The 129215-nt window shown below is 41.2% G+C and overlaps 6 protein-coding genes across 6 annotated transcripts; 3 read left to right on the forward strand and 3 right to left on the reverse strand.

Moving 5' to 3' along the window:
* Positions 1 to 19541: 19541 nt before the first annotated feature.
* On the reverse strand, positions 19542 to 33673 carry cdk12 (cyclin-dependent kinase 12). The gene is given in 15 exon segments (XM_054607445.1): positions 19542 to 21316; positions 23006 to 23428; positions 23691 to 23914; positions 24159 to 24290; positions 24380 to 24496; positions 24620 to 24697; positions 25720 to 25821; positions 25958 to 26014; positions 26956 to 27145; positions 28385 to 28555; positions 28680 to 28819; positions 28911 to 29090; positions 29792 to 30475; positions 31683 to 32514; positions 32517 to 33673. Coding segments are annotated over 15 exon segments (4080 nt in total). The 5' UTR covers positions 32851 to 33673; the 3' UTR covers positions 19542 to 20900.
* Positions 33674 to 35852: 2179 nt separating this feature from the next.
* fbxl20 (F-box and leucine-rich repeat protein 20) lies at positions 35853 to 47321 on the forward strand. The gene is given in 16 exon segments (XM_054607460.1): positions 35853 to 36099; positions 40015 to 40076; positions 40910 to 40964; positions 41128 to 41202; positions 41340 to 41370; positions 41373 to 41433; positions 41536 to 41604; positions 41685 to 41780; positions 42088 to 42214; positions 42948 to 43022; positions 43655 to 43785; positions 44203 to 44263; positions 44400 to 44444; positions 44545 to 44601; positions 44709 to 44921; positions 47078 to 47321. Coding segments are annotated over 16 exon segments (1308 nt in total). The 5' UTR covers positions 35853 to 36057; the 3' UTR covers positions 47186 to 47321.
* A 6260-nt stretch (positions 47322 to 53581) lies between these two features.
* Positions 53582 to 76602, forward strand: LOC129098456 (SH3 and cysteine-rich domain-containing protein 2-like). The gene is made up of 11 exons (XM_054607467.1): positions 53582 to 53668; positions 61624 to 61972; positions 63414 to 63508; positions 64935 to 65019; positions 69337 to 69452; positions 70227 to 70296; positions 70519 to 70599; positions 70766 to 70862; positions 73936 to 73987; positions 75244 to 75381; positions 76504 to 76602. Exons 1-11 carry the CDS (start codon positions 53582 to 53584, stop codon positions 76600 to 76602), a joined length of 1269 nt encoding a protein of 422 aa, XP_054463442.1.
* Positions 76603 to 92862: 16260 nt separating this feature from the next.
* Positions 92863 to 95859, reverse strand: 42sp43 (P43 5S RNA-binding protein). The gene is made up of 9 exons (XM_054607462.1): positions 95640 to 95859; positions 95428 to 95528; positions 95257 to 95353; positions 95018 to 95106; positions 94657 to 94730; positions 94352 to 94432; positions 94036 to 94265; positions 93713 to 93766; positions 92863 to 93412 (listed from the first exon to the last, which is right to left on the reverse strand). The coding sequence occupies exons 1-9, from the start codon at positions 95772 to 95774 to the stop codon at positions 93149 to 93151; spliced, it is 1125 nt and encodes a 374-aa protein (XP_054463437.1). The 5' UTR covers positions 95775 to 95859; the 3' UTR covers positions 92863 to 93148.
* A 3659-nt stretch (positions 95860 to 99518) lies between these two features.
* On the forward strand, positions 99519 to 115788 carry LOC129098347 (disintegrin and metalloproteinase domain-containing protein 11-like). The gene is made up of 24 exons (XM_054607341.1): positions 99519 to 99582; positions 100233 to 100423; positions 103210 to 103286; positions 103652 to 103718; positions 105509 to 105591; positions 105746 to 105809; positions 105917 to 105977; positions 106473 to 106654; positions 107212 to 107283; positions 107470 to 107636; positions 107738 to 107822; positions 108632 to 108722; positions 109232 to 109283; positions 109704 to 109803; positions 110069 to 110140; positions 110241 to 110333; positions 110621 to 110701; positions 110792 to 110842; positions 110923 to 110986; positions 111092 to 111197; positions 111722 to 111841; positions 111968 to 112136; positions 112805 to 112916; positions 115403 to 115788. The coding sequence occupies exons 1-24, from the start codon at positions 99519 to 99521 to the stop codon at positions 115786 to 115788; spliced, it is 2610 nt and encodes an 869-aa protein (XP_054463316.1).
* Positions 115789 to 118017: 2229 nt separating this feature from the next.
* Positions 118018 to 123211, reverse strand: p3h4 (prolyl 3-hydroxylase family member 4 (inactive)). The gene is made up of 7 exons (XM_054607461.1): positions 122607 to 123211; positions 121092 to 121241; positions 120824 to 120995; positions 120614 to 120742; positions 120375 to 120520; positions 119886 to 119969; positions 118018 to 118569 (listed from the first exon to the last, which is right to left on the reverse strand). Exons 1-7 carry the CDS (start codon positions 123045 to 123047, stop codon positions 118420 to 118422), a joined length of 1272 nt encoding a protein of 423 aa, XP_054463436.1. The 5' UTR covers positions 123048 to 123211; the 3' UTR covers positions 118018 to 118419.
* Positions 123212 to 129215: the final 6004 nt, after the last annotated feature.

Here is a 129215-nt window from a genome sequence, read left to right on the forward strand (position 1 = left end):
CATCAACAAGCTCCCTTCACCACCCCCTCCCCCCAACCGCCCCCAGACCCACCACTCCCTGGCCCCACTCCCATGCTCCCATGGGACGGCCTGCTCTGGAATGCCGCTCATGGGGAAGAATCTCGCTGCAGGCGCTCAATATGTCAACCGTGTTTCGGAGAAGGAGAGAGAGAGACCGAGAGATGTGGCAGGTATGGTGTAGTACTTTTTACAAGGCAATGACAGGTAGTCTGTGTCAATGTTTTTATGCGTGTGTGTGTGTGTGTTTGTGTGTTTGTGTGATTGTGTGTGACAGATTCCCAGATTAAAGGTTTAAAGGGTTCAGATTAACAGGCTCAGGACACAGTGCCCCGCTCTGAGCAAAAGGGAATTAGGATGGCATTAACGTCTCCTCTGCACCAGCACATTAGCCATTCATTACTGTGTGTTTGCACAATCAGTACCAGGCGGCCCCTCGTTCCCCTCTGTGTTATTGCATTCATGACAATGTTAACATGTCGGGATGTTTTGTTATTCATAGACCATTAGCAGGACTATAATTCAACTATCACTTATCATCAGGCGATTGTCACCTGTGCTTTATAAAAATGCATGCACATTCATGATTATCACTATGTTTTTTATTTACACCTTGCAATGCTTGGATAGGCATCAGTACCAAACGCCTGAAACAAATCTAAGGTTTTTGCGACACAACCCTACATCCTGTATTTTTAAAGATTTTCACATTAGTTGGTCATTGTTTTATCAAATGGGATTGCTGAGAACAAACACAGCCAAAGCCCAAATAATTGTGAGCCACAGCTGGTCACTACACTGCATTGAACTTGGTGTTAGGATAGGGTTGAATGTTTTTTTTTCATGATGTAGAACATTAGAGTATAACATAAAAATGTGTATGTACAAATATTTTTTTACAAATATTTTTGATAATATACATAAATACTGGAATTGAACGAGTCACCATTGACAATCAAAAATACAGTGAGCCAAAGAAAAACTGAGTTTAAAATTAAAGAGAGGATCTTTGAGAAATTTGATGGGTTTTGTTTTTTAGGACTAATATTTAAATAGCTCACAGATGTCTGTTTTCACTGAGTTTCAAGTGTATTCTCCCCTCTACAATGAATGACATGTTTGTGTGTTGTCCTTGTTGACTTCTCTCCACTTCTACTAAACCAAACTAAACTAAAAAGCATCTCTTTAAACAAATCCTTTCCTGTGAAGCTGAGGCAAAAAACATAAATTAAAGTGTCTAAATCTATATAGGCTTTAAATAATAATGTATCTAACAACAATGTCAAAAAAGGATGTGCCGATGTAAAAGTGGTTCTGTTTGCTAACAGGTTTGCCATGTAGGTTTTTAGAAGCAGCTTCCTGTTTGCCCGAGGAAATGTGGTCTTGACTGTAACAAATGTTCAGTGCCATGGTGTGAAATACAGGCTACAATTCTTCTCAACCAATGCTACGTTTTACAAATATACTTAGGTATCACAATGAATTTGGCATTATTAAATTCATGTTTAAAAATGCAACATGCAAAATTCATTAAAGCACGGCACAGCACTCAACTGCAAACTTTTCCATGTTTCCTGTGTACCTCACTGTGCCAAGAGGGACGTGAAGACATGGATTGACACGCCATCTCTCTTCCGAAGCCTTCCTCCTCAGCCTAGCCAGATTAAGGGATTACCAGGCAAGGCGAGTGCTAAAGCTGGCTAATTCTCACCCAAGCACAGAGAGCTAAGGCTACCCAGAGCTCTGCGGAGCCCCTCTCTCCTCAGAGCAGCTGTGTGGTGGAGGGAGGGACGGAGCTGCTTTCCTCTGAGGAATCAGAGAAAAAGAGTGAAAAATCAAAGCATCACTCATACAGTTTCATCCAGATAACACTGATGACTTTTTGTCAATTAAACCAAACTTTGATACACCTCCGTGTACATCATAAACTGTCAAATGTCAACCTTTCTCTCCATTCCTCTTTCTGTGAATTATATATTCAATTTTTTTATTAATGCATTTTTGTATTGTTCTATACTTCATAATCTGAGTGTCATTACGTTATTATTTCTGCACCTGTCAATGCAATTGCTTTTGCAATATTTTTCATTGCTGAATTTTGTGTTGGTTTATAGTACATTTATGTTTTCTCAATGCCATTTTTTCTTCCATTTACCCTACTATTACTTCCTGCTACAATGGATCACATTTCAAACATCACAAAAGTTTCATTGAGATTAAACTAATCATATTAAATTCAGGCAATAGAACAGAAAGCATTGCAATCCCTATCCAAAATTGTAATCCTAAATGATAATGTGATAATCTCTTGCAGTAACAGTGATCAGGGTCCATCTAATAACACTAATAACCCTAAACACTAACAAATTAAGATTTTTAGACTTTTCCAACATGATTTGACCAGTGATGTAAATAGGATAAACACAACTCACCTCCAATTGCTTTGGTATAAATGTAACGTACTGACATATAGTTGTTAGAAATTTAGGTTGAGTACATTTGGAAATGAAAGAAAAAATACATTAATGTTTTGTTCACGTTGTTCATGATTGATCTTGCATTTTACATAAATGTTCCTCTACCTCACTGTTGCCAACGCTCCAGCAAAGAAAATCGGCGTATGCCATGTGTTGATGTTGAGCAGTGTTTGTCAAACCTTCCACACTGGGTTTTTTCAGGATCTTAGCTGCTGTGAGAGGCAGATAGTATAATCGACAGGGAAATGAACACGAAAATGAAAGGCCTAACCAACGAATCAATCATTGGGGCACAGAATATATGTCATTTCTGTCTTTTATTTGACAGAGATCCACGCTATCGACCATCTACTGCAGCACCTTACAACAATATTTACTACTTCATTTTACGGGACACAAAGGCAGACAATGAGGCGTGGGAACAAGATTTCCCAACAGTGTTCCATCACAAACACACACCCATTCATCTTAAGTTTTGGTGCACTTTGGAGACCAAAAACAAGCAAACGACATCCATCTCAGTTCATGTACGGTAAAGAAGAGGAAAGGCGATGCAAGGTAGAGATAAAGACGGAGGAAGAGAGGGGCCATGGCGTGTGCTCTCCAGCGGGCAGAGGACAATGCAGAGCTGGCAGAGTCGGTGCCTCGTGCCAGAGGGAATAGAGTGCCACATGGTGCCCCTTATGAGCAGGGCCAGCCTGGAGGGGGATGTCGGCCACAATGCATGTACGCGTGTGTGTTTGTGTCTGCTTTTGTGCATGCACGTGTAGGTACATGTGTATGCATGACCATCCATTCGTACCGTATCTAAAAGTGTGGAGACACGAAAGATGTATCTTCAAGTTTTGGGTGTAATATATGTAGATTCATGAGCCTGTTAAAGTGTAAAGATGTGAGTGCATGTGTATATGTGAATGGGGAGGGAGTTCAGAGAGGTGGGGCACAGTGTGTGTGTGTGTGTGTGTGTGTGTGTGTGTGTGTGTGTGTGTGTGTGTGTGTGTGTGTGTGTGTGTGTGTGTGTGTGTGTGTGTGTGTGTGTTTGTTTGGGGGTTGGGGGGTAGGGGGGAGTCCCAGTTCCCTTTTGCATCTTAAATTCCTCAACATCTGTTCAACCCATCTCTGCAGCAGCGGGTTGTGATGTCTGTGTGTATGTGTGTGTGCGTGGATGTTTGTGTGTGGCCGCGGGTGCATATGTGTGTGTTGAGTGTTTGTGTCTGTCTGCATATGTGCATGCTCTGCTGAAGGTGCTGGTTGTTACCCGCACCTTAATTAGGAGGAGACAGAGACTCATTTTCAACAATACTTGCAGGTAATGTGAAGCGCTCGCACTGAATACAAAAAGAGAGCCATTCACCTCCAAAAGCTACGACGTCCTCTCTCCTCCTAGGACTGTGACCCAAAATACACCTCATGTTCAAAGCCTTTGATGAAAACCAAAATACATGTTGCAGGTTGTTGTGTCAGAGCTATAATAACACTTACTTGTTCCCCTCATTAAACACAGGGGAAAGAATAAAATCTGTGTCTGAAGCAGGGCAACATATATGACCCAAGTAGGTCAATCCAAACGGCTCTAGAGTGAGACCTAGATGGCGTTAGTACGCCTGAGTGCATTCAGCGCAGTCCTGTAGCACAGATTGGAAGAAGTCAGCAAGAGATGTGGCTTAGCATGAATGTGGAATGACAAAGATTTTTGAAATTAAATATTTAAGTCCTGTGTGCCAACTCCTGAGCAAGTGCGACAGGCGCACAAACATATACAGCTCTGGGGCTCATCAGTGGTGAAAACTACTGTGTGTTTTCTAACGTATTCTAGCTATTTGAGATACTAAAACATAGTTTAGTATCTCCGTTTTATGCCACTACTCCACTACATTTAAGGGAGAGAAATTACATTCATTTGACACTCCAGCTATAGTTGATAATTATTTTAGATTAAGATTTTACATATAAAACATAACGTCATTGTTGTAGATTAAATGAGATTAAAAAATATATATTTTAGTTAGATTACATTAGTTCTATAACATTAACAAATCAGCCATAATACCTTTCCTGAAAAGACATGTACTCTCAAATTGTCAAACTTTAAATTCAGGAGTAGTATTGTGACTTTTACTGAATCTGGCAATCAGGAAGATTTTCATTCAAATAAATGGCTGTTAAGTTACTATTGTTGAAGGAGGAAACACACTGGGGATCTAGCCAATGGCCTACTAATGAAAGTATTGTAATATTTATATGTTTTCGGAATAAATTCTGTGTAGACTTTCCCCCCAAAAATGGTGCATTACAGTTTTTCTCCATTGCATAAACACACAAAACGGAACTATGAAAACATTTCTTGAACACTAAAAGCTTGTGCATTATTATTTTTAGAAATGTGTGCATAGTTCCATTTTTGTTTGTTTACAGTAAAGTAAAACTAATACAGCATTTTTGCTGGGAATGTCGCCACAAAACCCTGACTGAAATACAGCAAATATATACATTTTGCCAGACTTTCATCAGTGGTCTGTAACACAATCACCATCGTGTTACCTCCTTCAGCAATAGACAGTGTCTTTACAGATATTGATTTAAATGAAAATATTCAAGATTGACGCGTTAAGTGAAGGATGTAAACACTTTGTCTGTCTGTATCAGTATAGATACATGAAGCACAGAAACTGCACTCTGCAACCTCTTAGACAGACACTATTCATGCGGCACCCAGTCACCCGGTGCCAGTCTTATGCCACCTTGATGCCAAGCCTGCCAAACTTATGTCACATCAGAGCAGACCCTGTGTCAACTCCTCACAGCACATATGCCAACCCGATGCCCCTCACATGCCAACCTCATGCTACATCGGTGGCAATCCTAAAACAACAATATGCCAACGGTGGACCTCTGCTTGGCCCAGAGTGCAAATCCCTTGACGGCGGGCACCGGGAGACACTGTATAGAAGTGGAAAAGGTCAAAAGTCACTCGTGAATTAGGGTTCAAAGACAAATCTGTTGTTCTGGTTCTTCATCATTGGATGCAATTAGCAGTAAAATCCTGCTCCTAAACCCAGCTTAAGCTCTAATCTCAGAGTCTGTGGGTTCCTTCCAGTCTGCCTCTCTACCAGCCTGTCTCCCACCTCACCACTGTCTCTCTCTCCCTCTCTCTCTCTCTCCTGATGCCTGCTGGCACTTTGGGAGCAGTGCCCCTCCAATCCCTGTACCCCCCTCCTCCCATCCTCCCCTCCCTCCCTCCTCCTCCTCTGGATGCCAGCCGACGGCCCTCACAGTGTGGCACGCCATCTGCTGCCTCCCGCCCCGGCAACCCATCCACCCCTCCCCTCCTCGCTAACTCTGCCCCCCACCCCTGCAGACAGCAGCTACCCACAATCCCCCTCTGCCTCAGCCGCGCGGCGCATAGAACAGGAGGCTTTCGCACAGATCACTTCACCCCCCGATGCCCCCGCCAGAAAGGAGGAAGCTGGGTAAAGTGTGTGTTTGTGTGCGTGTGTGCGTGTGTGCGTGGTGGAAGTGTCGGGGGCCTTACAGACAAAGTAGTCAAGCTTTAAGTTCGGCGTGTAAATAAAAACAACACACATACTGTACATGCACACATGCACACATGCACACTATTAAACACAAGGTACTACTACTTAATATTTGGTTTCTTGCTGAACATGCATTAACATTCAGATGTTAGCTGTTTAAACACACACAACCAAGAGTTTTTTGTCAATCATAATTTCTTGGAACAATATATATTACAGAAAGTTTGAAATACATGCAAAAAAAAACATTTTGTGTAAGTAAATAGGTGTTTCTTTACTGAAGGGAATTAAAAAAAAAATATAATATATATATATATATATATGTGATAGGCTGGCGACCTGTCCAGGGTGTACCCTGCCTTCGCCCATTGACAGCTGGGATCGGCTCCAGCACCCCCGCGACCCTTAACTGGATAAGCAGGTTACGGAGATGGATGGATGGATGGATATATATATATATATATATATATATATATATATATATATATATATATATATACATGTTTCAATGCAGTTTCCTGTTAAAAATAAATGTCTATCAATCATTTTTGTTGTAGTTTTGGTGGTTGGTGGTCAACCTTTTACTTTGCATTTGGATCAGTGAATGTGCTGTCAGAGGTATGTTTAAATAGTATTCTCTCTGTCATATATTTACACAAACATACACACACACACAATACTTTGCTATATTTTTGCCGAAAACAACACAAGACGCCTTGGTACAGGGTTAGCTAAAAACCATGAAACCTACACACATACACGTGATGCTGCAGTTTGGGATCTGATGGTGGCTTTGTAGCAGAGCTCTCTGATCACCAGTTTGCTTTGAAAAGAGAGAGAAATAAGATGAGAGACAAACTATAGCAGGAACATAAAAGAGAGAGAGAGAGAAAGAGAGAGAGAGAGAGAGAGAGTGTGTGTGTGTAGTCCTACATCCATCTTGTGTGGGTATGGAGCCTCATGGCTGGCACTCTATCCATCAATGAGCGCAACATTAACTCTCTGGATCAGAACCAACATCCCCAGATCTCTCTCCATCTCTCTTCCCCTCCCCTCACTCTGCTAAATACACACACCAACACACAGACACACATACGCCATTAGTATTCCGATGCCATCCATGAAAGAACCTCAACATGCACCTCTCTCTACCTTCCCTTCGCACAAACCAACATCCTGTTGTTTTCTGTAATCATCCCAAACTCTACTCCTATTGGCAATCAAATAGACATTTTTATATTTGACACAAGTTTCTCTCTCCTCTCTCTCCATCTTTAGACACCTTCATCACCTAAACAGCTAACCTCCTCAGCCCCTCTGATGTCTAGCCTGTCTCGAATCACCTCCTTTTTTCTCCTCTCCAGATCTCCTCTCCGCTGAGCTGCCTGATCCGCTCCTCTCTTTGTCTCTCTCCCAGTTGGTGTTAATAATTTAACTACTGAGCTGCTGCAGAGCTGGCTCCGGTCCAGGCCTCAGATTGGCACTGTCTGTCTATTTATGACACTGTGTGGCGGCGCACATGTGTGGGATGTGTAAGAGTGAGAAGAGGACTGTGTTTGTGTGTGTGAGAGAGACTGTGTGTGTGTGTGTGTGTGTGTGTGTGTGTGTGTGTGTGTGTGTGTGTGTGTGTGTGTGTGTGTGTGTGTGTGTGTGTGTGTGTGTGTGTGTGTGTGTGTGTGTGTGTGTGTGTGTGTGTGAGTATATGCATGTGTTTCTCTATTAGACTTCAGCCAATAGCAAATTAGCCTACAAAGCCACAAGACTGTCACCTAAATTGAAGTTAGAGAGAAATGTGTGTAACAAACCCTGATGCTTCCTCCAGATTCCTCTCTGTAAAACATTGTTTTTGATGGCCAATCACACAAATGTCACGGTGTTATTAGTTGAATGTCTACTGGACTTTCAGGTTATGTTTAGTGTGCGCTTTGAAGATTGGTCTGGGTATGCAAGACTATATTTAGTGTGATGCAATAGTAGCGGATGTGATATTTATTTTCAGACTTCCTGGTATGCATGCTGAAAATGATTCATACTCACCAGCATATTTAACATACAAGGACTAACAAAGAATAAACTACTGTAAGCAACAACCACCATAGCGAAATGTTAACTAATAATGCTTTGAGAAGAAATAAGTTAAGTTAAGAAAGAAAGAAATAATTATTATTTTTAAAAAAAGTTACAGTTGATTTGCAACGAAAATAGCCAGAGCAGATGACGAAATCTTTGTCCGTGTCCAACAGTGCCCCTACCCCCCCTGATAGTGTGTGATTCTTTAAATTAGGAACCATAGCAACATTAGATCTATTGATTCTACTCTGTCTATCAAAACAGCATAGTTTGTAATTGGGTGCTTTTTACTGGAGTCGTTCAGGAATACATTGGTATTTTTAAAAAGCACTTATTAAAAAGGAAACAAAAAAACATTATATAAAAGTGTGTAGGAACATATTGATTGACAAATTCATGAAAAAATTGGAGTGACAGGATAAAGTACCTGTGAGACAAAAACATACCTCTGGGTTATGCAGGGACCCAAATTGGTTGGATTAGGGTGACAAACTGTTGATTATTGTTTTACAACCTATGAGTTCCTTTTAAATACTTTGTTAAAATGTGATGTTAATTCTTTTCATATACAGCGGGTAAAATAAGTATTGAACACGTCACCATTTTTCTCAGTAAATATATTTCTAAAGGTGCTATTGACATGAAATATTCACCAGATGTCGGTAACAACCCAATTAATCCATACATACAAAGAAACTAAACAAATAAATTCAGAAATTAAGTTATGTGTAATAAAATGGAATGACACAGGGAAAAAGTATTGAACACGCTTACTGAAATGTATACTTACCAGCATTTATACTTCGTACAAAAGCCTCTGTTGGTAATGACAGCTTCAAGACGCCTCCTGTATGGAGAAACTAGTCGCATGCATTGCTCAGGTGTGATTTTGGCCCATTTTTCCACACAAACAGTCTTAAAATCTTGACGGTTCCGTGGGCCTCTTCTATGAACTCTGATCTTTAGTTCTTTCCATAGGTTTTCTATTGGATTCAAGTCAGGTGATTGGCTGGGCCATTCTAGCGGCTTTATTTTCTTTCTCTGAAACCAGTTGAGAGTTTCCTTGGCTGTGTGTTTGGGATCATTGTCTTGCTGAAATGTCCACCCTCATTTCATCCTCATCATCCTGGTAGATGGCAGCAGATTTTTGTCAAGAATGTCTCGGTACATTTTTCCATTCATCCTTCCTTCAATTATATGAAGTTTGCCAGTTCTGTATGCTGAAAAACAGCCCCACACCATGATGTTCCCACCTCCAAACTTCACTGTTGGTATGGTGTTTTTGGGGTGATGTGCAATGCCATTTGACCTCCAAACATGGTGTGTATTATGGCATCCAAAGAGTTCAATTTTGGTCTCATCTGACCAGACTATATTCTCCCAGTATTTCACAGGCTTGTCTAAATGTTGTGCAGCAAACTTTAAACGAGCTTCAACATGCTTTTTCTTCAGCAATGGAGTCTTGCGTGGTGAGCGTGCATACAGGCCACGGCGGTTGAGTGCATTACTTTTTGTTTTCTTTGAAACAATTGTACCTGCAAATTCCAGGTCTTTCTGAAGCTCTCCACAAGTGGTCCTCAGCTCTTGGACAACTCTTCTGATAATTCTTTTCACAAATCTTGTGAGGAGCACCTGGTCGTGGCCGGTTTATGGTGAAATTATGTTCTTTCCACTTCCGGATTATGGCCCTAACAGTGCTCACTGGAACATTCAGAAGTTTAGAAATCCTTCTGTAACCAATGTCATCAGTATGTTTAGCAACAATAAGGTTGCGAAGGTCTTGAGAGAGCTCTTTGCTTTTACCCATCATGAGATGTTTCTTGTGTGACACCTTGGTAATGAGACACCTTTTTATAGGCCATCAGTTGGGACTGAACCAGTTGATATTAATTTGCACTGACAAGGGGCAGGATTGCTTTCTAATTACTGATAGATTTCAGCTGGTGTCTTTTGCACCTCCCTTTCTTCATGTGTTCAATACTTTTTCCCTGTCATTCCATTTTATTACACATAACTTAATTTCTGAATTTATTTGTTTAGTTTCTTTGTATGTATGGATTAATTGGGTTGTTACCGACATCTGGTGAATATTTCATGTCAATAGCACCTTTAGAAATATATTTACTGAGAAAAATGGTGACGTGTTCAATACTTATTTTACCCGCTGTATGCACTCTGGCCCAGCACCCGACAGATAAAGTGGAAAGGACGGATTTAAAAATGAGAACATACAAGAGAAATACGAAAAAACGGCAGAAAGACATTAAAATAATGTGCCATTATATTGTAACAAACAAGATTAACAAAGACGAAGTAGCAGCTGAAATCTTTATATTCAAAACTCTGAATCACAGAGAGATTTTCATCATACCTCACAAAAAAAAACTTGATTTAAGGAATAGAAAAGCAGAGAATGAGCTAGATGACCTCCAAGAGCAAATATGTTTTTTTCATGTTCAAATATGCAAAATAAAGTGTGCAATATGCAAAGGACAGTAGTGGCATATGTTTTTTAGAGGAAAAGGATGAATGCAATTAAGATATTTGGTTGTTGACGTGAATTTTTCTGATATTCAGAATAACAGGGGTTATTCAAAGCCAACCTACCTTCACTAAGATATGTTGGAAAATTGTGTAGAGATGAAAATTCTTTCTAATTTTACCACAGATATAATGAGCACCATATTTAAATAAAAAATGCATCACTTCATTCTATCAAGACTTGCCGTGATGATCTCAACAACAGTTCTCCAAATCCGTTCCTGCACATTACCTGAAAAAACTCTCAACACACCAAAGAGGCGACATTTCGGAAGCAAGTGCGTGACACGGTGTGAATCTCGATGCCACCTCCCACACCTCTCACCCTCCTACAATCCTGCCCACAAGAGATCTCTGCTCGGTAAAATCAGTGCAAGCAGCTCACGACACCATTTATTCATCCCTGGTATCATCAATCATCCTTCAAACCAGCAGTCATTCTTTCATAACATCAGTTATGTTACCAAATAAGGACCAAAATTTGTGCAACAGTTTCCTCATGGCTTTTCCTTAACTTAAGCTGTAAGGATGTTATCCCAAAGAATGAGAATTGTTGACTGTTTTGGGATATAATTGTCTTTGACCTTGCCTTATTTATTTCTTACATTTCCTCATACTTTTACACATAGGATTGATTCCATTTGTTTTGTTTACCACCAAATCATCAGTCAAAGCCTCATAAATATCTGTTCACTTGCAAATCTGGTGTTGTGAATCAATAGGTTGATGTGCCGCTAAGGCCTTTGCGTGGATTCATAGTAAACAGACATATGCAAGGCCGCCCACCGCTCCACCTTATCTAAATCTGATATCTCATAAGGGCCTTTCACACTTGCCGGAAAACATAAACACACCACGAATGGCTGCATGCACACAGAACCTGCACTGTCATTAATTTCAGAGATGGAGGGAGGTCAGCCTTCCAGACGGTGTTTGTGTGTCTGTGTGCAAGCATGTGTGCAGGCTCGCAGTGCAGTAGGTGTGTACTCACATGTATGTGAGTGTGCACGTCAATGGGGGAGGGAAACATGCATATTTGCGCACGCACACACACATGCACACACCGGTGTTGACAGGTGGCTGTGGTAAAGAGGTGGTCCCTGAGCTGGGGTCTGACTGTCTCTGGCTGAGAGAGAGAGGAATAAAAAGCTCCCAGCAGCTGTCGCCCTAATTCCTCTAACACGGTGCTTGTGCTCTGATTAGAAAACAGATCTGGCCTCTAATTTACTCCTGACACCAACTAATGCTCTATATCTCAATTGCTCCGTCCCCGCTCGCCACTGGCCGGCCCGGATGGACACACACACATAGTGACTCTAAGGGGCTGAGAACTGTGCAGGTTTAAAAGCACAAAAAACACTACAACTGAGCATGACAGAGAGGTATGTGGTCCTCATCTGGTGTCACCTCGACATATCAGAGTCAGACACACCGCTGTTCAGATATGAGACTATATTGTTCTTCTTCTACTCAGTCTGCAAAATAACTAACCGGGCCTGAAGAGTCAAGTGTGTCTGCCTGAGCTGTCAGATTCCTAAATGTAAAACCGTGGCCACAGAAAATGTCCAAACTGTTAAAGCAGACCTTCCTCACTTCTTTTGGTTGGAAAAACCTTTAATCAAGGTCGTGGATGTCTAGACTAGAGTGACTTTTTCCTTCTACGGAAGCCATCCAGAATTAAATAATCTTAAAGGCCTGATAATTTGTTTTGTATTATGGCATAATCAGCTTTTTTTTTCCAATTATGATAAATAAAAACTATGACACCAAAGCAAAGTGTATGTCGAAGTAGTGAAACTTATGTTACGTCAGAGCATGTGTGGAAAGCAAAAAAAGTTTTAACTATATAAGTCTTGTGTTGGGAAAAGCAGTCTTTTGTGGCTGGAGGTGACACAACATTGAGAGCCTTTTTTTCCTGAGGGTTTTAACAAAACCATTTAAGGAAAAAACATAATAAGTGATAATATAGCGTTATTCCCAGACCTCTTTACCAGCCGCAACAACATGTGGCTGGTATTGTTCTTACCTTGTAAGCATGTGTGTCATCATGGCTAAATTAGGTCTTGGAGACACCCACTGTAGTTGGAACTACCACAGAGGCGGTTTTGAGTATTTTGTCAGGGGTTAATATGTCTGAAGTTATTGACCTATCTTGTGAGTAGGGGTCGCAAGGAGATATTGTTTTGTTTCAAAGGGTTACATTGCCAATCTAGATTTCAGCTGACTATGTGTAGATTGATCTATTTGGTCTTTTTTTCTCAACAGCAGATTATGTCAACCCCAGAGTATGACCCTCTTTTAAAAATCGCATTATAATAAATTGCCAATTAAAAAGACAGAGTAGTATATAATTGGATATAGAAAAGTTGAAGTGAAAGCGTGAGAGAATGGAAAGTGATGTTCAGTGCTGCCAGTTTTAATGACAGCGGAGGAGGAGACGCTGGCTGGGTGTCTGGGTGTCGTGATCGGGTTGGCCCAGCAGGGGGCAGAGGTGTGATGCTGGGAGTGGGAGGTGGCAGCTCAGTGTCACACTGCACACAGGGTGTCACCTCACCAGACTGGGAGGGAGAGAGAGGGAGAGACAGAGCGAGAGAGAGACAGAGAGAGAGACAGAGATAGGGACAGAGAGAGGTGTACAGGGTGTCAGGGAAAAAAGGTGAGCGATCTGTCTTGATCTGTGTGTTCTCGTGTTTCTGCCTTTGTGAGGACTTGAGTATTAGACCTTGGGGACATTTCTGATGGTCCCTCCTTCTGCATAAGGTTGTTTGAGGGTTAAGACTTGATTTCAGGCTTTTAGTCAGAATTAAATTTAAATTAAGCTAGGCTTAGGTGATGAATTATGTAATGTTGTGTTAAAACTTTACCTGATGATGAAGCTGATAAGAAAAACAGACACTAAACAACATAATCCTGCAAATATTCCCGCTGCGGGACTAATAAAGGATTATCTTATTTTATCTTATCTTATTTCATCTTATAAAAGACTAGCTTAATGTCTGTGATTGTGTTTCTCTGTGGGGTTTTAAGAGCCTACTAGTAGGCTAGGTTTCTTTGTGCAAGTGACTGCATGTGTGTGTGCGTGAAATCCTTTTTATTTCCTCTTTCTTCTCTCTCTGTCCCCTGTATTTGTCTCCTGGGACTCACTTGGCATCTCTCCCTACTTTTAATTCTCGCTCCGCAAACTGCTGCTGTCTGAACACAAGCTGGCAGCACATACATGCAGACGCGCACACACGCACACGCACACACACACACACACACACACACACACACACACACACACACACACACACACACACACACACACACACACACACACACACACACACACACACACACACACACACACACACACACATATTCTTAGTTTCACAAATGCACCAGTGGATCCCCCCTTTTCCTCAAACAGGCAATGAAAGACACCCACACAGTTGCCCCACGTCCGGTTGAAATGCAACACACACGTTCTCTTCAACTTCACTGTCATCTGAAATATTGGAGAGGAACTCACAAACACATAGAAGGGACATCAATGACAAAGTACAAGTTGAATTCAAAGAGATAAACACAAAGACACACACAGTGATGAAAGAGAGAGAGAGATTTACAGCCTCCCAGGAAATAGACACTACCAGATGCACACACAAACATTTCATCACTGGCAGTGGCTGGGAGTCACAGAGAGACAGCATCTCTGCTTCTCATAATACAAATCCAGTGTGAAAGAAAACACACACACATGCATTCGATGAGCCCTTAAAACATAAACAGAAATCAAGGAAGTAAAAGGACATGAACATTCCACATTTATTTGTTTATTTAGATCCCTACTAGCTGCATCTTTAGTTTCGGTGTATAACAGAACTGTCAGCGGTGCTCACACAGCCAGTCGCACGCATACAAGTTCTCCAGCAAAACATACACACACTGACAGGCAGACGAGCCCAACTTCAAAAGCTAGAAATAAATAAATTAAAGACTAGTCTGATAGGGATGAATAAATAACAAGAGAGAGAGAGAGAGACGAAAACAGGAAGGAGAGATGGAGGGTGCAGCAGTAAGAGAGGAAGCAGAGAGGGAGATGCAGTGATTTCTGAAAGAAGACTGGAGGTGCAGGCAGAGAGAGAGAGAGAGAGAGAGAGAGATATTGTCACACACACTTCTAATCTTGTTAAAGTTAAACTGGCATGCAGAGGTGGAAACACACTCCAGAGTTTGATATCTGTGTGCAGCTTTTCATGTTTCGCAGGTGGAGAGTGCCTGCAAAACATAGCGTGAGGCCAAGCGACTTTCTTGTCTTTTGAGTTTCCTACACTCTGTGTCTATTTTCTTCATTATTTGGAGAAGGGTGTGAGTGTGAATGCAAATATGCAAATGAAACGGTTATTATTGCATTGCTCATCAAGCAGCGCGGAGCAGACATTAATAGGCTGATGAATATGCATGTGAATTTGTTAATTAAGTTAATTATTCTGCTGGAAATGCATTCATCTTCCAAGGACATCTTCCCCAGGATTCCAACCTGCTCCGCTCATTAGTCATGCGATATTTTACACTGGGCACTGGGACAAGAGGTAGGAATGGGAGGGGCAGGAGGGGCCACCGGGGTTGATATGTATACAATATAAGGGCACCATGGGTTTCAAGTCCACTTAAGACCAGCGGTAAGAGACTCAGAAAGAGATAAAATGGCATCATAATGGCGCCTAATCATTCATCAGCTCTTCAAAACTGAAGGGTCAGTGAAAGACACAAAGCTCTGAACCCTGCTACAGTAGGGCGTACACACTCATAGTGGCCAGACATTCGCTCCATCTCTGCTTTTCTCTTTCCTCTCCAGTAATTCTCCCTCTTCGCTGCTTTTCCTCTAATTGCTTATTAAAACCCTCTTAAATGAACTTTTTGTGCCAACTTTCCAACACATTAATTAATTGTTGTAGCCAATTAAGTGTCGCTGCGCAAATGAGCTTCAGCACAAATGGTCCTGCAGGGCCCGTCCACCCCCCCACCCCCCCCCCCCCTCTACACCATCACCACCCGCCTCCTCCTCCTCCTTTTCCACCACCCTCGCTGACTGCTTTCCCAGCAGCCCCTCTGCCCTTAAAGCGGCAGCATCCACACAGACAGATAGAGAGACACAATGATCTCGCCTTGCACATGAGGCTCTTTGAATTTAATCCGTAATGAGATGCTTGGACCTTGGAAAAGTACTTTGGTTTGCAGAAATGCAGCATCATGCAGAGAGGGTAATGTGTCCTTGGCTTGGGTCAGAGAAGGATTAAAAAAAAAAAAAAAAAGCCAGTGTCTTTTTTCCTTTTGAGCTGTTTCCCCATTATTGATTATTGATGGAGCAAATAAAAGCACACCCTTTAGTATAGGTAGAATTTATATCAAAGGAGTGTATGTGATTCAGGATTATTTTGGGGTTTTATGTCCTGGCACCAGTGACTTAACATAAAATCAACACACATCTGTATCATTTGGCCCATCCAAAAGCCTCCTAAAAACTCTTTGGTTGGTCTCACTGCTGTTGAGTGATAAAGAAATAACGAGTGTGTGTGACAGCAGTTTCTCACAAAACTATAAACTGACTAGAAATGGAGATTGTGTTATGGCATCTATAAAGCATGCTGTTGCAGCACTAAAGCATATATCACTGCTGGGATAAAGTCAATCAATTTTCGAAATATCACATAAATAAAGATGTAGCCATAAACGAAATGACTGGCATTAAATTTTGTTTGATTGAAGACAAAGAAGAGATCTGATGAAGACAGCACAATTTGCTCACTTCCCAAGTTGCATTCGTAATTAAATGTTGTTTTTTTTGGTTGCCCAACTATAAGGGTGAAAGGATGTAAATGTCCATTAAATGGGATTTTTTTATTCGTTTATTTTTACATGTTCAATTTATTAATTATGCTTTACATTGGCTGTTCTTTGCTGACTACTCTACATGCGTGTGGTCTGTATGTGTGTGTTTGTGTGTGTCTTAGATGTGGGACTGTGGGACTCCCTGCCTCCCCTCACTTAGTTTACACATAGTCACTGATCAAACAGCCTCAGTCATCAAACTCAACATCAAACCGTAGCATGGCTCAGAGAGACAACAGCGGCCCAGATTTACACTGCACAAAGGAGCTGCACACACACACACACACACACACACACACACACACACACACACACACACACACACACACACACACACACACACACACACACACACACACACACACACACACACACACACACACACACACACAACACGGCATTTGGCACAACATAACTACTAAAACTGGTTTTAAAGAGTCAGTGAGGACATTTGTACTACTGCAGATCCTATTATTTTACCTTCAAATTAAATCAAGATTTTTTTATTACAATAATGAGTAAAAGTGATAAAAATGAGTGATTGAATTTATGGAGTGCTTCAGCTGCAGAATTCATAGTTATGTTTTGTCTGGAGAAAACTGCATCAGTCACATCTCAAACTGAAACTGTGCACTTTTGAATGTTAACATGGACTTGAATCAATAAATCTCAATCTAAGTCTGAAAAGTTGATTATGAATCCAGCAAGAAGGCTTATCTAAAACCATTCAATGTTTGATAAACTCAAATGTTTCCTTACACTGAATATTGAAATGCAGAATGACCTACCTTTTCCCTCCAAAGTCAGTCAGTGTTTGCCCTCGTTCGTTGTCCATCAGTCTCGCCTTCTTCATCCCCATTTCCCTTCCTTTTTCTTGCATCCTGAGTGAGTATTCTGCCAAATTTAAATGTAGCACCAGTTCAGACAGACACAGACTTTTTAGATTGATTGTTACATTGTTTGTTGTGGTATTTTGAAAAATTATCAAAACCTCTGTATCTAAGTAAGTTTCAGCTTGAAAGAAGCATCTTAAAAGTCACAATCCACTTCTACAATGTTAAACGAGACTTTCTAAAACAACCAAAAAAATAATGATCAACTGCTGGCCAGTGTGGCTGGTAGAGTTTACAGATTTACTGCGCCCAAAATGTATTAGCAGTGGCTGGTGTACATTTAAGCAGACGGATACACTTTGATAAGTGCTCTTTGTACTCAGTCAGGGTCCAGGCAGATGTGTGATGCGAGAGCTCAGTCCTTCATTTTAAATACATTTAAAAGGAGCTGCTATTTGTTCAAGGTTTTCAGATTTCACATAGTGGACAAAGGATACGCAACTGCTGTGATTATAGTAAAATATCTTGTAGATTTCTACTCCAACAATCAGTTTGCAAAGGAACAGAGAAAATTTGACTAAGAAATAATAACAAATAAAAAAAGTGCATGAATCAAATTTGGAATGACATGGATTGTCAGTCAATTCACTATTTGTCTGGAAGTCCTCCAAAATCACTGTGGCTGACAGTGAAGCGACGGCATCCAAAATGGAGGCTCCGTTTTGAATGCCGCCGTCGCCCGTCTCTGCCATGGCGATTACGTGCTCCAGACTGGCAGCGTGGCACATTTATGGGCATTCCCCATAAGGTGCCTTTCTGATTGATGGTGCAGCCTCGTGCACCCCCCTCTCTTCACTCCTCAGTCCTGATTTATTCGTCTAGTCTCTGTGACTTGGCACTGGCATTGCCCACTACTTCTCCTGTGGAAAATCCCTGCGGGCACATTCACTATTATTTGGAGTCCCGATGGGCGAAAGCATCAGACAGAAACATACACACACACACACACCCTCATACAGGCGCACACACGGCACCGTCTCATCTCACTCACACTGGGTCTGTGCTAGAGGGCAGGTGAGCCTCCCACTGCCTCCACTCTGAAAGGATCTCTCACCCAGAGGGCTCAGCTGCTTGGTGGGCCAGAGGGGTAAGCGGCTCTGTAATCCTGCCAAGTGAGGAACTGGTCTGGGTATGCATATAGCCAATCCTGACACACACACACACACACACACACACACACAAACACATAAACACACACACAGCCAGTCTTGCATGAACCTTGCAGGCCTCTCTCTTTGCCAATCTGCGTTTATGATCCTTGTCTGCCTGTCAGGATCTTCATAAAGAGATCAACCCAAGTGGTAACAGAATCAACACATAAATAAGATTGATGCAAAGAGAGCACTTCACATCCCTGTCTGTCTGAGTCAATCTCACAATTCACATATTAGGCAGTGTATAGGAAACAATTCATAATAAAACCAACTGTGTTTTACAGTGAAAATTAAACTACACTTCTACTGCCAGAAATATCTATATTGTTTTTCAATAAGCTTCCGACTACGTGTTCCAAAAGCAAAGTTGTTTAGTAACAAAACTGTTTACCGACAACTATGCCAGCAGACAGATTATGTGTCTGTTAAAAGAAAAAAAGGACTAACAACCGATTGCATATTACGACCATGACAAAATGTAATGACCATATTAGTGGTCTTAGTTGAGTCTTAAATAATGAAAAAGCACTTGGATATTACAAAAGATTTAAACGGGATTGAAAACACCTGAAAAAAAACCTACGATATTAAATATTTTGTTCAAGATTTTGTTCTTTTAGTTTTATATATTTTATATTTTGTTTTTTAATTCAGATTATTAACTGTGTATTTTTACGTGTTTGATTATTTTTACTTGTGTTACTTGGATGATCAATATCTTCCATTCCTTCATGTGTTACTAAAAATGAAAAAAATGAAAGTCAAACCACATTAGCGTCCAGATCTTAAGAGTAATAAGAAACATTAGAAATCTGGTGGATAACTTAGTCCATGCTGCAGCTATCAACTCTGATCAGGCTTTGCCAAGGCCCGACCATGAGGGCTTCCTGTAGTTGGAGCTGTATGAGTGAGTGCCTACCATCTAGTGGCCACTTTAGAGAAACATTCAGAGATGCCAGGAGAGTCTATTCAACTGGTCGCATTACTTCTTTTAATAAACGGAACCAAGAAAACACATATTACAAAATATTGTTTTTTCTTTTTACAGACACACCAAACCATTTTCTCCTCTCTTTCCTTTTCCAAAGCAAAAACAAAAAACAAAAAACAAGGAAACAGAACCATGGACCATTTTTTTTTCTTTTTTTTTTTTAAGCGTGAAACATTTTCTTTATGTAGAAAATAATTGCAACTAAAAAGAAAAAGCTTTTGTTGCACAAGTTGGCAGAGAGGCAATAACATATTAGAAGAGGCTTTCACAGCCCACCAGGAAAAGCCGAAAAGTCAGTTTCTGTCTGTGTTTACATGTTTCAATAGTGTTATATTTTAACTAGTAGAATAGCTTGAGTATTATGGAGCAGTTCGTTTTTATGTAGTGGTTAAATCCATATTGGAGAACGGAAAGTTGTACTGCAGGCTTAGACTTGTTAGGACACAGAGGTTTGCTGTATGTAAAGAAAGAAAGATCTTCATGTGGACCAAAACACATTGCAATTTAGCTGAGTTGATAACAGACAGAATACAATATGGAATAGCATTTGGGTAAACAAAAGTACAGTCCTGCTGATGTTCATTGTTGAAGGTACCATCTAAAGCAGAAACTTAACCCACACTCCCCCGATAGGCCAAGATCCTTGAGAGGTCGCTGGGGTCACAACGGAGGCACAAGGCTGAAAACAAGGGAGCTAGCCAGCATGTAAGGGTTCAATGGTAAACTCATGTTGCTCCAGTGTTCTGCCTCAAATATAGCCATACACGGTTATTCAGCTTCAGCGGATATTCCATCGCACAGTCACCAACACCCCCCATCAGAGTGGATGACCGGGCCTTCATCCTCCAAAACACTGATAGTTTTTTTTTTAGAAGTGGGCACTGCAGTGGACAAGACAATCATATGTTTTTGCAAAATAAAAATAAAATAAAAAATGATCACAGCTGCATTCTAAGTTGAGCGTCAGCTGCATGGCACTCAATTTGGAAGCTAAACTTCATTCAAGTCAGGTTCTTCAGTGTACAGGAAAGAGCAAGGGATTACAGGCGGTGACAGTCACTTAATGGATTGTTAGAGGTCAGATCGACACCAGGTCCAAACACGCCCTCCAGCACAACACAACAGCTTGTTCAGGGGGCGGGATGATCTTGACCTGAGGAGGCCCTTCATCTCTTTCTTTAAGACATTCATTTTCATAATCTTTGATTCAACTTTAGCTACCTGCTCATGGTCCAGTGAGTCATAATCTGCCCGTGTCCTTCTGCATTCTTCCTATGCCTTCCCTTCATGCCAGGATTACTGCAGCCGTCTCAAGATACCTAGGTCTGTCTCACCAGGGGCAATGAGGGTCAGCGGGCAGCTCCATGAGAAAAGCGGAGGTCCTGGTCCTTAGGGAACTGCGCTGCAGTGGTAGGAGCAGCAGTCCCCAGTCCCGCTGGGGTATCAGCTGCAGCCGTAGGTTTCGGCGGGGAGTCTGCAACCCAGGGTGGAGGGGGCTTTCCCCGGGCCAAGACGTCTACAGCAGGAGACGGGGCCTTGCTGCGCTGAGGGTCCCCAGCTTCCGAGTTCTGCTGAGAGATGAGCTGGAGCAAGGCAGCAGCCATGGCAGGGCTGATGTCCTGGCTGGGTTGGGTCTCAGACCCAGCGTGCTGGGCATTTCCAAGGAGAGCTGAGGGAGGTGGCCCGGGTGGAGAGGGTGGACGCTGCTCACCAGATGGAGGCGCCTGGTTGACCCCAAGCCGTTTCCTTTTTGATGTTGCACCATCTAATGGGACCAAACAGGACAGAGGACAAAACGTTAGGCATCAAGATATCCAATGTTTAATCAATGTGCACGATCTATACAATAACCCTAAATCTTATTTGTCATCGTCTGTTTAATCTGCACTTATGGAAAGTAAAAATGTATTTGTTTTAAGGGCCTGAAATAGTTACACAATGTTGACATTCCTACCTTCACCACAAGAGGGAGAGCAGAGCACTCTAAATGTATTTTCACATAAAGTACATTAAAGGTAAAACATATCTGCTGGTATTGTTGAAATAAAGTTAACTTTGTTAACCTACGTACATCGTGTAGATACAGCGCAATAGATACTAAAACCTATCGGACCTAAATACAAAGTTGGCCTACGAAAAATCTACAGGCATGTGCTTACTCAGATATTAAATCTCAACATTGAATATTGAAATGAAATGTTTAATTTTAATGTGATTCATCATCGCCGTTAAATATTTTTTATTAAACACAATATAACATTGAATTTAAATCACTATATGGGTTCAATAAAATAGCTGCATTGATGTATGCAACACAGATGCAGCTGTTTTTGTTTTTCCTCCAACCAACAACCTTCAAAAACAAAACAAAAAAGGGGAAAAGGGAAAAATGTGGTAACTAGATGAGAAACATTAGGAAGGGCATGTACAGCTGGATGAATAGAAAGGGTGACTTATGTAGAGGAATTCTAAGTATTATAGAGGTCAGGACAAGATTACTAAACCAGGTTAGTCTCATTCTACAGCAGTGCAAGGCAAACCAAGGTGGCAAGGGCTTCAGAGGCCCCGACAGGAGAAATAACCAGAAGAAAACAGAACTGTTACCATTCCAGTGTCAGCAGCATAGTCAATAGTTTTATTCAACTTGCTAATCACATTTTGAATTAATATCTGAGTCAGAGTGAACAGTTTGAAACAAAACAAAAAGTGTGACAAACCAAAGTTAAAAGAAACACATGCAGGTGAGGTCTAAAGACTCAAAACATTTATTTTCACTTGATAATTTATTAGACTTTCTTCATAAAAAGGCTGACATTACAGACTGTTTAAAGCAACATCGCCTCATGTGAAGAATCCATGACACCTGCTTTATAATGAAAATGAAGTGAGAACATGAGTGGAGTAGGGAAAGATACAGAAACAAAGACTGTGAGAAAGAAACAAGGAAGTGGGAGAAACGTGGAAGAAACAATACAGAGTGAACTTTTATTTTCACTCAAATGAATAAATCTAAACTTTCTCCCAGTTTATTGAGTACACCAGTGAGAGATGAGCATGTGCACCAAACCTTTTCCTGGTTACCAGGGTCATATGGCGACAACCGCGTGAGTGACTTGCGCTCTTCCGAGGTACTGCATTTTTCAATATGTGAGGTGGTAAAAGGGGACAATGGTGTTGGTGTGAGGTATGTCAGGGATAATAGGAGGGGTGGGGGATGCATGATAGGACTAATGACCCAATTCATTTGGTTAATTGATCACTTTGTTGATTTCATCAGGTAGTCTAAAGTGTAATTAATTTGATAAGAGTATACAGGTATTTTGAGTAACAACACCCAGTCAGCTTATGTTTGTTCTCTGCCCTGTTCTCCTCATTCTTGCTGTCCCCGGTGACTTTTAACGGACCTCGGTTACCCCCTTTTTAACCACCCTCTAGAGACTAAACCCAGACTTGCCCTTGCGATCAGTAGTAGAGGCGGACGAACCGCGCATTAGGCCCTCCTCTGATTGGACGCCATTGCTCTCTTCGCCTTGCTCCTCGGTTTGTGGCTTAATGATGTGGCCCAAAATGAGGGCCAGCAGGTTGGCCTGGTCTTCCTGGCTGAGTGGTGGGTCTCCGGATGCCGGTGAGAGTTCCTGGGGTTCAGGAGGCGGCTCTGGGGGCTGGGACCTGGCAGCCGACTGGGCCTGGTCCTCTGGTGCCCCCTGGTGGTCAGAGGCTTCACTGAGGGCGGACAACGACTGGCTCAGTGTCTCTGGTTTGGAGAGGTTGAGAAGCTGAGCCACCTGGGGCAGGCTGAGGTCCGTCTGCCCCTGGAGGAGGTTAAGCAGCACCGCCAGCTCTGTCTGGTTCAACTGCTCTGCAGCAACTCCAAGGCCTGAACATATTCACGCAACAATTAAAAGTTATAGTAATGCAATAACTACAAACAAAAAGATACATAAACTTTTCTGCTGAATAACTCCAAATTACTTTTTATTTTCCAACCAGTGCATATGTATGTCAGAATACTACAATCTGCAAATCTTCCCAGTTTGCATTTTTTGAGTGGAAAAACTGTGTATTGAAACACTTAATATAAAGCATATCTTATGTCCATGTGTGTTTCTGCTAAAATAGTTTTGAGAGGCAGCTGTTACCTGACAACTCACTCTCTAAGTTGGCTGTGGAGGGAGGTTTTCCTGGTGGAGGCGGTGGGGCTCCAGCCGGGCTGGCTTGGGGCCGGCTGTTCTCTCCACTGGAGGTCCCAGTCGCATCCTTGCGGGGCACTTTGGGCACAGGCACATCCTCGGGCACCCCGCTCTGACGTGCACGTCGTCGCTTCTTACTCCACAGCTCGTGGCAGTCCTGATGGTGAGGAAGACTGGAGTCGCAAAAAAAATAAAAGGAAGTTATTATAGCACAACCATGATTTACAAATCTGTAATCAATCAAATAAAACAAAAGACATGCCCCGAATGAGAAATACAAACAACAACAAATAGTATTAAGTATGCCTTCTAAATATTTTTCTACTAGCACTCACAATTAGAAAAATAATATTAAAAACATATATATATGATACTATATAGATGAAAATTGGAACTGGAGGCCATGGGGCTACTGACTCTGGCGGTGGCATCTTGTTGGGCTCAACGTTACTCAGAAAGTCACTGCTGAGAGCGTGCTCCGCTGTGCAGCGCCGTGCAGGGTCGAGGGTCAGCATTCGGTCCAGCAAGTCCAGGGCAGGGGTAGGTAAACTGTAGAGAAGGGGAAAGATTTTTCAACTGCAGAAACAGACGAAGGGTCGATCTCAGCTACTTTGGGGAAGCTCAGCATGGCTACGTACAAGGCAAACTCCTCCCGCAGCCGCCGTCTGTACTGCTTCTTGGGTTTCATGGTGTTGAAGAGGGGAAGTTTAATGACGTCAGGCCAGGCTGCAGGACAGGGGCTCCCGCACAGACGGCTGAGGGAAATGACAAGAGAAAGGCAAAGATGGGCTCAGATGAAGAAACAGAGAAATTGGAGTGAAGAGGTTGCAGCAGAAATTATTACTTAAAAGTGTTCTGCTCAGGAGAGTTTAGCCTACCTGATGAGCTCCAGCTGGAGAAGCTCCTGGTTAGCCTGGAAGATGGGCTTCTTGGTAAAGAGCTCTCCCAGAATACACCTGAGCCATGACAAAGAATGGGAAATAGGAAAATGTTCACTACCACTCACTAAGCTTAAACTAAGTTTAAAAAAACAGTGTCAATGTGTGAGTGTCAAACAGACTGTCAGACAGGATGATTGTGTAAATAAATCCTACTACATTTTATTTGTCAAGATACATTTCCAAATCCTACACATCTTATAGAAGAAAGTTTTACCTCAAACTTTAGAATGATGTAACGAGTAATCATACTTAAGAAAACAGATCGGTACATATGAATACAAATAGCGTGTAGAAGTTGTAGCGAAATGTATTGCTGGTGCAAAGGTTCAGAGTTAATATTTCTTTTGCATAAAATTGTGTTTGTTCTTTAAATCAAGTTCAAAATTTGTCAGTAGAGCACACAAGTGAAAATAAATGTAAGAATCTCACTCCTAAGTGAACTTAATTTGCTTCTCAGTGCCCACACTGCTTCAAGATTAAAAAGTAACTGCTGCAAATATGTAGTAAAGTTTACATGGCACAAAAAAAAAAAAAAAAAAAAAAGCTATTCAACAAATCCCTAAAAATGATCACCAAACAAACTAAGGTATCAGTGTATCACAGTGGGTGGGAAGCTTTCACCTACCAAGAGGATACGGAGTAGGAAGATGTGAACAATGGCAAAAGATAATTTTAGACCAACTTTTTTTAAACACACAATGCAGCTTTCCTCATTTATTTTTTATTATCAATTGATAGAGATGAAAATGTCAAGATTTAATTCTTATTTTCTGAAAATTCAGACCAATTTTAATGCGAGGTTGCATAACCCAATAAAACATTAGTTTAAATCTACATATGTTCATGAAGCCTACACTACATTATACAATGGAGCAGTGTGTGTGTGTGTGTGTGTGTGTGTGTGTGTGTGTGTGTGTGTGTGTGTATATATATATATATATATATATATATATATGTATGTATATTTATATGACAGAGGAAATAAAGCGAGTGTTAATGAACATAGTGATGTGCCATCATACCAGCGTCACACTCACCCACAGCTCCATACATCAATGGCTGGAGAGTATCTCTCCTCTCCCAGCAGGAGTTCAGGGGGGCGATACCATAGTGTGATTACTTTATTAGTGTACGGCCGACTGGGGGGGAAGGAAAGAGAGGCAACGATAAGACTGAGCACACCATCAAGGAGCATCTATGCCAGCAGAAGAGGTCCCTGTATATTGCATACATTTATTGGGAAACATATGTAGATGACAAATAGTCATGTCTTACCTTTCCTCTGAACTGTAAAGCCGAGCCAAACCAAAGTCTGCCAGTTTGATCTGACCTCTGTACGAGGAAACATAAAGCGATCAGCAGAAACACTACCAAGCATGAGTACAGAAGCCCTGACAACTATAAACTACTGAGACAGTGACTGACCCTGAGACACCAAATACAAATCAGACAGGTTATTTTGAATAACTAGTTTGTTCTCTTCTTTTTTTTGTCAGATTCAGGTAAAATACTGGTAGAAGAAGTTGTTCACTAACATTGTAACTGATGGAAAAATGCATGCTGCACTTTGAGAAGGTACAAGCCAAATCAGAGCGAGTGTTCAAACTCAACCAATGTCAGCTAACAAATGCCAAATACAAATGTATCTATTTTCAGTTAGTTGAACAGTAGCAGGGCAGTGAGTGAGAGCAAACTGTAGTGCGTCTCTAAGTGCTCCATTTCCCAGCAAAACGCACAATTCAGCTCCTTTTTATTAGCATCTTAGCCATTGCAGCTTGTTTAACTTCCCTTGCATCCCAAAATGTTTGTAGATTGGATGCAGTTTTGTACTGAGCAAGCATCTGTGAGAAGTATCTGTACTCCTTCATTGCTTTAACGTGAAGTGCCAGTTAGTTGCAAAGTGATTAGCTCTGCTGCTGACACACTTTGAAATTTCTTCCATTCCGATCATTAAAGTTAGCGTTTGACTGCTTTTGGTCTTTGAGTTTCCAGTATTTACAGAGTACAGCTGCATTTAAACCATCTGCAGGAAATGCTTTCAAGTTGATGATGCTGCATTATAGCTGACAAAGTGAAAGTCAGTTTACAAAAGGGGATCAGTGGTTAGCTAAACAAACACATGAATAAAAAGTCAACTGAACAACCTGCAAGCGATACAGATGAATGAAAACTGACTATACACATCTGTTACTGCTAATCAACTGAATCCTAGCTGCTACTGTCTACATAAAAGGACCCTTTAATATTTCACTCCTTCCTCTACTGTTCCTGACCTGTTGTTGAGCAATATGTTGGAGCATTTGATGTCTCTGTGCAGGAAATTGTTCTTGTGGCAGTAGTCCAGACCCTCCATCAGCTGGCGCATGAAGCTGCGGACGTGCTCATGGGAGAACTGGACCAGGCCTGACTCCAGCAGGCCCATCAGGTCGTGGTCCATGTACTCAAACACCAGGTAAAACGCACCTAAATACAGAGGGGAGATGTATTTAGAAACCAGAAACACAATATACACTCATGAACCCCAAGTCTGAAGGTTAAAGGATTGGGCCTGTGAAAGAGAGGTTTGCTACACACTTTGATTAGCTCATATGATTAAACCTAGCTCTAAATTTGCTTCTCAGTAAGTTAGAATACTCTACAGTGAGTATTCTACTGAAACTGTGCAACTATTGTGCTTTGTCATAACGGCACAGCCAACTACAGTACAATGACGTGTATATTTCTCAAGGTGTAAACCAGCACTGCTCTATGAGGAATGAAACCTAAAAGAATGGTGAATGTAAATCATCACCACATGAACTGCATCTGCTGCCAAATAACCAAACAAACCGTAGTAATTATATCAGTCCTAGTTTTTGTGGGTTTTCTTGAAGATAAGATGTGTATTGTATGCGAGTTGAATGCTGTATGCATATTTCCTGAATCTTCAGAATGTAGTAGAATGGTTTAACTTCTGCTTTCAATCTGGGAAATTATATTTTCTGATGCCAAACATTTGTTTACATTAGTAATGTTTCTAAACAGAGTATACCTAATATTTTCCATGCATATCTCAAACTTCGTCAGACTCTCAGATAAAGAAATAAATATTTTCACACAGCTTGAAACACTGATTAAGTTGATCTGATTCCCAATCTTTTAAGCTTAGATTGTCTATGATTTGTTTTTACAGAAAATTCATTTAAATGTTTGAGTTTTGACTTACAGGACCTAAATTACTCCCCCCCAAAAAATCTACAGCCACACCAACAACATTAAATAATGGAAAGTTACATACAGGATTGTGATGTATAGGGAGCAGCATTACGTTTCGTAATTTGTGTTTTGGATGTAGTCAGGGTTTTGCATCAAACAAGTCTGTGGTTTGTAAACAACAAAGTATTCTCAACGTTCTGTCTTTTATATGATAAATTAGTGAGTTTCTGTATTAATCTTCATGGTATAATTTATACTGTCGTCGTCATCATCACTGCAGCCCTTAACAATGTGCACAACAGTGTTGGGAGAAATTCCACACCATGACCGCCCTTTCAGACATGCTGCAGTTTGCAGCTGTCAGTTTCAATTCTCATAGCTGATGGAAAACATTTCCTATGTTCCACTGATTATAGCGACACGTCTGAAAGTTCCTGTTATTCACAGCAGTAGAGTATCACTGTCATTATTTACCCAGTCCTGGCAGATAAAATGTAACCCTCTTACCTTTGTCCTTTTTAAAGTCCAGTGCATCCTGCTTGTCAGTGACTATCTCCTTCATGTTGACAACACTGCGGTGCTTGAGCTGCCGCAAGATCTTGATCTCTCTAATGGCTGTGATGGGGAAACCTTCCTTTTCATTGTCCAAACGCACCTTCTTCAAAGCCACCAGTTCACCTTTCATGTTAAAAATAAGCAAAGAGTATTTAGAAATGTGTCAATGTGAATTTTATCTCTGCTTGTTTTAAGATAAAACACATGAGTACTACAGTAAACTTAAATCCAGATTATATTCCCTTACCAGTGTCTTTGTCCTTGGCCTTGTACACTTGGCCGTAGGTGCCTTCTCCTATGATGCCAATTATATCAAATTTATCTACACAGCGTTTGCCCCAGTCACTCTGGGTATGTTTGCGCTCCCCATATCGCGGGCAGCAAATCCTGTAAAGCAACAAAAAGGAAATTAGATTTGACTTAATGTCGGATCTAGTAGAGGAAGATTGCAAGTGGGTGAGAAGTAAAACACACTGACTTTGGTCTCTTCTTAAGGACTGCCTGGGGTAGCGGTGGTGCCTGGTGGATGGGGGACTGTGGGGGTGAGGAGTCACCTCCAGGAAGGGTGGGCGGTAAAGGAAGGTCGATGAGTGATGGCCGGCTGCGGACCTCCCGCTCCTTCCTGGATGGCCTTTGAGGAGGGGTGGACTTCTTTGGACTGACGGTGCAAAAATATAAAAAGACATTTAGAGAAATGTATAAATGATTAAAGAGACAGGAGAAGCAAATATTCAATATGTACTTAATATGCACTCCTTGTGAATGTAGATCCACATTTTGTTCACCCAGCTCACCGTTTTTTGTAAAACTACTGATGGGTAGGGCAGAGAAGAGCGTGCGTCTTCCAGCTTACAGTAACAAGTGCAAAACAAAAAGTGAATATGACCTCACCAGGGCAATAAAGAGTGTCGAAATCGAGGGAGTCATTTTGATGATGTATGACATTACATTTTTGGAAGTATGACACTTGCTAGAAATATTACCACTTTCACAAGTTATCATATCTAAGGCGATGAGAAAATAGTTGCAAGATAAGAAATGTTTTACTCTGACTTCAGATGAGTGATGATAATCATGGAATAAAAAACAAAAGAGTAAAGTGGCGATTTCAGTGGTGTTGATGCAAGTTGTGGCCTATATTTTATGAGCACAGATGAAAGTTGTACAAAATGTGACCTCCATATAAGACATGAGGATGCATTGAGACCAGTGTTGGAAATTAACTTTTATGTCCTCCTGCCACCAAGGTTGGTGGTTTCAAAACTTCAAAAACCCATTTGGCTGGTGCTCATTTCCAACCCTGCTAGGGTCCAGTGTGACATATTCTGTTGGTCTGTATCCCTGTTGGGGGGGACTCACCTGTCCTGAGCGTTTCCCAGCAGTGCAGGTGGTAAAGGCAGGAGAGGAAGAGTTGACGTCTTGTGGAGCGACATCTGACGGACAGGGCTGCGTGGAGGAAGCGGAGCTGGCGATAAGGCCTGGGATGTGGATGAGGGTGCAGGAGGCTGGATACTTGTTTCTGCCTGAGGTGGCAGTGGTGGAACCTGTGTGGCTGGAGCCGGTGGCACAGGAGGAGAGGGCTGAGGAGGCGCAGGAGAACAGGTGGAAGAAGAAGGTAGAGGTGCAGTAACCGAATCTTCACCACTGGGAGCATCCTGGGGTAACGGCACAGGTGGTGGGGGCAGAGGTTCTGCCGCTGCCGAGTCTCTTTCTGGTTGTGGCGCTGCGGCTTTAGTGGGCCGTAAGGAGGAGGAGCCCGCAGATTTACGTGCCGGCGCCGGCGGAGGAGTGGAAGCACCACCACTCGCACGGGCAGCCGCCTCAGCAGCCTGCCGTTCCTTCTTCCTGCGGGTCAGCTCTGCTCCCAGGCTGGAGTTAAGTGGCAGGCGGGAGGAGGGAGGGGAGCGGCTAGTTGGTCGGCTGCTGTGGGAACTGGCCCCCATTGCAGCAGAGGAAGTATGCCTCTTGCTACGGGAACGAGAAGCGGAGCGACGAGAAGACGAGTAGTGCAGAGGGGAACGACTCCTGGAGCGGCCAGAGCGGCTAAATTAAAGAAATACATTTTTTTTTTTTATGTTATCTTCCTGTAGTCAGAGAATATCATACAGCATGTTGCATTATTTTGAAAACATTTAAACAGGGAACAGAGTGGGTTGTGAACTTGGAAGACACAACCCAGTCCATTACTGCACTAAAATGGCCGTTGATCAAACATAATGAAAATGAAACCATGAGACCTTTTGACATGGGATGTAACAAAAAAGCCAAAACAACTGTTTCTGACAGAAACGAAGTAAAGGTTGGATCTCAAACTTTGATATAGTCAAAAGTGATACAGCTTGTGTCTTGTGTAATGTTCCATTTAATGTTTGCTTTGACTCCATTCCAGTCACAGATAGACGATCTGAATAAATACAAGGAAATTTGTGAATAACCAGACAAAGTAAATAAGAAACTGTATGCAATTTAGAAACCATTCCCAGACTTCTCAGGGCTCCATTATTCTGCTAGTACAAATTATAATCTTTCCACTGTGCGTTCAAATTTTAACTGACTATACTTCAACCAAATTCAGAAATGATGACTTACTTTTTATGCTTTGGAAAAAGTATGACTATGGTATATGGTATGGCATTTATAAAAAAAAAAAAGTGGTCTTTCCATCAGGTGCCATTTTTTTAGGTTGCCTTTACTTTGCCTTTGAAAGAGACCAGTGGCTTAAATCCGATGTACAACTCAAATGTAATCATAAATGCGAGTCTCTGGTGATGACGGTAAAGGAACAGACCAGGGTTGCTGTGCCCCAACCTTTTCATAGTAGCCAAAGCTCTTGTAAATAAAATGGCTGAATTTAAAATGTTTTAGCACCTGCCTGTTTTGACATTACCTCCATCCTTTAATTTTCTCAACAGATCTTGGTCAATGTTATTAAGGTTCTACAAGCAGCAAATATGTGTCTACGGTGAGAAGGCCTCTGCAAGTTCAACAGGTCTGCCTGACTTTACCAATGCAGGTTGCTTCAGTTTCTTTAAAAACAGCCCAATAAGTAGTATCTTGGATAATAAAACGTCAAGATGTGTGTCACTATATAAAAAAAATACTACTAAATATGGGTAAATTGGTCTTTTGTACCATGACACACACTTAAAGGCCTCTGGTACTCTACACTTACCCCATCTCCATGCGTGTCTCACTGCAAGCTATAGAAATATTGCCCTAGTTTGAAAGCAGCACTACAGCATTTACTCACCGTGACATGGGGCTGGTGCTGGAGGACCTGCGGGCGCCATAGGGGCTGTTGGAGCGTCTCCTTGAGTAGGGGCTGCTGTCCCTCTCATAGCTGGAGGACCTGTGTCTGCTGCCGTAGGGGCTGTCGGATCTCTGCCTGCTGCGGCGGGACACATCCCCGTAAGGACTGGGGCTCTGCTGGGCCACCCTCCTTCTGGAGTAGCTGTCATCCTGCTGCTGCCCATACCCACTGGCCTGTGGACTCTCGCTGCCAGCCCCTCTCCTGGGACTGGGCGAGAGAGCAGAGCTGGTGCCCTTCCTGCGAGGGCTTCCCCTAATCGCGGCCTTGCCCTTAGGGCTCGACTTGTGGCTCTTGGAGGACTTGCGATGGCCTCTGTCTGCTCGGTTCCTCTGGGAGGAGCTGCGGCTGCCCTCCCCTCGGCCCTCTCTGCGTTGTTGTTTGTCTTTGCGGGTTTTCCCTGAGCGGCTGCTCTCCTTGCTGCGAGATGAGGATGTGGAGGACGTGGTGCTGCCTACACTGGCTGCAGGCTGTACCTGTGTGGAGAGCATCAGCTCCCCGCGTTTAGAGTCACTCTCCGGCTGAACCTGGCGTTTGGATGAGGGGCCTGAGGTCGCAGCCTTCTCCTTGCTCTTCACAGAAATCCCCTTCTCGCGGTCTTTGCTATTCTTTTTCTTGTACCCACGTTCTCCGTTCCCAGAGTCTCTAACTTTATTGGGGTCCTTGGACTTTTTCCGGTAGTGTCTGTGGCCGCTGTTCTCGCCACCGCCGGCTTCTACCCCGACGTCGCCCCTCTCGTAGTCCGGTGAGGGCTCCAGCCGGTCCCCGCCCCCCTCTCAGAAGGCCTGGAGGACGGCGGGTCTGAAAAAGTGTCCGAGTCGGAGCTGATATCGTCGTACTCCACCAGAGGCTTCACCGTGTGCACGCCAGGTGGCGCCGTGTCGCCGAGGGTGTAATCGTCGGTTCCCGGTGCCGCCGAGAATTCCCGATTATGTTTGGTTGATTTATGCCGTTTGCGTTTGCAAGAGGACATTGAAGATTTTAACTGCACCTTGCCGTCCTTGCCGGCCTTGTCTCCCGCAGAGGTATGGGTCGAGGCCTGGGTCTGGTGCAGCACACTGCTAGAGTCCGACTTCCTCTTGGTCCCATGGTGTCGGTCCGACCCAGGCATCCCTCACGCTGGCGTCGGTACCTCGGCTTCGACTGGGCCTCGGTGGTCCGGGCAATTCATTCACAGGGGCACAGTAGAGGTCCTCCAAACCCCGGACCAAAATATTAAGTTACTAAGCAGAACACAGCGAGAAAATAAACAAAACCAACACACCAGGCCGCTCCCGTCCAGTCCTCCTCACAGCCGATTCATTCCGCTGAGGTCGCCAGCACCGCTCGCCGACGCAGAGAAACGCCAGGGTGGTTCTCCAGTACTGGAGGGTGTGTGTTTGGAAATAGTCAGTGAATGAAAAAGATCCCAACCAATGATCGGAGCATTGTGTTGTCGTCTCCGGCTCAATTTAGCTAGCACCGCTAGCTAATGCTCGGCGGCTAGCGAGCTGACTCGTAAAAAAGAAAAAGTCCCCTTTGTGAAAGGTGTCCTTGTCCGGTGCCAAGTTAAGTAAAGGTGCTTTTATTCCACAGAATTACGACCTTAGCATTCAGAAACAAGCAAATGCCTTCATTAAAAGACGCTCGTTTCTCGAACAAAATGAAAACTTGACCCGGTTGGTTCTGTTTACATGTTCCCTTTAATGTAAGTTTTATCCCCTATAAAGTCAATATTGATTAGAAATCATAGTATTGTCGTGTGCAATAGATGTTCCAGTTTATTATCAATGGCTCTGGGAATCAACCAGGCCTATATTTAGGGCGATGCTAGTGGATTTAATATCATCCACAGCCCTATCTGAAGGAGACTACAAACGCCATTGTGGCTCCTGTGACTAGCAACTTCGCACAGCAGAATGAACCGGAAACCGGAACGCTGTCAATCTTGGTTGTATCTTAGCAACGACCTATCACAACCCACAGCCCGCCTTCTGTACTCGTGGTCGCGCGCCAGCAACGCAAATGTAAAAATAAAAAATAAAAAAATAATACAAAAAAAACATTCAAGATTTTCATTTGAAATGAAATAACACAAAGCATTGGATTCATATGAAATGGAGGTATCAGGATCATGGTGTGTTTTGAATTTTAAACATGACAAAGCTGGATTACCAACAGGCAAAATGGGCATCTATCCTTGGGCCCTGACAGCTCCACGCTTTTCAGTCATCTGGCCTGTGCTAATTTAATTGATCATTTTTGGAGGAAAGTGTTGTGCAGTACAAAGTGGTATTGTGCAATATAGTTTAAATAAACTAAATATAATCAAAGATTATCAATAAGATGTAAAATGTAAATGGGTTTACAGTAGCCCCTAGAGTCATAAATATAAACAGGTTAAAAGTTGCAAAGTCAAAATATACAAATGCCAAAAGTAAACAGGTTGATAGGTGCAAATCTAAGCAGATGAAAAGGGTCTTATTAGGCGGTTGATACCACCTCAGCACCCTATGTCTATGCCGTCCGGCTCTCTGCTTGAGGTAGATGTATTGTAGAGATTTATAGAGTGGAAAAAGTGGGGTTTCTTTAAAGCTACTTTTTGATATTGCATCTGTTGCACAACGTATTGTGTATTCTATGACAAAAGCATATATTATGTTGGTCTCAAGTCACAAGTAGCTCAATTTGTTTTTTTGTAAAAAAAAAAAGAAGAAAAGTTAAGATCAGTTGAACACGGAATATACAATATAAAGCAAGCTAATTAGTGTTTTCTGAGTACTTCATAAAGTGAGCTTTATAAAGTATGTCAAGTTGATAAGGATGATAACTGGAGTCAAACTTCCCACACCTGTTCTTCTGGTTCTGGATTTGTGCTGTTTTAGCTGGGCATTATATTAAAGGGGCAAAAACCAGGCATGGCATCACACTGTATGCTTTGGATTTACCATAGCCGCAGGCTAGTGGGAAACTCCTCTTTATGACTCTGAATGCGGTGTAGGATGGATAACAGTCATAAAAGTGTCTGCCATCAGCTTAACACCATACATATGGTAATGGTAATAAAATCGGTTAATAATTGCATACTATTTATTGGAGCTAAACTTTTATTTATACAGAGAGCATACTAGGTTTACCTTTAGCAGCAATTATAGCCTACAATCACTGCTGTTGTGGTTTCATCAAAAAACATTAAAATGAAATAGATTTAAATTAAGGAAGACACTAATAATGCATTTAAATGACATTTTAAAAATACTTTAGTGACATTTTATTGTGGCACTCCAGACGACAATGAACTGTTATCAAGCGTGTGTTCCACAGTGTGACGCAGTATGACGAGCGGCCGTCCTGCACGTTGATTGGATCGTCTGTCAAACGGGGGCGTGGCTGACGTGAACCAGGAAGTCGCGTTTCCCACAGCAATAAAAAAAAGTTACAATTTATGTTTGTGAACAAACAATGCAATGGAATTGATTTAATAAGCATTTCTATTGTTGACGTGTCATAAGGGGGGACACCCTCCGCTTCTGTGTACCGTATAATACACGAATCTTGTTGTGACAAAGATTATGAACGCTTTAGGCCCACACTTCAAGTGGATATTACTCATATTAGACATAAATAGCCTTAGATAGGCTATTTGTTATTTCAAGTAGGTTATATGAGGGAAAATATAAACGATGTAGGCTATATCACATATACTAACTGGCATATTTGAGTTGGGTGTGTAAAAAGCTACCAAAACCTGGGTTAAGACTTTTTTAAATGAATTGTAAACACTATAGCCCTTGAACCCCGTCCCCTCCAGCAATATATTCGTGCTACGCTGTCAAAATCGTGAGGCCCCCACTTTGATATTTATCTTTGCTCCCGAGTTAAAGGACCAGCCAATGAAGCAGCCTATGACGGTAGTAGCATTTTTCTGTGTTTGGGCAATACATGCATCACCACAATCACATTATATTTTTTTTATTTCCAAGTGATGTAGGCGTAGTACCAGCTCCATTTTAGGCTGCCAGGTCCTATTCCTGTCGGGCTATTGTGTGGATGGATGGAAAAGCTGTAGCCTATAGGGGGAGGAGGAGGAGGTGAGGCGACGCGAGCAGATAAGAGAACTGGCTTATTGGATGTCTGCTGCATGTAGCTCCTATTTTATCTGAAAGAAGAGATCTCGACGTTTGTTTTCCAGACCGAAAAAACAACGACATCCCGACCGAGGAGCTACCGAAAGGACGGTAGCATGATAGTCGTGGAGGGGACTCGGAAGGAAGAGGGCCCGTATCTGCATTTCACTTCGCCTAAACCGAGTTCATTGAGTCGGTAACCAGCGTCCGACATGGGGAAGGAGGTAAATGGAGTCTCGCGGAGCCGGTTTGAGGTGAGTCCACCATCGGTGTTACCTGACAGTCATTGATACAGATCCAGCGTAGCAGTAAAACACGTCAGGATCCGGGCCTGCATGGTGACTGTCGCTGTATTTATTGTTAAACTGCGCTTATGCTGAGGCTGTTGATGCAGCTTCCGCAGTCAATGTTTGGGATTAGGTCCGACGCTGTTTTGTTCAAATATACGTAGTTGTGGCATGACATGAGTCGGTGTTTCCCACTAAACCTACCGTGGCCGTTCATGATGAAACGGAGCGTTTTTTAAAGGTCCCGAAACGTTTTCCTCGGTTCACACTGCGCCGTCAAAACAAAGACGCCGAGGCTACACAGAGCACGCCGAGGACAGCTCCTGCTCACATTAACATATCTTTGTTGAGCTCACTTTCCTTATAAGATATTTTGTAATTGCCCTATTTGTTTATTTATTTATTTTACCGTGGTTTGATTTTTTTATATGACTTTTGTTTATTGGGGGGGGGGGGTTGTCTGACGAGCCGGGTTGTTGTGCATATCCATGGCCGCTGTGGGTGTGGGGGGCCTCGGGTTGGGACCAATGTGTACCCGTGTTAGCACAGAAACAATCAACAAATGGGCCCAAGCCTCCACAATGTAACATACAACCTAACCTGCACTGAGGCTACATTTTACACACACACACACACACACACACACACACACACACACACACACACACACACACACACGCCACGGTGTTGTTGTATTGTAGCATTTACAATTGTGTAAACTTTGTGTCGCAGCCGCAAGCAAAGCTGAATATGTTGGTGAACACCAGCACCCAGACGTACCCGCTCGGTGACATTGGGCTGTGTAGCCTAAGCACTTGGTGTTGTTTAATCCCCAGCTAGTGTGGGATTTGTGTGTGGTTTTATTTATTTTTAACGGTGCAACAGCTGACGACTCAGAAGATTCAGGCCGTTACCTTCTGGCCCCGACAGCTGCGGTAGAGCTGCTGTGTCAAGCTAAACGGATTTGGGCCAGAAGAAAAAAACCGGAAGTGGGGACCCTTACTTCAAAATAAAAACTGCGTTTTGGATTTTGGGGCTCCTGTTAAGAGGGTATACCTTTTGACATTTTTAAGTTGCATGTACTATACATATTTTTGTCATCGCTGAGAATAAGGTGTAGGCCTTATATACGATATTTAAAATGTAAACATGTTATTTTAATTTCTCTTTGGTTGTAAGGGACAGTGCAAATTATTAATTGATTATTTTTTTATTGATGGAAAAGAAGAAAATGACTACAATCTACTCCTACACTTAAGTTTATGAAATATAGGATACACACACAATACAACATAGTGGCTTAGTTCATAGGTCCAGAGGTAGCACAGAAGGTCAATTGTAAGTGGCCTGAGATTAAAGATATAAATTGTCACTGTAGATCTTCAAAAGTATGCTAGGGAGAGTTTTACTTTGATAAAATCTTGTCTTATTTCGTCAAGCTTTACTGCTCTGCTTTAGATACTTATCTGTCATATATCAGCCTTAAACAAAAGACAACAGTCCTCTGAAAAGTAAACAGGCACATATGAGCCCTTATTCTATTTCTTAGTTAAAATTGATATGTAAATAATAACCACATTGTGACTGACATTACAACTTTGTGGTGTATAATTGGGCATTTGATGCAAGACTTGTTGAAGCAGTTTAACCTGTAGGCAGAAAAAAAATCTTTTAATTGCCGATGACCTGTCTCCCAACAATTAGTTGTCCATAACTACATCCGTGGATGTAGGGAATGATAAATGAAATGTATGAACCAAATTAGCCACTGATTTAATGTTAACTCATCATGGAAATCACAGTTACACGTGTCAAACTTCTATATAGATTTAATCTGAGGAATTGGTTTTTCCAGGAAACAACAAAATTTCAGTTTTCTAAAAATATGATAACTTTTTGTTTTGCTTTACAATGACATCTAGCTGGAGGTTATAGCTCAGCCAGCTTTTTACCTCCTGCCAGGCCTGCTTCACTGACTATAGCTGACCAGTGGAGAAAACATAATGCACACATTCATGCAGCATCAGGTTCATTTTATGTTGGATTACAAAAGGGGACAGTGTATGCCTGTTGACCATGCTCATCTGGTTCTTTGGAAATGGCCCTGGATTATTTGGCCAGAAAGTAGCGCTGTGGAGGACGAGCTGTCAGAGTCGGTTTGCCCCAAATCCAAACGTGAAATGTCTGTCCCTTCTTACTCCCTCAAATTTTTACACGTCTGCGCTGGCAGGCAGCCCCTGCATAGACAGCTGTGTGTGTGTATGTGGAGTTTGTGTGTTTATCAGAGAGACATAGAGATGCTTTGACCCAGAACTGACTGAGTTTATAAACAGGCAGACCTGTCAGTTTGTTTTTATGTGCTGAAAAGGTTGAAGTGTATAAGTCAAAATCTGAAGTTATTGTGAATATGGATTTAGGATGGAAGCCCACAATTATAATGGCCTCACTGTAAACTGTGTTCGCAGCCATAACTTATTTCCTCTTAAAAACACAAAAAAATAAGATTTGATTTATTTTGAGATCATGAATGCTTCGTAGACAGTGTTATATTGATATTCGTACCTGTAATGAAGTGCAAATAAGGACATGCAAATGCCTTTTTCATCTTGTCGCAGATGTTTGGCTCTTGCAAATAGCATGTGCACTTTTTATTTACACACTAAAGCCCCCGCCCCTCAATTACCCCGTCCCTGGTTCAGATTTATCTTTCTAAATCTATGGAGGAAAATGGATTTGGCCAGAAGTTGCTTCATTTGCCTTGCTGTGACTGAGTGCATGCACCCGAATGTCATCGTCTTAACGTCTTACATTTTACAATCTAGCAGAGTATTATTTCCCACAAATTATGGGAACCCTGGAGTTCTCTCTCTCTCTCTCTCTCTCTCTCTCTCTCTCTCTCTCTCTCTCTCTCTCTCTCCCCCTCTCTCTCTCTCTCCCCCTCTCTCTCTCTGTGTGTGTCTTGGTCTTAATAAATGCTAATTTATAGTCTCTGTGTGTACTGTGGATTAAAGCCTAGGTTCTGCACTAACGCGATGTGCAATTATTCATGTTGAAATCAATTAGCCGTTTGCAGAATCTGGAGCTATTTGCTTCAAAGTCACAAGAATATATTGTAACTAATTTAATTCTAGTGTACGTTCTCAGTACATGCTGATGTGGACGCTGGTGTCAATTCAACAATGTAAACAACAGAGGAGGTATGGGGAGAATATGCAGGCAGGAAAGATAACATGAAAGCAGAGGCCATCACAGCTCTGCAGTCGACAGTACAAAGTCCTTTCCTGCTGATTTGGCTCAGAAGACACAAATTCCGGCTGCACGGTGGTGTAGTGGTTAGCACTGTCGCCTCACAGCAAGAGGGGCCCGGGTTCATTTCCCAGGCTGGACAACCTGCTGTGTGGAGTTTGCATGTTCTCTCCGGGTTCTCCGGCTTCCTCCCACAGTCCAAAGACATGCAGCTAAGGTTCATTGAAGACTCTAAATTGCCCGTAGGTGTGGATGTGAGTGTGAATGGTTGTTTGTCTATATATGTCAGCCCTGCGACAGACTGGCGACCTGTCCAGGGTGAACCCTGCCTTCGCCCATTGACAGCTGAGATCGGCTCCAGCACCCCTGCAACCCTTAACTGGATAAGCAGGTTACGGAAAATGAATAGAATGGAATGGACACAAATTCCATTTTCCTGTGCTGCTTTATCTTCTGTCGCCCCATGTTTTCCAAGACTTGACATTGAATCTATCTCCGCTCATGAGATAAAGATCTTTTATTCTTGTTTATATGCCGGGGCCGTCCTTGAGCGAGGTGAGTTGATGGATGGGGGGAGGCCCAGCTATGTTTAAGACAGACTGCCAGGACTGATATTATCTTCTTCACCCTTTTCAGATGTTCACAAATAGTGATGAGGCGGTCATCAATAAGAAGCTACCTAAGGAGCTGTTGCTACGGTGAGTGACATTGCAAAACACTTCAATCAGAATCCCTGTAGGTTGTTTTTTGTTTTTTTTTGCAAGCAAATATGGCATGTTGCATTCTCCACACTCACCTCCCTGCCTAAGCTCCAAATCAGCACATCCAATCATACACAAAGGCACAATTGGCCTTGCACCACCCTCCTCCAACTACAACCCCCGAACACAGACACATACTTCATGCATCTCTCGATCATATACTGTGTGACACTTGCCCTTTAGCAAATATTTCAACTTAACTAACCACCAGGATGCAAGTTTACTCTCATTCCCTACCTTACTCTCCCCCTAGTACTAAAACTGGAATTACAAACAGATGCTTGTGGTTATAAAGCATTTAGATTGAATTCAGGCAAAAAGAATAGAGAGCCCCTGAGCAAAGAGAAAATGAAGGCCATAACTCAATCCTCGGCCTTGCCAGCCAGGCGGCATGTGCTGCGGCTGTTGCATCTGTGCTGCCTTGCCAGGTTCAGCGCCGTGATTTGTTAGGCTGGCAGGCTGTGCTGGAAACCCGTATGCAGTTTTTTGCTGCATTGACGGATCTTGTAGTAAGTTTCCACCACTGTTCCTAAGAAGCAGTTTGCGTGTCTTCCTCGCCTGGACCCCCACACTGAGTAAACACATCCATCTTGCAAACCGGGTAAACGCAGCTATCCTGCCTACAGTCGAAGACAATATTAGCTGATTCACTCACACCCCTGTGCTGTGAGTGGAAGCCGAAGCAGGGTTGAATTGGGCGGTTTCGTGTAAAGAGGAAGCTTCTGGCAGCGGGGATCAGGGTCTCTAAACCGTCCCTGTCTGTCTTCCAGAATCTTCTCCTTTCTGGATGTGGTGACACTCTGTCGCTGTGCCCAGGTCTCACGGGTGAGTCTGTGTTCACAAGGGTGTGTGTGTGTGTGTGTGTGTGTGTGTGTGTGTGTGTGTGTGACTGTATGTGTTTTTGTCTGTGTGTTTTTAAGTGTGTGTATGTGCTGAGTTTGAAAAACAAACTTGACCCTAAACGTTGCTTCTCCCTCCCTTCTCACAGTCCTGGAATGTTCTGGCCTTGGATGGCAGCAACTGGCAACGAATCGACCTCTTCGACTTCCAGAGGGACATTGAGGTGAGTAAATCTGATCTCCGTCTACTTTACTCTCACCTGTAACTTTACTCTTACCTTAACTCATGGTCTGTCATAACTTTAAATCGAGGTTTGGAAGCATATACAGCAGGCTGAGTCGATTCTTTTTTTTGTTCCAGGGCCGGGTGGTGGAGAACATCTCAAAGCGATGTGGGGGTTCCTTAGGAAGCTGAGCCTGCGGGGTTGCTTGGGTGTGGGTGACAGCGCCCTGAGGTGAGTATGGCGAGGACTTAACCTGACAGAAATTCTAGTTTTACTCAGACCCTAGGGAGAAAGTGAGAGACCAGGAGGTTCTGTTTGTTTTTCTCCCTGTAGGACTTTCTCTCAGAACTGCAGGAACATCGAGCTGCTCAGTCTGAACGGCTGCACCAAGATCACTGACAGGTATGTGCATTATTCTGGGATGCCGGTGTATCATCATGCCTCTTCTCCTTGAAAAGGCTCATTGTCTTTCTCTTCTGCAGCACGTGTAGTAGCCTCAGTAAGTTCTGTCCAAAGCTGAAGCACCTGGACCTCGCCTCCTGTACCTCAATCACCAACCTGTCACTCAAAGCTCTCAGGTGTGTAGTGTCAACATGGTGATATGTACTTCCCCTGAATTAACAACATACACCCTCAGATACCAGCTGTTTCCCTCATTGATTTCCTCTGTTAAACCAACACCAGTCAAGTACATACATTATACATTTGATAACAGATTTGCACAAAAGATACTTTAACTCAATATCAGGGAAATAGAATAAATAATGTTCTCTATATTCGGCCTCTCATTGCTGTGTTCTTTCCCCCCCCCCCCCCCCCATCTTTTTCTTGCTTTTTTTTTTTTTTCCAACTCCCACACGTCCTTTCTGAATTTCCTCCTGCCAGTGAGGGTTGTCCCCTGCTGGAGCAGCTCAACATCTCCTGGTGTGATCAGGTCACCAAGGACGGCATCCAGGCCCTGGTGCGTTGCTGTCCAGGACTCAAAGGCCTTTTCCTTAAGGGATGCACACAGGTATGCTTAAGGTCTTAATATGAGCTGGAGATGCTGACCAAAGCTAACGATGAATGTGCTTTGTGCATTATGAGTTGCAGTTTATGTAATTCAGTATAAAATTCTATTGGATACATTTGAAAGCAGCTTCATTTGTTGAACTTTTTTGTTTTAGTCCAACGGTGACTCTTTGGGGCACACAGTTCTTATTGCTCAACACTGCATTAGGTAGCACTGTTTGTTTTGTAAGTTCCGTCATAGTGGCGGCCATCACTTACCAATACTGACTACCAAGTTCCTCTTATTTTCATTCCATTGAACACAGCTGCTGCTATTGCAAACATAAAAAGCAGTTCCTGTGCCATAGAGGGGGTTTCGGAGGAACGGCATTCTAGACGATGATTACAGCAAATGCGAACGCCTTCATATAGCACTACAGTGTGAAAACACAGTCACACATTTCTATGATCGTTACACAGGTCAGGAATTCAAAGGACAAAACAAATCACAACAAAACACACTCGCCAAAAGCCTTGATTCAACTTTATGGTCATTTTAGAGGCTGTAGTATGCGGTGCTGTTGAATTGTTTTGTTATATCAAGAGTTTTTTTTTTATTTTATATATACAACAGCCCGTTATATCAGTGACAGTATAGGGGCTTGATGGGATAACCTTAGTATTATTTATTATACATTTTATAAATGTATTTTGATTTCAGTTGACTGTCTTTCCTCTGTTGATCTCTCCCACAGCTAGAGGACGAGGCTCTGAAACATATCGGGGCTAACTGTCCAGAGCTGGTCACACTAAACTTGCAGACATGCTCAGTAAGTACAGGTAACGGGGCTAGAAGATGTATCTAATCAATCTGGAAAAAAAACTATCTTTAAACATTGTTATAAAACCTTTGCATCGGCCCCTTTGGCATAAAAGTAAAAAGTATTCGAACTCTGTTGGTTACTTTTCGGGTTGTACGCTGTGCACTCAGAACACGTTGTTCTCATTGTAAATGCCTGCTCATTTTCTCTGGTTGTACCTCTCTCCCAAATCCCCCTCCTTCCTCGTCACCTAAATTCTCCTCTAAGCCTCTTCCTTCATCCGTCCATTTCCTCCTCATCTCACACCTCAGGAACTCATCGTCTCATTCATCCAAGTTCCTCTTCTTCCTTTTCTCTTGCCTAGCTATTTCTCACCTGTTCCTTGTCTGCCTGACCTCCACAAAGTTTTTTCTTGAGCAATACTTGAAACAGAAACATGCATGAGAAAAGAAAGTTATTTCATAAGTTGTGTTTTAAAGTACATGATTAGACTGTGTGTCAAAGCTGTACATTGATTGCTTTTAAATATAGCTACTAATGAGCACAGGAAAAGTTTGTATGTTTTCATATCTCATATCGGATGCTGATTTTAAGTGACCTCACACACACAAAAACACAAACCAAACTTTCTCTGTGAGCAGCAGATCACAGATGAGGGCCTCATCACAATTTGCCGGGGGTGTCACCGCCTGCAGTCCCTTTGTGTGTCAGGCTGTGCCAATATCACAGACGCCATCCTTCACGCCCTGGGACAGAACTGCCCTCGCCTCAGGTGAATTTACTCGACTACACAAATCCTCACTCTGAACTTAAAGCTAGGGCTAGAAACATTTTTGTTATATTTGTTGAAATTCTTTTTACACCTCAGCGACAATCAATAAATCAAATGCTCTGAAAAAAAATAGTTGGCTATGGCAGGACTGTAAACCCTTCTCAAATGATTTAATTTTGGCCGCCTGCTAAAGTGCTAGCTGGACAGCTGTGAGTACTTACAATAGCCTTGTCCGTGATGAAAATTTTGGGGAAGGACTTTGGAGGGAGGCCTGACTGGACGGGCTGTGATTGTTGCCGACTTGACGACTATCTTGCTAGATTTAGCAATTTTTGGAGCTACAGCTTCAGTTAAAGTCCCAAAGACAGACAAACTTTAAGTGATTGTATAACTCTCTCCTCCTCTCTCTTCTTTCAGAATATTAGAAGTGGCTCGCTGCTCTCAGCTTACAGATCTGGGCTTCACTACATTAGCAAGGGTGAGTGTGGCATCTACTTATTGGTTGTATACAAACACAAAGACTTCATCGTTACAGTATTTCATGTCACATTTATTTTTATTCCCAAAACATCTCGAAAGTGTCTCACAGTTGATTGTTTCTTTCTCTGCTGTAGAATTGTCATGAGCTTGAAAAGATGGATTTAGAAGAATGTGTGCAGGTAAAAAAAACAATCCAAGCAACAAAATCTGGTTTCCACTATTGTTGTATGCAGTTATGACATTTGTTTCTCTTTTTCTTATTTTCTTTTGTTGCATCAGATCACAGATGGAACACTGATTCAGCTGTCTATCCACTGCCCTCGTTTGCAAGTCCTGGTGAGTGTGTGTGCGGCTGCCACTCCTGTGGTATTTACAAGCACCACATCACAGCTTGTTCTAGCAGACAGTTGAGTAATGGAGCTCCTGTGTTGGTATTCCTGTAGAGTCTGTCTCACTGTGAGCTGATCACTGATGACGGCATCAGACACCTCGGCAGCGGCCCCTGTGCTCACGACCGTCTGGAGGTGATCGAGCTGGACAACTGCCCCCTGATCACAGATGCCTCACTGGAGCACCTGAAGAGCTGCCATAGTCTGGATCGCATTGAGCTCTATGACTGCCAGCAGATCACCCGCGCTGGCATCAAGAGACTAAGGGTGAGTTGTGTGGGCTGATGACGGCGTGTAAACACCGACTGGTATGTACTCTTAACAAAAATACACTTGTTTTTGCTCTGAAATTTTCACAGGCTGAAATACAATATCTAATTTTTCCTCTGCACACAATTTCTAACCCAAATGTGTGCTTTTTTTCCCAAGATAATATGCCACAGCTGACAGTTGTGGCATGTCAAGATGCTGACTAAACAGCACAGTTATTACACAGGTGTGCCTTGGACTGTTCACAATAACTAGGCCTCTCTTAAAAGTACCGTTTCAAGACACAACTCGAAAATTTTGAGGGAGTGTTCTATTGGCAAATTGACTGCTGCAATGTCCACCAGAGCTGTTGCCCTTGAATTCAAAGTTCATTTTATTGCCATAAGCTGTCTCCAATGTCGTTTTTTTTTTTGAGAATTGGGCAGTACATCCAACTGGCCTCGTAATTGTAGACCACGTGTCACCACACCAGCCCTGATTCTCTACATCCAGCTTCTTCACATGCATGATCGTCTGTGACCAGCCACACGGACTGCTGATTTAACAGATGCTTTGCACAACCAAAAAAACTGCTGCATAAACTGTCAGAAGTAACCTGCATGCTCATCTTCCTCATCAGGGTCCGTAGTCGTACCCGACTGTGTGTTCTCTTCACGGATGAATCCTGTGCGACCAAAAAAAGCATATCTGTAGCCCTAGTTATGTGAAATCCATAGTTTAGATTGCCTCATAGATTATAATTTTTTTTTTTCATGATAAAACTGCATAATTTCAGTGTGGCCTTTTATTGTGACTAGACCACAGTTCTCCTGTGTGATAATCTTGATAAGCCACACCTGTCCGGTGGATTGATTATCTTGGTAAGGGTGGGGTGCTCACTAGTCTTACACAACATTTTAGAGGAAAAAGCCTTTTGTGTGCATAGACATAGTTAAAAAATGTTTTAAATGAGAGCAAAAACAAAAGTGTTTATATTATTTCTCCGTGTGGAATGTACTGTGCACTGATGTTTTGTGCACGCAACATGGATTTGGAACCCCTAAATGTATATGCTCTCCATCCTGTCACTGTTCTTTGGTTGGCGGTTTGGGCTCAGCCATTCAAGACATCTCCTAACCTCCGAATCCACATCTTTTGTGCAGCAACCACATCTTGATATAGGCATCTCACTCAGCTGCAAAAATACTATTCCTGATCAAGTCCTCCGACTGCATATCAAAAACCTGAGGTGCTATCTAAATTATCCCACCCATTCAGGCATCTGATCCTTATTAAAGTACCCTGTGAAGTTTATTTTACCTCTAGTAGAGCTATGTGACAGTTTTATTTTATGAGTGAACCCCGTCGTTTGCACGTACACACAGGTCACATGATGTACTTTCTTGCCAATGATTTCACACTGTTACACGCCAAAGAAACATTATGTGACAGCAAAGGTAGGTATGACGACTGCAAGCAAGTGAACATGGATGTAAAAACAACGCAGTTTTCAGATAACGTCAATGTCAAGGACACACAATGTTTGGGTAAAGATAGAATGAAACTCCACAAGCTACTTTTAGTTAAGAGGTTAATGGAGGTTTGTTGAAAATACAAATTTCTTAAAGACATATGAAGAGGAGTACATTTGATGTGTAGAGTAACAACCTGTCTGTCTAAGAAGTCCGGTAGATATCAATTGAAACCAACATAGAATGTAAGATGACGCAGCAGCATGGCTTTCAGGGCTGCCACTGATGGCTAAATGATTTCTTACAACAATGATAACGTACAAGCATTGAGCATAGCTGTAGAACAGCACTACAGTCTCCAAATGAGGAAGGAAGAGTTTAAGTGGAGTTCAATTAGCAGTATGACGGATCAGGACAAACATACATGAATCTCATCAGCCTGATTAGCGAAACAACAGAGGAGAACATTCTAGAAGCCTTTCATAGCTTCATACATTGTGTACAAAGAAAACTGGTGTTTGAGTCACCGCTCCACCCACAAGAAGTGATGAATCAAAACTGAGGTGTGAAATACCAAAATGAAGCGATCACTCTGTCCTGAGAGAGCTGTTCTCACGCCTGTCTTTAATTTTACTTGATTGGAAGTATTTGTACAATCCATTAACATATTTCCATCTGTTTTTCCTTCTTTGCTCTCCACAGACCCATCTGCCTAACATCAAAGTGCATGCATACTTCGCTCCCGTCACTCCACCCCCCTCCGTCGGGGGCAGTCGTCAGAGGTTTTGCCGCTGCTGTGTCCTGCTATGATGTAAAGACAACAACCCCCCCTTTCCACTCCCCATGTCCCTCGTACACGCTCCCAGCAGCCCGTCACCTGACCCCGGACCTGCTGTCCCCCTCCTGGCGCCCTGTCATAGAGTATATGCTGGTGTGCCCCCCCCCCCCCCCCTGTTTGGAGCTGCAGAGAGAGGGAGAGAGCCAAAACACGCGACACGGTCTTGGGTAACTTTCCCAAAAACATTCCCGAACCTCTCCACCACACACAGTACACACACACACACACACACACACACACACACACACACACACACACACACACACACACACACACACACACACACACACACACACACACACACACACACACACACACACACACACCAGGCTTTCTGATATGCACACACAGATTAACTCTTAGAAGAATGACAGAACTTTCCTGGTCTGTGTTCAGTGGACAAATTAGCATTACAAAGAGGGTTATGTAAAAATCAAATGTGGTCACCTTTTTTTCAAGGGATTTAACTCTTCATCAAATGACGTACAAAAAATATTTCTCATCAAAAACCATCGTCTGTATTCAAGGGGAGAGACACTCTTCTATTTAGCACTTTGTGACCGGTAACCGTTCTAGTTTCTTAACAAAATATTGAAAAATCCCTCTTAACCTATCACACATACTTCCCTCGGTGTTTAAGGGCGCTTACCAGCTACCACTAGATGGGAACGGCACTTGAGTAAGACCCCAGTTAGCTTTTTCCCTGCAGGCTGTTTATTTCAAAAAGGGGCAGCAATGCAGCCAGTAAACTGCCGACACCTCCAACAAACACATAGACAGCAGCAGAAAGCCTGTTTTGTGATTTAAATAAAAGAGAAACATATTTGCAGCTATTTGCACCTATTGCAGTAAAGCAATGATAAGACACTTTACCAAACGGCCATCTCCGAATTTAAGACTAGCATTTTACTAACGACACACAAAACAATAGAAATCGTCATGCACACACTGAGCTTGCTACACCTGTACCCTCACCTCTCTCTGTTACAATCAGAAGCTTCAATATGCTGAAGAAAAAAAGCTCAATATTTTTCTAAAAATGGACACCAATTAAGACTCACAAGTGGGGACTCGAGAAGATGCCAAATGTTGCATGTAACACCTCTAGTTTTTTAAAATCTAATTGTAAATAGAGTCGAAGTCCGTGAGTCGAAGCCAGCTAAACGACAGAAGATGATATGAGATGGGGCAGAGATTTCTGTCAATGGATTTTCCCGAGGGAACTATGGCGAAGCTCACACATGCTTGTTTAACTGTTAGAGTATGTGCTGGAACTTTGGACCGTCAAAATGAGCCAGAACTTAACCTGGAGTTTGACAGAAGAACTGATGCTGGCCTGTGAAAGCTCATGTCGACAACAGGAAAGTTAAAAAGACGCTCTTTTGACAGAAAGAAAGAACTTGAAAGTCTGACATGAATTCATGCTTTCAGACCAGAACAATGGAAAGAAAAAGCCAACTGAAAACAATCAAAGTACGTCTATTTTCATTTAGTTTGATTTCATTTAGCTGCTCTTGTTTTTGCATCGGTGACGGTTCTGATGACGAGGAACTGGTGAACCACGCCTAGCGGGGAGAGGATGCGCCTGACGTAAGCATCGGCGGCTCTTCAACTCCTATGAGGCCTTGCAGGGGATGGAGTTACAGCACGTGACGCCCTGCCTCCCTGTGAGCTCCTCCGTCAGTCTGAAAGCAGTGACGCTGTGGAAGGTAGAGACCAGATCAGACCGGTGGAGGCTCTGAAAGTCACCTGAATCTGAATTATGGCCTGCTGACAGATATGATGGAAAGATTTTTATTTTTTTTTGTCACAATGGAGGGCTATTATGGATTGCCCTCCCCCCCACCCTTTGAAGTATTGAAGCCTTTTCTTATTGATTATCCTCTCCTGCAATTGCACCTGCTTTATTCTGCGTCTTTTTTTTTCTCTTCCTGTTTCCTTTTTATAAATGTGTCTTTTACTGCTTTTCTTTCTGATTTCATCCGGATCTCTACCTTTTTTTTTTTTCCCCTTTTCTTTTGCATTTCTGTTTTGGTGTGGTTTGGATTGCGCCTGCTTTGTTTTCAAAATCATGAGTTCAGTGTCTCCAAGTTGAGTTTGAGTCCTCATCCAGTCCTCAGTTTTGATCTGATGGTGTTAGTGTTTCCATTAAGAGTTTATTGTTACTTAATGTCCAGAGTGTAGCCTTTGTTCAGGGGAAGTGTTGGCGCCAGTGCAATTGAAATTAGAGTTGGATTTTTTTTTTACTGTGAGTTGAGGATGAGTTTATGATGATATGTATGTATGATGTAAGTTCCACTTATTGAATGTTTCCATCAAGGAGAAGTCTTGCGATGGCTGTTCAGGCATTGTGTGCCGCTTTAGCAGAATCAGATTTTTCTCCCATATGCGTGCTTTGTTTGCCCTGCTTTTCCCTCCCATAATGCACCCCTGTCCAAATACATCCAACAAGACATAAATTGGTAATGACAGCTACGGCAGGCAGGATAAACTGAGATGAATCCAGTGTAATCCAGTAGGATCCGTTTGTTTGAATGGGGGTTTACCAGGGATTAGGGAAGAACTAAGAGTCAAAATGGCGGAGATATCTAATGTACTCTGTCTCTGTGCTCCGGTGTTAAGACAGTTAACTGGAAGAAAAAGGAAATGTGTTAGGATTTAGACTGTGAGCCTGGTTGTAACGCCTGTTGCCCTCGTTGGGCACTGTATGTGGCACAGGCTGAGTCATCAGAGTAGCTAATGTGCTTTCAAGCCAAACACTTTGAAAGGATCACAGGTAGTAACACCTGCTCCTGATGGTTTTATATGTACAAAAGAAACATCCTGCTATTTATATCTTTTCATGGTGCAAAATACACTACAGGCTCTACAAAAGCAAAACTCCAGACTTATTTTTCCTCCCAGTATCGAACACCTCTGTCCTTCTGTCAGACCTTCCACCAGTTTACACGTAAGTCGAGCTATAGGCGCTTGTTTCATGTCCCAGACACTGGAGTAAGGTTGAGGATTAGGACAGGGAGCAAGAGGTGAATCTACAGTATGTGTTCATGGTAAATTGACACATGTGAAATTTAAAAAACAAAAAACGTTTTGACAATGACTGTGGTTCATATAATAACTGTAAAAGTTCCTATTTTTTTCTCTTTTTTTTTTTTTTTTTTTTTTTTTTTTTTTTTTTTTTTTTTTTTTTACAATTAACCGATATAAATGAATATGTACGTATGAATAAATATATACCTATATTATTAAGACTTGTCTGGTTTTCTCTCTGGTGTTGAGCTTGTTTTCATTTTATGGACAGTGGTTGTTTGGCTTTATCAGAGCAGCAGATGGCAGCCATGAGCCAGTCGTAATGATTCCTCCATCACTGCTGGTCTGATTTCAGCTCTCAGCTGGTGACAGGATTCAGGACCTGACAGCTTTTCAATGAGACAAATTGATTTGCTTTACTCAGAGGTAAAGTGGGGTAAACCACTGGACTGGAATATATTGTTTATTTAAAAGGACATCATAAAAATAATTGTCAGTTTTAAAATTATTTTATGGTCAGTCCTAGCATTTCTATGTTTTATCATTTCTGTTTGTGTTTGTAGCTATTTCCTCAAAGTACCACTTTGTGGACAGACCATAGTCTGTCTTAAAACAATAGTCAAGTGCCCATTTGAACATTGGAGCAGGTTTTGCTTTCTGTGATTATTCCTCCTTTACTGGGCATTTAAACATCCCTAACCAATACACTTCCAATGTAAGGGATAGTGAACAGAATACATAGTTCTAAAGTTTATCTGAAGATGGTACGAGGCTGAAGCAGAAGAGAATGACAAATCAAGATCACTACAAAGACTGACAGACTTGCAATATTGTGAAGTTTATATTTTGGGGTGAATACCAAATTAAAAATAATTTACTTCCAACTGTTTATTCCTGAGCTACCTTGCACAAGTGTCTCTTTGGTCTTGGTAGGAACAGCCTACGTTCCAAGAGCACAGTCTTTATCAGATCGGGTGTTAAAATTTGACTGTTTGGGTGTACGTGACACTGCATGCAGAATCAAGTCTCTATGTTTTTGTGTTCTAACGTCCACGTCTGAGGTGAAAACACAGATGAACAATCTGTATCAATTTATTCCAGTGGAATGAGCAGCAGCTCTGGTCCTGTGACTGCACCATGACGACCGCTGTCACGGCTGGGATTTGTCTTCCGCCGCATGGGGCTCATTTTGTTTCTCTCCCTCCTCCTATTGTTTCCCCAGTCTCTCAATCACTGAGAGATCAGTGTGTTTCCAAAGCCTTTTTTAATGCTCATTTTTAGCAGCCCTGTTGTGGCACCTGGGGGTATCAAATGGAGGATGAAAGGGTGTCTCAGAGGGAGACATTTAAATGTATGTGTGTGTATGTGTTTTTTCTCTCAACTGTTCTGTGTTTTTTTGCGTTTGAACACAGACGGATCAGATCACAGCTCACTTCACACTGCCCCACCAAGGCATTGTGTTCTGGTTTATTTTCAGCAGCAAAGCCACAGCTACACACCAGACATCTTTTGACTTAACTTTTGTTTTTTCAGCAGTCACTCTGCTATCTGCTGTGCCCTGGCTCTGAGTGAAGAAATAATTAATGTGATGACTGAGGCTCTCTCCCTTCATCTGTACTCTGTCTTTTTTTCTGCAACCAACCCACGCACAAGGACTTTCTGACAGCTTAGAGCAAACTTTGATGTCAGGTTTAGGTGAAATAATGCAGTGTAGTTAAACCAAAATACTTCAATCACATTTAGAAGTGCTTCCTACCCGTCTCACACTGTGAATTATGCAGCATTAGCTTAGAATTCACTTTGAAATACCACTTATTATCTTCACTCTACCTGTCTTTTACCTAGATCAGGTTAATGCAAAAATCAGTAGCTGTGACCTCAACCTTATTGCTTCATTCTCAGTTGATGGGTTCTCTAAAGAGGGCAATCAATAGAAACGTACCCCAGGTAGTTGGTGAAACCAGGCAAAGAAATGGGATTGCATTTGAAATCAGATGTGCCGATCCTCTGGCCTTTAAACAAATAAACAAATCATGCCAACCTCTGTAGCTTAACTCTGCAGGAAAGCACCTACATGGCATCTTCAGCCTCTGTGTTTGGAGGGCAGGTGGGAAATGACAAGAAATGAATGATGACGGAGTTAAGAGTGGCCAAAAACTATCCCCCCCCCCCCAAAACAAACTGAAAGTAGTGCAGCTCATCCCATGTAGGTCATTCCTGCTATAGGAGAATATGAATGTGATGAACTGACTTACAGTTTCTGCTGAAATGCAACAAATCCTGACCACTTCTGTCACTATAACAATCCTCTGACATTGATTCATAATAATGGCATACTTTATGTTGTAGTGTCTGTGGTGGCTGTAAAGTGATCTGAAACCCCTTAACCATATGTAGTAGCCTACATGGGCAGGTAAATAGGAGTTTTTTTTAATACAAGCTGGGTGATGTTATTAATTGACATGTTGGAATTATTTGCAATAAGTAGTCAGAGTTCATTTTAATTAGTATTTTTTTGTTTACACCAAAGACTGCACAAAGTAAAAGTAAAGAGGTGCATTTTTACCTTTTTAGGAATTGGTCGAGAAAATGAAGAGGGATCATCCTGCTTTTGTTGCAAACATTCATCCTCTCAAAGATAAAAATCAGCTCTCTGTTGGCAGAATTATGAGCTAGTCTATATTTGGGCTTGAAATAAGCCCCCGCCCACGACCGTGGTCCCTAATTACGTCTAAATGAATCCTGGCAGAGTTGTAAAAATGTACCCAATCACTGGGCCCGGACTCACGGGAGGGCGTTCCTCAGGTTGCGCTTAAATTTAAGTGTGTGCACTGGTGAAGGGCACAGCTCGCTTTGGATTTACACCTACCCGGAGCCTTCCATAGCACACCTTCTTCTTTTGGATCTGATCATACTAAGATACACATGGGTGTTTTTGCTGTTTTGAACCCTTTCTTGTGATTGTAGGAGGGGTTTGGACTGTGGACATTGGAGTTTTCAGATGCGCATCAAGGGGACGATACAATGACTCTGCCCATACGAGCCTCAATCCTGAATGCTTGTCCTTGCATTGAATGAGCAAAATATAAACAGCTGGTGTTTGTATATTTAAAAAAACAACAACAACTCTTTAATCAACCTGCAGTTGTGTGTGTGTGTGTGTGTGTGTGCATCATATTCCTGTGATGTGGATCTGTCACACTTTGCCGAGCTTTTGTATGGCTGAAGCCGGACATTTCCTATCGACTGGACACAGTTTGAGGAGTTAGAAAAGAAAAAAAAAAGGTTTTTCTTTAATTGTTTGTGTCTTTGAACGACTCTCTCCACCGCGGTGCCAAATGATGACTGAGAACAATGAGATGGAGAGCGACTCTCAGCTCCAGCGCTCTCCAAGCACCATGTCCATCCAGCCGATGTCATCCAAGGCAAGTACACCCAGAGCTTTGAGCTCCGTTCAACCAATACACTCTCACGTCCCACAGCTCATACTATAATCTCTGTGACGAGGATAAATAGACACTTAACTTTGAAAAACAGTTTTCCTCGACAAAATAAAAGTGAAAAATGATGTGATTTTGGCCGAATAATAAGAGGGGTTATTCTACAGCTTTGTATTCCTCCTCCTCCTCCTCCTTATTATTATTCCGCCGGTTTGTATATAAATATATAAATAAACATAAATTCTTCACAATTGCAACTGTATTCATCACGTCTGCGTCACTAGGTGTAACCACACACGTAAGGTGTGATGTCACTATGTCTCTGTCTGCCTCTTTCTCTCCGCCGCTCCAAATTCGCTTCCTGCGCGCACACACACGCACACACACGCACACACACACACACACACACACACACACACACACACACACACACACACACACACACACACACACACACACACACGACGGCGATTTATGCTTAGTATTATTTCACATTTTGTATTTTACTGAGTATAACGTGGCACGATGGTTACATTTAATGCTTGTCATATTTATTATTGGTTGATCTGCTTTTTGGTGATTACTGACATATTCATATCTTACATTTCTGCCACATTGCTACACTCACACTTCTTATTGCAAAATGTATATTGCAATAAGCATAAATAGCCACATTTATATGTGCATTTTGTGCCATAACATGCAGGACGAGATCCCTTTCACCGTACAGTTTGGGCCTGTGTGAGCCTCAAGTGTCCTCGCAGACTGTCCTTATAATTCCATTCAATTTGTTGACTTGACTGTATAAACAAAGATTTCAAGGGCCGGCTTCCAAGTGCAGGAGCTGTGAAAGCCTTCTCAATACCTACTTATTAATGGAAGGCTTTAGGGACACTTGATTCATTAGGCCCAAACACTTAATACAACTTTCCCTCAGCTGAGTCTCGTCTCCACCTCTTCTCCCCCCCGTGTCGCCTCCGCTGTACAAACACACACACGCTGTGGAAATGTTTAAATCAAGGTGACACTCAGATGCCTCATCTTCTTAATATTGTGAGAAGCATGAAAGTTGGCATTGTAGTGAGCTCTCCCCAGTGTGCACCGCTCCACTTTCCCACTCCTCACCAGCTGCTATAAAGAAAATTGGGCGATATTCTGTGCCAAGTATGCCTGATTTATTATTCAAATGATTCATCGGCTAAATTCACCTCATCACAACAATTTATACCACAAACTAATCTGGCTGGCCGGTCAATCAGCAGCTCTGTTCCTCATCTCCCTCTGTTGTTCCAATCAATTGACGCTGCACTTGTTGAACTCTAGGGCTCTGTGAAGATTAAAGTGAATTGATCTCACTTGAACGTTCAGCTCCTGGCACAGCTCATATATGTTTGATGTGCAGGTGAAAGGTGAATTGTAACATCATTTGAACTTACTTAAAATGCTCAGGATTCAATAGCTCCCCCGCCACTGGAGGGTCAATGAGAATCTGCAGCCATAGAGGACTCTATTAAGGAATCTTGTAGGAGAATATTGAAGTAAATGTCAGCTTGGCTCTGATATGCAAAGGTCTGGTCCCAGGAGATTGGAAATCTCTCACATCAATATTCCATCCTATTCCATATTCCATCTATTTTAAACACTTAATCAAGACCATTGCTTGAATTAAAAACAAAAATATATCGCCACAGGGTTTAATTTTTGGAATCTAATCAGACACATAGTGCACACACATTAATTAGATATGAATGACAGGGTGCTTGCGCCCTGAAATCAACAAGCAGCACTTTTCCATAAGATGGATATTAGAAATCAGGGACAGAGGAATATAGTGCCAGAGGATTAAGAGGAATGGAAGCATGGACTTTCTCCCTGGTTCCTACAATGTACTGGTATTTTGCCAAGGCTGGCAGACATGTAATTGGTGGAGCAAATGAGATGCCTGAGCAGCAATCAATAGCCTATAGTGACGCTCTTTGTTGAGGTTGGTTTTCTCAGGGCTGGTGACGCTCTGGGAGCATTTTTCTCTGATGGAAGTACCCAGGTAAACCTCTTCTTTTAAGATGAGTGCACAGAACAATCTCTAAGCGAAGATATACTTAAAATAATAACCTCCACCATTTCTTTTGGAGATTGGTCCATTCGTCAGCTTACCAACTGTGTGACAAGAACATCACAATTCATAAATGTGCCCCCTTTGGAATCTTCTTCTTCGCTCAATGAAAAGCACTTAAACACTCACACAGCCGGCTGAGTGTTAAAAGGTGACTGGAATTGCCTACAGTGTGAAAATGAGAACGTGTCACTGCTCCAAAGCTAAATAACAAGTAACTTAATTGTTAACCATACAGTTTGTGGCCAAGTCTAGCTGGTTTGTTAAGTAGATATTTCACGCTGGTGCTTCATGCTAACACTTGAACACACACTATGATGAGGGATGGCAGTTTAATCCAAAGTGAAACAATTAAAAAAAAAAAATGTGTTGATGTGATTTTATTTAATATCCAAGAGTAGACGGTGTAAGCAGAAATGAGGGAGAAAGGGAGGCGTTTGTCAGAGTCAGTAGGATTCTTCATCTGGGGACCATGAATATATGTGAGATATTTCCTAGCAATTTTTTCAGATATTTTAGATAGCTTTTCCTATCCAATTTCTCTAGACGGGAATGTCCGTCTGTCAGTCCACTACTTTAGTCCAGACGGACATTCCCGTCTAGAGAAATTGGATAGGAAAAGCTGATAAGGGCATCAAAAAATGGTGACAGGGTGTTTGTCATTTTGGAAAAGAAGGTGAATAAGGCAAATGTATCATTAAAAGTGGTCTGGTTTATCATGTACTCCTGTTTACACAAGACGGTGTTAATTGTAGTTACGTACGGTCACTTGGCATAGTGAATGCTGAAGTGTTGCCAATGATCTGCAAGGATGATTTCTAGTGTCTACGCTGTCATTTCACAAGTTAATCTCCCAACATCTCTTTGAAACCACATACACGCTTTGAGTTCACTTTACTTTCATTTCCTAACAGCGACACTGATCCGGAGTGACGCGAGCAGGGGAGTAAGTTACAAAGGGAGGCTGAAGTGGGCCAAGGTCTTCATTGATTAATGTAACACCTTTACTGCTGTGATGTTTATTGCTATGACACTGCAAAGAAAGGTGTGAGCTGTTGAATTGATGGACACCAGAAGGCTACATGTAGCTACAAAGATAACTGGCTGTATATTTATTTGTTTTATCGCTGACAAGCGAAAGAAAAGTATCTGTGAGGGAGATTTATTTGTCGCCGGCGATGCTCACTCAGAAATAACAATCTCCTCCCCTTGTCAGACACTGACAGCCATTGTGTTGTGTGTGAACTGTAAAATGGGTGGATAATGAGTTACCAGGGCAAAGCACCATTTGGATTGGCTGTATGTGGGGGCGAGGGAAGTGGTTATAATCCACGCTACTATTTCACAGACAGTTTCTCCTCCATTAAACCATCATACAGAGACGGGAAGAGAAGTCTTTGTGTATGAGCAAGCATGTGATTGGCTGTCTGTACAGTGTTTGTGTGTGCGTGTGTGTGTGTGTGTGTGTGTATATGCATGAGTGATAGGGACAGAACGATGGAAGCAGCATGTGATTATGCATCTCTTATCTCGTATTCAGAGCGGGAATCTGCCAGGCTGCCGTGCATAATGACAAACTTCAGTCAAGAAGGGAAACATTGGGACATGAAACTGGTTCACATTGTGATGTTAAAGTGTGGCGATACAGACCGAAGCTGTTTACACGTTGTGCTCAAAGATTTTATGATATATGTAATTTTGTAGTCTCTCTGTGATTTTTACTATTGTGCTAAATCTTTCAAATTGTCTTTTTTTTTCTCTGTTCAGTCACAGTTCTTTCCTGGCTCCTTATTTAAGTTGTACATTACCTTCCCAAAACAAATGAAGCCACACAGTGAGGGTGTAAACACATCCTGTACTTCAGGGTGGTTATTTCCTCTGAAATCACATATCCTGCTGATGATTTAGAACTGAACCGACCCAGGAAAATGTGTCTTTCATAGCACAGGTCAGAATTCTCTGTAATTGCAAGTTTCTCCCCAATATGTAATATGTTTTCTGTTTTCTATATTTATTTATCTTTATTTCAGTTATTTACTGATTTTGTTTTTCTTTCGGTCTTTGTCAAAGATATGTGTTTATGCTGGATCAACATTCCCCAAAAAATCTTTGTTGTTTAATTTGACCAAATGTGTATGATGATTACCTTATTTGTTATGTTTTGTTGTTAAAATGAATACAAAGGACACAGTGTCTTCCACCACAGGAAAAAAAAACTAATTTTTTGTGTGAAAGGCCTTAAAGGGGGCACAAAGCTGGGGAGAATTTTAAAGTGGATATTACTGGCTACAGAAAGTAAAATATTGCATTTACTTACGCTTTGTTGAATCGCTTTGATCGTTTGATTTAGAGCGGGGTCAAGGCGGTTCTCTGTTGCAGTGGCCGTTCCCCCCCCCACTTACTGCTGCACTTTTTCTCTTCTGCTGCTGACTACGCAGAGGTCTTTGGCACAGTTCCGGGGTGAACACAGATAGTGGTAGAATAAGAAAAAATTGGCACAAATCTGTCCCATGCACACCTGGCCACTTTCTACATAAAGTGATGTGACTGTTTTGCTGTTGGTTTGAGAGAGTACCAAAAAAAATGGGGGATGCAGACCCTACAACCATGTCCTTTTCACCAGATTCCAGACTGAGAGAGTGTATGCTTTGACTTTTACAACCTCTAAACAAAGACACAGCTGGAATGACTGGATCAGCCTTTCCTGTTGAAATGTTATTTTAGGATGAATCATTTAGAACAGTCCACACTAAAGCATATCATAGCCACAAGCTTATGGTCACATTCCCATTGGGACTGAGCCTTTGTTGCTCAGTTTTTACCTCTGGACAAGCTGGAGCATCCCATATATAGCTCAGCCTGGGCCCTGGCCGCAATAAATTATGATGGAGGGAGGCCACATATTTGGATGAAATAAAAGCTTTATTATTGAATAATGTCTGCTCAAACCCTGCTGTCCCTCTATAGAGCATTGATTTTGGATGTTTATGTTGGCTCAATGCGATAACAACTGGGGGTTGGTATATGGATCGAAGATGTGAGGATTATGAGCTTTTACACGTTCCCTGAGGCATCTTGTTAAAATCTAGTCTACTGGAGGATTGACTGTGTAGGTGCATGTAAATCTGGGCATTGTGAGCAAAAAATATATTTAGCGAGAAACATCAGGAAACTTAACTAAACCCAAATGTTTTGCTTTGGAGATATGAGGATTGAGGCTGTTTCCATGACATGAAATTGCAGGGTATCAATACTACTGTGACTAGATCATACATTACAACCAGGGTATCATCTGTGGCGTAGTTCGGTTCACTCTCACCGACCTCTCACCTGTCCCAGAAATTCATGTGACCCGAGTCGAACATGGTATCTCACTGGCTTTACAATGACCCTCTCAGCTAATGTTCAAATGGGAGCTAACGGGAATGCTTTTTAGGCTCGCACGCACACTGACAGATGATTAGATTAGCTGTAATAGAGACATGTGCTCTAGCCGGAGCTGTTATGCCAGCACTCATCTGCTCTGATTGAGAGAGCTCGGCTCAAGACTGTGATGCTGCACAGAAAACGTGGAGATGTGTGTCAAAGCACTGCACCGTTGTTTTTTAAAGAATACATACCACCTTCTTATAAGGCATTCTTCTTAGAGTTTTTGGTTGTAAGGGTTGATAGATGGTTTATAAATATTTCAAAAAAATCTGTTAAAAACAACATTTGGTTTTTCAGGCTGTGCAAAATGCTTTTAACTGATGTGTATCCTTCTCTAGCCCAACTTGCCCTCGCTCCTTACTAGAGAGTGAGAAGTGGCCGTTCATTAATGACTTACTAAAACGGCAGAATTTTTTTTTTAGAAAGCGAGTAATTCATAAAGGGTCATGAGATCATTGGAGGATTATACTCTATAAAATATAAATTAATGTTTACAATACCATTTTATCTTACATTTAGATTTTAGATCAGCAGATGGCGTTTGCGCAGTTGTCATAAAGTTGTACATGTTCAGATTTCCATTTTTCTGAGCACCTTAAAGGGAGAGCAGGTTGATTTTACACATCAAAGTCTAATTACAGGTCTCTTTGAGGGAGTGAAAACGAGTGTATAAAGTGTTTTGCTCCAGGGGGAGCTGTGTGAAGTTGATAAATCCCCCCCAAGTGATGTCACTTGAGTCAGCATCAGTTGGGTCTTGGCAGGTAATAACACTATTTATGTTAACTACAATAGGTATAAACAAATGCTGTTTTTTTTTTTTTCAAATTTGGAATAGTGAATTTCCTACCGCAGGGTAAAAAATGGAGGAATTTTTTTTGGAAAAGATGGAAATCAGGAGTCAAGGAGATGAGTAAGACGGACTCTGTTTGTATCAATAATAAAGTTAATTGCAACTTATAAACCTTTTATGAGGCACAATTTACAGAGAATATCACCGTTCTGTGCACCCTCCAGGGCTACAGTAGCAATATAATGTATTATGTATTATCATCATTGTAATGTGATGAAATGAAATTTCTAATAGAGATTTACGGGAAGCATATGCACTCAGTTCCAAATACTTTTGTTTCTCCTGCTCTACCTCCATGTGTGCCTCACAAACTCAAATAGACAAACTGTTTTCATATCTTATTCCCAGATGCGTGGAGCTGTAAACAGCATGTTGTTGTAAAGTGTTTACGTTTGGCGCTGAGCAGAGAGCAAGCGCAGACAGACAGAGTGTGTGCACCCGGAGCGTCTGTGGCCTACTGATTATCTGTCTGCTTGTCTGTCTGTGTTGATCCATTCATCCCCTGCGACACGGCCACGCCCTCACACTGCTCTCCCGCTGCTCTCCCGCTGCCACTGCATGTCAGGGTAACAAATGCCTGCCTTTCCCTTTGGGGAAACTAGCATCATCATCTGTACACAGAGCCAGAGGGAAACGTCAGGAAACATGCATTTATCTCTAGCCATTCAATGCTGGACGGCTGCAGAGAGCCAAGAGTACAGACCGTTGCTGATGTGACGTTTTGTCATCTGATTGTACGAGCTTTGGAAATGCAGCAACCATCAACTATTATGAACTGTTTGGTCAATGCCGCTTACAAGAAACAAGCAGGGTTGGTTATGTCAATACACATGAGAGAGGATACATGCAATTTGACATTGTTGGATGTCGTCGGCGTGTGAGTTTGGCCCTGGGAGGATGGATCCATCGGCCCTGTATGCTCAGCGTGAGCCTGTGGCACGATCAATCGGTCCAATGAGCAAACTCCATCAGATTAAGAGCCCTGAAGATAGGCTGTTGATGGATGATAAGGCTGTGTAAACTGTCTTGTTTCCTTTCACCACAATAGACCTCCTGCCACCGCCTCGATGTATGGCCGTGGGTGTTCTCAATGAGAAAAGGCTTATCTTGTTTAACCATGGGCCAAACGCACAAGCTGCCATATTAAATGTGACCGTGCAAAGGATATGCTTGGTCTTATACTAAAGGGGAACATACAGGTATCTTAGCTATTAATGTGTTGTTTCCATATGAGGTGATATTGCAGATCAGAGCAGAGAGTTGTGTTTATGGATGCCGGGATATTGCTTGTGCTGCCCTGAGGCTGTATTGGACATTTGTTATTGCTCCCAAATGTGCAGCTGCATTCTTGCTTATCTTGTGTTTATTATAGTTTACCCTCTCTCTCTCTCTTCTCTGTCAATGTTGTGTGTGTGTGTGTGTGTGTGTGTGTGTGTGTGTGTGTGTGTGTGTGTGTGTGTGTGTGTGTGTGTGTGTGTGTGTGTGTGTGTGTGTGTGTGTGTGTGTGTGTGTGTGTGTGTGTGTGTGTGTGTGTGTGTGTGTGTGCAGCTCCAGAGACTAAAACGCTCGCTGTCCTTCAAGACCATCATGCGCAGCCAAAGCGTGGAGAACTTCTTCCAAAGGTCCTACAGCGACGCTCGCCTGCCTCCAGATTTCATCACTGACCCACCGCCTCCTTCTCCCCCACTGCTGCCTGGCTCTCCTCTCGTTGGCGACCGCTCACCGTCCATTTCACCATCTCTCAGCCCCAACCCCTCCATCTCCTCCCACTCCCCCTCTCTCAGCCTTTCCCCATCACTGCCCACCAAACCTCCCCGGCCTCAGATTACCCACTGTTTCCGTGACCATGTCTTTCGCAAGCCCACCAACTGCCAGCACTGCAAGCAGATGATAGTAGGTAAGGTCCTAAATCTACTCCCTGGACTCTCTTTGCTTTTTTTTTCAAGCCAACGCTTAGCATTTCTTGCCACCCAGTCTTTGATAATGTGGCATCCCGTTTAAAATGCATAATGGAGAACACTTTATGGAGAGAACATCTCCTATGTGCTAAAGACATTTCACATTTTTATATAGGACAATGTTTTATCACCACAGCAAGATTTAGGAGTCTACAACTCCCTTAAGCAAATGTTCCACCTTTTGGGGAAAAAAATGCACTTATTAGATTGGATGAGAAGATTGTCTCATCTAATTCTCTACCAGGAAGCAAATTTCCCAATAATTTGTAATAATGGCATATCTTGTTCATCACACAACCTAAATATACTCCACATACTGCTATTTCTATGACTACTACTACTACTACTACTACTATTACTACTATCAACACTTTCCACAAGAAAAGGCATTGGGCAGAAAGACTTTCTTCTAGTTAACTATTGCTAAGTTAAGTATCATATTCAACTTGGCCTTGATGTAAATAACTGAATAGCTGCCATGGGACTATTCAAACTCGGGTGCAAATAGACAAAAACATTTTCTACTTAGTTTGAGAAAAATGAGGTTCAGGATTGTGCTGTGTGTCTTCATTGCAGCTCTCTCTGTGTTTACATCTGTGAAGAAACCATTGGATTATTAACAGGGATATAGTGCTGCAGATGTGCGAGTGCTCTCATCCCTAATTAGCCGCTCACACTATTTCTGCTAAATCTACTTCCTGTCACTATGATTGATTACAGACCGCAACCTGCTCCTCTGCTTTTGCGCCTGTGGTGGGTTGTTTTTTTTGCATGTATCGCAGGTTTATTTATGTGATGCATCACCTCACTCTATCTGTACTTCTCTGCAGTCCCCAAACACAGTCCAGCCTCTGTCTCCTTGTTATACTGATTAGGCAGAATCCATGTTTCCTCTTCAAAGTAAAAGCAAATGTTTCTATCGAGCCATCAAATTTGTTAGATTGTTGTTTCTGCTCCATAATAGACCTGTCGATGATCTTAATCATTAAACACATTCAACAATTAACATTGCCTAACAAATGAAGGGAAAACATCTCGATTCTTTTTTTAGCTGAAGTACCTGAAAGATGAAAAAGCAAGACGACTCAATGCCAAATCGATTATAATTGAAATATCTCCAGCTGGTGTCCAATCTCTTCAAGTTGTTTTGGAAGCGGAGCTGTTGATTATGAAGCTGTTAGTATCAGTGCCAGCTTGATAAAATGACAATGTTTTATTACGCTCTCTACCTGATCAGAGGGAAACCTACTCACATGATCTGAAGGCCACTCAGATCTGCAGATCTGCAGCCTGCTGAGTAGCCTTGTTTCATTTTTTGTGGCTGCCTCCATGTCTGAGTTTCATCTTCTCTCATTCTCTCATCCTTGTCCCTCTCTGCAGGAAACTCCAAACAGGCACTGCGGTGTAAAACATGCAAGATGGCTGCTCACCTGTGGTGCACCTCAGAACTATCGCAGCAGCTGTGCCACGGGAAGGTGAGAAAAAAACTCCCAGAATTTTTGATTTCTGCATTCAGTCCATTGTTTCCCTATTATTTACATTCAATCGCCTTCGAAGCAGCTGCAACTGTTGTGATGCGTCTCGGTCTGATTGGGGCCTTAAAATGTCTTATTCAGAGTTGGAACATGTGCTTAGCTCCTCCCTCTTGTGTCCTTTCCGGTAGCAAAAAAATAAAACGGCGACGGACAAAAACCAAGATGGCTACGGACAAAATGCCGTTCTCAAGGCATCATAATCTTAGTCCGCAAACAAATGGGTGACGTCACAGTGACTGAATCCACTTGTTAAATACAGTCAGTTTTTCAGGATATGCTCTCTGTTTGCATTTTTATCTAACAACCCAAGTTTCGCCACCTCAGTCCAGTCTTACCCCCAATTTATATACGTTTACCCAGACATCTTTATCATTCAGATTATAAATACACTAACAGCAACAACAATTTGGATTGCAATCAGTTGTTTTTTTCAAAGATTAGAACATACACATATCAGACTTGGACCACTGTTGCCATGGTAACATTACCATGGTGGACCTGGACTGCTGGATCACGCAAAATTGTACCTGCATTTTAATATTAACTTGTGTTTTGTGGAACAGTCTTAAGTACAGTGTTCAAATAAAAAAAACATTCTGAGAAAAGTATGCATTTCAATCTGTAGACACAAACACTGGAGCTCTTGACCTGAGGAGTGTAGTGCACTTGGTAGCAAATTGGGAATGATTTCAGACATAGCTTTTGTGTTTATCTTCTAGTACAGGGCACAGGACATTAGCATGCAGCAAGAGGCGAGAGCTGCTGAGAGCCACATGGACAATTTTAAGAGCACTGTGCTCAAAACAGCTCAGTGCAGTTTGACTGAAGTGCCCAAAGACAGAGAGACAGAGAGATAGAGGGAATCATGAGGGCAGCAAAAGGCAAAAATATTATCAGACCAGAACCTGGGTATCTTTAGGGGAACAAAAGTCACACTTTGTTTCTCATCAACATGATATGACAAACGGAGTGGCTCATTTGCAAGTCAAGGGAAAGGCAAACTGATATCTCAGCTGAAACACTTACTCTGTTTAATTCAGTGTGAAATCGCACCCGTGCAAACACACGCGCATAATCACACGTGTAAGCCATGTGCATACTAGTTAGTGGCTAAGTGAATTTATTGTTCATAATTTGCAGCAAAGAGAGCTATATGTTGCCCCGGTTTGTGAATTGATGGCAGAAATTAGCTTTTTCTCTGCAGCATGTGCACCACTCAGTGCGTCTTGATGCGTCTCTGATTCAGTAATTTCGAAATGAGTCCATTAAAGTCCTAAAGGTACTACATGAGCAAGTTTCCCTTTAGCTCATCCTATAAAAAAGAAGTAAACTGGAAAAATCCTTCTTTCTGTTTCTCCACCATTAGTCTGGAGCATTCAAGCGTAACTTCAGCTCACCGATGCTCGTCAATGACCAATTGTCTGTCGTCAAGGAAGTTCAACCGAGCCAAGGTGAGCATACCTGAGTGTCTGTGTGTGTGTGTGTGTGTGTGTGTGTGTGTGTGTGTGTGTGTGTGTGTGTGTGTGTGCTTTATGAGTGAGTGCAGACGTGCATCTTTATGTATGTGTCCCATGTGCTTTTGTGTTGTGATGTTGCTCTTTTAGCTTTTTCGTTTATTTTTAGATTTTTGTGTGCTTGTGCATGCACTGTAATAAAACCAGAACTGTTTCCATCTCACCTGATGACCGAGGAGCATGAAGTGGGGAAAATGTAAAGAGGAAGAACAAATTCAGCTTCTCTTGGAGGCTGACGGACGGTCTGCACCCTGAAAGTATGTGAATAGATATTTATAAGTTATAATGTTTATGTTTTTACATTTCTGTTTATTCTTTGTACTGTATAGCCTTTGACCGATAAAGGATTTTACTTTATTGCCTGGCACCTCAGTTTGCATGTTTAAGCTACATCAACATTGAAATGCTGCCTATTTTCTCCTCTAATATTTAGAGGAGAAAATAGGCAGCATCCACCTCTGTTTCAACAAAAAATAAATTTTGAATACAAATCGCAATTTTTTCTTTTTATTGAAGTAAACAAATCTGAAATTTCCTCAATGTCTCTTTGTGAAGTAAACCTGCTGAGGGATAAAACGTTGTTTCCAATAAACGTGCCTGAATTTGTTCTTCCAATCATCATCATATCTGATTGGGAGCTTGTTATTCTATGAAATACCTTTTAGATGAACATCTGTGTAGGTGATATAGTCCTTCATCTCACACACTATGTGCCTTGCTGAATCAGGGTTAGCACCTCATGTTGTCACTTCCTTGCACTATCCATGAATCAGGGCACAATTGACCTACAGCTCTGTCATCACCCCGAGCTGAGCACCATGACGCCTGGGCCAGCTGAGACCGCAACCTGCCAAACTCACAATCACACATTGCAAAGTGTCCTCATAATTAACTAAAGGCTTGGTTAAATACTGAGCTCGTGTATACACACATTGATATTAGATGCCATTTTTATTAAAAGGATCTTCCTATAGAACCTATAATTTTCCATCAACTTTTGGCAAAGCAGTTTGTTTCATATTAAACCACATTTATAAGGGTAAGAGTCTCAAAACTGCAGGAGTAAAGTACTTAATAGTTAACGCTATAGATTACAATCTTTCAATGACAATTAAAATCTAATTAGCTACCATCCATCCATCCATCCATTTTTCGTAACCTGCTTATCCAGTTAAGGGTCGCAGGGGTGCTGGAGCCTATCTCAGCTGTCAATGGGCGAAGGCAGGGTACACCCTGGACAGGTCGCCAGTCTGTCGCAGACAAACAACCATTCACACTCACATCCACACCTACGGGCAATTTAGAGTCTTCAATGCACCTAAGCTGCATGTCTTTGGACTGTGGGAGGAAGCCGGAGAACCCGGAGAGAACCCACGCTGACATGGGGAGAACATGCAAACTCCACACAGAAGGTTGTCCAGCCTGGGAATTGAACCCGTGCCCCTCTTGCTGTGAGGCGACAGTGCTAACCACTACACCACCATGCAGCCTTAATTAGCTACCAATGGACATTTATACAAGGATTTGTTTTTCTTTTTAGACAAGAATAACAGCTGTGTTAGATTAAAGGGAAGGTGAAAGATGGAACAAACTGTCAAACTGGGTTATTGAATTCAATGTTTGAGACTATTGTTTGTCTAAGTAAACTCAAAGTTGGTTTAGGTACATATGAAGACAGATATAAAGCCATATAGAATTATCATGTCTGCACTGAAAAGAAAGCTGAAGGTCAGAGACTTGTAAAAAAAATGTATTTGTATAGAGGAGTCTCTGTGCACGTATTTCTACTGACTCTCTTCCCCTGCAATTAATTGCTCTTTGTAGAAATGCCTGCTTCAGTGAAAATGCTACAGTGAATTTAAAGTATGCTTGAGCTTTATAACCTCAGGATACTTACACGTACAGTGGGTACGGAAAGTATTCAGACCCCTTTAAATTTTTCACTCTGTTTCATTGCAGCCATTTGCTAAAATCGAAAAAGTTCATTTTTTTTCGCATTAATGTACACTCAGCAACCCATCTTGACAGAAAAAAACAGAAATGTAGAAATTTTTGCAAATTTATTAAAAAAGAAAAACTGAAATATCACATGGTCATAAGTATTCAGACCCTTTGCTGTGACACTCATATTTAACTCACATGCTGTCCATTTCTTCTGATCCTCCTTGAGATGGTTCTACTCCTTCATTGGAGTCCAGCTGTGTTTAATTAAACTGATTGGACTTGATTAGGAAAGGCACACACCTGTCTATATAAGACCTTACAGCTCACAGTGCATGTCAGAACAAATGAGAATCATGAGGTCGAAGGAACTGCCCAAGGAGCTCAGAGACAGAATTGTGGCAAGGCACAGATCTGGCCAAGGTTACAAAAGAATTTCTGCAGCACTCAAGGTTCCTAAGAGCACAGTGGCCTCCATAATCCTTAAATGGAAGAAGTATGGGATGACCAGAACTCTTCCTAGACCTGGCCGTCCAGCCAAACTGAGCAATCGTGGGAGAAGAGCCTTGGTGAGAGAGGTAAAGAAGAACCCAAAGATCACTGTGGCTGAGCTCCAGAGATGCAGTAGGGAGATGGGAGAAAGTTCCACAAAGTCAACTATCACTGCAGCCCTCCACCAGTCGGGGCTTTATGGCAGAGTGGCCCGACGGAAGCCTCTCCTCAGTGCAAGACATATGAAAGCCCGCATAGAGTTTGCCAAAAAACACATGGAGGACTCCCAAACTATGAGAAATAAGATTCTCTGGTCTGATGAGACCAAGATTGAACTTTTGGCGTTAATTCTAAGCGGTATGTGTGGAGAAAACCAGGCACTGCTCATCACCTGCCCAATACAATCCCAACAGTGAAACATGGTGGTGGCAGCATCATGCTATGGGGGTGTTTTTCAGCTGCAGGGACAGGACGACTGGTTGCAATTGAAGGAAAGATGAATGCGGCCAAGTACAGAGATATCCTGGAAGAAAACCTCCTCCAGAGTGCTCAGGACCTCAGACTGGGCCGAAGGTTCACCTTCCAACAAGACAATGACCCGAAGCACACTGCTAAAATAACAAAGGAGTGGCTTCGGAACAAGTCTGTGACCATTCTTGACTGGCCCAGCCAGAGCCCTGACCTAAACCCAATTGAGCATCTCTGGAGAGACCTGGAAATGGCTGTCCACCAACGTTCACCATCCAACCTGACAGAACTGGAGAGGATCTGCAAGGAAGAATGGCAGAGGATCCCCAAATCCAGGTGTGAGACACTTGTTGCATCATTCCCAAGAAGACTCATGGCTGTACTAGCTCAAAAGGGTGCTTCTACTCAATACTGAGCAAAGGGTCTGAATACTTATGACCATGTGATATTTCAGTTTTTCTTTTTTAATAAATTTGCAAAAATTTCTACATTTCTGTTTTTTCTGTCAAGATGGGTTGCTGAGTGTACATTAATGCGAAAAAAAAATGAACTTTTTCGATTTTAGCAAATGGCTGCAATGAAACAAAGGGTGAAAAATTTAAAGGGGTCTGAATACTTTCCGTACCCACTGTATATACACTAGTCGCACCAGACATTCTTACTGCAGAATTTCTATTTAATTTATCACCTGAAGAGAGCATGGAAGCACTGACTTCAATATAAAAACTGAATATTATTCAGAATTCATCCTACACACACACACACACACACACACACACACACAGCACTTCTGGCCCCTACAGAAAAAATAATAATTTTGGCTTCATTCGACTCGTGTTGAGCTGCATGGAAAAAGGAGCAGAAAATGTTATTCCTATCTTCAGAAGTACTCTGATAGCACTCCCATCTAAATGAAATGTAGCCTTGCTGAGGATTTCCATATTTTAATCTCATCTCTTATTCCCTTTCTACTCAACTACAGCTATAGATATATTAGGGCTATTAAAACTAAGACATATCTCCTGCTAATAAGTGAATGTATTAATAAATCCAATTGTGTAGTATTATTGGAATGTCTTGATGACTCCTTAACTTTTGGCTGATGTCCTCTGTCAGATCTAAATTGGGTCACTTTGGTCCACGACTGACTGTGTTACTGCAGTTATATTTAGAACATCTAGTTCTTCCAGATTGGCACAGTAATAATGATGTAGAGAGTTATCTTTGTGGGTAGTCAAAATTGTGTGCAGAGCTGTGTCTTTGCGTGAATAATTTATGTGTGTGTTTGTAAATGAAACGAGCATAAGCGTGTGCGTGCAGTAGTTTTATGAATGTGTGTGTATGTGGTTTCAGAGGCTGTGCGGGGACGTGTAGATCCTGTGTATGCAGCCTTGCGCTACGGGACGTCCTTGGCACAGATGAGCCGCTCCAGTTTTGGCAGTTTGTCAGAGTCGCCAACACGCAGCCTGGTATGACATCATCAACCTGCGGTTGAGGGTAGAGGACAGTTGGATCAGTGTGATTAAGACATAAAGTTTTTACTACATTGGTCCATTGGTCAACACACTGGTGAAATATTGAGACCATAGAAACAGTGTGCAGTGATTTGTGGTGCTGCACTCCTTAGTTTATAGTTCTGCCATATTTTGTAAAAACGTTATAAATCAGCTACAAATAATTGCGAGGATTGAGCTTCAAATGTTAAGTTTAAAATTTTGGAGCAGAATTAAATGAGCAGATTGATTCCATATCTGTATAGTAGAGTGGCATCAATCTTCCCATCTATTGAATGAGAAAGATAATAAAGTAAATGAGGCAACAAATTCCAAAAATGTCAAATTTTTGCTTTAAAATTAATTAAGGCTTTTCAAAAGTTTGCTCTCTTTCGAAGTCCCCTTCTTTCTGTAAATCCAACTCTGCATATTGTGAAGTGTTATAATTGAGCACCAGGGTATCATTTATTTATGAGGAGCATAATGGATGACCCTGTGGTCTCTGTGTTCTTCTCATTAAACACGTACTTGAACGAGCAAATTGTCCTTAACCCACTTAAAATCTTGTTTCATACATCACCTAACAGCACATATGTCATGTATGCAGATCCTTTTAACTCTGTGACCTACTGATCTGTGTGGTGTGCATTCAGAGCAGAAAAAAGTGTTACTGCCACTATCAAATGCATCCTCTCTGACATTCTGCTGCTAACATTTAATTATTTCCTTTCTATTTCCTTCTTTGATAAGGGGGAGGGAGGTGAGGAGATGCAACAGAGACAGTACAGCATGGAGGAAGAGATAACTCAGGAGACAGGGGGTAAACATTGTTATGTGTCTGTATCTCTGTGTATGTGGATAGGCGTATGTGCTGTATGTCCAATGCCTATGTGTGCCTACGCATATGTTGTACTTACCTGTGCATGTCTGTCTTTGTGTGTGTGAGAAAGAGGTTTACCTGTGAAAAATGACAGGCCTGTTTGCACATGTGTGGTTGTGTGCATGTGTGGCACCTTCTAAGAAAATTTCTCGCCACCCTCAGATATCCCCGTCCCCGACATCGAAATCGAGAAGGAGGAGGATGAGAGCTGCAGCCAAGCTAATACTACTGCAGAAGATCAGACTCCTGCAGAAGATCAGACTCCTGCAGAAGATCAGACTCCTGCAGAGGAGAGCAGTGCGATGGTACCGCTCCCTTTAATCCCCCTGCACAGACTCTCTCCCCTTGATGTTTTCCTCTCCAAGCGTGTATTTCTGTCTCACTACCTTTCCTGTCCCTGTGTCTCCCTGTGTCCAGGTGCCCAAGCGCATTGAAGTTCACTCCATCCACACCTATGTAGCGCTCTACAAGTTTCTGCCTCAGGAACAGAACGACCTGGAACTTCAGTGAGTAAAAGCCAAACAGACCGCCTATGGCAAGCATTTTCATGTGTGTGGACATGCAGGAGTACTTGTGTGGTATTTTTTTTTTTTTTTTTGCTATTGTTTGTGGGAGTACATTTGCCCTGTCTGTATTTTTTGCCCCGGCTGTTGTTCCTGCAGGAGGAAAATGTCCCCCCACTTCTGCAGAGGACGGTGTCAGGGCGCCCTTAAGGACGACTAATTATAAACTCGAAGCCCATCACTGTCCCCTTTCAGAGCTAGCAACTGAGATGTGTTCCCAGCAGGGGAGAGGATAAAGGCACTGAACAACTGAGAGATGAAAAGGCGGACAGACATAAGGGGAGATGGCATGAAGCTGAAGATTATTATAGGCATAGAGAGAGGGAGGATGGGAGAGGGCGGAGAAAGTTAAGTGCAAATATAGAAGAAAAAGCTATATGAGATGAAGAAGAATGAGGAAAGAGAAGAAAGGAAGGACAGAGCAGTAAAATGAGGGCTGTGTGTGTGTGTGTGTGTGTGTGTGTGTGTGTGTGTGTGTGTGTGTGTGTGTGTGTGTGTGTGTGTGTGTGTGTGTGTGTGTGTGTGTGTGTGTGTGTGTGTGTGTGTGTGTGTGTGTGTGTGTGTGTGTGTGTGGTGGATGGTTAGGGGACAACAGAGGTAGATTCATGGGACTGTTAACAGCCATCTGTGCTGAGGCTCTGTGTGTGTGTGTGACTGCAAAATATACATGAACTAATGAAAGCAAAATGTGTCTCTGTGCTTCTGTTGGGGTTTGACCAGTATGGACTGCAGGAGAAAAAATCTAAATATTATTTTGGACAGAATTAAAAACAGACAGTAGCTTGTGCTGATTCGGAGAATCTCTAGTTTTTGATTTTCATTTGAAAAAAACAATAATTATAATTTTTTTGTGATATTGCCGATACTCTTCAACAGTAGGGAACACACTTGATACATTAATTTTACAACTGCAGAAATAAAAGTGGCACTTGCACTCCCACGCAAGTGCCATGATGGAGCTATACTGGCAATTAAGGTAATTAAGGTCACCAAATCCCTATTGATTGTCCAAAATCACTAGTTATTTGTGCTTCATTGCACTTCATTTACCTTCTGCCATTATATTTCTAGATTAGTCTAATGTCTAATCTATCACTCTTTCACTGTGGAAAGAGTGATAGAACAAGGGAGTGATTTCAGACACAGCCGATTAACTGATAAGAGTGATGAAAGTGTAAGTTGCCCAACCATAACAGGTGCAACACAACTTAGGAGAGATGTCTATCAAGCACATACTATACACCACCACAGTCCAGAGGAGAGGCCAAGTAAGTGAAAACACCTGGTTGCATAAGTGGTGTGGCCAAACGATAGACCTTTTTAACAGCAGACAATTTGGCTTGCCCAAACAAGAAAATAACAGATGTATTTTAAAACATCAAAAAGGACTGCACTGGGTTGTTCCAGGGTCCTAGTATTGTGCATGCTGGATCATTCACAGCTAACTGGGACACTGGATGGAACTGAGCCATCGTTAGCAAAATTTGTTTCAGCTGCGCTTTTGCTGCTATGATAACTATGAAAATATGTTCAGTGAATTGTTAGGGTTTGATTTTGGGGGGAATTAAAGGGGAACATGTGACCTTTTGTTAAAGCTTTCAGTTTGAATGTTTATTTAGTGTAGCTTTCTTCATATTTTTTGATGGAATCAAGGAACAGGTCCTCACAAAAGTGGGGAGGCTGAAGGTTTAATACGTCTTAATCGTTTTACCAGTTTTTATTTTGTTTTCATTTCTTTTTCCCACAAAATCCTGTCATCTGTCAGGCTAAGCTGCTGTTTCTGCCTCCCTAGCTGCACAGAGACAGGCAATACTGATGCAACATTTGATACATTATGTCCAAATGTTAAGATTGTGACATTAAATGTATGTCATTTTAAACATGTTAAAATAGACTCTGCGTCCATTATTGGAGGACTGTTAAAAGTGCCATTTTCTGACATTAAGCAAAACTGCTGTTCCCAAAGACATTACTAACACTAGGTTAATCCCACTGTTCAACATATACCTTCTTCATATACCTTCTTTGATATATCACAAAAAAAACCTTTTTTTTTATCTTGTTTTTACTATGTCTCTGGTTTGCAGTATCCTCTCTGCTGCTGTAATCCTGCAAATGTCCCTGCCGCGGGACTAATAAAGGATTATCTTATTTTATCTTATCTTATCTTATCTTATCTTATCTTATCTTAAAGTATTCATTTAAGGTAAAGCTATGCTCCCGCGACAAACCTCAGTGAAAAGAGTAATTGTTTCATACTTTCATTAAATGGCCAGTATCAGTTGAGATTTATCGGGTTCACTCTAGTTGGTATGTTTATGTAACTGTGTGCAAACTAGTGTGTGTGTGTGTGTGTGTGTGTGTGTGTGTGTGTGTGTGTGTGTGTGTGTGTGTGTGTGTGTGTGTGTGTGTGTGTGTGTGTGTGTGTGTGTGTGTGTGTGTGTGTGTGTGTGTGTGTGTGTGTGTGAACGATGATCATATAGGGCAGTAATGAGAGCAGACACCCAGGAGATGCAACGTACAGACGAGCACAAATAAATTTGTATCTAGGACAATGTGTGTGTGTGTTTGCGTGTGTGTGTTTGCGTGTGTGTGTGTTTGTGGAAAAGTCATCAAAAACTGGTAACATCATTAGCATGCAGGCCAGGTTGGCTGCAGATTAGGTCCAGCCTTCATCACTGCAGTAGACGCTAGAGTCGTATTTCATGTAGACCTCATGACTTTGGTGTCGGCTGCTCTGTAACCTCTGCAGATGAACACAAAGACTCATTTTTACCTCCACAGCTTTGTAACTGTGGGTATTACCGCTTTCTGTGGCAGTTTTATAATGTAATCTTTTGTCCTCTCACTCAACTCTTTTTTTTTTCTTTTCTTGCTTGCCGCTCTCACTCTCTCTCCCCCTTCATCTCCCCATCATGTATCCAACTCTCGTCTCTCCCTTTCCTCTCCAACTAAATCACCTCCCTTCTCGCCTCCTTTTTATCCTCCATCTCCTCTCGTGTCTTATCTCCTCTAGGCCCGGTGACCGTGTGCAGGTCACTGACGACTCTAACGAAGAGTGGTGGAAGGTGGGTAATAAATAATTTGCAAACACCTGTGTGTGTTGCGTGTGCCTGTTGGTGTGTACCTGTGTTCTTGTGTGCATAATGTGTATTTGACGACACGCAAATGTGTGTGTGTGTGTGTGTGTGTGTGTGTGTGTGTGTGTGTGTGTGTGTGTGTGTGTGTGTGTGTGTGTGTGTGTGTGTGTGTGTGTGTGTGTGTGTGTGTGTGTGTGTGTGTGTGTGCATTTATTGTGCTCATGTGTTAATTCAGATCTTAAAAACAAGAATTTAATGAATAACACCTGCTCCAATTTTCCCATTTATAAACATGCAGGCAGCCACAGACAGAAATTAAACATCATTTTCTCTGAAAATTACCAAGAGTTTAACATAATGAACTTGACTAGTGTTGCAACCTTAAAGAGCTCTTTATTGAGTCTGTAATGAGCTTCACTCGCTCCTAATGGAAACAAATGTGCATCTGTGTGCGTCCAAGTATTCCATCAAACAAAAAGGGAGATACAAGCAGACTTAACTCAAGTGCAGAGTCTGTGTATCTTCTACCAGTGGACCAGTGTTTACAAGCATTAATGTAGCCTAAAATGACTCAGTAGTCATTTAACACCTTTATTCAACACTTTCACTCCGATGAACCTTTAAATTATGTATGATTTGTGAATTATCTGGTCATCACTAATGCATGGTTTGTGAATCACTCCAGTAAAAACATCAGCAGCTGAGCCAGAGGGTGATAACTGTCAAATATTGCTGCATAAAGAGGTTCACTCAAACATCATCTGTCTTCAGCAGCAAGCAAAGCGTAGCACCGTAATCTGCTGTTGCTTTTAATACATAGAGAATTAATCATTAAGGTGAAGCAATTTCTTGTCTGCACTTGAAAACAATTAATACCTCTAATTAATGTAATCTGAGTGTTTTGTCTTCTTAAATTGTTTCTATACTTATCTCTGCAGCCACAATAATTTGTCACTGCACAATCAGAAATGTGTTGTTTTTTGCCATTACTATAAATAATCTTTGTTTTCTACTGTCTTAAAAGATGACGATTAGTCTGAAACATGTCAATGAAAGCAGAAATGTTCAGCCGGTCTGGACTTCTGTGTCAGACAGGACAGTTATTCATCTGGCTCACCATCAGCCACACAATGAAGACTAATATATAGCAAGAGATGCAATGAAAGTATATAAGAGTCATCACGACACCCATCATGGTACATTTCAAATGCTGACTGATTGTACTGTTCCCTTGTGTTTTCCAGGGCAAGAGCGGCGACAAAGTCGGCTTCTTCCCGGCCAACTTTGTGCAGAGAGTCCGGCCTGGAGAGAGAGTGTGGCGGGTCGTCCAAGGCCTCCCCGGCAACCGAGAGAGAGGACACATGGCCGTGAAGGAATCCCAGGTAGACAGATATGATCAAACCGACTTATTCCGCTGTTTTCTTCCTCTCCTTAATTTCTATACAATTTAAAGAAATACGATGACAATTTGGGATTATGTCATCTTATTAAATCTGTGATCTATTTGTGGTACTGAGATTATCATGTGCAGAGTTGCAGGGGGCTGGCGCATATCCCAGCACACACTGGGAGAGAGGCAGAGAACATCCTGATCCCTCTGTGTCTGTGTGACGACTATAGGGCTCGTTATTTCCATTAATGTTTTTACAAAATTTCAGCAAGAAAAGGCACTGATACATTTTATTAAAAGATCACTTTCAACCAACTCTCACTCAGGATTTATTTACCCATACACCCAAAACCTGTTTCCTGCTGCAAGAAGACTGCATTGTCATCATAGTTTCGATAAAAGGGACAGTTCTCCCCAAAATCAAAAATACATGTTTAAAAGAAGCGGACATCTCTAGGGCCGTTATCTCAAAAACTAGGTAACTTACACCAGAACAATCTAAAATATAGATGCACAACAGGTAAGAAGAAAATATGTATTTTGGGTTTTGGGGAGAACTGTCCCTTTAAGAGTCTCTCTGAAGCAAAGCTCAGAAAATCTTTTTCTAATCATGAAATGAAAAAAAAGATCTGCTGATTATGCTCCAGTTTCTAAATGTATAGTACATATAGGTTATAGTTTAGGTTATGTGTTGTGTTTTTTCTTGTAATTTTCACAATTTTATTTTCAAAATTACTCCTGACAAATAAAGATGTACTAAGCATAAATTATGGTGAATAATTGCAGGCAACTGGCACTAATTGGCAGCTTGTTCATTCATTCTTTTGGCACTGTTGATTCACATACTAAGATAACTATACTAAGATAACTATTTTATATATACAGTACCAGTCAAAAGTTTGGACACACCTTCTCATTCAATGGTTTTTCTTTATTTTTATTTTTTTCTACATTGTAGATTAATATTGAATACATCCAAACTATGAAGGAACACATATGGAATCATGTGGTAAACAAACAAATGCTCAACAAACCAGAATATGTTTTATATTTTAGATTCTTCAAAGTAGTTGAATGAGAAGGTGTGTCCAAACTTTCTGTCAATTCCTTTTAGATCTGCGTTGGAAAGCGAGAAGAGGGCGAGGTGTTTCTGAAGCTGAGCAGCGGAAAGAAAAGAGGGTTGGTCCCAGCTGACTCCATAGAGGAGATCTGAGCCTCTGTGCTCGCATCCCCATCCTTCCTCTTCTACTTTCCCCTGGGAGGCACTCGTCTGAGACGATCACCATCACCCCTCCACTACCCTGCCCTCAGCAAAACGGCTGCCGTAGCCTCTTCAACCAGTCCTGAGTGACTTAAACCAAACACAGATACACTGGACGAAAAACACACACTTCTGCAAAGCGCTGGAACCTGATGAACACATTGTTTCCGGTTGAATGGACGGTTTAGTGTACAGTTACGCAGATGTCCCACTTTTAGAAAGGCACTGTTTCTCAGAAGTCTAGTTTTATCTTTCCAATACAAAAATCGATGTAAAAATGCTTTAAATATGCTTGCCAGATGGCTGTTCACATTTAGTTTCTCTCAATCAAAAAGATGTGGGAGGAGGCTGAGTCCTGTCATAGGAACATGATGCCTCTGTCAGTGTCCTTTTCTTGTTTCTGCCCACTCCGTATGTTTCATCCCTTTCTGCTCATGTCAGGGTCTTTGGCCTGGGGACACATATCACCTTCAGGATACCAACATGAGGCACCCGGCCAAGGACTACCACTGCCAGTCAGAGAAAGCTGCTCCCATCCAGGCAGAGAGGAGAAGAAGATGAAAGGAGGTGACACAATCTGAAAATCCTCAGCAGTGTCAGGCTGAGTTATAACTGCACTTGCCAACTTGAGAGTTAAGAAATGAGAAGATTTTCAAAGGGAAATTGAAGGCTCTGGGGATCTTTTCACAGGAAACTCAAAAACTTTTCCCATCTGACTTTTTCAGTATAGTAGAAAAAAAAATAACAATGAAAATATGGTACAAAAAATATGTGACAGCATATTTTAAATTTCTGGTTAGAGAGCATGAATCAGCAGACAAAAGGGCAGATTTTCTACAGGAACTTAACTACCAGGAATTTACTGAAAGTGTTTCCTTGCCTTTTCTTTTTGACTAACGGCATATCCATACAGGAATAGATTTTGGTGTAAAGTATCTTATTGATATCTCAGAAACCGCGGTCATTATAAATCTGTTGTCTTATTGTTTGAAGCTAAGATGATGCAGGAGAAATCAAAAGTGTAGAAGTGGCAGTTGCTGTTCCCCTGTTCTCACATAAAGGAGCTTGACGGACATAAAAAGCTGCCGAAGAGCTGCTGCGGGTGTTGCAAATGTTGCACAGCATTATTACATGACTTTAATAGAGCTGGAACAGTGGGAAATAAACCGAGGCCAGTCTGCCAGAAAAACAACACAATGGGGATCTTCTGACCATGACAAGGAGTCTGCGTTACACTGACAGCTTGGAGGAAGACACAGGAGAAGGGGGGGAGGAGGAGGTGAAGTGAGAGGAATGACATCAGTGTCGAAACATTGTGATTCAGTGTGTGCATGCAGGTAGTGTTATGCCCATGAGTGCACCAGTCATCATTGATAAAATGTCAGCCTGTCATCTTCATCTTCTGCTCTCCGTTTGACCTCTCTCGTCCTCTCTTTATTGATGCCGCTGTTTAGTTATGACCTAAAATAGCAGAGGCATTTTTTTTTGTAGTGTCCAGAGGTGCACTTTTGATAGTTTAGACCATCAATTCATTCATTCATTACTTCTTTAACAAATTCGATGCATTCTTTAAAAGAACATAATGTGCCAGAGAGAGAATACACCCACTATGTCACAAAAATGTTGGTTTGAAGCACAGAATGCATCCGTATAATTATGGCAGGACAAATGATGAAACAATTTAACCCGTATGTTTCCTCTCTGAGCACAGAGATCTAGCTAATATGACCTTCTATCGTCTATATTTATTTTATGTGAAAGCCATTAGAGACTGTGAGCAATAGGTTTCTCTTCTTGTAATAACAAGAAAAGCACTTTATTTTGTGTCGTTAATCCTTTTTGTTGAGGTATCTCCTTCATAGTGATAGCTGCCATATTCAATAATACCTGCAAATTCACGTCACCCTGAAGCTCTTTGGGGAAAAGTGTGATGGCTTGTTGTACTTCAGATGGTTCTAAAGTCATAAAATATATAAAATAACTGAGAATTACACAGCAGCATGAACACTAAAACCATCCTGGAGGAAAATGGCATCAGATAAGAACTGGATTTTTGCCCATGTAAACTTGCTATTTTGCATTGTGCCTAGTTTTATGTAGCATCACATGTTCACACCTTTGGGAATTCAAAATGTTTAATATGTGTTTGGATGTATCCTAAGGCAGAGTCATGGGTTGGCCACAAACCTCATTAAAAGATATTTACGAAACAGTCTCTGCCGTTTCCGTGTACACAGACGACATGGTTTGCACACTGACACTTTGAAGATCCTCAGGCAGGCGTGAATGCTGTTGATCACGTACGTAGGTCTGCATGACAGTTTGTGTTTTTCTGCATCTGTAATCATATTCAATGCCTGAAAGATAGCAGGGAGCTCCTTAATAAGTCCACTTTAATGGGTAGTTTTAGTGCCATTCATGCATAATGCACCATCCCCCATCCACAAACAAACATTGCTGTGCACAGAGGAACGCCTAAAATGATGCTGAAAAAAACGTGGCAACATAAATATCATGAAATGGCACTGCTGGAAGTAGAGTGATTCAGACCTTTTTATTTAATCACCCCAAGCTACATACACCAGAGGAAAAGTGATGACATTTTTAGCAAACAAAAACCTGTCGAATAAATGAAACCAACACTGATTGGTTTTAATAATTTTGTTTTATTTGGAACAAAAATGAAAACGTAGTCAATTCATTCAGTCACTCAACGGTGAAAATTGACCGCTGAATACTGCAATTCATTCTCAAGAGTGCAGGTTATGTTTCATTAGCCAATCACCCTGAAGCAAAACTGCTTGCCTAAAAAGAGAAAATCCTATTTACACCAGAATTGACAATAATCTGTTGTTGAAAGTCTACATGCACCTGTTCATTCTCTTGTTGATGTGGATGATGACTCAATCTGTTTTCATGTCCAAGCTTATGTGAAGAGATGAACTTCACACAAACCTAAAGAACTCAAATAAGGGTCTGAAGATTAATTTAACCTTTTTGTCTTTTATTTCTTATTATTAGGCCTATAACCTGTACAGGATGATACACCAGACGGAAGATTGCTTGGCTGCATTTTTTATTGGTTTCCATTTTTAAACATTTTAAAGGTGTGTTCCTCCAATTGGTTTTCATTATAAGTCACAGTTGAAGCAGAGCTGTTGCTGTTTTGCGTCACGTGAACTCGTGGTGCAAAGGTTGAACAAGCCCATGGTTTGGTTTGTATTGAGTTTTTTGCGAATAGTTTCGGTTTTGGTTTGTTTTATTTTGCATATTAGGAAGAAGAAGTACAGAACCATTCCCAATGTGCTCAAACTGCAAAAATACATACATAGGTAGAGTAAGTGATTGATTGATAGTCTCTGGTACCTCATCAAATAATTAGCAGATCTGTGTTAGTAGAGCAACGGTTCAACAAGCCCACGGTTTACCCTGTACGTCACTGATCAGTTCGTTTATTAACAGTTCGGTTTTGCATTCCTAATATTAACTTGTACTTTTAAATGTAAACACATAGGACATCGTTGCCATGTACAGTGCTGTGTTAGCCTCAGAATATTTAGATTTGGCTGCTGACGGATGTTGAAATAATTTTTTCTGCATTTTTTGGAGTTCTGAAGAATTAGTGAACATTATGACATGAAACTAATATTTTGACATTACAGAGAAGAAACTATGGCAACATTTAGCATTTTTGGCTAAACATTTTACTTGTAACTTGTAAGCCAACTCTGCTCGTGCATAATGTTTGATATTTGGCTATAAAATTGGCTTTGTTTTGACACCAGCTTAACAATAGCCGGCATCTTGACAGAAGGGCTGGAAGGGATCTTCGGTTGGTTGATGTAGCAGCTGAGTTTCGGCCACCAACAGTGGCTGCTATACCTCTATTAACACTCGACCGTGCTTCCCATCTGCTGTGACTCAAAGCACGGTGACTCTTCTGAAGTTGATGAAACTTTGCCAATCTGGAGGAGTGTGTTGAACAGCTCCATCTTTCTCTCCCTCTTCTAATCCTCTCATTTCATTTTTCTGGCTCCATCTGCCTCACTCAATCACCCACTGTCTCTTTTCTTACTCTCACCTTGATGCAGACTCTTCCTGTCTTTCAGTGCCTTACTTACTGTAATCTCCTGGCTCTGTCTCTCTTTCTGTCCCTCTCCCATCAGTTTATGTCAGTGCATGCATTCATGCCAATGTCTCTCTTTCTTGAATCAGTCTGGCTCTGAGTTTCTATCTCTCTCTCTCTCTCTCTCTCTCTCTCTCTAGAGAGAGGCAAACTAGGGAATGACTGTCCTTTTTCTCTTCTTTCCAGCTCTTGTTTTGACATTACTTATGATTAAAGGTATTGTAAGGAGGCTCTATCTGGACTCGCCTCGCCTGATTTGATTATGGAGAAATATCAGAGGAGGTGGGGAAGCTACTGAAAGTAAAATTGCCTATTAATAATTCCTCATTTCTGCTGGCTGCTCCAGCTCAGCTCGGCCATGACGTAGACTTTCTGAGATAGTAAAGCGACAGGAGGGGGACAATTAAGGCTTGGTGTAAATGTGGTTATTTCTGAAATCTGGTCCAGTGTCATACCTGGCTTACCCTGCAAAAAACCCTGCAGGGATTTCGTTTGTGCTCCTGTATAATAAATGTCTACTGTCATTATTCAGAATGTCCCCTGCTGCTATTGTTACGTCTCATGACCTTTTGCTGTGCCTCCAAGCAAGTGTCGGGACTAACAGCCTCTGCGCCCTTCTGCCCCGGTCCAGGTGAACAGAGAGCCATAACATCAATAGAGACGGGTGAAAAGAGAGAGAGAGAGACGGAGAGAGAGACGGAGAGAACATCAGCTGCTGCTCTGAACATTGTATTCCTCGGCTTTATATCTCTCATCTGCGTGTTTCATTTAAGTTCACATTAAAATGTTTGTGCTGTAGGTTCCAGTTTGGTTTGGGTGTGGAACAGAAATATGAGGAGCAAGAGAAAACTAAAACTAGTTTTGCTCGACAGCTGTGAGTGAGTAGCTCACTAAAGCAGAACATCTTCTCCTCCAGAATTAGCAAAGGTTTATAGACTGCCTATCTTTACCTCTTTATAAAAATAAAAAAATGGATTTAATTAGAAGAAATGCTAATCTGTATCAGATACAGAATAGACAAAACCTAAATAAAAAACGAAACCTAATCCCTCCTATTCACAAATCACAGCCGTGTAAACTGCAATAAATAAATAAATGAAAATTACAATGAGCGGTGTCTCATGTGGGAAAAGTCACACATTTGTTTACCATTTCCCCTTCCAAATCTTGAGCAAAACAGATTTAAATCCACCCCCTCCTCCAACACAAACACACATACGCACACTCTTTCCCCTTCTTGGTGTTTCTTTTCATAATGCAATTTTCACACTTTCTGTTTCTACAGAAGCGAGCGATTATCAAAGCAAAGCAAATCATGACAAAGGCCACTGACGGGGGAATCCAATTGCAAAAATAGGGGTGATTAAATGAATAGTGTCTCTAAGAATAGAGGTAATCACAGGTTGCTTAAATACACACATATACACACTCACACAAACGTACAGACCTGTCACTGATTGGCTGACAGAAACATGAATAATTATTTCTTCAGCTGTGAGAACAACATACTATTACCCTTTCTACTTTGCCCACACAGGAACAGATGCAGTGCAATAATTTGTCTATTTACATCATGCTACCACACACTCATAAATAAATATAGAGAATAGTGTGAAATGAAGACAAAAACAACTTATGATTAAGTTAATGATGCTTTCACATACTGCATTTGTGGTTTACAGATGGCAGAGGGGCAGGGTTAAAGTGTATTCTTCTTTTACATTCCCGCTATTTCAGTTACACTCCTGTTTCCTCTCCCTGTATTAGACATAACAGAAGAGAAGATAAAAAAGGGAGACTAAAAGGAGTCTTGTTTAATAAAACAAATAAAACACACAGCAGAAAAAGCTCAAGGTGAATATAGTGTTTACACTCCCGAAAGAACACATTTGGTATGATAGAACATAAATCCATGCAGCGTTAACAAGTTTTTTTTTTTAAAGTGGTGAGTGAGCTATAGAGACAATCTGTGGTCCTCATTTTATCTCGCTTACCACTTCAAAACAAAACTTGAGACATGATTCCTCTGTCTTTCCTGCAGCGTGGGCATGTAAATCAGGGATTAAGGAGTGCTGTGTGACGAAGCAGCAGAGAGCCATCAGAAGGATAAACTGGGTTTTGGTGGAGGTCGGACCTCTGGTCAACTTTGCTTTTAAGAGAGAAGAAGAATATAAACATCATCATTCATGTGTTGCTTAGGTGCTCAGAGCGCTTACAGTTGAGCATACATCACGTTTAGCAACTACTGGTAACTATCTTAAAAATAACTAATTGAGCAGCTCTAAAGCTAAATAATTACACTACATTCCATGTGTGTTATTGTATTCTCTAAAGACATTTCAGACAAGATGCTTGCACACTGAATTGGAGTGCAGTATTGGACATTTCATTATTTGTTTCTTGATTCAGGAACATGCGCACAGTGAGATCGAAGATTTATAGGAGTTTAGTTCAATGTTAGTTTCAGTTACATCATTATGATAAGTATCTGTTGGTTCCCATTTATCTGCTGTTGAAACGTTTTCACATTGTAGCAGGAATATAAGGTATTTTAAATATAATTCCAGTTTGATAGAAGAGTAATGAGAGAATTCCACAAATATGACAATTACCAGCTGATTACCAGCCAAAGTCAGTATAGGATTCTTCCTCTAGGGACCATGAGTTTCTGGGCATAATTTCATGGCAATCAATCTCTGAGATATTTCATTCTGGACCAAAGTGGTGGTGGGCCAACTGCCAGACCAACATTGCCATCCCTAGAGCCATGACAACAGCATGCCTAAAAATTATGCTAAAATATATATATATAAAATATATGTATGGAGCACTAATCAATAACCATAATGATGTTTCTAAAAAATATATTTATTCTTTTAATAAGATTCAAGGTGTTTCCTGGCATCTCTGAGAAGGCTGGCTGTGAATGTTTCTTAGCAGCAGAGCAAAGGCTTGAATGTCAACAATAAATCATGCTGGTTGACAAGTTGGACAGGCACTCAGGCAGACAGAAAGACAGACAGAAAGACAGACAGGTCGCCGGGTCGATCACTCCCTCCATGGCCAGACTGGAGTCAGAGGTTGTTACACATGTGATGATTAGAAGTGACTGACAGGCGAGGAGGCAGATAGCCAGGGCAGCTTCACCATCCCTTCGTGGAAAATTATACCAGGAGATGTTGGGCTGACTGTGATTCAGCACTCAGTCAGTAATGGTGACTGATGCCTCAAACAGGCTGCTGACTCATCAGTCTTCTTCACTGTCTCATCTCACCCTGTGTGCTCTGCCCCTGATCAGCGCTGATTAGAGGTAAACTTACATGGACGCCACGCTCCTGTGACTCAGTGATTGCCCTACATTTGTTAAACACGTCCCACCCAACCCCCCTCCTCCCCCTATACACATACAAACGGGACGATATGCCCTATTAATGAACCATAAGCTTCAACTGCTCCACTGATCCCCTCTCTATCACTTTCTTGTTGCTCTTCTTTCTCTCTCTCTCCCCCAAGAGATTGCAGTCAAAGGCATCGTTAGTTGTATACACACACACACACACACACACACACACACACACACACACACACACACACACACACACACACACACACACACACACACACACACACACACACACTGATGAGTTGTTATAGTGAACAACTCACGTCATTCTTCTCTCTACCCAGCTGACCTTTATTGGATAGATGAAATGAAACTGTGTGAGCGCCTGTTGAAGAAGACGAAGAAAAAGGACTCTGAATCTCAGTCTTCACACTATTTTCTTTCTCATGTGTAGACGTATCATTTACATTACAGCCATCAAGACATCTATTTACTCCATTACATTTCCACACTGATTATCAAAAGGACATTTTCTTAACCATGGATAAGGATGATATACCTGAATTACAACAATATTAATTGAATAGTTTCACATTCAACTCTGGCAGCAAGCAAGAGTTGCACAAAATGTCAACCCATATCTTTAAATTGTTGAGCTTGACAGTTTATTCTCCACATTGGTGTTGTTTTGTTAGATATTTATTTGGTTTGAAATCTATCACCATCTTGATTTAATATTCCCATTTGAGCGCCTATATTTCTCAAAGAAAAGAATTAAAGCATGCCATACTCATATTAACATAACAACATGGAGATTCCATTTGCTGCATAAGGGCTTTGGGAAAATACATTTGTAAGCCCAAAAAGTATACAATCTAAGATTTTTTCAAGTAGTTACTATCTTCTTTTTTATGTTTTCCTAGTTCTCCTACTTTCCTACTTAACTTCATTTGATCCCTGTGGAATTACTTTTGCTATTAAGTTTCTTCCATCCAGACTTGCATAAAATATATAAAGCAGACTTCTCTTGGACTACTGTTCCATGTTATTGTAGCCTTTTTCTCCTCTCATGCTGTTGAGCTCATGTAAACTAATCATTACGGGATTACATGGCTGGTAATTGAACACTGGCCCACCCGCTGCTCTGTGTGCATTTTCCTTTACAATGATTAAACAGCAGTTTAAAATCAATTAGCAAATCTTTGCACGTCACACATAGTCAGACACATAGACACTCAAACTTCAGCTAATGATAACTGAATATAACCAGGAGAAAGAGAAAGATATGTTGTGCATCAAGGTCGATTTAATCTGGTTCTCACTATTTGGCAGCTTTGATAAATTATTGTAATGGCCAGAATTTTTGGCAGGTAATTTCAAGATGTTGTAAAACAAAGTAGATATCACATTCCCTGATTGCTTCCTTGCAGGACTTTTAATTACTGGTGAGGCATGACTGGAGCACAAGGTACTTATCAGTAGCCAGTCTTTGATTGATTGAAGCCGTAAAGGTGAATATGAGGAAATGAGGGATGTTGGATGTTGTGATTTCAACAAAAGGAAGTGCAATCAACCCTAAATTATCATCTCTGGTAATCATGTCTCATCTCAGGCAACACAGATCACATCTAATCTGATCAAAATGACTCTAATATAGTCTGCCACGATAAATCTCGTCAGTGTCTAATTTTCAGAAAATCTTTTTGCAGGCATGACTGTATTATGCAAATGATTGTCACAGTGAAGGGAAGATGCAGGTTTTCTTTACCCGCACCATTAATCCGTTGTCAACCTGTGGGCATGTGACTCACTGCAATTCAGTTTCATTTAAATTTGGTGCTGCAGAGCTACCGCCTATCCCACTATATAAACTGCTCCATTGCGAGACACAAGGCCATTTATTATTCAAAGAAATATATAAATAACCATTGTCCCTGTCTCTGCCTGAGACGGAGAAACACGCTCACCTTATTATGCTCTCCACTGCAAGGATTACAATTTGCAGATGCAAACAAAGGTACCCCTGGACAAATTGTAAGTGAATATTTTGCCATGAAAAGTACCCCAACAGGAGACAGAGAGAGAAACAAACAGCAGCGAAGGAAAGGAGAGCTTTGATGAGCCAGGTTTTAATGAACAAGAAAAGATGATAAACAGCCTACTGCTAATGGTAGGTCACTGAGGGGCGTTTACAATAAGAGATGAGAGGAAAAACAAGTGGTCCAGCCGAGGGAAATGCTTTTTCCCTGAATTCACAGCTCCTGACACAAATCCAAAGGCGCGGTTAAACAGACACTACCAATCGACGCTTCTTTGGATGACTTTCAGCGTTCTGGCCACTGCTGTGTCTGCTCCAGTTTCCAAGGAACTGGGACCTCCTGGTTGGATAGTCAGTCCTGTGAACCAAATTAATTTTGCCAGCATGGATAAAGATACACCAGACCACTATCTGTGTCTGTCTGAAGTCACTCTCTGCTGCTTTTTGCTCAATAGCTAAATTGTATGTGTGTCATGAATTTACAGCATCATTAACTTTGACTGATGGCAGGCAAGCAAACAAAACGGGGGAGACAAAACTGGCCCTTTCAGACTGTTCAAACATTCAGGACGGAATACACAATCATCTAGAGAAAAGCTTGGTGAGGTAAGAGGCAATGGCGTGATTGCTTGAGCACACTCCTGCAATAAGTATGCTAGAAGGTCAGAGATGAGGACTGAGGGAAGTATGGGGTTAATTTGAAGGACTGTAAGGTCATGTTGGTGTGTTGGCAGGCAGGAGAAGACGTCCTTATAGAATAATGCAACAGGTCGTTGGTATCTGATGTTGAGATTCATTTTACTGTTCCAATACAAGGTGTCTCATCTGTGCTTAATTTAAAATTCAGAGGTTAAAAGCTTAATTTTCATCCCTAAAATCCTAATTTACTTTTCAGCTGTGCGAACAGTATGCAGCTCTGGAGTCAGTTGTTCGGTCCACTACTTTGGTCCAGACTAAATTATCTCAACAACTATTGGATGAATTTAGCTGATCCTCTGACATTTATCTGGTCAAAATTCCAATTTGTCTTTGCTTTATGACTAAACTTTGAAACTAATGACATTTCCATCAGCCTCATTAGCAAATGTTTACCATGTTAACAGGATGGTGAACATGGTAAATATATACCTGCTTATTGGCATGTTAGCACTGTCATCGAGAGCATTCAGACATAAGCATGTAGTTAAAAGCACTGCTGTGCCTATAAAACCTCACAGAGCTGCTAGCTGTAGGCCAATATTTCAAACACAAGTTGCTCATGATTTTTTGATCTTCATTTATCTATATTTTAAACCCATCTTCCACCATCAGTCCTGGCACAAAACTTCTGTCAGCTTAGGTCAAGAAAAGCTCCATGATTTGTTTTCCTGTGACAGTGTCCTTGCTATTGTCCAGACTCATTAAAGTTTTCAAGGAAAACGCCTGAAGAATGTAACACTTTTGAAAATATGTACAATACTTATTTCTATTATAATTTTAAAGTGACACAGTCATATTTCACTTCTGACGTTGTCCTTTGATTTATTTTTGGCCCAGCAGTTTTTTAAGCTTATTCTGTTAATCCTGTCAGTTAAGCAGGCATGTAGTTGTGTTACAGCTGCAGAAAGCTCTCCTCAAACAGGGCCATGGGAAAAGGGAGAAATGGGAGGGTAGAAGAGGTTTTGGGTCATCTATTCTGGAGGAAGCAGGCTAAATCAGGGCATGACGGATGTATGGTTAACCTACTTGGATTTATCTCCTTGTTTCCAGATTTTCTCAAGCAACATTTTTACTCCTTCTTTGACTGCCTGATTTTGTTTCTCCTGTATGTTCTGTGAATGAGACTTGAGAAGACAAATGTAGGTTACTACTGAAATTAGACAATTTCCCTCTGTGTGGATTAATGGATAAGACTTTATTGATAAAAGGGTGAAAAAATAGGAAGACCACAAACTACATCAGAAATGTTCTCAGAAATAACTAAGGTTGCAGTAGCACATAAAAGCTTCAGATATGTAATATTTAGTAGCACATCTATAATAAAAACATGTCTTCTTAGTTTTTTTGTTTGGGAGAAATGCTCTAATGGTTTTAATGAATTACAGTAATTGTTTTTATGGAGGCTGGATTTTAAGCATCTGCCAAACCAATGCAATGCAAGTTTTTTTTATAGTTGGGTCACAACAAAGAACCAGCCATCTACATCGCCCTGAAAGATCTGTAAAAGTATTACAGAGACAGAGCTCCAGTGTTGCATTATTGGTAAAAGCAAAAAGTGCTGTTATTTACTTTGGTGAAGACATCAGCTGAATCATTCTGTTGCTCGATGAGCCACTTGGCTATTACTTGTTCCTGTATGTCGAGGCAATTTTTATCGAGAAGCTGTCGTCATTGGGATAAAAATGATTCACAACAGAATCAAGGTGGTTCAAGTGTTTTATTGGTGCATGTTTGCCCTTGAGTGGGAAAAACAAACTGGGAATATATCTCTACAATTAAAGCTGCAAAGATAAATAGACATGACTCTTTTATCAGCCGTATTCCAAAGGGACCCAATTTAACAGATACACTTTAATTTTCAATATTAAATCCCCTGTCTTTTACAGATTTTGGAGCCACCAGCAGATTAAGACAAAGTTTGACCATTTGCAAAAATTGTGTGCACGGTGAATATTGAGGCTTTTCCTTTATTTTACAAACTAGTTATCCATTCCTGTAAATAAACATCCAACATTAGCAATCCAAAGCCATTGCAGCTTTGGCATTAAAGATGGTGACGTGTCCACGGTGGATTTGCCAGGTAGCTTGAGATTTGCAATGAAAGTTTCCGTTTTGTCAAACTTTAGCTACAATAGTCATTATGAGACACGTGGGTAGAGACCCACATGTGGGTCGCAGGAGATTTTAATAGGGTTGGAAAATACATTTGAAGAATTTATTTTAGTCTGTTATGTAACAGTAACAGTTTGTTTTACTGATGAGAGGAAATTATAAAAATGAGACTTGTTATCTCCACCTAAATTAAGTAATTTGGTCTTATTTATAAAGAATTTAACATGTATATATGTTTTCAATAACACATGCATGAAATGAAGTTTTGAATGATCAAACTGTCATCTCTTTGAAATGGCCGGTTTACCTGTTCAAGATGATATAAGGTGATGCAGAAAAGACAGTAAAAATGGCCAGGAACATTCATTTACTCAAAAATGTATTCTTTTTTCACAATCTATAGAAAAGGCCTGTGGGATTTGGATCGCAATGGTTTGTCATTTTTTAAAAGTGGGTCGCCAGAAAAAACTTCAAGGTATAGTACAGCATTATGAAAATAAAAAAATATATGATTACCAAAAATATTTGTTTTGATATCTCCAGGAAATAAAAACGTAATTTGTCCCTGTCATTATCAACTGATTGATTCAAACAAATCTCTTTCTCTCTCTTTGCCATTTATGGTTCACCTTATTAATAAAACTATTCAAAATCATTTACCAAAAGTTTTCTTAGAGCTACTCAGGCAACCATGAATGTAGAAAGAATGTCCCAGTCTCCCATGCTGTGAGGGTATTGTTTTGACTTTTCCTTTGTGCTGCTCTGTGATGCACATGTTGCAAAAACCGAGCTTGGCATGTTACACCAAAGGTCATGCTCACTATGTGGATAATTGGCATGGCCTTTTGGAGAGTCAGAGGCTGATAGTGAGGCTTGTTGTTAACTGTATGTGATTCAGTTCACTGTTGTTGCTGGTACGAGTCCAGTGCTTGGCTCCTTTGATGCAAATCAGTGCTATCCCTCTTATGGGACTTCATGGCACCAGTGGAAAACAACTCTGCAGTCAACAAGGAACATCTAATCACTCGAGTGCTTTCCACACCTGCTGAACACCTGCAAACACGATCTGGTCCCATTTATTCTAAAAACCCCATTAACGAGATAATCAACAGAACAGATTCAAGAAGATTTAAGAAAACCTTGTTCACTTTGTTGCTTTGCCATAGAAACAACACCACCCTTTTTAAATACCTGCTCAGCTGAATGTTGACTTTGAAAGCCAAGCTACAATGCAATGCAAACAGAGAGCACTCTGTATGTGATTAATGCTTTTAATCAGCACTTTTGATTTTTACAAAGGAGCGAGATGTACGATAATTACATCTAAGATAATTATGCATGCAACCGACCCTGGCAGCTGTTGAAGCATGTGTTTCTGTCGTGTGTAGCTTTTCTCAGACCCTCCAGTTGGACAGATATCAGCTGTTGTAGGGTGTAGGATATGTTAATGTACGGTACCTAAAGAGGCAGAGCAGCAGCTAGTGAAGGAAGGAAGGAAGCCAGGAGAATGACTTTTGTAAAAGCAAAGAAAAAACACAGCAGTGAAGACACTGTCTGAATACAAACGTATTTGTTTATCCTACTATAATAATTGCTGCTGTTATTATAAGTAGTCTTAATTTTTTCTTTCGTTACTCTGCTTACTACTTCTATTATATGAATCATTTATGTCATAAACATTGAATGTGTTGTATCTCTGTTATGCTGTTCATTCTGTACACATGACATCTATTGCATTCTGTCCATCCTGGGAGAAGGATCCCTCCTCTGTCGTTCTCCCATAGGTTTCTTCCTTTTTTCTCCCTGTTCAAGGGGTTTTTTAGGGGAGTCTTTCCTGTGCCGATGTGAGGGTTCCGGGACAGAGGATGTCGCATGTGTACAGATTGTAAAGCCCTCTGAGGCAAATTTGTAATTTGTGATTCTGGGCTATACAAAATAAACTGAATTGAATTGAATTGAAACTGACAAGCTGTTACAGAACTTAGCAGAAACTTTTAAATGGACTCTGCCTTCCTCTAATGTACTAGACAATAAAAAAAACTAATTGTTTAACACAAAAGGGAGCCGTTTTACAAAACAACTGGAACTAAAAAGGAACCCTTTACGTTCCTCTTTACATTCGGAAAACAAGGCTTCCATTAATAAGGCCTAATTTTTCATTATTCATCTAAACGACTGCAAAATGTGATACACGTTACTCTAACAAGCATGTTTAATGTTCTTTCCTGGCATCAAAGTAAACCTGCAAGGATAAGTCGATTAATCAATTAGTCCCTCAACAGAAAATGAATTAGAAACTATTTGTATAATTTATTTATTATCAAAACATTTTTTAAACCAAATACAAACCAAAAAAAGATCTGTTTCCAGTTTCTCCAATGGGATAATTTACTGCTTCTTTCTGTTTTAGATAATTGTAAACTGATTATTTGCATTTTGGTCTGATAAAACAAAACATTTTTCACAATTGTCTGGCATTTTTTAATGTAACTGGGTCATATGTACTGCAATCTTGTTCACATAATTACAGAACATCTGTCAGAATGTAGTTGCTAGCTCCACCGCCTCAATGTCTTCTTCTTCTACGGTGCCTCTCGGTGCGTGTTAGTAAAACGAAAGACGAAGAAGAGAGGTGCGTGGCGCTTTAACTACTATCAAGATACATGCTATTTCACTATATTGTTACTGTTAGTCATTATAATTAGTTATAATTTAATTAGTTAAAAATGTGTTTTCCCGCAAATGTCTGTCTCCACCTGCAACTTTATATATCCAAACGTCAGCGTAACGTTGTTGCTCCTTATGCGTTTAAACGTTACGTCGAGTAGCGTTACTGTACTTGCAATTCTGATACTTGAGTAACGTTATTTTAACTATGCTTATGTTACTTCTACGCCACTAATGTGTGTATGCAGAGGGAGATATTTTACGTTTTTACTCCACTTCACAGCTTTACACTTTTAGATTTAAAATACCCCAAATTAGCATATACAATACTATGCAGTATAATAGTGTAACAAAATCACCCAATAGTGCATGAAAGCTAAAATCAGCTCCACATCTGTCAACAATAAAATGCTGTATACATAGTAAAGAATGGATCAAATGTTAAGAGCCCCTGTCGTTTTTTCTTTGCAGTGGATCCTCTTACTTTTCTTATGTACATGTATCTGATAACAGCTACTTCTGTGCTTTTATGAAAGTAGTTTTGAATGCAGGTATTTTACTTGTTGGGGGAGCAATTTTATAGTTTGCCACTTAAATTGTCTGATCACCTGTGAATTAGTAGTTTCCTCCACTGCCAAACAAAACACAGAAATCCATCACTATTGATCAAACAATTCAGAGTATGGATAACTAATTAAAATTGTCTAAGTCTAATGGGCTTTCTAAGTGGTTACAGTTATTCAATTACACACACACACCACCATTCCCTTTATCTTGAATGTTCATGAGGCTAGAATCTTAACTGCAACAGCTTCACCTCAGTTGAACAGATTTGACAGCTGATAGTGTATGTTGTGCTCAAAAGTCTCATCCACCCCCAAAACTGACAAGCTTTCTGTGACTCAGCTCTTACTCATGTGCAAGGCCTTTTGTCCATACTTAATGAGCTCCAACATGTTCAGCAAATGTCAACCAATATGTGAGGCCAAAGCTAGATCAAAAGATAGACGCTGAAGTAGAACAGCTGTTCGAGTGGGGCAAACAATTAGATGATCTTTCCATTGCAAGACTGAGCAAACAAATCTTTCGTCCTGAAGACGACTCCTCTCCAGCAGCTGCTACTGATGGGCAGACCTCCAGCATTGTTTAAAGGAACACTTGAATTAAGGTGAAAAAGAAAAAAGGCCACTTTGATCAAAATGTAACTCACTTTATTGGGTCAAAATTCAGGTTACAAAATAAGTATTTCACTTCAGACCTTTTGTCTTCAAGAACTAGAATTCATTCTTTGAAATTCTCAAAAGCTTGACAGCTTATACAATGTGTCAAGTGACATTCAAATAATGACTTTGAAATTCAAATTGTTAAATGTAAGTCAGCTACATTAGAAAAACTCAACCAAAGAGACCCAATTCTCAAACATTTAAGAAAAATAGTACAACTTAAAGCCTGCACAAATTTCAGGAAGGTCACTTAACAGTCAAAATACCCTGCTGGTCTGGATACATTTTATTTAACCGTTTACTGGTAGGACCGCAGGCTTCTCCTCCAAAGGGTGGGGCCGTTTGATACCAAACAGATTGCGCAGGTTGACTTCTGGGTCGACATAATGAGGAATCTTGCGCTCATTGAAGAGGCCTGTGAGGTTTGCTTCCACCTTGGCACGTCGTGAGATCCGCATGCGCAGGGCGAAGAGGCCACGCAAGTTTTCCTCCACCAGGGGCAGATGGTGTCCATCCAAGCGCTTCTGCCAGGACTTCTTTGGCCGCTGACGTTTCTGTTGCGATAAATGATAATTTAGGAGAGAAGTTTTTGGAACAATGTCCGTTTTTGCAGTTTGATACAACATATCAATTGAAAACGCCTAAATAGTAGAGATGTTCTATGCTTTGACACATAACCATGTAAACCTCCAACTCCCTCAAGCTTCAGTTGGCCAGAATCACAGGAGTTAGATTTCAACAGGTTTAGAGAAAAGTCCAAAATCAGTAGTCCCCTTGCCAGATAGCTTAAGAGCTCACTGCTGTGTGGTGCTTTCGTCCACATCTGCACTGTTGGATAATGGCATCAGACGTACCTTCAGGTTGGTGGCACTTGGGTCATGGCGAAGCAGGTGTCTGGTCATACTCTCCTGTGGAATAGAACAAAGCCATAATGTAATACACATATTGAAACTAAATTAAACACAAAATGAAAACGTTAACATGCAATTACAATTAAGATTGATTTGACATGTTCATTACAACAATTGTCACAAGTTGTATATTTTCTTTGCCCAGCCATGTCAGAATTGGAATATAAATTATATTAAAATGGCATTTCTGCATGATGAAAATTACTCAAGGGAATTTAAGTTCCAAGTCTTTGAATGCAAATAAAAATAGAAGACATGTTACTTACCCGCATAGCAAACGTGCGTGGGCAGTCGGGGAAGAAGCATTTGTATTTGAGGAGCTTGAGGTGCACCTTGCGGATGTGGTGCTGCAGGTTAAAGGTCGTGGAGAAGTAAGCCTGGCAGTCGTCCCTGGGACAAACCAGCACGGGCTTATGGGAAGCGTGGATCCGTTTGTGCTTCCGCAGAGCATCCGCTTTCTTAAACACCTTCTTACATGCTTGGCATGTGAACGCGACTACAACACATTTAAAAAATGTTTTTTTAAAAAAAAGCAAAACAACACTCAGGACTGTTGTACTATGTCCACACATCCATACTTACCTGGATGTTTGGCCATGTGCTTCTGAAGTTTCCCCCAGGTGTGTTCAAACACCTGGCAGTTAGCATGAGAGCAGCGGTAACCTGCAGGGAAACAAACAAGGCCAGTGAGTATCAGGAAATCAAAGGTTCAACACTAGTTTGCTCCCTTCTGGGGCCCTTTGAGGAACCATATACCATACATGCAATTTGTCATTGAAGATGCACAAAAAGGTTACATGCAAATGAAAACACAACCATCATTTAATTAAAGAATTCCACAGGGGTGAGAGATGAAAGGACCCTTATTAAGATTGAAATAGACCAACCTGCATGCTTCTTCTCGTGGGCTTTGCGGGCGATATGAGAGTCGAACGTGGCAGCGCATCCGTCCTTTGAACACCTGAGTGCCCCACCGGGGACAGGCAGAGGTAAAAATAAATTTAACTAAGTCAACTGGGACCACACCCACTCAGCCTGTAACCACTAATTTATCTCTGCTAGAGCCTGTTCTCCAGGCGTCAAAGATCTGATTAATTAACATGGCAAGTGCATAATCTTTAACAGCTCATGATCTCGGGCATTTCATTAACTCACAGCTACATGGTCTGGTTTTACACCACGGTATTTTACACTATAGCAAAATCTATGCCCTATTTTCTGAGATGTAATGATGTACTACAGACATACTTTGACTTAGCAGGCACTTTATGCTCCTGCAAGTGCAATTTAAACGCTCTGCGTTTTTTGAAGGTCAATGAGCAGTTTGGCTGGTGACACTGGAAAAAAAAAAAAAATTCAAGTGGTTAAAATGACAAAAGCCTTAAAAACTGGCTATTCAACATCAGTAGCAGTGACTTTCAACGGTTGCTGTTATAAGTTGGCCTTTTGGCGCCATCTCGTGGACACATTCGTGTACTAAAACAAACCTGGAAATACTTGTTTTTGTCTCCGTGGACGTAGCGCACGTGTCTTTTCAGCTTGCACGCGTGGAAATAACTCTGCGTGCAGTCCGCAAATTTGCATCTGCAGAAGGCAAAGTTAAAAATGAGGTAGAATGTTTTAGGCGTCAGGCGCAAAACAGCGCGAATTTGACTTACTGGAATTGCTTCACGCCTCTGTGCTGAAGCATGTGGCGCTTCAGGTGAGACTTCCGCGAGAAACGACGTTCGCAGCCAGCGATGGTGCAGAGACACGGGCGCTGTGGACATCCAGCAACCAGTCAGCCCACACCTCCAATACGCCTTACATCTAGACTATAGTTAACATAATGGTGTCTTTATATAACACATTTTAAACATGTTTCCCTCACCGCGCCGGTGTGCACCGTCTCGTGCTCTTTCAGTCTCCACTGTCGGGTGAAAGTCGCGCCACAGTCCTCGTGTGCGCAGTTGAACAGCTGCAGCGGCTGACCGTCGACAGCTCTCCCACCGGGCACACCGTTCATTCTCCTCGGTATATCTGAACACGTCTCCAGAGAAACCAAAGTAACGGAAAGGGCGCCGCCTTTGACAGCCTGTCTTATAGGCCTCGTCAAAGTACGTCATTGCTTTATTGGACACTTCGGGTCACCAGCTGTGTTCACTGATTGAACGCTTGTGCAAAGAAGTAGAATACAGCTGAAACACATTAACCTGATTGCTCTGCTAAGCTCCTGATTGGTGTAAAACACGGACAGGTGAACACGTGTACCAAACTACTCAAAGCCAGACAGCTGTTGCCTGTCTGTCTTTAAAAATGGAAAATTATATTTTTCTACAAGAATAAGTGTAAACTTAATACAAAGTATACATGAATACACACTCTGTGATACAAATGTCACAGGATCGTGGCCTAATAACTGTTCTAAACACATGATTTGCTATTGATTGACAGGTCTTTGAGTGCAAGGACTAACACCAGTAACTATTGTCTGACTATGATTTGTTTGATGGATTTGTTTTGGATTGATTTAAGGTTCAGTTAAATCAGTAATGTTTATTAACTCAGCAATGTGAGAAGCAAAAAAAAAAAAAAAAGACCCAGCTCAAATGTAATATACTATTTTAAAGAAGGACTATTCATCCATGTTCTTTTCTAACACATCACACTGGAAATACTTAAAATAACTTCATGGAAGCCATATTCTCAGTCTTGATAAAGTTGTACCCGACCCTGCAGAGTATACAATTTAAATATGTATTTCACAAAGTTTTCAGACTTTTGATTAGTCTGACTGACTTTATGCAGTTGTGAATAATAAATCATCATGGTGTGTTTCATATAATGACACAGCTATTCACACAGTAGAGGGCAGTGTGCCATTTGTTTCATAACTCTGCAGCAAAGACAGCCCGTAACATAGTGTCTCTGTTTATTTTTTTTTTATATAGGATTTAGTGAATTTAGTAGAAATAGTCGAGGCTTCCCTCGTATGTCATGTGAAGTCAAAGATGGTAAAGATGTCAATCTGATCTTTTATCAAAGGTTTTGTCTGAGGAACAGACATCTGAGGAAACTGAAAATAGCCGCCGCCAATTGAGAAAGTTAGTCGTTAAAAGTAAACATTTTTACACATTCCTCATTTTTTTGGATTCCTTAGACCCTACGGGAAAAATCATACTAATAAATATGATGTACAAGTGAAGCAGAGTCAGCATACGGTGCTGCTGTAAGTCCTCGCAGTTCTCTCTGCTCAGTGGTACGTTTGCTGAATACTTAATTGAGTGCATCAGCATTGTTTGATATGGAAACCACTAAAATGCAGAGTTGTGATGTTTGATTTCATATTAACAGTAGAAAGGCCAGTCTGAACTGGAATAAGGTTTTGAGTTTGAGGACTACCTTTTCTCAGCAGAGAAGGGACAGGACCAGCACATATTTGGCCCTTGATGCTGCTCTCCCCTCCATATTTTCCCTACTACCTCCTGATCCCTGTTACTCTCAAAGGGGGTTGTGATGAAATATTCAGAGGGGACTGTCAGTGCACAATATGCCTCCATTAGTGGGATGTGTTGCAGGATGGCTGCTGGAAGACTTAAACTGCATCAGGAAACAAACCCTGCAGACTCACAGGGCTGAGACAGCAACACAGCTAACTGATAGACTGCAGGTCTCCAGTTCTAATGTTTGATTGATCGGTATTTATGGTTCCTAATAAGAAGCCAATGGATTGTATGCTGGTTAAATTCATACATCAAACCGTACCAGTCCTGTTTACCTTAATCACTGTTGTATTACTATATGTATTGCCAGCACAATAATGTTTGGACTATTTACCATTTTTCTAACACTTTTATTGGTTATTTACAGAATTTTTATGATGAATGCCTTATTTTGGTAGATATTGTGCCAATATTTTCCATTTCATTGAAGTACGGTGACATGTCAGGTCTTTTGCAGCTAAATCTTTGAAGGTTCCAGATAGTCTACAAGTCATTGCCACACTGTTGCCATAAGTGGAAAAAACAGTTAATATCTAATTCTAATAATCTTCAATCATTGCATTTTTAAAAATATGATTTAATATGAATGTATTTTCTTAGCAATTGTCACTCTTAAACAGATATCAAAGGACCATTTTTATAATTCATTTTGATATTATTGTTAAGACTAAATCACAGGACCTAAAAGCACAAATTCAGAGGCTGTAGCTGGCTGTCCAGAATCCTTTAAAGAAGTTGAGGGGAAACTAACTGTGGTCACAAAACTGAGGGGGAAAGGTAAATCCTTCAAACCATGTAACCAGGCCATCGGGCAGGCATACTTTAAAAGGCAGAAACTGCTGGATAGCTAACTCTTATCCGACAGAGGGTGAAGCTGGACTGGTATACGAAGAAGTGGCTGAATAGGATAATGAGATCCAGGTGTGGACATGGGCGGAGACGCTCAGCTGAGGGGATGGAGGTGATGGGGCGGCTGTGGCGTAGTGGAGAGCAAGGTAGTTCTCCAATCAGAGGGTCGGTGGTTCGATACCCGGCTTCGGCAGTCGATGTGTCCTTGGGCAAGACACTTAACCCCAAGTTGCTCCCGAAGGCTTGCCATCGGTGTGGACTGGATGTTGCATGAATGTTAGTTAGAGTCTGATGGTGGCACCTTGCATGGTAGCCTGTCATCAGTGTGTGAATGGGTGAATGATATGTTATATACTACTGATTGTAAGTCGCTTTGGATAAAAGCGTCTGCTAAATGACTGTAATGTAATGTGATGGCAGGGCAGATGGAGGTGGCAGGATCTGTTTATGGGGGGAAAATATGAACTATTAAGGAGAACATGTGACACCTAGTCCTGCAGCAGCCCTAGTTTTTTATTACATCCCAGTAAATGTAGTTAAAGAACTTGTTCAGGAACTTGTCTACAAGTGTAGTGGAAGAATAACAGTCTACATGTAACACATGACGTTAGGGCCTCTGGTGTAATGTAAGTTTTTGCGTTACTTCTGTGAACCTCACCTCGGTCGGGAAACACATTCATCCTGCATGTAAACCTTCATGTATTCCGAAATATCGTGCCATTTAAACACGCAGCCTACATGTAGACAATGAATGAATTATTGTCGTTCCCTCCCTTCATGGCATCAGCCGTGCTGTCGCATCCTCTCCCTGGCAACGAGAGGAGGAGGCTGCTCGGGATGAGGGAGGGTACCACTGTCCCACGTGCCCTTCTCACCGCAGACCCAACTCATTTCTCATCGCTTCCTCATCCTTTCGTTTCGGCAGATTCACATATAGGCTATAACCTACACACACACACACACACACACACACATATATATATATATAACCTCAACCATTCACACGAACGCGCCCGCGCAGCCTTGCGGAGCTATGCATCCGAGAAGCGCGCCCTCCTCACTATTTTCTCACTGATCGATATATTGGCCTGTATTGATCATCTCCGCCGTGGGCCTGGGTTGTGATTCATTTATTTTTTTCATCATTTTCATATGCTAATCCACATTTTCAACAGCGGTGTTTGCCGGAGCTAAGAGGGACAGAGAGAGAGAGAGAGAGAGAGAGGGGGAGAGAGAGAGAGAGAGAGAGAGAGGGAGAGAGAGAGAGAGAGCATCATCAGATGTGTAGCAGATTCACTTCACTCTTCGCCATCATTTCTGCTGTGCGCTCTCGTGATCTTTCCCCTTCCCCTCCGTCGGCCGGATTTGTGACATTCTGCGGCTCTCGATGTTGTAATCCGGGAGAACATGTGAGCATCATGCTGGCGGTGTGGTGCTTCATGGTCTTTGCTGCTGCAGTCGGGGAGAGGCTAGCGGTCTCAGGTAAGAGAGCGAGAACAGAGAGAGAGGGGGTTCGTTTTTTTCCCCTTTGCCCCCCCCCCCCCCCCCCTTGCACCAGCACCTTCCTACCCCCGGTATAGGCTGTGATTTGGTTGTAGCGGCTGACAGTCCTCTCCGACGGCGCTAGATTTGCTGCATCAACACATTTGCGTCGCAGCCCTATCTATCGCCTTCTAACTTATAACTTAGGCGACGCGTTTTACATGATGATTGCTGAGATTTTGAAGCTACATGGCCTTGTGAAGCTACCTATATATAGATATGGGCGTCAGGCGACTGAGCTTATAAACAAATGAATATGAAAAATTGCTTACATCCATTCTTTTTCATTAAAACCTCATTAAGTCCACCACATTTAGTATAATAGAGCCGTGACTGATAAAACGTTATTAACTGCTCATAAATTAGGTCACCAACCATTAGTTTACAAAAAAAAAAAACACTAATCTGAATGGTCACACAGTGTGATTAATTAAACATATAACACTTTTAAATCAACTCCTACTATTTGCTTTGTTTGCTACACCACTACCGGGTTCAATCTAGACAGGTTCAGGTGTTTCCCTACCTGGCCAAGCCTTCTGCACACTCATGAGCCTGTGTTGACAGTAACTCTGTTGTTCTACCTGCAGGTGTGGACAGGAGCCCGGCGCCGGATGGAGACGTCTGGGACTGGTTTACCCCGGCAGGGCAGCCGGACAGCGGGGACACTGCCACCAAGGTCACCTATCCAAAGCGGCTGGTGCAGCAGATTGAGTCGGAGGAGGAGATGGCTCATGACCACTTGGATACCAGGGTGAAGAACAGTACCGGGGACGCCTTGGTAAGTTGTAACTAATATTAAAACCCCCCTCTTTTTCTCTATTGCTCTCTCATATCCCCAATGCTGATTATTTTACACTATGAATCACTTGGTTCTCTGTGATTCTCAGCCCGGTTGTCTTAATTTGAGGGCCAAGTACACCCAAGGGTCCGTGACTGTCTTTTAGGAATCTCTCAGAAAAATTAGAAAGAAAAGATTTATTTATCTGTTTTGATCAAAAATAAAGTATCCCAGTTTGGCAATGTATGAGAATGTTCATTGTTACCTCACATACACAGGTAAAACATTTTTCTGGACCAAAATCATATGAAAAGGGTCCTTTCAGCTTAATGTACAGATCAATATTGGTGGCATTGTAGCAAGTCTGTGTGGACATATATGGGTGTGACAGTACCAACACAGGCTGTTGTACTGCTGATGGAAACCTCATTTTTCCAGGTCTTTTAACAGTGCAGCATTCATCTCTCTGTTGCTCAGGCAGCTTCTTCTACACAGAGATACAGTAAAGAGTGGTGTCCTGCAGCAGTCTTCGCTCCTTGTAATTTTGACCCAGTTAGTTACTAAAAAATCTTTTCCGATGTCCACTGTGTATAAATGTCAGCTGATATGAAACCAAGAAGGCTAAGTTATTGTTTTGCAGCCATTTTCCACCAGCCTAAAATCAGGCCGAAACATCTGTGGCAAGTTCTGAAACTAAAACCTTCTGACCTGCTTTGTGTACCGTGCAAGCATTGTAGTAAATGCACAGTTTATCGAAGAGCTGTTTAAATGTTTGCCTGCGTATTTGTTTTGTAATGGCCCTCATCTCCTCATGACAAAAAAATAGCCTGTCCTGAAATATTCTGTCATAATGTCCAATCATCCGGCTGCTGTGCTGAGCCCCCGACTTCTTCATTATTCAGCGATGCGTTGAAGTATGTCCCCATTAATTATGAAGCAGGCCTGTGTGACAAGTGCTGCATGGTCCAAGGGGCTTGAGCACTCCTCATCCCTGTGCCCCCCCCCCCCCCCCGTATCTCTCTCTCTGTGATGCTGATATGATGTAGTTCATTTAACTGTTATGAGAGAGTCACATGCTTGAAGACTATAGTTAAGATGAATGGCGTTGCCCCTGGAGGAGATGAATAAAAAAGCAACAACAGCTGCCATAATATACATTCAGAAGATACGAATGATGGCACTGTTCAAGCAGACTAGGTTTCAGATGGCCCTGTTTCACCTTCTGTACTCAATCTGCTGTTTTGTTTTTTGAAGTATTCAGGATACTTGTGATTAAAGGACATGATCATTTTAGAAGCAACAGGGGATGAGCTTAACTTTTTCTTTTTTTTCTGTCACATCATGTTGTGTTAAAAAGAGATGAGGCAGCATTCTTGCCGCGCTAGTTCGCTCTATATCTTTGATGATTTTTTTGTGTTCAGTTGACACCGAAAGACAAATTAATGTTCATGTTTTTTTTTATGTTTTAGCATAAAGACTACATTTTCTGTTAGTCGAGATTGGATTACAATTATTTTAAGATTTCAGAGGTTCATATACTGAACCAGGATATTTATATTATTGTTTGGTGTGTGGATATCCTGTATCTGAAATTAATTTTACTGGTTAACAGCCTCTATTTTTCATGTCATGTAAGAAACAGTGACGTTAAGGAAAAATTCCTGAAGAAGAGCATTCTCTGTGAGACCAATTCCCACGTAGATGTAGCAGTTTGTTGTTCAACACATAGAAGTCACTTTGGCATAACTATGATTATGTTAAAGTGAATATTGTTTTTATATTAAAATAATGAGTCATCTACATTTTAATATCCATAATGGATCAAAAAAGACTGTAGGAAGATGGATGGATAATGTGGTATGATCAAAAGCTCCCGAGCAGCTACTCATTTTGAATTCAATTTCAATGTCACCTTTTTGACCAATGTGAACAAGAAGTCCTTAAAGTGCTTGAAAAATTTACAAACTCCTTCCATTGAGGAAGGAATTGTTAAATAATCAAATGCTCCAGAGCAGCTACCAAATGTACCTTGTGGTGAAAACAGTTTGTCAACCACGAAGAGCAGTCATACATAATGATCTCAAAACAACCAATGTAAAGCTGTGGAATAACATTTCTGCACAGAGACAGCAGCCCTGATAACACCATGCTTCAGCCTCTCCAAGACAGTAGTAAGAAAGCTGCTGTCCATACACACTAAGGGAACAATTCCTGGATAGTGATGCATTTTATTGTAAAAGCCCTGTGATTCACTGCAGCCTGGTTCCTCCAGACTGAAATCAAAGCCATGCTGGCACAGTCATGGCTGCCGAAGAGACACACTGTTTAGTCTGAAATAAATCTCTCTCTAACTCGTGGCCCTGCTGTCTCCTCACCTCCTGAGCTGGCAGTTGTCCATTAGGGGCATTAGCACACAATGGCTGAATATAGACCATACCGGAAAAGTTTTCTCCTCCTCCTCTTCCCCTCCTTCTGCCTCCTCCCTCTCCACCCATCTTTATCACAAAATTCCAGCTTGGCCCGTATACACCCATAGCTCTCTGCAGCCATGCCTGCCTGAATGCTGGCATTGAGTGTTGATCAATGGAGACCTTATCAATCACAATATTTCAGCTGCCAAGTTGCTTTTAGAGCCTACACACCATTGATTCTGTTGAATTATTCATTGAACTTTTTCACAATCACTCTTTGGCTTTCACAGTGTGACACACTTCCGCAAATGTTTTGTTACACTTTGATTCATCAACTATGAAATCTGTCCCGGTCACTGTGTTTTTCTTCCTCAGCCCGTCCACTTGGCCCAGAGCTGTTTCCAAGTGGAAGCCTTTGGACACACCTTCACTCTGGACCTGGAGCTAAATCAGTGAGTATTACTGTCCAAAAATCATCAGATCGGCCTTTTTATTCACGCTTCAGTACATTATCAATAGGTGCTCCTAATTCACTGCAGCTGTTCTCATTAGCATTTCCCAGCACTTAAGCAAATGCATGTTATGTTTCATGACGAGATGGGGATCGCCAATGTGGAAAACACACAGAGACACTGCTGTATGTTTGAGAGGTTCCACCGATTTTATTAACACCACATGTTACTATGGTCACTTATTCTTTGTGAAATACATTTTGGGTGAGAGCAACAGGTGGAAAATATCCCTCATGACACCATTTTTTTAATACATGGAAATAACGCTGTTAGATATGTTCACGGCATCTCTCTTCTCTTTGCAGTCACCTCCTGTCTTCAGAATACGTGGAACGGCACTTTAACCAGAATGGCAGACCCTCACAGTCTGCGGTAAGACAGTTTTCGTGGGGTGAGGATGTGAAGGGACAGGATTTTAAGCGAGTGAATTTGTCTTTTGGCACAAAGAAGGCAGCATATTAATGAGATGACCAGAGCAGCAGAGCAGCATTCAGTTCTTTGGCTGCACTAACTGAGACTTTTACACTGGTGCTGTTGCCAGTAAATCTTAGAATACATTTCAAGTTTTGTTTGTCAGATGCAATGCCTCTCTAGAGCTCTTTACATAACACAATCCCTATGTCTCATTTATATGTTAAGGTCATCTAACGCAGAGCTGTTACATTTAAGTCTCATTTTAGAAACAAAAGACATTCCGTTTGTTTTTTACCTTTTAAGGCTGATCTTTTTTTGTCGTTGAAGTTTTTACAGTTTGATCTCATCCTCCCGTTTTATATCTATTTATAGAAAGTGCATTGTGTGCTCTCTGCTTCAGAAGTAGGCTGCCATTTAACTATTTGTTACTGTGCTCTACATACATGGGCTCTTCCTGTCAGCGGTGTGCATGCATGCCTCTCAGATGTGGCTTCTCAGACAGTCAAGAAGAAAGTCAGTGGACGCCTGTGATGTAAAACCACACGCTCAAAGAAGAGAGATAGAGAACAGGGAAATGGATGAAAGCCTTTACATCTAATATGACGTGTTCTTGTCAGGACAGACCAGAGGAATGTCATTGCATTTTGTTAGCCAGGAGTGATGGCTAATGTTCCTTTTTTTCCCCACTGCTTTTTTCCACTGCTTATCCCCCCCCAGCAGTCACCCACCTACCAAACCGAGCATGTCCCCATCCACAATCATTCCAAACTCTCTCTCAGTCCTCCTGACCAATCACGAGCCTGTTTCTATAGCAACGGGTTTGCTCAGCAGTGTCATTAACTTCTTGGCAGCGCAGAGAATGAAAGAAGAGCGAGAGGGAGGGAAGAGCGAGCAAAAGAGGAGGAGGAGGAGGGAAAATGAAGAGTAAAATGTCAGCTACTACAAAGGCAGGACGAGCTATGGAATAGGGAGGAGTTATTTTGGCATGTATGTGTGATTATCAACAATCTGGGCTTGTTCCCAGTGCGGCGGGAGGGAGAGGTGGCTTGCAGGGTCGGGGATGGAGACCTGTGGTCAGACCAGATTGTCGCTCAGCTGGACGGAGGCCACACGTAATGTCTCTGATGCTGCTGCTGGACATGGCAGGTGTGATGCATTCAGGGCAGCACGTCACCAGACGCATCTCTGTCGTCAGAATGCCAAGGTGTTGTTTGCCTGACCTGTTGTGGCAAGGCAGAGACACCCTGCTGAACTCAATTTGATCCAGGTGAAACAGTGTCACTATCTTTTCTCACCTTTCCTGGTGGGTCATCTTCGCCACTGTGACCTTCTCGTGAAGCAGAGCGCCCTCCTTTTAGGCTGTGTTTGCTGGAGACAAAAGCTAGGGCTCTATCGTGATGCAGCCTTCATGCTGTACCCTCATTTCATGTTACAATCTCAGATCTAACTGTGTGGGCAACATGAGTTTTAATTTATTGAAGGGATGCTTGTCATGGGTTTACCTTCACCTCCATTGTCAGTGAAGCAGAATAGAGTGGAGTAGAGTGCAGGACACAAGTAGGTCACAAACTGTGCTATAAATGCGATACCGGGGAAAGAGGGAGAGGGGAGTCGCATATATAGAAATGGTGAGAGGTTTCCCCTCAGAGCTGACCTATTCTGATACCCAAATAAAGGATACAACCTGTAAAGCCTGAAATGTGTCAGTAGAGATTGTTTCATGAAACAGTGGTGCATTGTGTCCACAGGGAGGGGAGCACTGCTACTACCAGGGACGGTTAAGAGGTTTACCAGAGTCCTGGGCAGCTCTCTCCACCTGCCACGGCCTGTGGTGAGCCTGACAGTAAACCTTTATTTATAAAATCACATGTGTTGCCCTGCGATGTTTTTCTGCACACATAATTACTTTATTTTGCTTGATTTTTAAATTTTCTGTCTCTTTCTGCTCTGCATCTCAGTGTCTTTCTCTTGTTGTTGGTCCTTAGTGGAATGTTCTCTGACGGCTTCTTCTCTTATGGGATTGAGCCTGTTCACAATGAGAGTAAACAGGTAAATAGTCAGAGGATGGTAGTTGAAGTGATGATTACCAAATTATTGTGAGTCTGACTGCTGATTTCCTGTTTTGTCTAATGTCATCTGGGTGTTTTCTGTTATAGGATGATGGCGCTCACTTAATCCGCAGAATGCCTGATATCAGACTTTCCCCCGACTGCCCAGGTACATAATTGCATTTAAAGAATAAACTACAGACACTCATATCACATCAGAATACTTTCACCTTTAAGTCTTTTATTATCTTTATTATATTTCAATATATTAATACAATTGCCTTTTCTTCTATTAGATAATTTGGACAAAACCCCCTGTCCACTGTTGTAATAATTTCAAAATAGATTTAGCTTTTTATTCCATATTTAATGCTTATGTTACTGTTCAATAAACCTCCAACACGATTATTGTGTAGTCACCCTTATGTTAAAAAAACATATTTTTTCCGTCACAGTAAGTTCTGACAAAACTTATGTTATAATTGACAGGAAGTCAATTTAATTAATTCCAACGGGGTAATTATTACAGTCACGGCTTTTTGTATTGGGAACGATAATGTTTTGACTGAAATTGAAATAGGAATGTTTGCACTGCACCCTTATAGCACAAGAAAATAGTAATACTGCTCTAAGTGCCTGCAGCTCTGCTTCTCTATGTGTCCAGATTGTACAGAGGACGGTGAGTGGGATAGCAGAGGAGGTGATGGTGATGACGACCAACTGGACCAAATCGGTGAGCAGCAGGTGTCTGGGGGGCTGAAGCGATCCAAGAGATATGTTCGCAAACCCTCTGTCCAGACTGAGACCAAATATATTGAGTTGATGGTGGTCAACGACAATGAAATGGTGAGTTAAAAGTACTTTTTACTGCTAATTATAGGGACGCCCAATCTTTGCTGGTGGTCTATTGTACAGATTGAGTCTACAAATTGAGTTGTCTGGGCCATAGAAGCTGTCCAACAGTGCCTTGATCTAACAGCATGGTTTGGCTAATCGTCTACCAGCCTAGCTTGGGGTTTTGTGTATTAAATCTGTTTTTTGTCATGTTTGCTTGTCTGAAAAATGTCAACGCAAGAAAAAAAGGCTACATTTGGGCTGCTGGTAATTTTTCTGTGGCATCCACTGACTAGAATCAGTGCATGTTTTGGTGAACGTTAACTATACTGTTACAACTGTCATCAGAAGTATAAATGTGCAGATGTTGATGTGTCAGTGGAAACTAAAATACTAAAATATAGCTGAAGATATATAAAGATAAAATAAAATCAGTGACACGTTCCGTTAAATGTATGCCGTATGTCAGCATCCTTATAGGTATCTAAATACAAACGTGTGTGTATTTGTGTGAGAGAGTGCATGTGATCCATCTCTTACACCATCTGTGTATCTTTGTGAATCCACAGTTTGTACAGCTGCGTCGCTCCAGCAGCCAAACCAAGAACTTTGCCAAAGCAGTGGTCAACATGGCAGACGCGGTAAGAGCTTTGTTTGAAGGATTATATTCCTCCTACTCCTGAACTCTGTATACACACACTGCCAACTGTCAAGAAGTGTGTGCTTATTTCTACAATTGAAAATGATTTATCCCAGACGGCACACAGTGTTCACAGCACGTGTCATGCAAGCAAAGGGGTAGACTGATGGTCGTTTTTGGTCCCCAGATCTACAAGGAACAGTTGAACACAAGGATTGTGCTGGTTGCTATGGAGACCTGGACTTCTAAAAATATGATGCCAGTAGTAGAAGACCCATTGATAATGCTGCAGAACTTCATGAAATACAGGAAGGACAACATCAAAGATCAGAGCGACGTCGTCCATCTTTTCTCGTAAGAGGAATCTAATATCTTGATAATTGAGGCTTATTTCGATGTTTGGGTGCTTGTTGAGTTTATTTTTTAAATAATTGTATCTTTCTTTTGCACCTCAGAGGGCGTACATTTCACAGCAGCCGCAGTGGGACGGCCTACACAGGAGGCGTGTGCTCTCTAACGAGGGGAGGAGGCATCAACGAGGTGAGGGAAATCTAAAAAGGTTATATTTTCAGTTGCAACGTCTCTATATTGAACCACCTCAACTTAAAAATTAAATTTGAGATCAGAAATAAAATTGTTGTTTAGAAATCTTGAGCAACACGGACAATTCTTATTTGAGTTGTTGAAAGACCGAACCAAGATAAGGCGAAAGGTTTGCATATCAAACCTGCACATTTATTTAAATTCATGTTTTGTTACAACATAATTATTAGATAAACAACTAATCAAAGGAATAGTTTGACATTTTGGGAAAAATGCTGATTCACTTTCTTTTTTTTCTTTTGTACCTCTCTCATGACTGTATGATAAATATGTAGCTTGAGCCGGCAGACACTTAGTTCAGCAAAAAGACTGGAAACATTAACAGCTAGCCTGGCTCTGTCCAAAGGTAAACGAAATCTGCCTACCAACAACTAACTTGTCCGAGCCAAGAAATAGTCCAACGCATAACTCTCCTGTTAAAATGTTGATTTGTTGTTCTTACAATTCTGAAAAAAAACTTACACATGCTGGTATGCAAATATTTTTATCTTTTTGACTGAGCCAGGCTAACTGTTTCCTGCATCTTTATGCTAAGCTAAGCTAACTGGTTGCTGGCTGTGGCCTTATAGTTATATTACAAGAGTGGAATTGATCTTCTCATCTTGGCAGCAAAGATGACAAGAATTTTCCCCAGAATTTCTATTAAATCATGGTTGTAACCAAGTTACCTTTAGGATGTTGTGTCAATGTTGTCCCAATCTCACAATAAAGCTCTCCTCTGTGGATTCTATGTGGATTTGTTGCAGTATGGGAATGTAGGAGCAATGGCCATCACTTTGTGCCAGAGTCTGGGCCAGAACATCGGCATGAGGTGGAACAACGTACGCAACTCTGCAGGTAAAAGATTATAGGAAAGCCCCATAATGCAGGAGGAAAGATATAGAGATCTACAGACCCGGGGTTGAACTGAATTAGCAAGAGAGCAAGATCAGTGCGGAAAGGATTGAGGCAAAGACGGGCGGTATTGAGAGGGGAAGTTAGAGAGAGCTTTGGGTGTTGGTGTCCCTGTCCAGTTCTCTTCTGTAATTAGACTTCTCCATTGGGTGATTAGTCACCTGAGTCCAAGAAGGAGGGGTTGGTGGTTAGAGCATTGCTGCCACTGAACAATGGGCTCAGTGATTAATGTTGAAGAACCATCAGGTCCATTATTCAATGCCAGGACAAGAGCTCAGTGCACACACTAAAGGCTCTCCTTACCTCTGTCTCTAGGTATCAGTTCTATGGAAAGCTTATTCTTCTTTGTTGATCATAAATCTTTTTCTCAAGACTTGCTGCAGCATGTGAAGTGTCACAGCTTTGTTGGTTGTAGGTTGTAAATTATGATAATCACATTGTCTTCTTCACAGGAGACTGCAGGTGCCCAGATGCCTGGCTAGGCTGCATCATGGAAGACACGGGGTAAAGATCCACATGAGTGCACACTAAAGTGAACGGCAACCAAAAAAACAACACACCTGCAAAATGAATCTTTTCTCTGTTTGTTGACACATTTTGTTGCAATCCCTTTGCAATTTTATCTGTTCATTTCATTCGGTTAGACAATTTAACGCTTGTAAAAGAGGGAGTGTTTCAACCTCCTTGTAAGAATTACCAATTTAATTGAAACTATTTACTATATAGTATTCAGGACTTTGATTTGGATCTCATTACCAAATGAAACAATACCAATTAAAACAAATCATTTGAGTAATATCCTACTACAGATGGTAACATTTCTGTTGGATTGCAAAGTGATGGCACAGACACCCACAGTGGATCTGGCATTCCTTACTGGCAGAAAAGCATTTTTGTGCTGTGTGTTTGTGTTTGTAAATACAGATACTATCTGCCCAGAAAGTTTTCTCGCTGCAGTGTTGATGAGTACATCCAGTTCTTGCTCCAGGGGGGCGGGAGCTGCCTCTTCAACAAGCCAAACAAGGTGAGGGCCATGTGGGGATGTAGGATGTGGTGATAGGAACAGCCTCATCAAATTTATAGACTAATTCATTATTATTATTATAGTCTGATTACCATTGGAAAACACATACATACTTAACTTAAGTAATGCATATTAGTATCTCTGTGTTCCAGGCCAACAATCTCCTATATTATTGACACATTTCATCTCTTGTCCATCTGTCTCCCACACATATATATATATATATATATATACATATATATGTGTCGATATCTGTCACTCTCAGCTGTTGGACCCTCCAGAGTGTGGGAATGGCTTTGTGGAGCCAGGGGAAGAGTGTGATTGCGGGTCCCAGGTGGTGAGTACCCGGTTGGAGTTGGACATCATGCATGAAAGCCAGTTGTTAAGCGGTTTTCTGGAGCAGAGCTGAATGTTTGTTTTCATGTCTGTGGCTGCAGGAGTGCGCCCGTAGTGGAGGAGCCTGCTGTAAAAAGTGCACACTTACCCACGATGCCATGTGCAGTAACGGACTCTGCTGCAGTAACTGCAAAGTGAGTCCAGATAAGAAATAACTTGATAAAGTAATTTTTCTGCCTGTGTTTTGCTCATCAGGATAGCAGGAATGAGAAATTTGTTATATATATAAGGATGGTTTAAGATTCAACCCCTACAACCTTCATCTTAAGTTTCCAGGGATTCCTGGTTTCTGCCCCATAAAATAAGTTAACAATACTTTGTGTGTCTACTAAGTGTTACTTATCTCTATATCTTATATGATAACTTACTGTGTATGACTTATCCAGCATTCCCCTGATCCTTTTTTTATGCTGTAACCTAGTATGAGCGGAGAGGCGTAGTATGTCGAGAGGCTGTGAACGACTGTGATATCCCAGAGACCTGCACCGGAGACTCCAGCCAGGTAGAGTTGACTATACTGTGACACGGGGGGGAAAAAACAGCAAGATCAAGCTGGGTATCCAGAACATTAAGTGCTCTTCTTCTTTTGCAGTGTCCTCATAATGTGCACAAGCTGGATGGCTACATGTGTGATACTAATCAGGTAGAGGCTCGTTTGTGGCATGTTTTCTGGTCTGCTGTTCACGCCTACAGATAGTTAAGTATTTTGCCTCATTTCTTCAGGGGCGCTGTTACGGGGGACGCTGCAGGACTCGTGATGGACAGTGTAGGGGACTCTGGGGTTATAGTAAGTACAGAACATGCACCTGGAAAGGGTGTGTTTTATATATGGCTTTGTAGTGTCACTTTACCTGCAACAATCTGATCAAAGTATCTTTGTTTGCCCTCCCAGATTCAGCAGACAGGTTTTGTTATGAGAAGCTGAATGCTGAGGGGACAGAGAAAGGCAACTGTGGTCCGGGTCCTGAAGGTCGGGGATGGCTGCAGTGCAACAAGCCGTGAGTCACACCATCCTGTTTCCTCTTGCTGATATTCTCATAGAAGGATAAAAGTGTATTCCCTGTAATCTGCTTTTATTTTTTGGGGCAAAAAAGTTGTGTCTCAACTTCATTTTGTGCAGATATTGCACTGCTCGAGTTTGATTCTTTAATCTCTAATTGAAAAAATATGTCTGGCTTTATTTTTTCATTTAAACAAATGTCATAAAAAGACAGAAAAACAACAATATTTAATTATTGAGTGCTGTATGTCTTTTTAAGCCAACGCATAGCTTCTTGGCCATACAATTTCAATTCTTTAAATAAAATATTAATCACACCTAAGATAACCCTACTGTTGCATTCTGAAGACAGAAGCCATGTCCTTGAAAACAGCTTTTGTTGGATAAAATCATTAAATACTTTGTTATTACTAAATTGCAAAAAATTGGTCCAAATTATATGTTCTTGACTTCTTGAGAAGAAGTGGAATATTGTGAACACAGCCAACGTTTGTTCGCTGTCATTCACTTTCTTCCTGACAGGGATGTCTTATGTGGCTTCCTGTTCTGTGCCAATGTGACAATGAAACCAAAGTTTGGAGACCTGCAGGGTGAGGTGACCAGCTTCACCCTCTACCACCAGAACAAGTACCTGGACTGCAGGTAAGTGGGTCACATCCATCTGATCTGCCATAACTAGCAGAGCTTACAATCAGAATATCATGTCATAAATGTCTAATTCTACATCTCCTCTCCCTCCTGTGTGACATGTTTGGATGCTTCACTCAGAGGCGGCCATGCTCTGCTGGAGGACGGTTCAGACCTGGGCTATGTGGAGGAGGGCACTCCTTGCGGTCCTAACATGATGTGTTTGGAGCGACGCTGCCTCCCTGTGGCGGCGTTCAATCTCAGCAGTTGTTCAGGATCTAACTATGGGCGCATCTGTTCTGACCATGGGGTAAAGAATTCCTGAGCTCACATCTTCAAGTTTACAGACTTATAAATAACATGCACTCAATAGCCACTATTCTAATCTAATGCAAGCCTTGTTCTAAAATCTCTTTTTATGAGGCTCATAAGGTTTTTGGTGAAATTGTCAGAGAAATTCAATTGTGCTTTTATTACTGAGGTCATAGTTAATGTTGGTGTTTCTAAAAATGTTCCTATAATGCATTTCTTTTACATGTCTATGACAGTGCCAACCAAAAATGCAATATATTATGTGTGCAACCCTCGATTCAATTGCAATTTATTAACTATTGTAACATGTATTTAGGCCTTGTTTCACATTTAGATATAGATGATAAACAACCATTGTTTTTGCTTGAAATATTTCCTCTTCTTTGTTCCAAAATCTTCAAAGTTGTACACTGGAAGTGTTGCTTCAGCAGCATCTAAATTACTATATATTTAATGTGAAACTGGTTCAAATTTCATGTTAAAATACTGTCACTGAAAGGTTGATGAAACAATGGCTATATGTCACTAAAATGATAATATAATTGGATTAATTCATTGATGTTTTTTGACCTGTATATCACCAAATCCATGCTTACTGGTTGCTTGTGTCTTTCTATTACCAGCTATTTCACGTGATTTTTATCTCTCTCCCTCTCTCTCTTGTAGACCTGCAGTAACGAGGTGAAGTGTATCTGTGACAGGGACTACACGGGGAAGGACTGCAGTGTCTTTGATCCCATCCCTGAGCCAACAGTCCCGACGGGCCCAGAGAAGAAAGGTCCATAGCGCCTCTCAATCTGCCCATGTCTCTCTTTCTGTCAGCCTCTCATATTCCCCTCATACTCTCTACCCATCATCACTGTAGCTTCTCTATGTACTGAAATGGGGCACAGTATCATGTCGTCAAACACAAAGAGTAGTTCACCTGACTTTCGTGAGATATTAAGTAGACACAGTGTTTTACATCCTGCTGAGTCTTTGTTTCAATGTTGGAAGAGTGTGGGTGTGTGTTGAGACACGTTTAGCCATTTGATCATATGTGCATGTGCAACATGTGTGTTGCACACGTGTGTGTGTGTGTGTGTAAGGTTGTACTGTTTGTCTTGCAGTCACTGCCATCTTCAAGTGTCTTCCTTACTTTCTTGCAGTCTGCCAATGACACAGAGCAATTGAGCTGCAGCTCTCATAGGGCCAAAAAAGCCACTCTGAGCAAGAGGGTGTCCAGCTGAAAGAGCAGGAGAGGGGGAATGAGAACAAAGTAATAAAACTCTCTCTCCTTTGTTTTTTGTTTTTGTTACTGTTGTCTCCCTGACCTCCCTCACTCACCTGCCCGTTGTCCCACCTCCACCCAACGTGCTGGTTTCCTCCTCCTTCGCTTCATCTTTCTTTCTCTGTCTGCAGGTATCTTACTATCTGCCTCTCTCTCTTTCTCTAGTTGTTGTTGTTGTTGTTGATGTACGGTGTTGATGCTGTCCTCTGACGTGTGTTTTTTAGTGGTGTTGTTTTGTTTTCTGCCCCTCCTCCTCTTCCTCCTCCGCACCCTTCCTCCCTCCTCCTTCCTCTGCGCAGGTCCCAGTGGCACCAATATCATAATAGGGTCCATCGCAGGTGCTATTCTCCTGGCAGCTATAGTCCTAGGGGGAACAGGATGGGGATTTAAGTAAGAGTTCTGGCATGCCTCTTGTGTACCTGTCTGCTTCTACCTAAAGGAACCCCTGCTCATCCCACTCTCTCGCCTCTAAAATACTAGTTTGCGACTCGTTGACCAACCAGGGCAGGGGAATTGGGAAGTCAAGTCTGAGCTGGGTCGTGCAAATGCTTGAACTGCCTTTGGCAGCAAAATCTGTATGAAACATCACTACGGTTGTTTCCTTTGATCGAATCATTAGTCCAACCTGAGCTTTATCCTGCACATTTCCGTCCCTTTTACTGTAATGATTGGACTGAGATTTTGATCTGCCATGACCTGCTGCAGCACTTTTCTCAAGTCCACTTTAGTTGTTAGCCATTTATTGGAAAGTGTAATGCCTACAGTAGATATCCAGAAATATCCCTTTTTAAAGTTTTACCTCTGGTGCTCTTTTTAGCCTGCGTTATCGTGTTTTTTTTCCCCAGATGCCCTCGCTGATGTGCTATTTCTGCACATGTGCATGCTGGCTGTTGTTCACTCCTTATGCTCTGACCTAAAAGGAATGCGTCTACTTCACTCTCAGTTAGATTTATAAGATCATTTTGGCTAATCAAAAAAAGCTAAATTTGAGTAACTTATAGCTTGTAGCATATAAGCATGTTGTCAGTACTTTTAGGGTCAGAGGTAAGTGTCTTTGCATGTGTGCATGAGTTGTAAGAAGTTTTCTTTCCCAGTCAGACACCTGGCTTAGAGGGTGGGTGTAGAAGTTTCTCGTCTAAAGCCTTGTCAGACTCTATGGGGCTGAGAGGGTCAGTGCTATGACGACTGTAAACCTGCTGCATGTCAAGATAAATATTATGGAGAGAACTGACTGATGTATAATGGCTTGACTGACTGCCTGAGTCAATTGGGGATTTATGTTTTTGTCCTAAAAATCTGTTCTGTGGTTAAATCTCCACTGAGTAAAAATATAAGATCTTATGTCCGCCTTTCACAGTGTCCGCCTGTTTATTCTAGGTTTTCACAGTTCTGTTAACGAATGACCTTGTTCTTTATAATTTGTTATTGCTAATTTGTTCTTTAAATTTCATGCAATTGTAATGTAAGCTGATGAGTGTCATGACATGCTTCTTAAAATAGTTTAGCTTGTCAGTGATTATTTGTCATATTTCCTAATGTCATTAATATGATCTTTTTTATGGTCTTTTCTCTTAATGTTTGCTCATGGGATGCAGGAACATTCGGAGAGGAAGGTATAACCTTGCAGAACCGCGACCATGTGACATTCTGTCAGTGGAGCAGCATCCAAAAACATCACATCCCATCCCAAATTCCCTCAGCATGGTTTCTTACTCCCTCTTCTTCCATCTGAAGTTCATCCCTTGACTCATCATCCCCACTTAGCAACATGCTCATCGTGCATCTCACTGCTCCTTTAGCTTGAATGCTTCATCTCATTTCAGTTTCTGCTTAGAAGAAGAAAAAAAAACTCTCCATCCCTCCACTGTCCACTATCTTTTTACAATTCCCCTTAAGCAGAATAGCTTCTTCCAATTCCCAAGCATCTTCATCTTCTGTTGCCTATACAACAGTCTGTAATTGTTTTTGTTTCCCCTTTTTCACTTCCCTTTCAGATCTGGTGGAGGATAAGATGTCTGTCTGTCTGTCTTTCTGTCTCTCTGTCTTGTCTACTCCTGTATTCCTCCTCCGTTTCCACATCAGAGAAGAGGGGAACAAAAAAAAAGTCTTCCACTCCTGTCCGAAATTTCTCCAAACCTCTTCCGATTGTCGTTTCCTCCACGTCCTCGTCTACCCCGTCTTATCGTCTGTCCTCCTGCCTGGCTCCATACTCCTCTGGGCTCGTGGAGCTCCTCTCACCATACCAGCCGAATCACTCTTGTGTGGCTGCTCCCGGCAGGCCACTGAGGACTGTGTCCGGGACACGCCTAGAGCGAGCAGCTGGCTCTCCCTGTGGGAGGCACCAGGGTCTTCCTCCAGGCCGGTGGCTCTGAGAATGTGATTTGGCGTCTCTGTACCTCCTTTACTCCAATCTTGAACAGTCTGATGAAGAACATATCAACGGTGGACCAATCTAATATAAGACATGTCTTTCCAAGGCCTGCCTGCCTGCCTGCCTGCAAACAAACTAAACTGGCCACCAACTGAGTCCACAGGTTAATGTTGGAGCAGCACACAGACTGGCCATCCAAAAGACTTAAATAAAGTAACAGGAGTGGAATAGTTTCCTTAGGACCTGAGGCTCTGCTCCTCAAAGGCCAGGCCTTGACAAAGTGGTCAAGTATCTGTTTTAATCTGCAAAGTTTGGCAACATGGACAACTGAAAATAATCCATACATTGGACTGTTGTTAGCATGTTTTCCAAAGAGAGTCTGATGAAGGACTTTTGATCATATAAAGGATGGCTCAAAAACCAGTCAGCCATTAGCCAGAGCCCTGCCTGATAACTGAGTTTATGTTCATTGTTATTTGTCCTTTTTAACATGAGGCATCCTACCTGCCCCCAACAAGTTTCAGGTACCAAAAGGGAAGCTAGGTGTTATGGTTTTGGGATCATTTTGAACCACTGAACATTGAAGCAGCAGAGACCGTAACTTAGTGTTTTCAGCCACAGACTGACCAACATACATTCCACAATATCTGTCTGTTTGCGTGCTCACCACTTTCAGGCCAAATGTTTGTACGTTTTAATCTGTATGTCTGTTCACGGATGAATGTATGTGTGTAAAAGATTTTTAAAGAGAAGAAGAATGTATGTGTGTAAGGGGCAGTTGTGTCCATGTACACTAATAACACAACTCCTATCACAGGTAGATTGGCAGGTTTTTACCTCTAGAATATCATCTCTTTCTACAAACTGTTGTGCGCTGCAGCCATGGCACCACTAAGGCAGCACATTGATAAAATAATTCAGTTTTTATGTTATGTATGTACAAAAAACGAGCACTAGCCAACTGTATGCACAGCTATTTGTAAATATGTGCAAGATTAACTGAATGTGAAATGCACTGTATGGAGATTTATTCAAAAGCTATGTTAAAATAATGAGTAGTATCAGTTCCATCATATAGCTGTCAGTCTCTCGACAGGATCCGCATCTGCAAATCTCTCCTGTAGTCAACACTGTCCATGCATCTTTAAATGTGGCGTTACAGCTAAGCTAGCTGTTTCACATCTCTCTTATCATTCCAGCTATCACCTAAATGTCATGAATCTTTTGTACATTTGTTGATATCCCTGAGCCCTGGGTGAACGCCTCAGCCCAGAGACTTTGTAATGATCCCCACTGTAAATGAGATTAAAGAGATCTAGTCTGGGGTCCAGGAGGCAGCTTGTCTGAAACTGTTTGCGTGTAAGAGGTCAGTTTGGATCAGTTGAGCTTTGCACTATGGCAGATGCACTATTGTTATTTCAATATGCACAGAGTTGGTATCAAATACAATCTGTTTGATGAAGTTTGTGGGAGAAAAACCAAAAAATAAGATTCATCGAATCCCATATTTTTAGACACTATTTGAATTGAGACAAAAAAAGAGAAATTAACTAAGGCTTGTAGTTGATTTGAAATGGTAAGAAAATAAAATTCTAAAAAAAAATAAACCACACCTACTACTCTCGCTACATTGCTTTGATGGTATTCATAATTTATAGGTTTCATATATGGTTAGACTTCTGCTTCTGAAAGACATTTTTAAAATGTATTTTAAATCACATATGAAACCCAGTAATTAAGGGCAAAACTGTGTTAAACTATACATCAATATTGTTTCCTTGCTGCGACTGCCAATTTTTTTAAATGATCAATTAATGTATTTATGTATGTATTAATGTATCCATTGTCATGGTTAACCATCATCGTCAGTTTCCAGATTGGCATCTTTAAATAACTTTTTTCGTCTTACCTTCAATGGTGCTTTTAAACAGACTAAAAACTGGAATTCAAATTACGCTATAAAACGGGGGGGAAGCAACAAATCCTGACATTTATGAGGCTGGAACCAACAACTTTTTTTTTTCTTTACAGAAACTGACTTATTGATAAATGAATAATTGTTTATCCAAATGAATTACCAAATCAAATTAACATTGCTGGAATAAAATAGGTTGTTGTGCCTCATGCATTTTTTGATGATCATATTGATATTAAGTGACAACAGAAAACATTTATATTAAAATATTACTTTAATTATAAGCAAATTATTATGTCAACTACCCAATTGGTAGTTGACAAATCATTCAGCATAAGAAAAGCTACATGTCACCTTCCTTATAACACAGCACAGAGGCATTCAGCTTTCATTAAATAAAAACTAAATAAAAACTGTAGAAAAATCAGTGACAGGTATTGGCATACAGGCATGACAGACAATAAAGACAAAAAAAGTTTTAAAAGGCTGATGACAGCCAAAACAGAATATGTCAATCTCTGATCTTGATCAACATGACAAATAAGTTAGTCATTTTATCATTTTGCTGTGGAAAAGTACACAGATGATTTGTGATTTTTCGGCTTAATACTGTTGGGAAAGTCGATGTCTGTCTGTAGGGAGGTCAACGCTCTTTGGTATGTTGTCAGGAGAAGTGGAACAGAGCCGGATGAGGAAGCTGTCTGCACAGGAGACGAGGACTGATGTCAGTCTGCGATCTCTCCAGCATCCCACTTAGTTTTGGGTTCTTGCCACCATTCAGCCATGAAGGACTCCTCGTAGTCTCCCATACCTTCAAACTCAGTGTCAGGATGCTCTGTGTGAGAGGAGGCCGTTTCTTCTGGACTTACCTCGCCCTTAAGGTAACACAAAACACTCAGTCAACAGCGAGCAAGCACTTTACTATCTTACTTCTATCTGGCAAAATGCATTTTTTTTTCCATTTTTATGTCTATAAATCTGTCACTTGTGCACCCTGTAATTCAGCCATAACTCTCTCTCAGTCCTCCTCCTCAACATTTAGGAGTGTTGAGGTGGGAGGGGCTGGCCTGAGTTAAATGGATGTGGCACAGCCTCAGTGGCCGACACCTCCCAGCCACATACCACACGCTGCTGGCGGAAAACACAGCCCCCCTCCTGCTTTCTCTTCCGCAGCCTTCATCCCCTCTCTCTCTCTCTCCCTTTCATCTTCTCAGACTTTGTTCTTTTGCTCGCCTTTCCCCAACCTCAACAGCAGCTTGCTCTTCGTCTGCTAGTTTACTCCTTTAAAAGAATGGTTTATATCCCCTAAACATATATTATAACGTTTGATGCTTGAATGAAAAGATGGAATTTGAACTTAGAAAAACCAGGGCTGTGACTCCAACTAGACCAGACAATTTAATTGTTGTTGTTGTTGTTGTTGAGCCAAAGTAAAGTGTCAGTCAAAAACACATTTTCAGAGCTATGTCCCCCTATGGTTGTCTAGTCATGCAGACAGTTTAGGCATAACTGCTGAGGTTTTGAGATGTCTGTCTCTGCAGCCACACCAGCACAATGGAGGTTGATGGAATTTAGATGATGCAATTAAAAAAAAATCTAAGGGAGATATCTGAAAACCTCATCACATAAAATCAGCATAGCGAGATAACACTACTTGGAGTAAGTAAAAAAAACATCATGTATGATTTGGGTGGCAAGGGCCTGTATTCGGTCTATAATGTGACAAATTTTCTAACCAGCAGATTATAGCAATACTGATGCTTTAAATGTCTATCTGCATAAACAGTTTGGCACCTAAAACCTGATATGGTCTGGTATGACCAGTAGTGTATGGTTGCTAATGTAAGCTGAGGTTTGGGTAGATCTATTGCATGTACACAAATTATTGGGTCGGTTCACCGACTTAAAGATATTTCTCTATGTGTGCTACTGCGACATTATGTTTAAGCATTTAACATTATTTCATAATAGTCACAGGTGGCTAAGGTAGCATTGTTTTAAAAAGTATCATAGGCTTGATTTTAAAATATTAAAAAAAAAACTATATTACAACTAACTAACAACTAAATGTTACTTCATCTTGACTTTGAGCATAGCTTCTGTGCTCACAATATCACTCTGCTGCCCAAAACAAATGCTTCAGGTAAATTTGCCACCATCTATGCCTTGTAACAACAGCACAACAACATACCTCATCTTCAGTTTGTAGGTAGTTCAGTGCAAACTCCAGCATCTCTTTCTGCTTGGTTGTCTCATTAAAGTACCTCAGAGCCTCCTGAAAAACAAAAGTGATATAAACATGTGTGTTGACCCAAGAAGCATGCAAGAACAAGCCTGTTTATAGCCCGGCACTAAGCAACAAATTTGGCCTGTTGTCTTTTTGTTTACTTCAGAGGGCAAAGACGTTAAACCAACAGAGCTGCTACACTGCAGCTGCTGACAACTCTAAAACCAACCAAAAAATAAAACAGGGAAAACATGCCTGCCTTTACGATGGTACATGGCTTTCTAATTACCACTATGAGATTGTGTTAATGTTCATGCCAATACCGCTTTTTGCTATAGTTTTCCTGCTTTGGTTTAGTAAAGCCAGTGTGAAATATGTCAACACTTTCTGTCACCTCTGGTTGAACCAACCAAGTCAAGGAGGGAATAGTAAAGAGGTCTTTATTTCACTTACGGGCCGAGGCTGAAAGTCTGTTTCTTCGAGTCCCCACTGCTCGCGGTAGAAGCGATAGTACGCTATGTTTTGCTGCATCACCTGGTCTTTACGGTCAAACAGCATGTAGCTGGCTGCACACGGAGCAGCACTCTTTACATCATTCACTGTTGAGAATCACAAATAAATATACTGTTAAACCAGTCTTAGACATATTGTTGTCAAAAGCCTGACACCAGAGCCTTTGTCACAGTTCTTACATTTATAATAGGAAAACTGGAGGTAGTGATACATGGTGGCTACAAACTTCTCCACAAAGAAGCCTCCAACGCTGGGTGTCAGTTTCTCCTCACATTTTACTCTACATTTCAACATATCTGTGTAGAGATCTGAGGGAAGAACAAGAATATTATTTTCTTATCTCAAAAACACACTAAACTGAAACAAACGTTAAATTGCTCCCTTATTACCTGCCAGGGTGGGATAGAAGTCTTTGAACTCTAGGATCTCATATGAGCCCTCACAGCCTGCCAAGCAGATACTGTATATTTCAAAGTATTGTGTGATGGCCTGCTCCATGTTTCGGGCACTGTTGCTGAAGTCTCCGTTGTTGTAAAGCGTCACGCTCTTCAGGAAAACACTCTGGATTACAAAGAGATGTGTTAATACAGGTTTGAATAGTTACGCATGTGTTAAAGTTGCACCCCGGATCAAGAACGACAAAGTTATTCTACAAACTTCATACGGCTGCTCCTCGTGGTCGATCAGATATTCTTCCACATCAAACAGAGTCTTGTAGTACTTCATGTTCTTAGTCAAATAGGGATCCGTTGGGTTCTTCTTCAGGAAGGTGTGAGCCGCTGACACAGCCTTCTCCACGTTGTTAAGCTGAGGAAGAATAGATAGCCTTTTAATGAACATCACAGTATTTGGGGGGATTTTTTCTTAATAAGAGACACCATCTCTCTTACTGGAATGAAGGAACATGCCTCGTCCTGTCATTACCACTCTTCACTGGATAACATGACCTCTTGGCTCCAATAACTACTGACAGATGTAGAAAACTGATCTCCGAATATACATTTTCTTGTTGAGTCAGTGAATAGAAAACTATTGTGATGATGATTGCAAAAAAATATGAAATAATATTAAAAAACAAAAGGTCAGGTATTTAGAGTCCGCCTTGGCCAAAAAAAAAAATGTAATAAACTAATTTAACTTCCCACTTCTCTCCTCAAAGAAGAAGAGAGATCCACCTGTTGATGCTGACAATTGCACGTATTGATGGTCCAATGACATGAAACAAATACAGTAATTAAAATTAAAAGCCAATGTAAATCCGGTACGCATGTTTGAAAGCATGTTATAAAGCAATAAAATAGTTTTTTCTGTCTGTAAATATAATATTTCAGTTGTCATTGATGATTTTCTACTGTTTTTATTGCTTATTTATAATACTTGTTTTTTGTATCTTGTCTTTCTTCTACTATGTCTCTTGTGTGCACTTTACTCTATGCTGCTGTAAGCCTGCAAATTTCCCCGCTGCGGGACTAATAAAGGATTATCTTATCTTATCTTATCTTATCTTATCTTATCTTATCTTATCTTATCTTATGTTTGATGATCTGGATGGCTGTTTGATGACCAGATCGAGAGCTTTGATTTACCTTTTAATCTACCAGACTGGTTGGACCAGACACAACTATGAAGCAGCCCCAGCAGTTAAAGGTTCTATGCTGTTTATTAAACCAATAGAATGAATGATACACAATAACTCAATGAAAACAGCTGGAGATCTTTACACACTTTAAGAAATTCAAAAATGAGATCCCCATCACCCTGCCTGACGGGGGAGAATGAGGGGATTGTTTTTTTTGGGGGGGGGAGACACACACACTGGAAGAGACGTGGCACATGCTTAACGACCTCTTGGTCTGCAGGAGGGCGCAACACAGCAGCTGGGAATCTACCTCACATCTCACCGACTGGAAATGTACTCTCGGTGAGTCAAACCGAGTCAATCTGCCTCAAGAAACAACCGACTGACCTTTTTGTGGTGTGATTGAGCTCCGTTACGCACAGTTACGGTTAATACCCGGATTAGCCTACTGTGTCGTTGTACATATAACAAAGGCGCATATGACATTTCAACAACATCAACAAGTTTTGGGGAACATTTAGGGTCACTTCAGAATTTAGTGGTGAAGGCCTACATTTCTTTTTTCCCCCCTCTTGGGCACACATTGGTCTCACCTGGTAGTGTGCAAACTGGATGTACCGATACGGCACCCTCATCTCGAACGTGTCCAGTAAGTCCCTGCGTGGATACGAGAAGTTAAACACGGGGAGATCCGCCTTGCACTTCTTCAGGCACGCAGCTCTCAGTAGGATGTGGCGCACGACGCGGAGGCTGCCGTCGGCGGACAGAGTGTCGTTGTCCCGGCTGACGGAGCTGCAGTTGCGGTTACAGAACGCCTCGCTGTCCCGCAGCAGCCGGTGGAGACGCAGGCTGAGCTCCAGGTACTTGATGCTCTCCGCCCAGTTCTCCGCCGCGTACTGCTCCAGCGCGTAGTTGTAGGAAGAGTCCAGCGGCATGATGTCTTTCTGAGGGAAACTCTTGAAGCTGTACTTCTCGTACTGAGCCTCCACCACGGCCGGGAGGAGGAGCGCCAGGCAGAAGCTTCCCAGCAGCATCGTTACCGCGACCGGCTCCGAGCAGGAGAGGGTTCTTGTTTTGAATGGATCAGGAAACGTCCTCTTTTTCTTTTACCAGGGAATATTCATGACTGCTTGCACGTAGGCTGTGAAAGTTGCGTCCATCAAGATGCTGGAAGAAAAAAAACCGAGAACCACAGGTTAAAACTTTCAAAATAAAAGCCCTTCTTATTAGTAGAAGTACTACCCTGAGCCTTCCTCGTAGCACTTATTGTATTCGTATTAGTTTACTACACTTATCCTATTCGTATTAGTTTGCAGCACTTATTGTATTCGTATTAGTCTGTTGCAATTATTGTTTTCGTAGTAATTTGCTTCTGCACTATACTTTTGCTCTGGTTTATGCTTTGAGATGCTTGTTTAAGAAAGGAGATGCACTTATGACTTCTGGTGACTAGTAGTTCTCTTGAATACCTATGTTGAATACACTTCCTGTAAGTCGCTTTGGATAAAAGCGTCTGCTAAATGACTGTAATGTAATGTAATGTAATGTAGTGCGACGGCTCTTCTGTTGAGCCCATTTTGTTGTAATTTCACAGTTATGTAATATTATATTCAGCCATCGTTCAAAGCATGCTGTGGTGCTTTTTGAAGGTGTTTTTGCTCCATCCATTAATTTCCACATGGCATTACTTAGAATAAAATTAAAAAAAAAACATGGAGAACATCATGTCTGCATTTATTTCGCAAGTAATTGATTTGTGTTGCATTATAGGGTTCTCAAGTCCTGTGTGTTTGTTGCATGCACAGGAAGACAAAATACAAATTGTCATGTATTGGGTTTTTTTTAGCAAAAGGTACAAAAAACATTTGCATGCATGCAAGTATGAAATTAATATTTTTGTGGCAGAAGATAAGACTAATACAATTACAGGCTATGGCAACTTTAAGTGGTTTTCATTAAAAAAATAAATAAGATATATATAAAGCTCAATCAACAATTTAGCAGCTGGCAAAATGCAACTCGCGACAATTACCTTGAAGAAAAAGCTCCCTAGTTCCGGTGTAGATGGTGGTCACTCTGGTTCTCTTGACAGACGTCTCAGAAGAGAGTTTGGATGGTCCAGAGTCTGGAAAATGGTCCAGTTTTCCTCAGTGTTTTTTGGTGTTACAATACCCAACTGTCCCATGAACGAAAATGTGACGTAATAACAGTGATCTTAATGATTTTATTTTTTAATGTGTTTCAATCTTTTTGCTTCCAGATCTCAAAATGTAGACAGATGATGTATTCATAAATGTATCCAGTGAATAGCTGTCTGAGGAGTTCTAACAGTATTTTTCAGCTTGGCTACCTATATTCCCAGCAAGCTGACGAACTGAGACTGACAAGCTGAGACAAGCTGAGAAAAAACATTTACATATTTGACTCTCACTTCAGGGAAAAGAATAACCTCTGTCTGTAAAAGTCTGTAATATCTGTTACATTTTAAATTCACATTTACATTCATAATGTTATAAGACTGGGTTATAATGGTGTTTTTCAGCTTTTTTTGAAGCAGATACTTGTGCCCTAAAAGTCATTTTGTGTGTCATTTGAATATAAAAACACAGGCAGTAGGCCAAACCTGCTATAATTTACTGTGACATGAAAGAATAACCTTTAGATTATTGGGGGGAAGCACGTAATATTGTATTATCTCATACGTGACTGAATTCGTGGGGCCAGGCCTCTGGCCCAGGCATTACACGTTTGCAGAATTCCATTAAAAAGTGGGTGGGAACCAGGGGCCCCTCCTCTCGCTGCTCTCTGGAGGATGAGCCAGAAGATGCATTAAGCAAGACCGAGAGCGAGAGCATGGCCGGAAGTTATGTCGATTTCCCGTTCAGAATAAAAGCACAATTTTTTTTTTTCTATTGCAAATGAATCAGTTCATCATATCTGATGTTTTTTCTATTTTAGCAATGCCAGTTTGTACATCATGTTGACTTCCCTCAAGCTAAGTGTTTTATGATGACAGACAATGAAGAGTTTCTGTACCTCTGGGTTGGATAGCCCAAATGTGGGGTCACATGTGTAGACAGTGAAGGAAACTGTTGGTTAATGTAGTCAAATTAGGCCTACTGTGTTCTATTTTTAAACCATACTGCTGCTACACTACACCACATTCCTAAAAATGGATCAATTGTCAGCCTATAGCTTCTATATACCTACTCTTTATTAAAATAAGCGTAATGTAAATGTAAGATTAATAATGTGGCAACAACTCATCCTCTCTTTTCCACTTTTAACAGTCACTTCTGCATCTTCAAATTCAACCTGTTAAGATAGTGTTATCTTTTTTCCCCTTAAGTAGCTTTTTGTTTTTCTTAAAATTAACATATTCCACTGTCTGACAGCATCATATTCTGCATCAGCTTCAAAACACATGCAAAGCCACATCTGCTGGCAGAAAAATAACGTGTAGTTATAGTAGTACTAGGTTTCCTCTCTTTTTTGTTCTCTGCCTGCCTGAGCTGTGGTACTGTTTTGAAAACTTGTTACGAAGGTTTATGGTGGGATCTTGAGGACACTAGGTGAGTTGAGGTACCCTTTACATTTTACACACATGTAGCTCACTTTTGTCTAGAGACCCAAAGAGTATTTTTCAGGTGCCCCTGTATTTTTTTTTTGAAGAAGCTTTTTTTAGATAAGCAAGTTAAGCTTTTTGTTTGTGTTTTGTTAACAGAGGTAGGAGTTAGCCAGGCCTAGTTTTGTCATATTGATTTCTATTCGTTGGACAACCACTTTGTCCAGTCCTCCCCCATGTTTTGAGAGCCTTGATTTTTGCAAGTACCTATGAGATGGAAATAAATCACTTTCATTTTTACTTCTGCTCTGACTCTTTCAAATTCTTTTGTTGCATGTTATTGTCTCTGCTTTTTCCCCCTGAGACTCAAAAAGGGGAAGTAACAGTTTTAAATTAATTAATTAAATTTGTTGAGGAAATGATAAATTGGTCATAGTATACTTATTCAAAATGAGTGAAACAAGTCATAGTATAGTATGTGGAAAAAATATATAAAAAGATTAAGTTTTGTAATGCCCTACTGATTTGCTTGACTTACACTGAACTTCCACAGCAGAACATGCATGCTAAAACTTCATTCACCTTTTTATGCTGAAAAAAATGATAAAAAGTCATAGTATACTATGTCCAAATAAGTGAAAAAAGTCAAAGTATACTATGTCCAAATAAGTGAAAAAAGTCAAAGTATACTATGTCCAAATAAGTGAAAAAAGTCATGGTATACTATGTCGATAAAAGTGAAAAAAAAGTCATAGTATAGCATGTCGAAACAAGTCATAGTATGGCATGTTGAAAAAAGTGAAAAAAAAGTTATAGTATAGCATGTCGAAAAAAATGATGATAAAGTCATAGTACAGCAGGTCGAAACAAGTCATAGTAAAGTAGGTTGAAAAAAGTCATAGTATAGCACGTAGAAACAAGACATAGTATAGCATGTCATAAAAAATGATAATAAAGTCATAGTATAGTATGTCGCAAAAATTGATAGAAAAGTCATAGTATAGTATGTCGAAAAAAAATGTAAAAAAGTCATAGTATAGTATGTCGAAAAAAAATGTAAAAAAGTCATATTATAGCATGTCGAGAACATTATAAAAAAGTCGAGGTATTGTATGTCAAAAAAAATTATAAAAAGGTCATAGTATAGTAAGTCAATTATTTTTATAAAAAAGTCATAGTATAGTATGTGGAAAAAATTTATGAAGAAATCATAATATAGCATGTCGGAAAATTTATAAAAAAGTCATAGAATAGTATGACGAAATAAGTGAAAAAAGTCATAGTATAGCATGTTAAAAAAATGATTAAATAATTCATAGTATAGCATGTTAAAAAATGATAAAATAAGTCATAGTGCAGCATGTTAAAAAAGTGTTTGGTAAGTCATCGTATAGCATGTCAAAAAAATTATAAAATAGTCATAGTATAGCATGTCGAAAAAATTATTTAATACTCACAGTATACTATGTCGAAATATGTGAAAGAAAGTCATAGTATAGCATTGCGAAACAAGTCATAGTTTAGTATGTCGAAAAAATGATAATAAAGTCATAGTATAGTATGTCAAAAAAAGTGAAAAAAGTCCCAGTATAGTAGGTCAAAACAAGTCATAGTATAATAGGTTGAAAAAAATTATGACAAAGTCATACTATAGTTTTCTGAAAAAAGTTAGAAACAAGTCATAATATAGTATGTCGCAAAAAAGTCATAATAAAGCATGTCGATGAAAGTCAAAGTATAGTATAGCAGGAGATAGCTTAACAAAAGAGTGATAACATAAAAAAATGCAAAGAGTATGCTTTCAAAGGGTTGTTTTATCCAACACAGGCAACATACTTTCTGACATATATACATGCAAGTTTTTGTACATAGATGCATATACATTAAATGCATGTCTAATGAAAACATACTGTAATTTTTTTTTTATATATATATATATATATATATATATATATATATATATATATATATATATATATATATATATATATATATATGTAATATATAGTATGTAATATAGTGTAATGTAATATAGTTATCTCCTGCTTTACAAACTATTTACATATTCAAATTTTTGCAGTGCCTGAGCAACAAAATTGTTTTCAGATATAAGTCTGACAGATTATTTTGTATTTCACCTGCTGATTGATATTATTTAGGGATAAACAATATGGATTTTCAGCCGATTTGATAGCTGATAATTACCTGCTTCTCATGGCCAATACTGATAAGATGACGGATAATTTTACATTCTTGCATTTTACAAATAAGTTGAAATAACCTATAGTTTATGCACACCTGCTCAGATGTAGTGAGCAAAGATGAATGATCAAATATTCCAAGTCTCCAACTAAATTGAATCTAACTAACACCACTATGACAACTAAAATAAAGAGCAATTCTGACTCAAATGTTTATTTGTTTTTCCTGGTAAAGTTATTCAAAAGAGTTTACAATAGGGCTGCAACTAATGATCATTTTCATTGTCGATTATTTTCTCAAATATTAAATTACTTGTTTGGTCTATAAAATGTAAGAAATGGTGCAAAATGTCGATGTCTTTCTCTCTTTTCCTCTTCTAGGTGCCTGATGAGTGTGAGAAGATGGATCGAACCATCACGGGGCAACGGTCATCAGATTTGGCACCTATAATGATAGAAGGGAGTTAATGTCCAACAAGTTAAATATGTGAAATCACTTCTGAAAACTGGTAAAACCTTCTCTCCCTTAATACAACTGCTGATAACTTTTCAGACTAAAAATAAAATTTTACTATTACATATATTAATATTAAAAATAAAAAGTCATAGTAAAGCATGTCGAAAAAAGTTGTATTATAGTACCTTGAAATAAATCAAAAAAGTCCTGGCGTACTATATCAAACAGTCACACTATTGTATGGGGGGAAAAGTCATAGTACAGTTTTTTGAAAAAATTGATTAAAAAAAAGCATCGTATAGCAGGTAGAACAAGTCATAGTCATCTGTCCAGTCCAGTTTATTGTTCAGATGAACAGATGAATAGTGTTGAAGGCACTGGAGCAATCAAAAAGCATGAGTTGCACAGTGCTTCCAGCCTTTTCCAGGTGAGAGAGACATCTATGTAGAAGGTAGATGACAGCGTCATCCACCCCGATGCCAGGTTGGTAGGCGAACTGTAGTGGATCCATTGATGGGCTCACCAGGGGGCGGAGATGGACAAGGAACAGCCTCTCCAGGGTCTTCATCAGGTGCAATGTCAGGGCAACCGACCTGTATCTATTGAGGTCTTTGGGGTGCAAGGTCTTTGGCACTGGTCCCACGCAGGATGTTTTCCACAGCTGGGGCACTTTCCCCAGCTTTGGGCTCAGGTTGAAGATGTGCTCCACTATCCCACACAGCTATAAGAAACGATCCATGGAAACCTGCGAGGAAAGAAAGCACAAAGACTCCGGGGAAGAAGAAAAATTAGTAATGTGCATTAATGGGGCAATAATTCATTTAGACTGAAAGGGAGAAAAAGAATGAAATATGTCTAAAAAAGACATAGTATCAAATTCTGGAAAAAGTCACAGTATATTATGTAAAAAAAACAAAAAGTCATAGTATAGTATGTTGAAAAAAGTCAAAAAAGGTCTTAGTATTATATGTTGAGAAAA

Source organism: Anoplopoma fimbria, chromosome 11, assembly GCF_027596085.1.
Source record: "Anoplopoma fimbria isolate UVic2021 breed Golden Eagle Sablefish chromosome 11, Afim_UVic_2022, whole genome shotgun sequence".
Lineage (NCBI taxonomy): Eukaryota > Metazoa > Chordata > Actinopteri > Perciformes > Anoplopomatidae > Anoplopoma > Anoplopoma fimbria.

Coding starts and splice junctions, on each gene's coding strand:
- LOC129098347 (XM_054607341.1), top strand. CDS start 99,519: ATGCTGGCGGTGTGGTGCTTCATGGTCTTTGCTGCTGCAGTCGGGGAG. Junction 107,637..107,737: donor GACGTCGTCCATCTTTTCTC/GTAAGAGGAATC, acceptor TTTGCACCTCAG/AGGGCGTACATTTCACAGCA. Junction 112,917..115,402: donor GACGGGCCCAGAGAAGAAAG/GTCCATAGCGCC, acceptor CTTCCCTTTCAG/ATCTGGTGGAGGATAAGATG.
- p3h4 (XM_054607461.1), bottom strand. CDS start 123,047: ATGCTGCTGGGAAGCTTCTGCCTGGCGCTCCTCCTCCCGGCCGTGGTG. Junction 120,743..120,823: donor CTTCTATCCCACCCTGGCAG/GTAATAAGGGAG, acceptor TTCTTCCCTCAG/ATCTCTACACAGATATGTTG. Junction 119,970..120,374: donor CAGACTTTCAGCCTCGGCCC/GTAAGTGAAATA, acceptor TTTGTTTTTCAG/GAGGCTCTGAGGTACTTTAA.
- LOC129098456 (XM_054607467.1), top strand. CDS start 53,582: ATGATGACTGAGAACAATGAGATGGAGAGCGACTCTCAGCTCCAGCGC. Junction 69,453..70,226: donor AGTCGCCAACACGCAGCCTG/GTATGACATCAT, acceptor TTCTTTGATAAG/GGGGAGGGAGGTGAGGAGAT. Junction 70,297..70,518: donor GATAACTCAGGAGACAGGGG/GTAAACATTGTT, acceptor CGCCACCCTCAG/ATATCCCCGTCCCCGACATC.
- 42sp43 (XM_054607462.1), bottom strand. CDS start 95,774: ATGAACGGTGTGCCCGGTGGGAGAGCTGTCGACGGTCAGCCGCTGCAG. Junction 95,107..95,256: donor ACAAAAACAAGTATTTCCAG/GTTTGTTTTAGT, acceptor TTTTTTTTCCAG/TGTCACCAGCCAAACTGCTC. Junction 94,731..95,017: donor AAAGTGCCTGCTAAGTCAAA/GTATGTCTGTAG, acceptor TGGGGCACTCAG/GTGTTCAAAGGACGGATGCG.